The sequence below is a fragment of the Cavia porcellus genome, unplaced genomic scaffold (genome assembly GCF_034190915.1).
Source record: "Cavia porcellus strain 051 isolate PalLab524CR breed Dunkin Hartley unplaced genomic scaffold, mCavPor4.1 scaffold_3, whole genome shotgun sequence".
NCBI classification, from domain to species: Eukaryota; Metazoa; Chordata; class Mammalia; order Rodentia; family Caviidae; genus Cavia; species Cavia porcellus.
The window spans coordinates 39,773,970-39,918,148 of record NW_026947486.1 but is presented as its reverse complement, the minus strand read 5'-3'; the positions used below and the strand labels follow the sequence as shown (position 1 = coordinate 39,918,148).

At 35.8% G+C, this 144,179-nt stretch overlaps 1 protein-coding gene across 1 annotated transcript; it reads left to right on the top strand.

Moving 5' to 3' along the window:
• The first annotated feature begins 51,625 nt into the window (after positions 1–51,625).
• On the top strand, positions 51,626–116,057 carry Efcab13 (EF-hand calcium binding domain 13). Its single transcript, XM_013153672.1, is given in 9 exon segments — positions 51,626–51,782; positions 103,932–104,080; positions 111,142–111,328; positions 111,587–111,893; positions 115,072–115,229; positions 115,232–115,402; positions 115,405–115,492; positions 115,494–115,546; positions 115,549–116,057. Coding segments are annotated over 9 exon segments (1,779 nt in total).
• The last annotated feature ends 28,122 nt before the right edge of the window (positions 116,058–144,179 follow it).

Here is a 144,179-nt window from a genome sequence, read left to right as displayed (position 1 = left end):
AAATTAAAATACACTGAAAAAAGAAATTGAATAAGATCTCAGAAAGTGGAAAGAACTCCTTTGCTCATGATTAGGAAGGATAAATATTGTGAAAATGGCCATTCTTCCAAAACTCTTATACAGATTCAATGCAATCCCAATAAAAATACCATCATCATACCTCATAGATCTAGACAAATCATTTAGATTCATCTGGAGCAAGAAGAGACCTAGAATAGCAAAGATATTTCTAAGCAGCAAGGGCAAGGCAGGAGGCATCACAATGCCTGACTTCTTATACTACAAAGCAGCTGTAGTAAAATCAGCATGTTACAAATCAAAACAGAACTGAAGATCAATAGAATAGATTAGAACATTCAACCACAACTGCACACACACTCAACCACCTTTTCTTTGATAAAGGGGCCAAGCATGTTCACTGGAAGAAGGACAGTCTTTTTAATAAATGTTGTTGGAAAAACTGGCTTTGCATATGCAAAAAACTAAGACTACACCCATGCCTATCACCATGTACTAAATTAAAATCTAAATGGATCAAAGATCTGAATATTAAAACAGAAACACTAAATGTATTGGAAGATTAATTGGGTAAAAATACTTGAATACATAGGGGTAGATAGAGAATTCAGGAACAGGACTTACACCCCATGGGAAATACTTCCCAGAGTCAATCACTGGGATCACAACTTATTAAAAAGTTTCTGTATGTCAAAAGAAATCTCCAGCATAGTGAAAAGAAAACCCACAAACTGGGAAAAAATCTTAGTGAACTGTCCCTCAGTAAAGGACTTCTGTCTAAAACATACAAAGAATTTAAAAAATCAGATCCCCAAAATTCAAAGATCGAATCCAAAAATGGACATCTGAGATGAATACATAATTCTCAAATCAAGAAATACAAATGGCAAATAGATACATGAAAAAATGTTCACCATCATTAATCATTAGAGAAATGCAAATTAAAGCCACATTGAAATTCCATTTTACCCCTGAAAGAATGGCCAGGATCAAGAAAACCACCACCCACAAATGCTGGAGAGGCTGTGGGGAAAAACGAACTCTCCTGCACTGTTGGTAGGAGTGTAGACTGGTGCAACCATTGTGGAAGTCAGTCTGGAAATTTCTCAAAAACCTGGGATTGGAAGTCCCATTTGTTCCAACTGTTCCACTTGTAGGCATATTCCCAGAAGAACTGAAAGCATCGAACCACAGAGATATATGTACACCCATGTTTATAGAAGCACAATTTGTAATAGCCAGATCTTGGAAAGAACCTAAGTGTCCATCAGCTGAATAATGGATAAAAAAGTTGTGGTATTTTTGTACAATGGAGTACTACTCAGCTATAAAGAATGATAACATTGAGATATTTATAAATAAATGGGCACAGCTTGAGACCATACTCATAAGTGAAATAAATTAAACTCACATGTATAAATACTGAATAGTTTCCCTAGTGTAAGAAATGATAACAATACATAAAATATGTGGTAATCATGATTCCTCATTATATTGCTTTGAAAACTTATAATGTTTTCATTCATTAATTGTAATTGTTTTATTCTGGGCTGTTTGATTTTATTGTCTGTGATTGTATGAACAGCTATTTTGGAGAAAACAAGACATCATAGTAGCTAGTGCTGATTTAATTTCATCTTGTTTTGAAGTCCCATCAAGCTTTTGTTCTTCTGTGTCCATCGGTCTTAACATGTTGTATCTTATTGGATTTTATTATATGTGATAATATAAACAAAAACTGATATACAAGGAGATAATACAGAAATCATTGTTTTCTGTTAGTTGGTTCTAATTACCCTGTAATACTCTTGAATGGTTTTACATTGTCTTGATATGTTTGATGCTACAGTATAAGAAGTCATACTCAAATATTTCAAGGAAAGAGACACTATAGTCACTACTTTTATGTCGGGATATCTTGTGGTGAAACAGTATGTTGCTTAAATTGGTATGTTCCTGACCTGTGCTGTTTGGTTGTTATGTCCTCTTTTATCTCAATCTCCCTTTTTTATTATTTATTTTTTATTTTTATCTTTTTACTTAAATGAAAAAGTAAAATACAGTAGGATATATTATAGTAACCCACTTTGATTTCCTATTAACTTGATTTGAAACCCTGTATTGCTCTCACCATCTTTGTCATGGTTTATGTTTGTGTTCCCCAGGCCTCATGAGTTTGCATTGTTCATATGTGATGGTTCATTGTATAGTGCTTGGATTGATGGTGTCAGTGCTCCACCCACATAGGGGTGGAGCCAGGATGTGATGTAATGGCAGGAAGAAGGTGTGTTTTTCTCTTTGCTGGTTGGAGTTTGCTGTTGGCGGCCGCCATGAACTGCAGCCCAGCCATGCCTGCCTGTCTTGGAGCAGACTGAGTGTGGACTGAAACCTCCAAAAACTGTAAGAAATGAACCTTTCCTTTCCCAACTTTGGGCTTCAGGTATTTTGTCTCAGCGACAAGCATAAAGTAACTAAGACAATCTTGTTTTGACTGATTTTACTCTATTCTGTTTTGCTTGATAGTACCAAGTTTGAGAGTATAGGCAACAACTTTGAAGACAGTAAGATTCACTATGATGCCCATTTGGTTTGACTACTATCTTCTTTTGAAGTCTTGTAATGTCTCCAATGTTTTGGTTTAATTGGTTTTGTTCTCTACTGTTCGGTTCAATTTTATTATAACTGATGATATAGACAATTCTTTTTAAGATAGCAAGAGGCATTATGGTAACCATTGTTGATCACCTTGTATTCTGTTTTTACATCTTGTACTATGTACATCCTTTTGATTTGACTGACTCTGTTTTGTTATGTCACATTTGGTTTTATTCTCTTCAAAAAAAGTTATAGGAACTGTGGGAGTAATAAAATCCAACATGTGTAATTGTCATTGTAATAAAGAGAGGAAAAGAATGTGCTCTAAAGGATATAACTGCATGTATATTTAAGCATATAAGACAGAAAACCATATTACTGAGTTTTTGTTGGATCATTGAACAGAACTGTTTGCATTCTCACCATTTGAATGTCCACTTTATATGCTTTAATTTTGTAACTTCTAAGTTGACAATATGTAATCTATTAACTAGTGATTTCCTACTTTTTTTTGAAATTTTGTATTACTTGTATCCTTTTTCTTTTTATCCTTAAATAAAATTCTAAAAAATTAATGGAGAAACCAGATGCTTCCATAACAAAGAGGAACTGGGGGAGTTCATAACCACCAAACCAACCCTGCAAAAAATAATGAAGGGCGTTCTAGAGAGAGATATAAAAGACCATGGTTTCAGGAACAGTGGGAGAGGGTGCTCCCTGAACAGTAAAGACAGTGGAATGAAGGGGAAACATAGACAACCAATAGCAGAAAAATAGCATGGAAAAGATGAGGCAGAGAAAGTTAGCCATAATCACTAATATAGATGACCTCACATCAACAATTAAAAGAAAAACAGGTAGAGTGGATCAAGAGATAGGGTTCATCAATATACTTTATATAAAGAATACATTTATCATGAATAGAAGTTTATAGACTGAAAGTCTCAGATGAGAAAACAATGCTCTGTGTGACAGTGAGCCAGAAAAAAATGGAGGTAACCTGACCATCAGACGCAGATTGGTTAGAAAACCATGACACTTTTAAACAATGGAAAACTATTCTGCTATAAAGAAAAAAAACCATTGAGTCTACTGTAGGTAAATGAATAAAACTTGAGATCATGCTCAGGGATAAAAGTTTCAGAATCACTTATTTGAATAACAGATTGCCTCCCTAATAAAAAAATGAAAGGATCTAGTGGGATCCAAAATGTGCAGTACATCCTGTGAAAGTGAAAGGGGAGGAATTTTCTAAAAAAGAGAGGCAGTGGCCATTGTTAATCTATTATCATGACTTGAAACCCATATTGTTTTCATTGTTCTGTTTAATTTGGTTTTATTCTGTTTGGGTTTATGTACTTGTATTTGATTTAACAGCATGGACAGCTATTCCAAAGATATCAGGATATATTATGGTTACCATTTTTGATTTCCTGGTAGCTTGATTTGAAGCCCTGTAGTGTTTTCATTTTTTTGACTGATTTTATTCTATTCTGTTTTGTTTGATAGTATCAAGTCTGATGGTATAGGCAACTACTTTGAAAACAATAAAATACACTAAAATATACATTCTGGCTTGACTACTATCTTCTTTTGAAGTCCTATAATGTCTCCAATATTTTGTTTATATTGGTTTTGTTCTGCACTGTTTTGTTCAAATTTATTATTCCTGATTATGTGGAGAATTCTTTTGAAGACAACAAGAGGTATTATGGTAGCCATTATTGATCTCCTTATATTTTGTTTTTAAAGTCATGTACCATGTAACTACTTTTGCTTTGATTGAATCTCTTTTGTTTTGTCTCATTTGGTTTCATTCTCTTCAAAAAATATTTAAACTATTGACTTAGCCTAGTTTCCTGTCATCAGCCAAAAGGATAAAGAAAATTATTTATCCATAAAGAAGAATAAAACCCAGAATTTTGGTAGACATTAATGGAAGTAGAGGACATCATAGTAAGTGAAATAAGCTAGGCACAAAAAGACAAGTTGCACATATTTTCTTTTTTATTTGAATAAAAAGATGACCTGAAAGTAGATAAAAAAAATTACTAGGTATTGGGATAGGGGATAATGGAAGAAAATAATTGAGAGAAGATGTGGGAAGATGATAAATGAGTAGATGGACATGATCAATGTATGATGCATGCAAATAGTATATCATAACCCATAAATATGTGTATATATAAATTAAAAATAAAACTACCACATGGTTATGCAATTTTTCATAAACATGTAGGCAATGTGTGTATCTCCTTCTAAGGAAGGTCCTTTGTACATTCTCAATTGGGTTTTTTTTTTGTTCATTTGTTTTTATTTTTGGTTCCTTATATGCTTGTGTTATTAATCCTTTATCAAACATACAGTTCACACACATTTCCTACTATCCTGTAGATTTTCTTTCCTGAAGAGACTTCTCTTTCCTATTGTGCTTTTTGTGTCTTTGTCAGAAACTAGTTCACCTTAAATGTACTTGTTGGTGAGCTCTTGTCTGTACTTTTACTTCAGCACTATGCCACGTTGATTACTATAGCTTTTCAGTATGTTTTGAAACCAGAAAGTGTGATGTTCCAGTTTTATTGTTTTTTTTTCTCAAGAGTACTTTAGTTATGTATGATCCACTGGGGTTGCTACAAATTTAATGATTTTTTTCCTTAATTATGATCAACACTGGAGTTTTGACAGCGTTTCACTAAATGTATAGTTCGCTTTAGATACTATGGGCATTTCAGCAACATTAATTTTTCTAATTCATTACCATCGTTTATTTTTGCATTTACTTGTCTTCTCTTTCTTTTGTCAATGTTTTTAACTTTTCAAGACACAGATCTTTCTTCTCTGATGTGGTTTGAATGTCTCCAAATTTCAGATGTCTGTAACTTACTGTTTGAACAAGGATAGTTTTTATTTTATTGTCTGTGATACTACAAATGACTATTTTGAAGAGAATAAGAGTGTAATAGCTAGCGCTGATTTAATATCATCCTGTTTTGAAGCCCCATCAAGTTTTTGTTCATTTGTTTCCATTGGTTCTAGCATGTGGTACCTTATTATATCTTAATGTATGCGATAGTATAAGCAAGTTTTTTATAGACAAAGAGATAATATAGAAATTGATGTTTGGTTTCTGCTAGCTGGTTCTAAATTCCCTGGAACAATTTCGTTCTCTTGAACAGTCTCACACTGTCTTGATAAATTTGACGCTATAGTATACGAAGTTAGACTCAAATATTTCAAGGAAAGAGTCACTATGGTAACTACTATTAATGTCAAGCTATCTGGGGGTGAAACACAATGATGGTTAAATTTTTCGATTTTGACCGGTGTTGTTATATTGATACATTCTTTTTTTTTTTTTTAAATCTCAGTCTCCCCCCTTTTTTCTTTCCTTTTTTTAAAAAAATTAATTTATTTCTTAGTATCTTTTAACTAAGGGAAAATTAAATTAAAAATAGTGCGATAGATCATAGTAATTTTTTTTGTTTCCCTATTAACCTGATTTGAACCTCTGTAGTGTTCTCCATATCTTGTTCTGACTGATTTTATTATATTCTGTTTCGCTTAATAGTACCAAGTTTGAGGGTATAGGCAACCATTTGGAAGGCAACCAGATATTCTATGATGCCCGTTATTATTTGACTATTATCTTCTTTGGAATCCTGTAAGCTCTCCAATGTGGTTTTATTGGTCTTATGGACAGTTTTGTTCAATTCTTTTATACTAGCTGGTATAGGCTACTCTTTTTAGGATAACAAGAGCCATAATGGTAACCATTGTTTATCACCTAGTAATCCCCCCTTTTTTTCATTTTATGCTATGTCCACCCTCCTGATCTAACTGACTCTGTTTTGCTTTGTCACATTGGGTTTTTCTTTGGTCCATCTTGTTTTGTTTTTTGTTTTTTGGCCTTTTAAAAATCTTTTTTCTTTTCCTCTTCAAAGAAAAAGTTAAAAAAAAAACTGTGGAAGTAATGGAAACTAAAAGGTGTGATTGTTAGCATAAAAAAGAGAGAAAGGAAAGTGATCTCAAGGATATAATTGTAAGTTTATTTAAATGTGTAGGATAGAGAACCATATTGCTGAGTTTTTCTTGGATCATTGAACAGAACTGACTGCAATCTCACTGTATTAATCTCCACTTTGTATGCTTTAATTTTGTAATCTGGACAGCTGTTTGTAAGATGACAATGTGTGATCTATTAACTGGTGAACTCTTACTGTATATTTTTTCTCTTGAAATTCTGTAGTACTTCTAGCCTTTTACTGTCTTGCTTCATTTAGTTTTGCTTTTCTCTTTAAATAAAAAAAAATATTCTTCAAGTGTGAGATGCCTGGTTTCAAATTCCATGCTGTTAGCCACTGTACTATGTAAATGATAATAATAATGTAATTTTAAAATACTATTTCTACTATAGATGATTTCATAGCTGATTTTCTTATTTCTGAGACAAAGTAACTGACACAAATGAGGTAAATGATGAAAAATTTACTTCAGCTCACAGTTTGTAGAGGCCTTAGACCATAGTTCACTGAGTTCAAGGCAGGGTGGTATGGTAAAGGAACATGGCAGAGGATATAGAGCTCAGAGCAGGGTATTGTTAGCTTGGTGAGCCCTTAATCTCCTAAAATAAGTGTACCTTGAAGGTTTAAATAAAAGAGACAAATATAATAGTTTTAGGGAGTCCAGGAAGGTCAAAATTCTCTTGGAGCTAAATTAAAACTTCTTTGGACAACCAGTATTTATTGGATTTTTTAAAAATTCAGTGTTTAAGAGGGTAAGTGAAGGAAAAACCTGAGGTTAAAGTGGGAAGCTAAACAGCATCTTGAGAAGTTAGATGAAAGATTTTTCCAGTGGTAACTATTGCTAATTAAGAGAACTGTTTGATCTCTAAGGTTGGTAGCTGAAAATTTAGAACAAAGATTTTTAGAAGTAAATTTTGTGAACTAAGAGAATTGTTTGCTCTCTAGGATTGGTAGTTTATAGATCTGGAATAGGAAGTATCAGCATATGTGGCTCAGCTCCCTCAGCTGTGGTGCTATATTGTCTTCAGAGTACTGTAGTCAGCAACTTAGCCTTCACACAGGTTGGTAATTTAACCCCAAAACAGCACAAGCAGTGAAGCATCAAGCATCCCTTTCCTTTTCTATCCCATCCAGGCTGCAAGTCTTTTGAGTAGTGACACCCAGATTTACGGTAAATGAAACAATGGACTAATTTAGTTATGACACCCTTACTCTGTATTCACTCACCTTTAGTTTACTTTCACACAGCCTACATCAGGGCTTTTAATGATGCAAACAGGCCACTGGATGATGGCAGAGTGCTAAGTAGAAGAGAAAGAGCTTCTTTGAGTTGTCACCCAGGTGCCAGAATATAGCAATGTGAGGAAGAGACGAAGGAAGGAGGTTGGTCCCAAGGATCCAGGAATAATCTGAAGCATGAACTGAAACTCATGGAAAGAGTGAAGAGAGAGACATCAAGGAAGAAGGAGGTAGCCAGCAGCACCTACTGTCTGAGAAGGCATTGACTATGCAAGAGGAACCTTTGAACCTATGTGTGCACAGTGACTGTGGCAGTGATGGCTTGTGACCCCAAAAGCTTCTGTGGAGAGAGGTGGCAGTGGAGGGGAGCAGCAAATATGAAGCACTGCACTGGCTGGCAATGAGTGCTGAAGGGCCAGATCTCCTATGGGAGAGAACAGTGGGCCTGGAACCATCTTGGAGACAGGCCTGATGAGCTCTGATCTCAGAATTGCTGCTGGCTCTATCTAGCAGCTCCCAGATGATCTCAGACCCATGTAAATTGCTGGAATAGTGACAGTGGTAAGCCCATTGCGTCTGGAGAAATTGCAGGCTCACTGATATGATACACTATATTACCAAAAAACAATTGTTGACTTGCTGGGATACATGTGCACAGATCAGGACTCTGTCTTCACAGGTTGTTTACTAATGAAACTAGACAAAAGTCTGGAAGTGGACTTTTTTTGTCTCTCTTACTCATGGTGGTAGGTTTGTTTTTGTTTTCATATGTTTTGTATTTTTCTCTCTCATTATTTGATCTTATTTTTATATGAGTGTAAACATGGTTCCCACCCTATTTTCAGGTGTGATTCTGTTCTGTTTTTGCTTTTATCTCTTCAATCTCTCTTACTCTCCAGTCTTCTGCATCAGTTTCCCAAAGTTAGTGTGATCTCCATTTGTCACCCAACCTTACCTCTAATGTCTTCCTACTCTTCCACTTCTCTATTTTCTCCATAACCCATTTTAATTGTAATCCATGAGGGCAAAATTGACATTAAGGGCTTGTATACTGCATATAATTTTCTGGTTTGTTTCAGATTTTGCTACATAACTACCAATATGGTTCATATGGTTAAAAGTGGTAAATTAAGGGTTAGCTCAGTTTGTCATGTTCTAGGCACTGCTTGATGTTATTTGTGCAACTATAGCCAAAATTGGCACAATTGTTCTAAACATCTCTTTGTCTTGGTATTCTATGAGATTCACTAAAGCTCACAGAAAATATTATGCCACAGTGCCAAAAACCAGAGACTGGGCCAAAAAAGCAACAACTTTTCATCTCCAACAAACTGAAGAGGTAAGATCTTCCAAGATACTCAAAACCCAAAAACCAGCTACACATGAAAGTTACATCAGAGAAATAGTCACTGCCTAATGGACCTAAAACAATCTGCCATAGGGAATTTACAAATACCACAGAAATTAAACTACAGAAAGAAGAAAACAAAATGAGGAGACACTTAAACAAAATGCAACTCCAGATATGCAGTTCATCAAAGGCAAAACCAGGGGGAAATGAGGAGGGACAATTCAAACGTCTCTCCCTGGGCTGCTCTGAAGTGCTAACAACAATGCAATTCAATGAGGCTTTCAGAAAAATGAAATCAGAAACCAAAATATCTCAGGTAATTATAGAGATGGTGTCCAGAATAAAGACCATGCTTAGTGATGTTAGAGCAGCTATACACAAAAAATAGATGAGCTTAAGAAAAATATGCAAACAATGGAAGCTCAACATAGGAAAGAAATGGAATCTATTAGGCAGATTCAAGCAGGTATCTGGGAGAAAAAAATTCCCTTGAAATTATTTGAAGTAGATTAGCCAATATGAGGACAGATATCAAAGATATCAAAGACAGACTTGCAGTTAGTGACCAGGAAAAGAAAGATTTCTCAAAAATACCAAGGGACAATAAAAAATCAATCCAACAGCTGCTAGATGAGACAAAGAAGAATAATTTAACATTGGATGGATTCAATGAAAAAGCAGGATATACCACAAATAATATTAAAAATCTGTTCATAGATGTCATGGTAGAAAACTTCCCTGGTAGAGAAACAGAGTTTTCCATGAAGACAGGGCTCCAATTATCTGCCATCAAACAAAATCTGCAGTCAAGCATATTATAGTCAAGATTCCAGAATTTCAAGAAAAGAGTAGAACCTTAAAATCTGTTAGGGAAAAGAACCAAATCACTTATAAAGGAAAGCCCACCAGAATCACAACTGACTTCTCAAAACAAACTCTTAAGTGGAGGATACCACAGAGTGAAGTATCATCAGTTCTAAAGGAAAACAACCTTCAAGCCAGATTGATGCATCCTATAAATCTATCTTTCAAAACTGAAGGAAAAAATATTTTCATGATGAAGATTATCTGAGGACATTTCTAACCACCAAACCAACATTCCAAAATGATTTGAAAGATATTCTAGAAAGAGATAATAAGACTACAGCTCCAAGAACAACAACAGTTTGCTTTGTCCAGTAGACAAAGCAAACAAACAGAGAAGAGAAAAAAAGAAGGAAAGCAAACAACAGGAAAATATCATAACAAGGATAAATCAATACATATCAGTTATAACTATCATTTTTAACAGCTTCAATTAACAATCAAAAGACACAGGCAGAATCTATTAAGAAGCAAGATCCAACAATATGCTGCATATAAGAAACACATTTAATTAAAAAAGAAATTCACAAACTGAAATTCAAAGGATGAAGCACAATTCTTCCTGCAACAGGAAACTGGGAAAAAGCAGGAATAACTATTATATTTGCAGACAAACTGAACTTCAAGCTAAGACTGATTAAGAGGCATCAAGAAGACCATTACATCCTTGTAAAAGAAAAAATCCAAGAGGAAGACATAAAAATCATAAATATATATGAAACAAATATCAGTGTGCCCAAATATATAAAATAATTACTAACATAAATGAAAAAAAATAAAATAAGCCATAATACAATTGAGTTATGGGACCTCAATACCCCACTGCCACAAAGATAGATCCACTAGACAAAAAAATTAACAATGAAATATTGGAAATTGACAAAGCTTTTGAACAAATGGACTTAGTAGATGTATATAGAGTATTCCTCTGAACAATATCAGAATGCACATACTACTCATCTGCATACAGGATGTTCTTCAAACTAGAACACAGCTATTTTGACCACAGCTGGCATATAGAACATTCTTAAATAAATACAAAGGAATTAAAATTATTTAATGCACATTATCAGATCATAGTGCAATGAAATTGGAAATCCATACCAAAACAATCTACAAAAACTTCATAAAGACTCAGAAATTAAATACTACTCTCTTGAACAAACAGTGTGTCACAGATGGAATTGAATAAATTAGACAGCTCTTATCATTGAATGATAATGACAATTCAACAAACTGGAATTTATGGGACACAAGAAAGCAGTCTTAAGAGGGAAATTTATAACACTAAATACCAATATCAGGAAAACAGAACAAGTATATGTAAACAACATAATGGTGAACCTCAAAATTCTAGAAATAGAATAGCAGATTAAGCCAAAATCTCATATGAGGGGCTGGAGGTTTAGCTCAGCGGCATAAGCACCTGCCTTGCAAGCAGGCAGTAGTGAGTTCGATCCCTGGTACCGATAAAAGCGAAAAAGACAAAAACAAAAAACAAAAAACAAAAATCTCATATAAGAGAGGAAATTATAAAGATTAGAGCAGAAATCAATGCACTGGAGGCTAAAAAACAATACAAAATCAATGAATTGAAAGGTTGGTTCTTTGAAAGCTTAAATATCATCAATAAAACTTTATCCAACTTTATCAGAAAAGACTCAGATCCACACAGTTAGGAATCAAAAGGGTGAAATCACAATGGACCTTGCAGAAATACAGGTCATCTATGCTTATTTTGAAAACTTGTATTCTAATAAGATGGAAAATACAGATTCCTAGATACATATGAGTCACTAAAGCTGAATTAGGAAGGCATAGAAATCCTAAGTAAGATAATATCAATCATTGAAATCAATTAAAAACCTATCAACAAAGAAAAGCCCAGGTCCTGATGGATTCACTTCTGTAATGTACAAGAAATTTAAAGACTAACACTGCTATTTCTCAAACTCTTTAATGAAATTGACAGTGGAGCAATACTTCCAAATTTTTCCTGGAAGCAAGCATTATCCTGATACCAAAACTGGAGAAGGATTCAACTAAGAAAGAGAATTATAGGCCAATGTCCTTAGTGAACTGCAAAAGACAAGCCAGTCAGCTCTCCTTGAATGCAGAACAATCACTTTACACTAGTTAAACCATGCCCTGTCTCCATGTACTGATATGTACAAAGCTGGATAAGCTGTTTCCTTCTCTCTTCAGTTGGCTCTAAGCAATTGTAGCAAGGTTAACTGAAGTACTCATATGTAATCCATGAAGGCAGGCAACAGTTTCCTATTTCCTCGAATTATGTTCCTTGTAAACAGTTGAGTACAGCTGGATGGCAAAGCCACATAGCTCCAGAAATGTCAACTGGGTTTGAGCCTCAAGATAAGAGGCAATAACTTCCCAGGGCACAAAAGTTTACATATTAAAAGATGAAGCAACAGCCTTCTAAATCATTCAAATGCTACCACAATTGAGTTATGCAGATTGGTCTTTCTGCATAACTTTCTCCCTTCATATTGCAGAGTTGCTTTCTCACCACTTGGAGAGCTTAGCACATATTATTGATGTAATTCCTATCATTCTCTCCATCAGTCATCTTCCAGTCACTCCCTTCTTCACAAGATAACAAATCCTGGGTGATGCCTGGGTCAGGGCCATTGCTCCATGAATCCTCATCTGGACCAGACTCAGAACCCCTTGGCTGCTCATAATTATGAATATGTATTTTTTTGGTCTTTTTCATTTTTATCAGTACCAGGGATCAAACTCATGACTGCCTGCATAAGCAAGGCAGGCGCTTATGCCACTGAGCTAAATCCCCAGGCCCCAATTATGAATATGTATTACAGTCCTTATTCTCACTATGGGTTGCACTGAAAGTGGTAGATTGGAATTAAGTCACTGGGAATCCAATAAAATTTCAATGGGATTATAAATGTAAACTTCACAGACCACAAAATGATGAGAAAAGGGATTACAATATTATAAGATACCACGTTTGTGATTACATTATTTAACCTAGATGCAAAAATCTTATAAAATTCTGGCAAGCATAATGCAACAAATCATCAAGATCATGCACTGTGATCAAGAGAGATTCATCCCAGGGATTCAGGACTGGTTCTACATATGTAAATGAATAAAAGTAATACACCATATTAGCATAGCCAAGGACTAAAACCAAATGACTAGGCTGTGGATTTAGCTCAGTGGCACAACCACCTGCCTGGAAAGCACAAGGTTGTGAGTCCAATTATTCCCACCAAAAAAAAAAAAAATCAAATGACCATCTCAATAGATGCAGAAAAAGGTTTTGACAAAGTCCAGCACCAATTTGTGACAAAAATGTATAGAAAAATGGAAAAGATGGCCTTTATCTCAATCTGATAAAAGTCATCTATGACCAACCAATATGATACTAAATGGATAGAAACTGAAAACTATCTCTCTAAAGTGAGGAACAAGACAAGGATGTCTATTGTTTGCACTCTTATTCAACATGGTCCTGTAAATTTTAGTCAGAGCAATAAGATGAGAGAAAGAAAGAAAAAGAATAAAGATAGAGGAGAAAGAAACTAAACTATACTTATTTGCAAATGACATGATATTCTACATAGAAAATGCCAAAAACTCCAGTATAAAAACTGGTAGATTTAGTAAGCAAACACAGTAGTATAGCTGGATACAAAGTCAACATTCAAAAATCAAGCGTTTTCCTGTACATGTAACAACTCAATTAAACAGAAATCAAGGAAACAACACCTTTCAAAATAACATCCCCCAAAATGAAATACCTAAGAATCTATCTAATGAAGGATATAAAAGAACTCTACATTGAAAACTACATTACTCTGGAAAAAGACAATTGAAGAGGATATTAGAAAATGGAAAGACATTTTTTGCTGTTGTGTAGCAAGAACCAACACAGTGAAAATGGTCATACTTCTAAAACTTTTATAGAGATTATATGCAATTCCAATCAAAATTCCAATAGTATATCTCATCAAATTAGAGAAAGCAATCCTAAAATTTATCGGAACCAGAAGAGACTCAGAGTAGAAAAGTCAATCCTGTACAACAAAGGCAAGAGAGGGGTGTGACAATTCTTGTCTTGAAATTGTTCAATAAAGCTACTGTGATAAAAATTGCATGGTATTAGTAAAACAAAACAAAATAAAAAAATAAAAACTGAAGATCAATGGAATACATTAGAAGATGCAGAAATAAGTCCAGATACCTTAAAGCACATTACCTTTGAAAAAGGTGCTGAACCCATTCACTGAAAGCAAGATAATCTTTTTAATAAATGGCACTGGAAAAACTGACTTTAACTATGGGTTTTATTATATGTGATAGAATAACAAAAATTTTTATAGGCAAAGAGATAATATAGAAACCATTGTTTGTTTTCTGTTAGCTGGTTCTAAATACCCTGTAATACTTTTATTCTCTTGAATGGTTTCACACTGTCTTGATATGTTTGATACTATAGTATACGAAGTTATACTCAACTATTTCAAGGAAAGAGACACTATGATAACTACTGTTAAGTCAGGTTATCTTATGCTGAAACACTATGTTGCTTAAATTGTTCTGTTCTGACCTGTATTGTTATGTTGTTATGTCCTCTTTTATCTCAATCTCCCCCTTTTTAACAAATTTATTTATTTGTTTTTATTATGATTTTTTAATTAATGGAAAAAATAAAAAAATAGCAGGATATATTATAGCAACTTTTTGATTTCCTATTAACTGGATTTGAAACCCTGTATTGCTCTTACCATCTTGTTTTGACTGATTTTACTCTATTCTGTTTATTTTTTTGAAATTCTATATTACTTGTACCCTTTTACTGTTTTTTTCTTTAAATAAATTTTTAAAAAACTGACTTTACACATGCTGAAGATTAATGCTGAACCCAAATCTTTCACAATGCACTAAACTAAATTTAGATGTATAAAAGATCTCAATACTAAAACAGAAATATTAAATCCACTGGAAAGTAGGTAAAACTCTTGAAAACACTGATGTAGGCAAAGACTTTATGAACAAAACCCTGGTCACACAGAAACTACCACAAAAAAATCAACAGCTTGGATCTTGTGTTATTAAAAAGTTTTTGCATAGGAAGAGAAACCAGCAACAGAGTGAAGAAAACACATAATGTGGGAGAAAACATTTACCAGTTTTTCCTCAGAGAAAAAATTACCATTGAGAACATATTAAGAACTAAAAAAATCCTCCCAAATTTAAAGACCAATCCAAAAATAGACATCTTTGATGAATACATGCATCTAAGATGAAGAAATATAAATGCAAAATAAATATATGAAAAAATGTTGATCACTACTGGTCATTTGAGAGATGCAAATTAAAACAATGGGATTCCACCTCCACTTGGAAAGAATGGCTATAATCAAGAAATGAGCCAGTAACAAATGTTGGCAGACTTATGGGAAAAAGAACACTTCCCCACTGTTGGTGGCAGTGTGGACTGGTATAACCTCTCTGTAAATCAGTGTGGAGACTCCTTGCTGTAAATTTATAGTAGCTAATGTAGTTATTCTACTGATTTCTTTGAGATCAATGAAGAGAAAAATTTGTGCTAGTTTATTCAAACAAGTAAAGGCAGATAGCTTTTACTCTGAGTAATTAGTATGAAGATAACAACATGCAATGTATTAACCATTGTTAAAAACTAGTGCTTTGAAATTTTAAAATTTTTCTCTTTAAAATAAAGAAAAATGGGCCACTACAAAATGTGTGCCATAGATTTGTCACTACTTCAGATTCCACCACCTCCTAAAGCTGATATTATAGACAACTACATTATTTAGAAATATTATAGGCAGTCACACTGGGCTGGGCACTCAGGAGCTCAGTGCAGAAGACAACTGTGGCTTTAGCTGCATTATCAGTCCTTAGAATGAGAAAATGCTTACACCTACTGTTACAGATTAAAAACTGGTGGTCAACTTAACATTAGCTGAATTAAATAAGCATGGTGCTAACCATAGATGTTCCACCTGAGGAAAGTTGCCAGCACAGAGACATGGAAAAGGAGAATCTAAGCATTGTGGGTTTCTCTAAGTGTTGCTGTTTGAGCCATTGGTTCTCCTGGAGGAGCTCTTCATGACTACCTTCCCCAGTGTGAGTTCAACCACTGTCATCACAGGAGCTCACAACCTTGTTGGTGAGAATGGCCATGGTTCACTTTGGGGGAGCTCTGGTCCTTACATCGAGGATCATTTCCTGGCTCAAGAGAGGAAGATGTGTGCCATTTAATCTCCAGGAGAAATTTATCATGCTGCTTTCCTGGTATGTACTCAATTGTGCTTATTGTCAGAGAAGCTTGAGACCTCCTTGTCACTGAGGATGGCTGTGGTACATTTCAGAGCAGCCCTGGTTCTTATTTTGAGTGTGACTCTCAGTTCCAGCATAGAACCCTCAACATACAGCACAGCTTCTTCACTCCACTGGCACAGACTTTCTAGATTCCCCCACTGACCTTTGGGCCTTCCCAGCACAAATCCATAAAACAGACTGGCATGAGTCCTTCTCGTGGGCTCTAGAACTCCAATTCGACTTGTGGGAGTCATGGTCATGGGCTTTAGGTTTTCATCTGGAATCATGTGGGACATTGCTGTGGGATCCAGCCCCTTGGCTGAATATTCTGAGTCCTTAGTGTTGTGCATAGATTTCCCACATTTTCTTGTGTTAAACTCTGGGTGACCATCACGTATAATATTATGAATTATGTATCCTGATTCTAATTGCTCTCCTCACAACCCCTGACTATAACACCCACCTACTTCCCCTAAGGATGGATAGCAGTTATTGATATTCTAAATAAGCATCAACCACCTTGTGTGAGAGATAAAAACTTCCCTGGCCTCTCCCTTCCATGAAAGTCTTTGTACATTTCATATACATTTGCTATCAGGCTTTCTTTTCCATTTGATTTCCACTTAATAAATATTGCATGATTATATTTTTAAAATTTTAATTTTAAAGAGAATAAAACCAAATGAGAAAAAACAAAATGAGGTCATTCAAAGCAAAAGGATGAACATAGTACATGACTTAAAACCAAAATGCAAAATGATCTACATTGGTTACCATGATGTCTCTTATTATCTTCAATAGAATTGCACATATCATCAGGCACAGTAAAATTGAACAAAGCAGTACAGAAAAAAATCAATAAAAACAAAACATTGGAGACATTATAGGACTTTAAAAGAAAGTAATAGACAAAAATGGGTATCATAGTGAATCTTATTATCTTCAGAGTAGTTGTTTATACTCTCACACTTGACACTATCAAACATAAGAGATTCAAATAAAATCAATCAAGACAGTGATCAAACAAAATATATTCAAATAAAATCAGTCAAAATAAGAGAGTGAAAGCAATACAGGACTTCAGATTAAGTTAATAGGAAATTAAAAATGATTACAGTAATATATCCTGCTATTTTTGAAATAGCTGTACATGCCACCAAATCTAGTACAAGTAGACAAACTGGAACATAATATAACCAAACTAAACAGAGCAATGAAAACAATATGGGTTTCAAACCATGATAATAGATTAACAATGTTCTCTGCCTTCCCTTTTCAGACAATTCCTCCCCTTTCACTTTCACAGGGTACATTGTACATTTTGTAACCCACTAACTCCTTTAGTTTTTATATTAGGGAGGCAATCTGCTATTTACCTAAGTGGCTCTGAAATTTTACAACTGATATTGATCTCAAGTTGTATCCATTTACCTACAAGAGCCTCAAGGTTTTCATTCCTTATAGCTGAGTAGTTCTCCATTGTGTAAAAGTGTTATGTCTTTTCAACCAATCTGCAGCTGAAGGATGAGTTACCCCAATTTTTTCTGGTTCCCTGTCACATAGAGCATTATTTTCTCATCTTTGAATTTCAGTCCATAAACTCTCTTTCGGGTTAATTATATTTCTTATACAGAGCATCATGATGGACCCTATCTTCTGATTCACTTTGGCTATTTCCTTTTATTAGTGTATCAAAGCCATCCATGTTAGTGATTATGGCCAACTTTCTCTGCCTCATCTCAGCCATGCTGTTTTTCTTTCATTGTTTATCTACATTCCCCCTTCATTCCAATGTCTGTCCCATTCAGTGAGCCCCCTCTGTCACTGTTCCTGAAGGTATGGTCTTTTTTTTTTTCTCTCTCTCTCTAGAATGTCCCTCAGTACTTTTGTAGGGTTGAATTGGTGGTCATGAACTTCACCAGTTCCTCTTTGTTGTGGAAGAATTTTGTTTCTCCATTATGAGTGGTGGTTTTTCAAGGCACATCAATCTGGGATGGAGATTATTTACTTTCAGGATGTGGAATACTTCAGTCCAAGATCTTCCTGATTTGATGGTTTGTATTAAGAAGTTTGTCAGGATTCTGATGGGCTTTCCTTTATAGGTGATCTGTTTCTTTTCTCTGACAGCTTTTAATATTCTGTTCCTGTGTTGAATTTCTGGGATTTTGATTATTATGTGTCTGGATATAGATCCATTTTGATTATAGCTGGCTGCAGTTCTGCATGTCTCATATATCTGAATATCATTTCCTTTTCCTGTGCATGGGAACTTTTCTGTAATTATTTCTGTAAATAGCCTTTGTATTTCATTTGTGTTTACCCCTGATTCTTCACTCACATTTTTATTCTTAAGTTATACTTCCTCTTGTCATCTTGTAGCCTTTGTATTTTTACTTGTTATTTTACAGAGATCTTTCCTATCACAAGTTGCAAACCTGTCTTCAAGGTTTGATTATCTAGCTTTAGTTTCTTCCAAGCAGTTTTTGCCAACTTTCAATGGAGTGTTCAATTTCCTGGAAATCTCTTTGAATCTGTTTCATGTATTCTAGATTTTTTTATATTCTTCATCAAAGGTTTCCCTCCTTTTTCTATGTTCCTCTGTTCTTCCATCTGTGTCTCCTTGAGAGGTGTCTCCTTAGAATTTCTTTTATTATTTTTCTTACATCTTCCTTTACTTGTATTAGTATTTCTGTTTTAAGTTCTTTTATAATTTCATGAAGATATTTCTTTAGGTCAGATGCTGTTCCTTCAGAAACTGCATGTGTGCAGCCTCTGATCTCTTATCTGTTTAACTCTTCTGGCCCAGTACTGATTGGGTTGGGGACTGGAGAGTTCCTTTTGTTTCTTCCTCTTGTCATGTTTCTGCTTTCTTCCAGAGTCATGGATATTGGAGGTCCCTAGCACTTCCTTTATTGTTTACAATTACTCTGAAGTATGCTGGTTAGGATTGCTGCCCTCCTCAGTCTGCTGATGACCACTGGAGTACAAGCAGGGGTGGGGCAGGCTGGTCCCTCCCTTCTGAGTTGGTCAACCACTGAGAGTCTTCACCATGTTAGTGTGTGCCACACATTCATGGGTTGGTTAGAGATAGCTTCAGGGAAATGTTGGTTTTGGCTATTGGATCATGCACAGGAGTGGGACTCAGTCCAAGCAATTCTTAGCAATGTGCTCTATGCTAGGAGTGGCTGAATAAAGCTGGCAACAGTTCTGTTTCTGGGATTATCCTCCCTGACACCAAAATGTCACCTGGCCAATCACCCACTCCTGCAGAATGACAGAGTTCCCCACACTCACGGTGAGCCAGTGCAGTTCTCCATCCACTGCTTCCCTCTGAAACCACATCCTCCCATCAAGGCCCTCAGACTTGCCAACCCTCAACTTCACTGTGACCATGAATCTTCAGATTACAGTGATATTTCACAGTTGAATCAGCTCCAGTGAGAGCACATCTGGCTACAACCTTCTGTCCTTGTTTTTCTTTTTTTTTTTTTTCTTTCATTTTTTTTTTTTTACTTTGGTTTCTTCCTGGGGTGAGGGATCTATCTCCTTCCATCTGGTCTTCTCTAGGATGCGATATGCTAGCATTTGAACTGTTCCTCTCAGAGAGGATTTTTGCTTGCTGCTTATTGATCTGCTATCTTCCCTGCTGCCTGATTATATTTGTAATCTTATTGGTCAACTATAGTTTTTGTTCCACCTTATATTAATTTTGTGATTTTTCCATTAGATCAATTTTACCTAAGCAGCTCTACATGGATCTTTTTAGTTAACTATAGTTTTGTCCCACCTTATACACACTTCACCTCATGGTTTTACTCTGTAAAGCTCACTTGAGAAGAGAGTTCCCTGAGCTATTCACTCAGAATCCCCTTAGTTGGAAGCTTATTTTCTCTTAGTGCCTCTTAGTCAGAAGCTTTTTTTCTCTCTCAGTAAATACTTCCTATGCTTAATCTATATTGTTCCTAGAATTTATTACTTGATTTTAAAGACAAACTTGATATATCAGACATCTAGCAAATAGGGAGTTATATCTCCATTATGCCAGTTGGATTATTTTCAGGTCCTATATTATTCCTGTATCATACAACTTGTATCAATGAGGCTTTGGGAGGACATCTAGATATAAGTCAAAATGCTGGGGCAGAATTATAATGTAAGAACACACTTATAAAATATCAAACTTATAGGTATTTCATGATGCAAATAGAGAGCAATTTAAAGTCTCTGACCAAGTTTCTACTGAACTAAATTGACCATAACAGTGTCTAAACCCTAGCTGCATACCTCTGATAAGCACTGAGTCAGAGTGATTGTCTATAACTTAAGACACCCTAGACCAACCAAAGACACCTTTAACTACACTCACCCTGTAAGGGCCCCCTCCTCTTGTTCCCACAATATTTCTATACTATGGTTAAACTGTAAGGCCCCTCTCCTCTTGTTCCTAGAATATTTCTATGTTATGATAAACAATTCTTTTTTTCAAAATATCTGTTCAAATCTCTCCTGCCTATCAATATATGACTCAATGCATGTAACCAATTATGTAATGGTTTGTTACTTGCTTTGTACTTCCCAGTTCTAAATGCTATATAAACTAAACTCTTTGTAAACTCAGAGCTGTTGCCTTTGAGGAATGGTCCTGCAATAGTCCACTGGCATAAAAATTAAATGCTGCCTTTTTTCATCTCCTTGATATGAAGAGTCTTCTTATTGGTTTTAAATGAGAATTTTACCACATCAAAAACATATGAGAGGACCTAGGTGCCACCAGGATCATTGATCCTGCCTCCCTCCTCACTCCTTAGACCTAGGGACCAGGATCATTGGCTTTTCCTCTCTCCTTACTGCTCTGACAATAGGCCACTAAGATTGTCAGCCCTGCCTCGTTCCACACTCCTCTGGTTTAGGTGCCACTGTGATCATTGGTCCTGCCTCAATCCTTGCTTCTCTGACTTAAGGGTCATGTGGGATCATGGGCCCTATCTTGCTCCCTGTTCCTCCAACATAGAGGCTTCTGGGGTTATTGGCCTCACCGTCCTTTTTGCTCCTCAGACCTAGGGACTACCAGGATCATTGATTGCCTCCCTCCTCACCACACAGACATCAGGGGCCAGCAGAATTTCTTGTCTCCAAATTAGTTGCCTATACCCTCAGACTTGCTACTATCACACAGAATGGAACAGAGTCTAATCAGTCAAAACAAGATCGTGGGAGTATTACAGGACTTCAAAACAAGTTAATAGGAGATCGAAAAGAGTTACTATTATATATCCTAATTTTTTAAATTTTTCCCTTAATTAAAATAAACATAAGAAATAGCTGAGCAACTATTTCCAAGATGATAATATGTAATCTATTAACAGGTGATTTCTTACTGTTATGTTTTTTTTTTGTAGTTCTGTATTATGTGTAACCTTACACTGCTTTGTTTTGTTTTGTGTTTTTCTCTTTTTCCTCTTAAATAAAAAAAAATTCCTCAAAAAAAAAAAAAAAGAATTTCTTGTCTCACCTTCTCCTTGCCACACGACTTTGAATGTCAGTGGCATCATTGGTCACCCTCCCCCCACCCAAAAGAGCACAGCAACCCATGGACAACTAGCAACCACTTCCACCACCTGCAGAACCTTGGTGGGTTGGTGGAAGCTTCAGGGATCCCTCACCAACACAGAGGACATCAGCAGACCTGTGACAGTAGGTGAGATTGCCATTTAAGTAGTACACCAGTGAACTGTGCCCCAGCTATAAAACTGTGGCAAGTCTGGCAAGAATGTGATTGAGTCCTTCTTCCAGAATACCAAGTGGGTTGAGGAGGGTGACAACAAGGCCTCCCCCAACACAGAAGTAATCAAAAAGGCCTATGAGACATCCAGTGACATAATAGGGCCCCAGCTGAGGTGCACAATATCGACAAAAGATCTAGCATCCTGTAACAATCTAAATCCATAGTAACAATAGAAACTAAGGGTTGACTTACATCAATATTCCTAGGCAACCTAGGAATAATATAGGACTCATTCAACAGGCACCCTAGGAGTAACTCAAATGACTAATCCACCCCTTTATTGTGGGGCCCAGCAAATAGACAAGCATCAACCACACAGTAAGAACCTAAGACACATAGGACAGACAGTTGAGACTAGTGGTATTGAAAAGATTAAAATACTAGGTGAAAATGACAAAATGAAAAAGCAAAATCCAATCTCAAACATCCAGTCAACCAGAAAGAAGTACAGGAGATATAAAAATAGACATTAGCAGTCATACACATGAAATTTCTGAAAAGATATCAAGTGAAATAAAGAAAAAAATCCATGAGGCTACTCAGGGAATCAGATTAGAAATAATCTCTCACATAAAGAAAGAAATGACACTCTTAACAAAGGAGTTGCTCAGCATAGCTAGAGAAGGCATAGATTAAAACAAAAGTACAGGAGCATGGAACCATGATGGAAACTTATAATGAACAATATAGAAAAGAATTACAATGCATGAAACAAATTCAAAGAGATATCCAAGAAATAAAAAAAATTTTATTGAAAGCTGTACAAACCATTTGAATGAAGCTGAGGATAGAATTTCAGACCTTGACAACAGGATGGCACCTAGTGATTATGGAACCTATCTTTTTTTTTTTTTTTTTTTTGTCTTTTTCATTTTTATCGGTACCAGGGATCGAACTCATGACTGCCTGCTTGCAAGGCAGGCGCTCATGCTGCTGAGCTAAATCCCCAGCCCCCCACCTAGTGATTATGAAAGGAAATAACTTTTAAAACTAACAAGACAGCATGAAATGACAATTCAACTACTTCAAGAAGGTGCAAAGAGAAACAATGTAAGATTAATAGGCGTCAACGAAGATGCAGCAGTCAATGCCAATGATATTGGTAAACTATTCACAGAAGTAATAGAAAAATTCCCAAACAAGGGAAAAGGAACAGATATGCAGATAAATGAGGCATATAGGTCTCCAAATAGTCATAACCAAAATAAATCTATATTCAGACATATAATAATTAAGATCCCAGAACCCCACCTTTAAAACAGAATACTAAAAGCTATTAGAGAAAAGACACAACTCATATATGAAGGAAAGTCTATTAGGATCACAACAGACTTCTCAGTACAAACCTCCAAGCCAAAACAAGCTTGAAGTGAAGGATTTAAAATCCTCAAAGAAAACAACTTTCAATCCAGAATGATTTACTCTGCAAAACTCTCTTTAAAAATTAATGGAGAAATAAGACACATCCATGACAAAGAACAACTGAAGAAATTCATGTCCACCAAAGCAAACTTAGAAAGAGTACTGAAACACATACTAAATAGAGATAAAAATAACTAAAATTTCCAGAGCAATAAAAGGAATATACCACCAGACAGGGTAAATAGTTAAATAAGTGGGAAAAGAACCAACAACAGAAAAATAACATGACAAAGTTCAGCCAGTACATATCAGTTATATCCATCAAAGTAAATGGCCTTAATTCATCAATTAAAGCCATAGGTTGACACAATGGATCAAGAAACAGGAGCCACTGATATGCTGTATAAAGGAAACACATCTGAGTCAAAGGGAAACTCATAGACTAAATGTCAAACAATGAAAAACAATAGTCCATGCAACAGGAACCTAGATAAATGTAAGAGTAGCTATTATGTTTGCAGACAATTCAAATCAAAAATGATCAAAAGAGATAAACGAGATCTCTACATACATGTTAGTGGAAAAATTCAAGAGAAGGAGCTAGCAAACATAAATATATGTGCACCAAATATAGGAGCACCCAACTACATAAGACAAATACTAATAGACATGAAAAACCAAATATGCAATAATACAGTTTTGATAGGGGACCTTAATACTCTACTGTCACAAAGAGATAAATAAACTAGACAAAAAGTCAGCAAAGAAATAACAGAACAGAATCAAACTTGTGAACAAATAGACTTAGTAGATGTTTACTGAGTGTTCCATCCAATCACATCAGAATACACATTCTTCTTAGTTATGCATGAGACATTCTCTAAAATAAACCATATGTTAGACCATGTAACATTCTTAATCAAATGCAAAGAGATTAAAATTATCCCATGCATAGTATCTGAACACAGTGCACTCAAATTGCAAATTAATGGCAAAAGAAACTGTAAAGTCTACATAAACACATGGAAATTGAATAGCAACCTCTTGAACAATCAGTGGGTTATCAGTGAAATTAAAGAAGAAATTAAACAATGCGTACAATTCAATGAAAATGCAGATACAACATACTGCAATCTGTGGGATGCGATAAAAGTTGTCCTAAGAGGGAAATATATGGCAATGAATTGCCACATCAGGTAAACAGAATGAGCACGCATAAACAATCTAATGTTACCTCACACTACTAGAAAAAGAAGAACAAGTCAAACCCAAAGCTCAAAGAAGAGAGGATTTCATGAAGATCTGAGCAGAAATTAATGCAACTGAGACTAAGAAAATGTTACAAAAAATTAAAGAGCTAGTTCTTTGAGACAATAAACAAAATTGATAAACCTCTACTCAATCTTACCAAGAAAAAGAAAGAAAATTTCAAATTCAAGTCATAAAGAAAAGAGTGAAACTACTACAGATCCCATGGAAATTCAGAATATCTACTTTGTAATTCAAGAATACATACTTCAAAAACATTTACTCACAGAGGGAGAAAACACAGCAAATGGATGGGTTTCTAGAAACATATCAAATACCAAAACTCAATCAAGAAGATATGACAGTTTTGAATAACCCAGTATCAGCTACTGAAATTGAAAATGTGATAAAAAAAAACTTATCAACAAAGAAAGGCACAGGTCCTGATGGATTTACAGCTGAATTCTACAAGAAATTTATAGAATATTTAATGCCAGTATTTCTCAAGGTTTTCAATGAATTTGAAAGTGAAGGAATTCTTCCTAACTCATTCATGGAGGCAAGCATTACTCTGATACCAAAACCAGAGAAAGATCCAACTAAAAAGGAGAATTGCAGGCCAATCTCCCCAGTGAATATTGATGCAATATTCTCAATAAAATAGTGGCCAGTAGAATGCAGCAAATCATCAAGGATATTATACATCATGATCAAGTAGGATTTATCCCAGGAACACAGGGATTTAATATACACAAATCAATAAATGTAATACACCACATCAGCAAAGCTGCAGACAAAAATCCTATGACCATCTCAACAGATGCAGCAAAAGCTTTTGATAAAGTGTAACACTTGTTCATGATAAAAATCATACAGAAACTTGAAATAGATGGTATCTATCTCAATTTGATAAAAGCTATCTATAACAAACTAACAGCCAACGTCATACTAAATAGACAAAAACTGAACGTGTTCACTCTAAAATCAGGAACAAGGTAAGAATGTCCACTATCACCACTCCTATTCAATATAATTCTGGAAACATTAGCCAGAGTCATTAGACAAGAGAGAGAAATAAAAGGAATAAGGATGGGAAAGGAAGAAGTTAAATTATCATTACTTGCAGATGGCATGATGCTCTCTACATAGTCCAAAAACTCTATCAGAAAACTACTAAAGTTAATAAGTAAATTCAGCAGTGTAGCTGGATGTAAATTCAACTCACAAAAATCAATAGCATTCCTGTACACAAACAACAAACTCAGTGAGAGAGAAATTATCGAAATGACACCTTTCACAATAGCATCCAAAACAATGAAATAGTTAGGAATAAACCTAACAAAGCATGTAAAAGACTTATACACTGATAATTTTGCTCTCTAAAAAACTAGATTAAATAGGATTTCAGAAAATGGAAAGCTATCATTTGTTCTTGGATAGGAAGAGCCAACACTGTGAAAATGGCCATACTCCTAAAACTATTATACAGATTTAATTCAATTCTGATCAAAATGCCAACAACATCCCTTACAGACCTAGAAAAAAATTACTAAAATTCATTTGGGAACAGAAGAGACTTAGAATAGCAAAGACAATCTTGGGCAACAAAAGCAAAGCAGAGCAATCACAATCCCTTGCAAAGCTTCAGTGATTAAATCAGTATGATACCGGCAAAAGGCAGATCTCAGTATCAATAGAACAGATTAGAAGTTTCAGACACAACTATAAAGACTCTTAGCCACCTTATCTTTGACAAAGGGGCTAAACATGTTCACTAGAAGAAAGATAATCTCTTTAATAAGTGGCACTGGAAAAATTGGCTTTCCACATGCCAAAGACTTTAACTAGACCTATGTTTATCACTATGCACTAAAGTCAAAATAGATCAAAGCGAAACACTAAATATTAAAAATATTAAAAGAGAAACACTAAATCTACTGGATGACAATGGACATAGAAATCTTGAAGATATAGGGGTAGTCAAAGAGTTGATGACCAAAATGCAAGCTATGTGGAAAGTACATCAAAGAATTGACGATGAAGATCTATTTTTATTAAAAAGTTTTGTAATTCAAAAGTAATCACCAATAAACTGAAGAGAAAGCATGCAGAATGGGAAAGAATTTTAGCAGGCTTTCTCTCAAGCAAAAGACTTACCATGCAGGACATACAAAGAAGTGAAAAACATCAAGCCCTCCAAATTCAAAGACCCAATGCAAAATGGTCATATGAGTTAAACATGCCTTACTCAGAGAAAGAAATACAAATGCAAAGAAGCACATGAAAACATGCTCAACATCACTGGTCATTTGAGAAACACAAATTAAAACAGCATTGAGATTCCATTTCACTCCAGAAATAATAGCTACCATCAAGACATCAACTGATAACAAATGTTAGTGAGGCTGTGGGGAAAAAAGAAAACTTCTCCACTACTGGTGGGAGTGTAGACTAATGCAACCGCTGTAGAAATCAGGGTGGAGATTCATAAAAAACTAAAAATTGGAAGTACAATTTAATCCAGCTATTCCTCTTCTGTGTATTTTCCCAGTAAAATTGAAAATGTCATGCCACAGCAGTATATGTGCACTCACATGTATAGCATCACAATCCGTAATAGTTAAATCTTGGAAACAGCCAAAATGCCCATCAACCACAGAATGGATAAAAAGATGTGGTATTGTAAGAATACATAAAAGTATATGGTAAATATGATTCCCCATTATATTGCTTTGAAGCTTTATAATGTTTTCATTATTTGGAATGGTTCTATTCTGGGTTGTTTGATTTTGTTGTCCGTGATGGTATGAACAGTTATTTTGAAGAAAAAAGGCAATATAATAGTTAGTGTTGATATAATATCATCTTATTTTGAATTCCTATGTAGCTTTTGTTTTTCTGTCTCCACCAGTATATCATGTTGGATCTCACTGGATTTTATTATATGTGATAGTATAAACAAAATTTTTTATAGACAAGGAGATAATATAGAAACCATTGTTAGTTTTCTGTTAGTTGGTTCTAAATACCCTGTAATACTTTCATTCTCTTGAATGGTTTTACACTGTCATGTTATGTTTGATGCTATAATATACAAAGTTATACTCAAATATTTCAAGGAAAGAGACACTATGGTAGCTACTGTTATGTCTGGTTATCTTGTGGTGAAACACTATGTTGCTTAAATTATTCTATTCTAACCCATGTTGTTATGTTGTTATGTCCTCTTTTATCTTAATCTCCTTCTTTCTTTTAATTTTTTAATTAAAAATGTGGTATTTTTACATAATGCAATATTATTCAGCTATAAAACAGGATAATCTTGAGGCTTTTATAGGTATATGGAGGCAATTTGAGACTATATTCATAAGTGAAATAAATTAAACTGACATTTAGAAATATAATATTATCTCCATAGCATAAAAATAAAAATCTAAATGAGTAATAAGATTCTAAATATGCAATAGGTATTGTAATAATGAAAGGTAAAGAGAGTGCTCAAAGTGTAGAACAATCAGGATAGGGGAAAGAAAAGAGGAAGAAAGATAAAGATGATATGTATGTTGGTAGACACATATGAATGTATGTAAGTATATATGTGCTAGATAATAACTATACTATTGATTTGGCTCATTAAAAAACATTTACTGTTGTCACTCTTTGAGTGAAAAGAAAGCTCTGTGGTAGAAAATGAAGTATTTTTATTTTCCTCTTTAGGTTTCTATTTTGTGAGTTAAAAGGAAACAAGCATGATTTTAAAAAATTCTTTTACATAAAAATGGTGATGTTGAGCATTTCCATTTTAAAAACTTAAAAAGATGGTAATGAAAACACATATGGTTGATACATTGTGTCCCCTTGAGAAGTTTAGAATTTTAAGTAAGACACTCAGAAGGGAGCCAGAGTTCTTACTTTGTAAATATCCTGGTCCTGTGAAAGAGGAGGGCAAGGAAAGTTAGTGACTGCTACACTGGCCCTGGGGTAGGGTGGGGATGGCCTGATTAGAATACAAGGGAGGAAAGGAGGCTTGCCCTTCTCCTCTTTTGCTCTGGCTACTTCTGCTGGCTGCTTTCTTGAAATGTTGCCCCAGTACCACACCACCCTGCCTTAAAGCCAGCTGCTTATGGCCTAAAACCTCCACAAACAGTGAGCTAATGAACCTTTCCTTCCTTCATTTTGGGTGTAGGGTATTTTTTTCCAGCAATCAGAGAAAAGTAGCCAAGACAACATACGTTTGTATTTTCTTTTTTAAAAATTTTTTATTTTAAAGAGATTAAAAGAGAACATAACAGGGTGTGCAGAGGAGGGACTGGGCAGATCTGGGGCATCTGCATCAGCCTCCCCGTGTGTCTGGAGGACTGTGGATATCTCAGCAAGCAGGGGAGGATCGCAGGTTCCAGAGGCACCACGGCCTGTGGTGAGTTCTCAGTGCACTCTGCCCAAAGCCCAGACTGTTTGGGACCCTCCAGGCTTCCGGGTGCAGTGAAGTGGAGAAGTGGGTTTGAGGCCTCTACATCCACCTCCCCATCCCAGCTGCACTTGGAGAACTTTGGAGCTTCCAACAAGTAGGCGGGCGAACGCTATCCCCTGAGCCTAGCCTGTTTGGGACTCCTGCACCTCATCATCGGTGTGCAGAGGAGGGGCTGGGCGGATCTGGGGCACCTGGATCAGCCTCCCCGTGTGTCTGGAGGATTGTGGATATCTCAGCAAGCAGGGGAGGATCACAGATTCCAGAGGCACCATGGCCTGTGGTGAGTGCTCAGCGGACTCTGCCCAAAGCCCAGACTGTTTGGGACCCTCCAGGCTTCCGGGTGCAGTGAAGTGGAGAGGTGGGTTTGAGGCGAATACATCTGCCTCCGCATCCCAGCTGCGCTTGGAGAGCTGTGGAGCTTCCAAGGGGCAGGTGGGCACACAGTGTCCTTGAGGCCCAGCTTATCTGAAACTGCAGAGTTCAGAATACGCAGAGGAGGGCCATTGGTTCTGCAGGCCCAGTGGCTTGGGGTAACGGGGTGCCAGAGCCTCAGGAGCTGCAAACATAGAAGGGGATTTCCAACAGACCCTGAGGAAGCTTTCAAATAAAACTTGAAACACAGAAATATAGGAAAATGACTAAATGAAATACCAAATTACAACCTCAAACCTCCAGCCCATCTCAAGAAACCCTAGGAGCAATGTATATAGAAGAAAATATATGCCATTCACCTCAAATATCGGACACAATAGCTACTGAAATTAACAAGCAACTCCAGGAAGCTTTAAAGAAATTCAAACTCGAAACAATCTCCCAGATAAAAGAAGAAATGATAAAATAAATGAAAGAGATTCTGAATATATCTAAAGAAAACACAGATTAAAAAATGGAATAACTAAACAAAAAGATAGAATCCCTAGAAGAGCAATATAAGAAACAAACAGAGTACATAATGCAGATGCACAGAGATATACAGGAAATAAAAAACTCCACTGAATGTTGTAAAAACCACCTTAATGAAAGGGAAGATAGAATTTCAGACCTTGAAGACAGGACTGCAGCTAATGAACAGGAAAGGAAAGATCTTTTAAAACTAACAAGGAATCAGGAAACAACAATTCAACAACTGCAAGATGATGCAAAGAAGAATAACATAAGAATGATAGGGATTAATGAAAAAGAAAGAGACAACATAAAGGATGTCAAGAGGATATTTAGAGAAGTAATAGCTGAAAATTTCCCAAGCATGTGATCAGAAACTGACATCAGGATCAGTGAAGCATATAGAACTCCAAATAGTCATAACCAAAGTAAAACTACACCCAGATATATAATAATCACCATCCCAGAAATCCAACACAAGAATAGATTATTAAAAGCTGTCAGAGAGAAAAGACAGATCACTTATAAAGGAAAACCTATCAGAATCACAGCAGACTTCTTAGTACAAACAATAAAGTCAAGAAGAGCATGGAGTGAAGTATTCCAGATCTTAAAGCAAAATGATTTCCAACCTACACTGACACATCCTACAAAACTATCATTTAAAATTGATGGTGATATATTATATTTCCATGACAAAGAAGAGCTGAAGAACTTCATGAACACCAAACCAACCCTGCAAAACATATTGACAGTTTAGATACACAAAGGAAAAAACCACTAAGCAAAGCAGATAATTAAACAGAACAGAAAGATAAAGATGCAACAGCAGAGAGATAACATGTCAATAATAAACTAACATTTAACAGTAATAACCATTTATGTAAATGGTCTCAATGCACCAATCAAAAGAAATAGACTAGCAGAATGGATCAAGAAACAAAATCCAACCATATGCTGTTTACAGGAATCCCATCTAACCCAGAAGGATACTCACAGACTGAAAGTCAAAGGATGGAAAACAATACTTCATGCAGCAGGAATCCAAAAAAAGGCAGGAGTAGCCTTTCTGTTTGCAGACAACGTGAACTTTAAACCAACAATGACCATAAAGGACAAAGAAGGTCACTACATACTCGTAAGGGGAAAACTCCAAGAGGAAGAGATAACTATCTTAAATATACATGCACCAACTCCAGAGCACCCAGTTATATAAAACAACTATTACCAGAAATGAAAACTCAAATTATCAGTAACACAATTGTAACAGGAGACCTTAATACGCCATTGACACCAAGGGACAGATCAACCAGACAGAAAATGAGCAAAGAAATAACAGAACAGAATCACACCTGTGAACACATGGGTTTGATAGACATATACAGAATGTTCCACCCAACAACATTAGAATACACATTCTTCTCAGCAGTACATGGATCATTCTCTAAAATAGAACATATATTAGCTCACAGAACATATTTAAGCAAATGCAAAAGAGTTGAAATCATCCCTTGCATGTTATCGGATCATAGTGCTCTGAAATTAGAAGTTAATGACAAAAGATACTGCAAAAATCCCACAACACATGGAAACTGAATAACACACTCTTGAGTAATCAGCGGGTCACAGAAGAAATTAAAGAAGAAATTAAACAATACCTTAAAAAAATGAAAATGCAGGTACAACTTAACGGAATTTGTGGGATGCAATGAAAGCTGTCCTCAGAGGAAAATTTAGTGCACTGAGTTCCCACATCAGGAAAACAGAAAGAATACAAATAAATAACTTGATGTTACACCTCAAACAGCTAGAAAAAGAATTGCAAGTCAAGCCCAAAGCCAAAAGAAGAGAGGAAATTATAAAAATCAGAGCAGAAATCAATGCAATAGAGACTAAGAAAACAATCCAAAGAATCAAGGTATCAAAGAGTTGGTTCTTTGAAAGAATAAATAAAATCAATAAGCCCCTAGCCAACCTTATTTTAAAAAGGGAAGAAAAAGCTAAAATTCATGCAATAAGAAATGAAAAAGGTGAAAGCACTACATACCCAATAGAAACACAGAAGATTATCAACACCTATTTCAAAAACCTCTACTCTCAAAAGTTTGATAACACAGAAGAAATATACAGATTCCTAGAAACATATGAAGTACCAAAGCTAGATCAAGAGGATGTAAAACTGTTGAATAACCCAATCTCTGCAAATGAAATTGAAAATGTTATTAAGTCCTTACCTACAAAGAAGAGCCCAGGCCCAGATTTATTCACTGCAGAATTCTACAAGAAATACAAAGAAGACCTAATGCCAAGACTCCTCAAACTATTCAATGAAATTTAAAGGGAAGCAATCCTTCCTAAGTTATTCCTAGAAGCAAATAATAGTCTAGTACCAAAACCTGAGAAAGACCCAACTAAAAAAGAGAACTACAGACTAATCTCCCTAAAGAACACAAATGCAAAAATCCTCAATAAAATATTGGCAAATAGGATGCAGTAAATCATCAAGAAGATTATACACCATGACCAAGTGGGATTCATCCCAGGAATGCAAGGATGGTTCAACATATGTAAATCAATAAATATAATCCACCATATCAATAAAGCCAAATGTAAGAATCACAAGATCATTTCTATAGATGCAGAAAAAGCCTTCGATAAGGTCCAACATTTATTCATGACAAGAACTTTACAGAAAATTGAAATAGATGGTCTTTACCTCGATATAATAAAGGGCATTTATGACAAACCAACAGCCAGCATCATATTAAATGGCCAAAAATTGAAAGCCTTTACTTTAAAATCAGGCACAAGACAAGGATGTCCTTTATCACCACTCCCATTTAATATAGTACTGGAAGTACTAGCCAGAGCAATTAGGCGAGAAAGAGAAATAGAAGGCGTAAAGATAGAAAAGAAGAAGTTAAAATATCATGGTTTGCAGATGACATGATACTCTACATTGAAGACCCCCTAAATTCCATTCAAAGACTCTTAGATACAATAAATAAATTCAGTAATGTGGCTGGATAAAAAATCAATACTCAGAAATCAATAGCATTCCTATACAGGAACAAAAAAATCACAGAGAGGGAAATAAGAGAAACTACACTCTTCACATTAGCAAGCAAAAAAATGAAATATTTAGGAATAACTCTTACAAAAGAAGTGAAAGACTTATACAATGAAAATTATAATACACTGAAAAAAGAAATTGAAAATGATCTCAGAAATGGAAAGACATCTCTTGCTCATGGATAGGCAGAACAAACATTGTGAAAATGGCCATTCTCCCAAAACTGTTATACAGAATCAATGCAATCCCAATAAAAATACCATCAACATACCTTATAGATCTAGAGAAAGCACTCCTAAATTTCATCTGGAACCAGAAGGGAGCTAGAATAGCAAAGGCAATTCTAAGCAGCAAAGACAAAGCAGGAGGCATCACAATCCCTGACTTGAAGTTATACTACAAAGCAACAGTAGTAAAATCAACATGGTATTAGAATCAAAACAGAGCCGAAGATCAATGGAATAGATTAGAAGATACAACCACAACTACAAACACACTCAACCACCTTATCTTTGATAAAGGAGCCAAGCAGGTTCACTGGAAGAATGACAGTCTCTTTAATAAATGGTGCTGGAAAAACTGGCTCTCCATTTGCTGAAAACTAAAGCTAGACCCATGTCTATCACCATGTACTAAATTAAAATCTAAATGGGTCAAAGATCTGAATATTAAAACAGAAACACTAAATCTATTGGAAGACAAATTGGGTAGAAACCTTGAAGACATAGGAGTAGGTAGAGAATTCATGAGCAGGACTCAAACCGCATGCGAAATACTTCCCAGAATCAATAGCTGAGACCACTTCTTATTAAAAAAGTTTCTGCATGTCAAAAGAAAGCTCCCGCATAGTAAAAAGAAAACCCACAAACTGGGAAAAGATTTTAGTGAACTCTCTCTCAGACAAGGGACTCTTATCTAAAACATATAAAGAATTAAAAAAACTGAGGCCCCCAAAATTCAAAGATCCAATCCAAAAATGGGCATCTGAGAAGAATACACACTTCTCAGATGAAGAAATGCAAATGGCAAATAAATGCATGAAAAAATGCTCATCATAATTTGTCATTAGAGAAATGCAAATTAAAACCACACTGAGATACCATCTCACTCCTGAAAGAATGGCCAGGATCAAGAAAACCAACAACAAATGCTGGAGAGGCTGTGGGGAAAAAGGAACTCTCCTACACTATTTGTGGGAGTGTAGACTGGTGCAGCCTTTGTGGAGGTCAGTCTGGAGATTTCTCAAAAAGCTGGGATTGGAAGTCCCATTTATTCCAGCTATTCCACTTCTAGGCATATTCCCAGAAGAACTGAAAGCATCATACCACAGTGATAAATGTGCACCTATGTTTATAGCAGCACAATTTGTAATCGCCAGATCTTGGAAACAACCCAAGTGTCCATCAACTGAGGAATGGATAAAAAAGTTGTGGTATTTCTATACAATGGAGTATTATTCAGCTATAAAGAAGGATCACATTGACATATTTATCAGTAAGTGGGCGCAGCTTGAGACCATACTTATAAGTGAAATCAATCAATCTCGCATGTATGAATATTGAATAGTTTCCCTAATGTAAGTAATGATTCAAATATATAAAAATATGTGGTAATCATGATTCCCCATTATGTGGCCTTGAAGCCTTATAAAGTTTTCACTTATTAATTGGAAAGGCTTTATTCTAGGCTTCTTGATATGGAAATATTTGAAGCTATAGTATATGAAGTTTTATTAAAATATTTCAAGGAAAAAGACAGACACTATGGTAACTACTGTTAAGTAGGGTTATTTGGTGGTGAAGCACTAGGTTGCTGAAACAGTCATGCTTTGACCTGAATTGTTATATTGTTATGTCCTGTTTTATCTCAATCTCTCCCTTATTCATTAAAAAAAATTATTTAGTTACTTTTTATGTATTTTTAATTAAGGGGAAATTTAAAAATTAGCAGGATATATAATAGTAGCTTTCTTTGACTTCCTATTAACTTGTTTTAAATCCTGTAATACTCCCACTATCTTGTTTTGACTAATTAGACTCTGTTCCATTCTGTATGATAGTATCAGTCTTGAGGGTATAGGCAACTACTTTGAAGGCAATAAGATTCACTAAGATGCCCATTCTGGTTTGACTATTGTCTCCTTTGGAAGTCCTCTAATATTTACAATGCTTAAGTTTTATTGGTCTTGTTCTCTACTGTTTTGTCCAACTTTATAATATCTAATTAGATAGACAATTCTTTTTAAGGAAACAAGAGACGTTGTTGATAACCATTGTTGATAACCTTGTACTCTGTTTTACATCATGTGCTATGCCTATTCTTGGTTTTGACTGACAGCTTTGTTTTGCCATATTTGACTTTATTCTTTCCCCCCCAAAAAAGTAATAAGAACTAAGGAGTAATAAAACCCAAAATGTGTAAATTTTGTTGTAAAAAAGAGAGAGAAAAAATGAGCTCTAAAGGATACAACAGCGAGTGTGTTTAGGGGTGTTAAATAGCTGACCGTATTAATGTTTTTGGTTGGATCATTGAACACAACTGTTTGAATGAGTGAGACTGCAAACAGTTTGAATGTCCACTTTGTATGCTTTGATACTCTGATTTGAGCAACTATCTCTAAGATGATAATATGTAATCTATTAACTGGTGATTTCTTACTGTTTTTTTTATAGTTCTGTATTACTTGTACCCTTACACTGCTTCGTTTTGTTTTGTTTTTTCTCTTTTTCCTTTTAAATAAAATTTAAAAAAAGAGGACATAAAAAAGCATATCAGAGCAGAACAACACAGTATTTCACCACCAGAAACCCGATATAATGGTAGCTACCATAATGTCTCTTTCTTTGAAATAGCTGAGCATACCTTCATACACAATAGTATCAAACATAATATAAAACCATAAAAGAGAATGAAAGTATTACTGGGCATTCAGAACCAAATAACAGAAAATAAACAATGGTTACTATATTATCTCATTGTCCACAAAAAATTTGTTTATACTAGCACACATAATAAAATCCAATAAAATACAACATGACTGAACCAATGGAAACAGAAGAATAAAAGTATGGTAGGACTTCAATACAAGAAGATATTAAATCAGCACTGGCTATTATAATGTCTCACTTTCATCAAAATAGGTGTTCATACTATCACAGATAATAAAATCAAACAACCCAGCATAAAGCCATTGCAACTAATGAATGGAAACGTTATAAGGCTTCAAAGCAATGTAATGGGGAATCATGACTACCATAAACTTTTATGTACTCTTACCATTTTTTACACTAGGGAGATTTTACAGTATTTATACATGTTAGTATGATTTATTTTGCTTCTGAGTATGGTCTCAAGTTGCATCAATTTATTTATAAATATGTCAATATGATCATTCTTTATAACTGAGAAGTACTACATTGTATGAAAATATCACACCTTTTTTATCCATTCCTCACTTGTTGGACACTTAGGTTGTTTCCAAGATCTGGCTATTACTATTGTGCTGCTATAAACATGGGTGCACATATATCACTGTGGTATGATGTTTTCAGTTCCTCTGGGAATATGCCTAGAAGTGGAATAGCTGGAACATATGGGACTTCCAATCCTAAGGTTCTGAGACATCTTCAGACTGACTGCTACAATGTATGCACCAGTACACTCCCACCAATAGTGTAGGAGAGTTCCTTTTCCCCACAGCCTCTCCAGCATCTGTTGGTAGTTTTCTTGATCCTGGCCATTCTTTCTGGAGTGAGATGGAATCTGACTGTGGTTTTAATTTGCATTTCTCTAATGATGATGAACATTTTTTCATGTATTTATTTTCCATTTGTATTTCTTCATCTGAGAATTGTGTATTCATCTCAGATGCCCAATTTTGGATTGGGTCTTTGAATTTCAGGGATCTGATTTTTTAAATTCTTTATCTGTTTTACACAGAAGACCTTTGTGTGAGTGACCATTCACTAAGATTTTTTCCCAGTTTGTGATTTTCTTTTTACTATGCTGGAGATTTCTTTTGACATGCAGAAACTTTTTTAATAAGATGTGATCCCAGTTGTTGATTCTGGGAAGTATTTCCCATGTGTTTTGATTCCTGTCGATGGATTCTCTACCTACTCCTATGTCTACAAGAATTTTATGTAATTTGCCTTCCAACAGATTTAGTGTTTTAGTTTTAATACTCAGATCATAGATCCATTTAGATGTTAGTTTAGTAAATGGTGACAGGCACGGGTCTAGTTTTAGTTTTCAACATGTGGAGACTCAGTTTTTCTAGAACCATTTATTAAAGAGGCTGTCATTCTTCCAGTAAACAAGTTTGATACCTTTATCAAAGGTAAGGTGGTTGAGTGTGTTGGTTTGGTAGTTGTGGTTGTATCTTTTAATCTATTCCATTGATCTTCAGATATGTTTTTACTCCAGTACCATGATTTTCTTACTGTAGCTTTGTACTATAACTTCAAGTCAGGGATTGTGATGCCTCCTGCCTTGCATTTGCTGCTTAGAATTGCCTTTGCTATTCTAGGTCTCTTCTGGTTCCAGATAAGTTTTAGGAGTTATTTCTCTAGATCTATGAGGTATGTTGATGGTATTTTCATTGTGATTGCATTGATTCTGTGTAACAGTTTTGGGAGAATGGTGATTTTCACAATGTTTATTATTTCTATCCATGAACAAGAGATGTCTTTCCATTTTATGAGATCCTCTTCAATTTCTTTTATCAGGGTATTATACTTTTCCCTGTAAGATCTTTTACTTCTTTCATGATATGACTTCCTAAGCATTTCATTTTTTTGGATACTAGTGTGAAGGGTGTGGCTTCCTATATTTCTCTCTCAGTGCTTTTTTTGTTAGTGTTGTTAGTGTGTAGGAATGGTATTAATTTTTGAGTATTGATTTTGTATGCAGGTACATTGCTGAAATTATTACATCTAGGAGACTTTCAACGGAGTTTTGGTGGTCTTTTATGTAGAATATCATGTCATCTGCAAATAATGATAATTTAACTTCCTCATTTCCTATCTTTACCCCTTTTATTTCTCTCACTTGTCTAATTTCTCTAGCTAGTATTTCCAGTATTATGTTGAGCTGGAGCAGTGATAAGGGACATCCTTGTCTTGTGCCTGATTTTTAGGTACAGGCTTTCAGTTTTTGGCCATTTAATATGATCTTGGCTGTTGGTTTCTCATAGATGGCGTTTATCATATTGAGGTAAAGACCATCTGCTCCAATTTTCTGTAATGTTCTTATCATGAATGAATGTTGGACCTTATCAAAAGCTTTTTCTGCATATATAGAAATGATTATGTGATTCTTACTTTTGGCTTTATTGATATGGAGGATTACATTTATTGACTTACGTATGTTCAACCATCCCTGTATGCCTGGGATGAATCTCACTTGGCTGTACTGTATAATCATCTTGAAGATTTGCTGCATTCAGTTTGCCAATATTTTACTGAGGATATTTGTATCCATGTTTATTAGGGAGGTTGGCCTGTAGTTCTCCTTTTTATTTGGGTCTTTCTCAGGTTTTGGTACTAGAGTAATATTTTCTTCCAAGAATGACTTAGGAAGAATTGCTTCCCTTTTGATTTCACTGAAGAGTTTGAGGAGAGTTGCCATTAAGTCCTTGTATTTCTTGCAGAACTCCACAGTGATTCCATCTCAGCCTGGAGTCTTCTTTGCCGGTAAGAACTTAATTATATTTTCAATTTCATTAATAGAAATTGGGTTATTCAGCAGTTTTTCATCTTCCTGATCGAGCTTTGATCCTTCATATGTTTCTAGTAATCTGTCCATTTCTTCTGTGTTACTGACCCTATGTGAGTAGAGAGTTTTAAAATAGGTGTTGATGATCTTCTGCATTTCCACAGAGTCTGTAGTGATTTTGAGCTTTTTCTTTCCTTTTTATATAAGGATGGCTAAGGGCTTATCAATTTTATTTATTCTTTCAAAGAACCAACTCTGATTCATTCATTCTTTGGATTGTTTTCTTAGTCTCATTGCATTAATTTCTGCTCTGATTTTTATAATTTCCTCCCTTCTTTTGGCTTTGGGCTTGGCTTCTCTACTTTTTCTATCTAGAGGTGTCTTTGAGGTGTAGCATCAGGTTGTTTATTTGTATTCATTCTGTTTTCCTGATTTGGGATCTCAGTGCAATAAATTTTTCTCTGAGGATTGCTTTCATGGTATCCCACAGATTCCGGTAAGTTGTCTTTGTATTTTCATTTGCTTGTAGGTATTGTTTAATTCCCCTATGAAACAATGATTGTTCAAGTGTGTATTATTCAATGTCCATGTGTTTGTGGGGTTTTTGCAGCTTCTTTTATTGCTAATTTCTAGTTTCTTGGCATTATGATCCGATACCATGCATGGGATAATTTCAGTTCTTTTACATTTACTTAAGTGTGTTCTATGGGCTAGTATACTGTCTAATTTAGAGAATGTACCATGTATTGCTGAGAAGAATGTATATTCTGATGTTGTTGAATGGAACACTCTGTATATATGTCTTTCAACTGCATTTGTTCACAGGTATGATTCAGTTCTGTTAATTCTTTGCTGCTTTTCTCTCTGTTTGTTGTGAGTGGTGTGTTAAGGTCTCCTGTTATAATTGTGCTACTGCTAATTTGATTTTTCATTTCTATTAATACTTGCTTTGTATAACGGGGTGCTCTGGAATTTGGTGTATATATATTTAAGATAGTTATCTCTTCCTCTTGAAGTTCCCCCCTAACCAGTATGTAGTGACCTTCTTTATCTCTTCAGATTATTCTTGGTTTGAAGTTCACATTGTCTGCAACAGAATAGCTAATCCCACTGTTTTTCAGTTCCTGTTGCATGAGAAATTGTTTTCCATCCTTTGAATTTACTCTGTGAGTTTCCTTTTGGGTTAGATGGGTTCCTTGTAGGCAGCATATGTTTGGATGTTGTTTCTTGATCCATTCTGAAAGTCTGTTTCTTTTAATTAGTGAATTGAGACTATTTATATTAATGGTTATAACTGTTATATATTGTTTTATTGTTGACACGTTATCTTTCTGCTGTTGTATATTTTCTACTCTTTTTGTCTGCCTTGCTTAGTAGTTTTTTCCTATGTGTATCTAAACTGTCTTTCAGTATTCTTTGCAAGGTTGGCTTGGTGATCATAAAATTCATCAGCTGTTCTTTTTCATGGAAGCATCTTAATTCTCCATAGATTTTGAAGGACAGTTTTGCAGGTACATCAGTCTAGGTTGGAAATCATTTTCCTTTAGGATCTGAAATACTTCATTCCATGGTCTTCTTGACTTCATTGTTTGTGTTGAGAAGTCAGCTGTGATTTTGATAGGTTTTTCTTTATAAGTGATCTGTCTTTTTAAACAGCTTTTAATATTGTACTCTTACGTTGGTTTTCTGGGATGTTGATTTTTATATATCTGGCTGTAGTTTTATTTTGGTTATGGCTATTTGCATTTCTATATGCTTCACTTATTTGTATGTCAATTTCCATTCTCATGATTGGGAAATTTTCAGCTAATACTTCTCTAAGTAGCCTCTTGATACCATTTGTGTTGTCCCTTCTTTTTCATTTATCCTTATCCATCTTATGTTGTTTTTCTTTCCATCATCTTGCATTTGTTGAACAGTTATTTCCTGATTCCTGTTATTTTTCAAGGATCTTTCCTTTCTTGTTCACTAGCTGCAATCTTGTCTTTGAGGTCTAAAATTCTATCTTCATTTTCGTTGATCCAGTTTTGATAACTTTCAATGGAATTTTTTATTTCCTTTTTATCTCTTTGAATTTGTTTCATGTGTTGTGTTTGTTTCTTAAATTGTCCATCCAGGGATTCTATCTTTTAATTTTGTTCCTCTAATTTTTTTTAAAATTTTATGTAAGGAGAAAAAAAAAGCAGAGAAAGGGTACAAGTTATACAGATTTACAGAAAAAAAGAATAAACAGTAGGAAATCACTAGTTAATGGAATACATGTTGTCATCTTAGAAATAATTGATCAAGTCACAAAATTAAAGCTTGTAAAGTGGACATTCCAACAATGATACTGCAAACAGTTCTGTTCAATGATCCAATAAAACTCAGTGATATCATTTTCTATTTTATACACTTAAATATACATGCAGTTATATAGTTTAGAGCACTTTCTTTTCCTCTCTTTTGTACAATGACTATTACACATTTTGGGTTTCATTGCTCCCACGGTTCTTATTACTTTTTTGGAAGAGAGGAAAACCAAATGTGACATAACAGAATAGAGTTGGTCAAATCAAAGGGGTGGACATAATGGATGATGTAAAAACATAATACAAGGTGATCAACAATGGTTACCATAATGCCTCCCACTATCTCTAATAGAATTGCCTATATCGCTGTTGTGCTGCCGTGCCTGGCCATCGGTGTGCAGAGGAGGAGCTGGGCAGATCTGGGGTGCCCTCATTGGCCTCTCTGCGTGTCTAGAGGACTCTGGATATCTCCACCCAGACTGTTGGAGTCCCCCCAGGCTTCCAGGTGCAGTGAAGGGGAGAGGTGGGTTTGAGGCTTCCACATCAGCCTCCCCATTCCTGTTGCACTTGGAGAACTGCTGAGCTCCTGATGGGTGGGCGGGCCCACACTATCAGCCAAGCCCAGCCGGTTGTGCTGCCGCGCCTGGCCATCGGTGTACAGAGGAGGAGCTGGGCAGATCTGGGGTGCCCTCATCGGACTCTCTGCATGTCTGGAGGACTCTGGATATCTCCGCCCAGACTGTTGGAGTCCCCCCAGGCTTCCAAGTGCAGTGAAGGGGAGAGGTGAGTTTGAGGCTTCCACATCAGCATCCCCATTCCTGTTGCACTTGGAGAACTGCTGAGCTCCCAAAGGGTGGGCAGGCCCACACTATCAGCCGAGCCCAGCCTGTTTTGCGGCCACGCCTAGCCATCGCTGTACAGACGAGGAGCTAGGGGGATCTGGGGTGCCTGCATTGGCCTCTCTGTGTGTCTGGATATCTCTGCAAGCAGGGAGAGACCACAGGTTCCTGAGGCACCAAGGCCTGTGGTGAGTACCCTAACCCGGCTGCGATTGAAGAACTGTGGAGCTTCCAAGGGGCAGGTGGGCGCACAGTGTCCCTGAGGCCCAGTTTGTCTGGAACTGCGGAGTTCTGAGCAGGCAGAGGAGGGCCACTGCTTCTGTAGGCCCAATGGCTTGGGGTAGCGTGGTGCCAGAGTCTCACTAGCTCCAAACATAGAAGGGGATTTTCAACAGATCCTTTAAAGCTTTCAAATAACACTTGAAACACAGAAATATAGGAAAATGATAAAACGAAAGACCATTTACAACCTCAAAACTCCAGCCCATCTCAAGAAACCCTAGGAGCGATGTATATAGAAGAAAATATATACCATCGACCTCATATATCAGACACAATAGCTACTAAAATTGACAAGCAACTCCAGGAAGCTTTAAAGAAATTCAAACTCAAAATAATCTCCCAGATAAAAGAAGAAATGATAAAAGAAATGAAAGAGATTCTAAATATATCTAAAGAAAACACAGATAAAAAATTGGAGGAACTAAACAAAAAGATAGAATCCCTAGACGAGCAATATAAGAAACAAACAGAATACATAATGCAGATGCACAGAGATATACAGGAAATAAAAAACTCCACTGAAAGTTGTAAAAACCGCCTTAATGAAAGTAAAGATAGAATTTCAGACCTTGAAGACAGGATTGCAGCTAGTGAACAGGAAAGGAAAGATCTTTTGAAAATAACAAGGAATCAGGAAACAACAATTCAACAACTGCAAGACGATGCAAAGAAGAATAACATAAGAATGATAGGGATTAATGAAAGAGAGGGAGACAACATGAAGGATGTCAGGAGGATATTTAGAGAAGTAATAGCTGAAAATTTCCCAAGCATGAGATCAGAAACTGCCATCAGGATCAGTGAAGCATATAGAACTCCAAATAGTCATAACCGAAATAAAACTACACCCAGACATATAATAATCACCATCCCAGAAATCCAACACAAGAATAGATTATTAAAAGCTGTCAGAGAGAAAAGACAGATCACTTATAAAGGAAAACCTATCGGAATCACAGCAGACTTCTCAGCACAAACGATAAGGTCAAGAAGAGCATGGAGTGAAATATTCCAGATCCTAAAGCAAAATGATTTCCAACCAAGACTGACATATCCTGCAAAACTATCATTCGAAATAGATGGTGAAATACGATACTTCCATGACAAAGAAGAGCTGAAGAACTTCATGAACACCAAACCAACCCTGCAAAAAATATTGAAAGACAGTTTAGATACACAAAGGAAAAAACCACTAAGCAAAGCAAATAATTAAACAGAACAGAAAGATAAAGATGCAACAGCAGAGAGATAACATTCCTACAATTAACCAGCATTTAACAGTAATAACCATTAATGTAAATGGTCTCAATGCACCAATCAAAAGAAACAGACTAGCAGAATGGATCAAGAAACAAAGTCCAACCATATGCTGTTTACAGGAAAACCATCTAACCCAGAAGGATACTCACAGACTGAAAGTCAAAGGATGGAAAACAATTCTTCATGCAGCAGGAATCCAAAAAAAGGCAGGAGTAGCCTTTCTGTTTGCAGACAACGTGAACTTTAAACCAACAATGACCATAAAGGACAAAGAAGGTCACTACATACTCGTAAGGGGAAAACTCCAAGAGGAAGAGATAACTATCCTAAATATTTACGCACCAAACTCCAGAGCACCCAGTTATATAAAACAATTATTAACAGAAATGAAAACTCAAATTATCAGTAACACAATTGTAACAGGAGACCTTAATACGCCATTGACACCAAGGGACAGATCAACCAGACAGAAAATGAGCAAAGAAATAACAGAACTGAATCACACCTGTGAACAAATGGGTTTGATAGACATATACAGAATGTTCCACCCAACAACATCAGAATACACATTCTTCTCAGCAGTACATGGATCATTTTTTAAAATAGACCATATATTAGATCACAGAACATATTTAAGCAAATGTAAAAGAGTTGAAATCATCCCTTGCATGTTATCGGATCATAGCGCTCTGAAATTAGAAATTAATGATAAAAGATACTGCAAATATTCCGCAAACACATGGAAACTGAATAACACACTCTTAAGCAATCAGTAGGTCACAGAAGAAATTAAAGAAGAAATTAAACAATACCTAAAAGAAAATGAAAATGCAGATAAAACTTACCGGAATCTGTGGGATGCAATGAAAGCCGTCCTGAGAGGAAAATTTATTGCACTGAGTTCCCACATCAGGAAAACAGAATGAATACAAATAAATAAATTGACGCTACACCTCAAACAGCTAGCAAAAGAAGAGCAAGTCAAGCCCAAAGCCAAAAGAAGAGAGGAAATTATAAAAATCAGAGCAAAAATCAATGCAATAGAGACTAAGAAAACAATCCAAAGAATCAACGAATCAAAGAGTTGGTTCTTTGAAAGAATAAATAAAATCGATAAGCCCCTAGCCAACCTTATTTTAAAAAGGGAAGACAAAGCTCAAATTCATGCAATAAGAAATGAAAAAGGAGAAATCACTACAGACCCAATAGAAATACAGAAGATCATCAACACCTATTTCGAAAACCTCCACTCTCAAAAGTTTGATAACACAGATGAAATAGACAGATTCTTAGAAGCATATGAAGTACCAAAGCTAGATCAAGAGGATGTAAAACTGTTGAATAACCCAATCTCTTCTAATGAAATTGAAAATGTAATTAAGTCCTTACCCACCAAGAAGAGCCCAGGCCCAGATGGATTCACTGCAGAATTCTACAAGAAATACAAAGAAGACCTAATGCTGACACTCCTCAAACTATTCAATGAAATTGAAAGGGAAGCAATCCTTCCTAAGTCATTCCTGGAAGCAAATATTACTCTAGTACCAAAACCTGAGAAAGACCCAGCTATAAAAGAGAACTATAGACCGATCTCCCTAATGAACACAGATGCAGCAAATCATCAAGAAGATTATACACCATGACCAAGTGGGATTCATCCCAGGAATGCAAGGATGGTTCAACATACGCAAATCAATAAATGTAATCCACCATATCAATAAAGCTAAAAATAAAAATCACATGATCATTTCTATAGATGCAGAAAAAGCCTTCGATAAGGTCCAACACTTATTCATGATAACAACTTTACGGAAAATTGGAATAGATGGTCTTTACCTCAATATAATAAAGGCCATTTATGACAAACCAACAGCCAGCATCATACTAAATGGCCAAAAATTGAAAGCCTTTACTTTAAAATCGGGCACAAGACAAGGATGTCCTTTATCACCACTCCTATTTAATATAGTACTGGAAGTACTAGCCAGAGCAATTAGGCGAGAAAGAGAAATAGAAGGCGTAAAGATAGAAAAGAAGAAGTTAAAATATCATTGTTTGCAGATGACATGATACTCTATATTGAAGACCCCCTAAATTCCATTCAAAGACTCTTAGATACAATAAATAAATTCAGTAATGTGGCTGGATACAAAATCAATACTCAGCAATCAATAGCATTCCTATACACAAACAACAAATCACAGAGAGGGAAATAAGAGAAACCGGACTATTCACATTAGCAAGCAAAAAAATGAAATATTTAGGAATTACTCTTACAAAAGAAGTGAAAGACTTATACAGTGAAAATTATAATACACTGAAAAAGGAAATTGAAGATGATCTCAGAAAATGGAAAGACATCCCTTGCACATGGATAGGTAGAACAAACATTGTGAAAATGGCCACTCTCCCAAAACTGTTATACAGAATCAATGCAATCCCAATAGAAATACCATCAACATACCTTATAGATCTAGAGAAGTCACTCCTAAATTTCATCTGGAACCAGAAGAGACCTAGAATCGCAAAGGCAATTCTAAGCAGCAAAGACAAAGCAGGTGGCATCACAATCCCTGACTTGAAGTTATAATACAAACAACAGTAGTAAAATCAACATGGTATTGGAATCAAAACAGAACCGAAGGTCAATGGAATAGATTAGAACATACAACCACAACTACAAACACACTCAACCACCTTATCTTTGATAAAGGAGCCAAGCAGGTTCACTGGAAGAACGACAGTCTCTTTAATAAATGGTGCTGGAAAAACTGGCTCTCCATTTGCCGAAAATTAAAGCTAGACCCATGTCTATCACCATGTCCTAAATTAAAATCTAAATGGGTCAAAGATCTGAATATTAAAACAGAAACACTAAATCTATTGGAAGACAAATTAGGTAGAAACCTTAGAGATATAGGAGTAGGTAAAGAATTCATGAATAGGACTCAAACCGCACAGGAAATACTTCCCAGAATCAATAACTGGGACCATTTCTCATTAAAAAGTTTGTGCATGTCAAAAGAAATCTCCAGCATAGTGAAAAGAAAACCCACAAACTGGGAAAAGATTTTAGTGAACTCTCTCTCAGACAAGGGACTCTTGTCTAAAACATATAAAGAATTAAAAAAACTCAGACCTCCAAAATTCAAAGATCCAATCCAAAAGTGGGCATCTGAGATGAATATGCAATTCTCAGATGAAGAAATGCAAATGGCAAATAAATACATGAAAAAATGCTCATCATCATTGGTCATTAGAGAAATGCAAATTAAAACCACACTGAGATACCATCTCACATCTGAAAGAATGGCCAGGATCAAAAAAACCAACAACAACAAATGCTGGAGAGGCTATGGGGAAAAAGGAACTCTCCTGCACTGCTAGTGGGAGTGTATACTGGTGCAGCCTTTGTGGAGATCTGTCTGGAGATTTCTCAAAAGTTGGGATTGGAAATCCCATTTATTCCAGCTATTCCACTTCTAGGCATATTCCCTGAAGAACTGAAAGCATCATACCACAGTGATAAATGTGCACCTATGTTTATAGCAGCACAATTTGTAATCACCAGATCTTGGAAACAACCCAAGTGTCCATCAACTGAGGAATGGATAAAAAAGTTGTGGTATTTCTATACAATGGAGTATTATTCAGCTATAAAGAAGGATCACATTGAGATATTTATCAATAAATGGGCGCAGCTTGAGACCATACTCAGAAGTGAAATAAATCAATCTCACATGTGTGAATACCGAATAGTTTCCCTAATGTAAGTAATGATTCAAATATATAAAAATAAAAATACATAAATATATAAATATACAAATATATAAAAATATATGGTAATAATGATTCCCCATTATGTGGCCTTGAAGCCTTATAAAGTTTTCACTCATTAATTAGAATGGCTTTATTCTGGGCTTCTTGATATGGAAATATTTGAAGCTAGAGTATATGAAGTTTTATCCAAATATTTCAAGGAAAAAGACAGACACTATGGTAACTACTATTAAGTCGGGTTATATGGTGGTGAAGTACTAGGTTGCTGAAACAGTCATGCTTTAACCTCTATTGTTATATTGTTATGTCCTGTTTTATCTCAATCTCCCCCTTATTCTTTTAAAAAAAATTATTTAGTCATTTCTTATGTTTGTCTTACTTAAGGGAAAAAATTTAAAAAATTAGGAGATATAAATAGTAACTCTTTTTGATTTCCTATTAACTTGTTTTGAAGTCCTGTAATACTCCTACGATCTTGTTTTTACTGATTAGACTCTGTTCCATTCTGTATGATAGTATCAAGTTTGAGGATATAGGCAACTACTTTGAAGGCAATAAGATTCACTAAAATGCCCATTCTGGTTTGACTATTGTCTTCTTTGGAAGTCCTGTAATGTTTACAATGCCTAAGTTTTATTAGTCTTGTTCTCTACTGTTTTGTCCAACTTTATAATATCTAATGAGATAGACAATTCTTTTTAAGGAAACAAGAGACAACGTTGATAACCATTGTTGATAACCTTGTACTCTGTTCTACACCATGTGCTATGTCTACCCTTAGTTTTGACTGACAGGTTTGTATTGCCATATTTGACTGTATTCTCTCCCCCCAAAAAAGTAATAAGCACTAAGGAGTAATAAAATCCAAAATGTGTAAATTTTGTTGTAAAAAAGAGAGGGAAAAAAATAAAAACAGCTCTAATGGATATAACAGCAAGTGTGTTTAGGGGTGTTAAATACCTGACTATATCAATGTTTTTGGATCATTGAACACAGCTTTTTGCAGTCTCCCTGTTTGAATGTCCACCTTGTATTCTTTGATACTGTGATTTGAGCAACTATTTTCAAGATGATAATAGGTAGTCTATTAACAGATGATTTCTTACTGTTATTTTTTTTGTAGTTCTGTATTACGTGTACCCTTACACCACTTTGTTTTATTTTGTGTTTTTCTCTTTTTCCTCTTAAATAAAATAAAAAAAAAGAATTGCCTACATCATTAGTTATAATAAAGTTGAACAAAACAGTAAAGAACAAAACCGACAAAACCATAACACTGGAGACATTGTAGGTCTTCAAAACTAGATAAAACTCAACGAGAATGGGCATCATAATAAATCGCATTATCTTCACAGCTGTTGTCTAAACTTTCGAACCTGATACTATCCAGCAAAACAGAATAGGGGAACATCAGTCAAAAACAAGATGGTGAGAGTAATACAGGGCTTTAAATCGAGATAACGGAAAGTCAAAGTGGGTTACTATAATATATCCTGATATTTTTATTTATTTTCCCTTAATTAAAAGGTTAGAAATAAAAAAAGTAAATGATGGAGTGGAGATTGAGATAAAAGAGTGCATAACAGCAAAACAGCGCAGATCAAAACATAACCATTTTAGCAGAATAGTGTTTCACCACCAGATAATCCTGACATAAAAGTAGTTACCATATTGTCTCTTTCCTCGAAATCCTTGAGTACAACTTCGTATACTGTAGCATTAAATATATCAAAATAGTGTACAACCATTTAAGAGAATGACAGCATTACAGGGTATTTAGAATCGACTAACAGCAAATGAACAATGGTTTCTGTATAATCTCCTTGTCTTTAAAAGGTTTTTGCTTATACTATCGTACATAATAAAATCCAATAAGATACAACCTATTTAGACCATTGGAGACAGAAGAACAAAAGCTTGATGAGACTTCAAAACAAGATGATACTAAATCAGTATTACCTATTAAGATGTCATTTTCTCCAAAATAGCTGTTCCTATCATCCAATCTTCTCTGCCTCATTTCTGTTGAGCTCTTTTTCTGTCAGTAGCTGTCAGTTTGTCTTCTTCATTTTGTTCTCTGCTCCATTCGTTGTGGCCTCTCTGCCACTATTTCTGGATCCTTTGTATTTTTCTTTTGTTAGAGTATCCTGCAATACTCTCTGTAGAGTTGAATTGGTGGTTGCAAATTCCTCCAGTTCCTCTTTATCCTGGAAGCACCTTGTTTTTCCATCAATTTCAAGGAACAGTTGTGCAGGATATCTCAATCTTGGCTGGAGATTATTATCTTTCAAAGCTTGAATTATTTCCCCCCACGCTCTTCGTGATTTGATGGTTTGTGCAGAGAAATCTGCTGTAATTCTGATGGGTGTTCCTGTCCGGAGCCGCTTCCGTCCCGCGGAATGTGGCACACGAACACTTAGCCTCTGCAAGCACCTTTATTGACTGGGCAGCAACCTCAATACATGTCCGTCCTCGACGGCTTCTTCCGTGTTGTGCGTCGGGCACTTCCTATACTTGGGCTTATATAGCTAATGTTATCCAATCATGGGATTACACGTGGGGACAGGCGATTGGGCGGCAACAAGGAAGCAATCAATCATTACCATATATATGGTGGGGACAGTAAGCTGAGCAAGAACCAGGAAGCAGGATGTGTGCGCCATCTTGGGCACATGATGGGCGGGGGAGCAGCGAGGTGGTAGGCGGACACCATCTTGTGGCTATATTCTCATGGGTAATACGGCAGGCTCCCAACATGTTCCCTTGTAAGTGGTCTGTTTCTTGTCTCTGACAGCTTTTAATATTCTGTTCTTGTATTGAATTTCTAGAATTTTTATTATTATATGCCTGGGTGTTGCTCTGTTTGGGTTGTAAGTAGCTGGGGTCCTGTATGCCTCATACATCTGAGTATCTTTACCTTTTGCTAAATTAGGAACATTCTCCTGGTTTATTTCTGTGAGTAGCTTTTGTAGTTCATTTGTTTGTGTCCCTACTTCTTCTTTTATGTTCTTAATCCTTAAGTTATGGCTCCTCTTATCATCTTCTTGTCTTTGTATTATTGCTGTTTGTTTCTTTGTTATTTTTAAGAAGTTTTTCATTTCATTCTCCCATATTACAAATCTGCCCTCCAGTTCAGATAGTCTGTCCTTAGTTTCTTTCAAGCTGTTATGCCAGTTTTCGATAGACTTCTTAGTTTCTTGGTATTCCCTTTGAACCTGCTTCACGTATTCTATGCTTTCTCTGTTTTCTCCATTAAACAATTCTCCCCTCTTTTTCTGTTCTTCCATTCCACCATCTGTTTTTTCTTGGGTGGTGCTTAGCATTTCTCTAACTATTCTGCATACTTCTAGCTTCAGGTCATTGATAACTTCATTCCTGAACTGATCTATGAGGCTCTCTATATGGCCCTTTATGTCTGTTGGTGTGGTGTCCGCTATTACCTGTTTCTCAGAATTGGGGGCTGAGGAGCCTTTCTTTCTAACCCCATATTCTTTGTTCCTTATATATGCAAGCGTATATAGGAGACCCAGCTTCCTTCCCTGTCAGCCACAGTCTGATTGAATTGTGCCGGTTAGGTGTTCCCGCGCACCGCAGCACACCAGGGAGTTCCAGACCAGGCAACCTTTGCGGGGCTGCCCCTCAAGGCCACCGTCAGGCTCTGGGATCTGGGTTGGGCTAGGCTACTGGGTCTGCCAGCAGCATCACATAGGCTAGGCACCTCTCACCAATCCCGCCTGAGAGGGGCATTTGTGGCTGAAGTTGCCACTGCACCCTGCTCCCGCAAGTCTGTCCAGTCCCTGAATGTCCTCCATTGGAGTCAAACTGTGGTAGAGTGTCAGTTTCTCTCACTCACCTCACCACAAGTCAGTGCACGCCTCCCTGCCCATCCTGTTTTCGACTCCGTTTGCAGATTCCCGTTATCAGAGCTTCCACGCGTCTCTCTCCTTGCTGAGCCGGTGTAGAGGCAGTCGCCGTGCAGCGGGAAACCCAAATCGTGGCTTCCAGTGGCGCAGGCTCCAGCCTCCTCATTGAGGTTTTTCTGTTCCTGTTTTAGCACCAGGACTGCATTCCAAGTTGGTTTCTCTCAGCCCAGTTCATTCCTGAGTCAGCAGAGCATATCTCCACCGGCTTATGTCTCCTTACTCTGCACCCTTCCTGACTTCTGAGACAAGCCTTTCAGAGAGCCTCCATAGTAGCTGTTATCTCTCCGCCATGTTCTCCTGGAACCTGCCCAGCACCACGGCTGGTCCGCAGAAAGCTCCAGGTGCAGACACCGCCCGGCGCTCCTCCCGGTCCTCGGCTCGCCCAGGATCTGGCCCTGGAAGGCGCCCCCAGCCCCGGAATCTCTGCCCCAGCCAGTGCCAAGCCGGTAAAGCTCTTGAAGCTGTTCCTCTAATTTTTTAACTGTGTCTTCTTTAGATGTGTTCAGCATCTCTCTCATTAATATCATTTCTTCTCTTACCTGGGAGATTATTTCTAGTTTGAATTTATTTAAAACTTCCTGGAATTGCTTCTTTACTTCAGTTGCTATTATTTCAGTTATTTCAGGTGTATGGCATATATTTTCTTGTACTTGGCTCCTAGGCTTTCTTGGGATGGTCCGTGTATTTGAGATTACATTTTAGTCTTTCATTTTGTCATTTTCCTGTGTTTCCATGTTTCAAGTGTTAGTCCAAGGCTTCCCCAGGTGTGTTAGAAATTGTCTCCTATGCCCTCAGCTTTTGGCGATGAATGGAGGTTGCTGAGCATGGTCCAGTCAGGCCCACAGTACCTCCCATGCCACCTCCAGTGTTCCAGGAATCTAGATGGGCACATAATCACTGTGGATGATGATCCAATGCTCTCCCAAGGCAAGGACCAGTGCACTGGAACTCACTTCATGTTCCCTCAACTTCCCTGATTGAAGAAGGTCAGTGGGTGTGGTCTAGTTTGGCCAAAAAATCTCCCAAGCCTAGTCTATTGTGGCTGGAAGCTGTGTGGATCCTTGACCACTGGGAAAGATGATCTTAAATTCTCCTGGGGCCTGAGCTGGTATGCAGGAACTCAACTCCATTAGTCCAGTTCCCCAGAGTGAAAGGTCACTGAGCATGGCCCAGGCAGGCCCAAAACCTGCAGAGCCCAGTCTAGTGTGGCTGAAATCTGGGCATGTCCTTAACCACTGGGAGTGATAATCTTAAATTCCCCCTGGCCTGAGACCAGTTTGCCAGAACTGAACTCACTGCTGGCAGCTCAGTGGTATGAGTTACTTAAGTTGCACCTTGACTACCTCCATAGCCTTTTTGGAATGGGTAAGAAAGGCTTCAATTCAAATCATAAAGGTGTAAATTAGAGCAAACATCTGTTTAAATCATCTACATAGTGGCACATAAGTAAAGTCTAATTGCCGGTCCTCTACTGGCTAAGTCCGTATCTTCTGCACAGGTTGTAATAAAGGAGGTGGTTTGACCATACCCAGGTTTTTATACAGAAGGCACAAACTTTGCTGACTCATCATGTGGTTGCAGATAGTCCTAGTCCTGTGAAAACTCAAGTGAGAATTTTCAATGTGACTATTTTTTTCCATATGGAAGGAGCAATGAACTGTTTTAGTCCCTCCCACTGTGTCCTTTGGCGAAGGGCTAGCTTGTTTACTCAATACGAGTCCCTTTTTAATTCTCCCTTGTTCTTAGGCCCATTTATTTCCTGATGAGCTTAGACTGGTTTTAATGGTTCCTGGGGAACTGGGGATAAGACTAGAGTCTTAAGGAGCTGAAAGGATACCCTTTTTACTTCCCTATCAGTGTTTTGATTTTTCATGGAAATTTGAGACAGGTTTCTCTTGCACCTTTGCTGTACATGACTGTGAACTAACTTGGGAAGCTGCCTCTAGGAGTTATAGAATTTCCTGGATGTGCTTTATAGATGATTATCTATGAGTCTTCAAGGTTCTTCCTTTCCAAATTGCTACACTGGTGTATAGAACCAGAAAGGCATATGTGGAATCTGTATAGATGTGTTAACTTTTGCCTTTTCCTAATATTAATGCCTGAGGAAGTGTTATTAGCTATGCTATTTGAGCAGACATTTCTAGAGGAAGACGTTTAGCTCTAATGACCTATTGAGAGCTGAAACCTGCATAACCTGTTTTTCAATGTTCTTTTTGAAAAAAGTGATTTCCATCAGTGATCCACATGTTATCAGGGGTGAGGAGCCTTTTGTTTGGAAGGGAAGGCTATATGGAAGGGAAGATATACTGTCTGCTTGCATAGGTCTACAATATGACTTATTCACAAGACTGGCTAACTTCTGATACCTTTAGTCATCAAAAAATCAGAATTAATATTAGGGAAAGATTTTGTAATAGCCTCTGGTATCTAAGAGCATGACCTGATAATTAGTTAGCCCTATCACTGTCAACCACAATTTACCTTATATCTCCAGAATAACTCTGAACTAATGGGAAGTCAAGACTTCTAGTCTGTGTCCTAAATTAACATTGCAGCTACTTTTGTTTATACAGCTGTAGCTGATACTGCTTTCAGACAGGGTGGTCACCTTTTTTGAAAAGTGTGCCGCTGGGTGGGTATCCTGTCTTAATCTTTGTGTCAAGATATGTAAAGCAACTCTTCACTTTTCCGATACATAAAGAAGAAGGGTTTTCTTAAATCAGATATTCCCAGTGCTGGACCCTGAGTTAAGATATGCTTTATTTCTCTAAAGGTATTTTCACTCACTTTTTACCACTCTAGAGATACAGACTCAGGTCTGTTGACAGCTTCATGTAACGTCTTTGCCATTAGAAGTTCGGAAGCCAGAGCCTACAAAAGCCAGAAAAGAATAAAGCCATCATTTGGTGGCAAGTGGACCACATTCACAGAGAGTCTGCATCCATACTCTAGATTGATGGTATTCCCCATGTGTAAGAATATATCACAGGTAGCAAACTTTTTGGAGGGATATCTGAGCCTTTTCTTTGGAGACCTTATATCCTTCCTTAGCTAAAAATTTCAACATTAGTACCATGTTACGGTTAGATAACTCCTAAGTTGGACTGTCATGTATGCCATCTACATACTGTAAGATGGTTCCTTTGTTTAGCATTCGGTTTCTGAACTCTTTTACTAGTGTTTGAGCAAAAAGGTGAGGAATGTCTCTAAACCCCTATAGGAGAACTGTCCACGTATATTGTTGCATTTCCCTTGAAGTGGGATTTTAAGAGGCCAGCAGCCCTGGCATGTATGGCACAGGAGGGACCAGTAGCCCTGGTACCACAGGCAGTACTGGCAGCCCTGGTACCACAGATGAAACCAGCAACTCCAGCACCCCAGGTGGCACAAGCAGTCACAGAAGCAGGGAAAAGTCAGAAGCACCAATGAGAATAGGTCACACTGTTTCCTGAGGGACAATGCAGAGCCAGTGACTAGTGAGTGAAGTAAACTGGTGTTATGTATCAGCATGTAGACATATAGAAAAGAAGGATGAGGTAAGGGCCACTATGTTATTTCAAAGGGCTCAGGTTGAACTCCAGGAGCAGAACAGTCTTAAATTACTTCACTGCTCACATCAGAGAGTGGAATTGAAGCAGAAATCCTGACCTAACTTCAGTCCTTTTGTTCAATAAAGTTACAGTCTTTCTGTACTCTGCCACTGAACTCAGCTAACACATGATATGGCATCAAACTGAAACTTCTGTGAATGTGCTAAAAACAACTTTGCTACATAAAACTATGCTTAGCACAAGTTATCTTTTAGAAACTGGACTGTACAAGGTAAAGCTGCTGAACACAAGGACCTCTGGCAGTGTTGGAAAAAAGCATATGCATGGTGTTCTGAAGTCAAGGTAAGCACAGCTGAGGCAATCAAGGACATGGGCTACTGACACCTCCGATTCCAGAGTAATAAAGCTGCCAACCTTAGAGATAACACAGTTCTCTTAATTGACAAAATTTACTACTTGGAGAAATCTTTGAACTGGTCCCTGCTCAGTTCCCAGGCTTGCCTCAGTATCCCCTTTCTTTGTTTGAAAACCAAATAAATACAGGCCCACCAACAAAGTTCTTTGTCTCAACTCCCAGGGAATGTTATATTCCAATAGAGGGTTTTGACCTTCCTGGAACTATAAAATCATACCATTTGTCTCTTTTGCTTTAGCCATTCACCATTCACTTGTTTAGGAGATTTAAGCTAGGCCAAGACCCCAATAGATACACATCATACCATAACCTTCACCTAAACCAGTCTCATTCTTGTAACTTCTGTTTGCCCTCTTGTAAAAAAAGACAAGCTCTCTGTAATCACCAAATTCTGCACCTCAGAATTTGGAGATGACTCCTCTGCAGTTCAGTAGCATTAATAAGATTTCATTTTTTCTCCTGAGCTCCTGGCTACTATTGATTCAGTTTTTCCTGAAACATTTTCTTGTGTGTTAGGTTGGAAAGTGGAAAAGACAGCTACAGACATGTACAGCCCTTGCTGTGAGTCTTGGAGACAGGTATCCCCAACTCTGCACCCCAGCAGCACTCAAATAGGAGATGTGCCCCTCTGACTGACTTCTGAGGTTCCCTCCAGGGAACCTCCAGGGAAAGCCTCCAGGACACACACTGGGACACACTCCTCCATCACTGGCTCTAAGGAAGAAAGAAATGAAACCATCTGGACTTCCAAATCATGGTAAGGCCATTCTGGGTTTTTCTGTTTTCCTGGTAGTCAGCCCATCCCACATGAAGGTTGAAAGAGGAACTTGAGCATCTCCTAGTCAATTTCTATTTTCTGGGTGGAGGGTGAACTGTTTTAATCTCTGAATGAATGTGTGAGTCAATGTAGTACATCCCTGGCAAATCCAGCTGCTTCAGACAGTCATTTGTATAACTCCACAGTTGTATCTATCAGCTTGAGTGGGCTTGTCCTCTGGTTCCATGGCTCATGCCTATTGCTAAGACAGATTTTTGTGCTAAGAGGTAAGCAGCCATGAAAGCACCTGACTGGTCCTCTATTAAAGAAGGTAGGCCACCTTTGACTGTCTGTTGCATCACTGGACAAGTGAGCACCACATACATGTAAGGAGTCAGAATGGGATCTAATTACTCAAGTCTTACAATTCTGGAATGCATCCTACAGAATTTTTTAAAGTGCTTTTCCAGTGATTACAGAGTTAAAATGAAACAAAACCAATTCTGCACCTAAACAAACTCCCTTACAAAAACCCATCCTTCCTGAGGATTTCTCCATGGCAGATTTACCACCCCTTATAAGGCCACTGGAAGCACCTACAGTTCCACTGGCTAGCCCTCCTCCTCCTGCTCCTCACTCATCTACTCCCAGCCAATCAAACCAGTTCCAATTACTGGTTCTTCTGTAGGTCCTGACTCATTAGCTGCAAGCTATATACCAGTTCATCTGATACCATGCCAGCCTGTCTCTCCATCCCTAACTCCAGAAAGTGTAGTCAGTCATTTCCAGCTTTTGGCCACAGAAGCCCTCTCACTGGAGCTTTCTGCTTTATAACTGCCCTCTAACCCCCTCTTCCTGGTCAAATGGTGCCATCTAGCATCCTCTAGGGATGACTATTACCAACTCCTTCTGACTCTGTTTAACACTGGAAAACATCACAGCCTTTTGACTGAGGAAAAAACAAAACTAGATAAAGGGAGAGATTTTCCATGGACTGTCAGTCCTGATGAATGAGTTGCCGTGGACTTTCCCAAAGGTCACCCCACCTAGGATTACAACATCACAGGAAAAAAAAATAAGCAAAGCAATCCACAGATACCATCAAGCCCTTTTTGAAAGTATTAAAGAGAGGCACAAAAAGCCCATCAGTATGTCAAAATACCCAGAAGCTTGATGAAAGCCCATCAAGCTTTTATGAGACCCTCTATGAAGCCTACAGGGTTTTCACACCTTTTAACCTAGAAGTCTCAGAAAATCTACAGATGGTAAATACAACCTTCACTGCTCAAGTAACACCTGATATCTGCAAGCAAATCTGGTCTGGTACATAACCAAACCCCCTGGTCGAAGATCAGTGTGCAAGATTTAAGGGCTATGGACACTGAAAAAATAAATACCCACTCAGACTAAAAGATCAGGGTTCCCAAAAGCTTCAAGCTGAATTAGAAGACAATACTTACATCAGCCTAACAGTCTCAGATTAGGCCAGACTGGGGCCCCTTCTACAGCGGGGTCACTGGGAGCCCACAGTCCACATCCATACTGGGGCCAACTTATGACTTTCCTGGTAGACAGTGGAACAGAACATTCTGTAATTATACAACCCATTGCTCCTCTGTCATAGAAAAGATTACCATCACCAAGGAAACTGATACTCTTGCCTTTCATTCCTACCAGGCACAAGCTTGCAGCTTGGGAGGATGTCAAATTGAACATGAGTTCCTCTACTTGCCAGAGTGCCAATTTCTACAACTGGAGAAAAACAACCTAAGTTAGGGACCACCATCACCTTCTTTCTGGGATAGCTTCCTCTGTCCCTTCCAGTTCCACAACCACATATCCTGCTTGGCATCACGGTTCTCCGAGGGAAAAAAAACGGCCATTGATGGATTCAAAGACAGATGAAACTAACCCAGAAGTTCTCAATACTGTTTCCCTGAGTTTGGGTCATCAACCATCCACCTCTGGTTGTGAAACTCCATCCTGGGGCAAGCCCCACTGGCATCAAACAGAACCCCATGCCATCAAAGGCTTAACTAGGAATTGAACCACCCATCCAGAGACTTCAGAACTACAAAATACTCACAGACCATTTAATCACACTGAAATACACCCCTCCTACCTATAAAGATAGTCCCAATGGGGACTGTCACCCAGTTCAGAATCTCTGAGCTTTTGGTGCCACTGTGGATTTCCACAACCCTACAGTTCCCAACCTTTGTACTGTCCTCAAACTTCTTCCATTCATAGTCTGCTGGTACACCTGTCTGGACTTAATGGATGCCTTCTTCTGCTTCAGTTTGTTCCTGCCATCCAGTCCCACTTTGCTTTTAGAAGGGAAGACCCGAGTTCTATACTCAAAAGTCAGTCAACCTGGGATTGGTTTCCTTAGGGATTTAAAAACTTGCCTACCTTCTTTGTAAAAACTCTCATATCTGATCTCTCTAGTTTTCCCAGCTCAGAATATCACTGCAACCTCCTCCAATATGTCCATGATCTTCTTCTGGCTAGTGACACCCAAGCTGCCTGCTGAGAAAGCACAAAATCTCTGCTGCAACATCTGACATAATAACTGGCTACAAAGTACCTTGGAAAAGGCACAAATCTATAAACAAAAAGTCAGATATGTGAGATTTGACTTATACCAGGGACACTACACCCTTGAACTGGAAAGAAAGGAGATCATTTGCTCCACCCTGGTCTCAGTCATGAGAAAGAAGCACCATGAATTCTGCAGAGCTGTTGGCTCCTGCAAAATCTGCAACCCTGAGTTTACAGACAAATCTAGACAAATTATGCTTTGTCTGGAAAAGACTGACACTTTTGACTGAAACCTAGAACAATTAAAAGCATTCACTGACACTGAAAAGCCCCTCTCTAAAGTCCCAGCCTTAGGAATGTCAGATATAATGCACCCATTGAACTTGTTTGTTGATAAATGACACATGACTTCAAAGATATTATGGTGGATTGATAACTGATGGTCAAATTGCAGTACCAGCTGAACTAAATCAGCATGATGTTGAGTGTGGATGGCCCACCTGAGGACTGTCGACAAGATAATAAAGAGAAATGGAGAGGAAAAGGTAGTGTTGTTGGTTCTACTGTGTGGTGGTGCTGGTTCTGCTGTTGCTATTGGTTCTCCTGAAGGAGCTCATCTAGCTTCTTGCCTGGTATGAACTTGGCTATTCTCATCATCAGAGGAGCTCAGGAACTTGTTGTTGCTTAGACTGGCTGCAGCTCACCTTGGGGGAGCTCTGGTCATCACTTTGAGTACACATCCTGGTTCTGGAGGGGAAAATGGTGAGCTGTTTAGTCTCCTGGAGAAGTCCATTATGCTGGCTTCCTGATATGAACTTGACTGTTCTCATTGTCAAGGTATTTCAGGACCTCACTGTCACTGAGGTTGGCTGTGGTACTTTTCAGGGGAACTCTGGTCCTTACTTTGAGCATTGGTACATATAACGCAGACTTTGAAGACAATCTTAGCCATATTCTTCCATGAAACCAAAAACCCATGGACTGATCTTCCTGTGGTCTTTCTTAAAACTTCACATGATTCCACAATTCAATCCTAAACCTGTTAAAGTTGCAGAGATGCAGCCTTGAATATACCACACCCACATCAAGAGAGCCCATCCTGCTGTCACTGAGGATTGGGAGGTATCACCTGATCCAGACAATCCTTTGAAAATCACCATTCACTGGCAGAGAACTCCAAGCTCTGTTCCTATCACATCCAGAAGCTGCTAGACAAAAGCTTGAAGAGGCCAACCTTGGGATAGTTTACTGGCTGCCTGCTTCTTTCTACAACTCCTTAAAACTCTAATCTTGCTTTCTGCTATAAAACTTTGGACTGGCACATCCACCAACTGGGAAAATATTTTTTACAGCTATAATTACTGTCAGTCTTGGTATTGGTTACCCTCAGATGTTTCCAAGGGCAATAGGGAAACAACAAACCCTGAAGGAATGACTTGCCTTATTACCTTTTTCTCCAGTCCTGAACCTACAGCAGGTGTGTCATACACTAGCCCTGCTCTTTCCACCATCCCCATACCTCTGTCAATCTCCTTGCTCAGTCAGGCCACCCAGCCCAAATCAGTAGTTCAAAACATGCATCGGAAGAACTAGAAACATTGGTCCAATATAGGTGATATTCCAGAGTATACGTCCTCTAGAAACCTTACTGACTTAGTCCTAATTCTTCCCATGAACATCACTACTCCACATGGAGATGTCTGGTGATTATATATCAAATCTCTGTACCTGAACTTTCCTTCTGATTCTTTTTATGCATTTAGAAAGCACTACTCATTAAATAAGCTTCCAGGTTCTTTAACTCTATCATCTACATGGATACTATCAGAGTTCCACGATGTGACCTAATTTAAAGCTCAAAACCAAGTAATTACAGCATTTAAAAATTCACTGTTTTGATGGGTCACTACCAACAAAAATGTATATTGGTCACTACCAACAAAAATGTATATTGTATATGTTTACTATAATCAATAGATGTTTGTAAATTATAGACAGGATGCTATTAAGGGAATTATTGAATGACTTGGGCCCACCAGCCAGATGGTGAGGGAAAATAGCCTCACTCTGCATATGATTCTGGCAGAAGTTGGTGACATTGTTATGATAGGAACCTAATGCTGTACTTTTATCCCAACTGACACTGACCCTGATGACACAATTACCAAGGTCCTCCAAGGCCTAACAACATGTCAGAGGAACTATCCAAAAATGCTAGAGTTAATGACCACTGTATGAGTTTACTGAAACAAAGGTTTCAATAAATAGGGCTTAATATAAATAATAGGGCTTAATATCTTGATACTTCCCTGGTCATTACTATTAGAATTCTCATTTTTATTGGTTGTTGTGTAATCCCCAGAACATTTAGTTTAATTAATAGGTTACTTGAGACAGCTTTCCAGAAGGAAAGATTCCCAGGTTAGCCAGGTTTGGTGTACTTGAGCCTTGCCTACACTCAACAGTTCCTAATAGACTCAAATGGTGATGCCCCTCAAAGGGCCTCAGGAGCATCAAGAGTGGAGAATGAAACAGAAATCCTGACCTAACTACAACTATTTTGTTCAATAAAGTTGTAGTCATTCTGTTCTCTGCCACTAGACTCAGTTAAATCATATGATATGTCATCAAATTGAAACTTTTCTGAATGTGCTAAAACCAACTTTACTAATACAACTATGCTTACCACAACATACCAAATGTACCATAAGCTTCAACTAAAGATTATCTTGTCTTTGTAACTTTTGTTTACCATCCTATGAAAAAAACAAGCTCTCTGTAATCAGCACCTCAGAATTGGGAGATAACTCTTCTGGGTCTACTAGTATCAATAAAATTTTATTTCTTCTCCTGCACTCCTGGCTATTGTTGACTCAATTCTTTCCTCAACAGAATGAGGGAAGAATCATCCAGTAGATTGTTGGCTGGTGGAAAGCACACTCAGGAGAATGCTGTGGAGAGATAGGAGCTGGGACCAGCTATACTCCACTCCATTGGCCACCAAAAATCAGCCTTAGCCCTAAATACAAAGAACTGGATGTGTCACCTTAGTCTGCAACTAACATAGCAGTCTTTGCCCAATGGCATAGGCAGGCAAGAAGCCTTGGCTCGCAGCAGGACAAGTGCACTCCACCCACCCAATGACCAGCACCTAAGAGGAGTCAGTGGTGTAGGTTAGAGAAAACTGTGCAAGGTCGAGAAAGAGCCAATTGTACATATGTCTGGAAGCAATCCTAGATTTCCTTACCTGAGAGTACCACACCAACTGGGAAAGCACCTTAGAGACAATCACAGTAAGGAAAAGTGAATATCCAGAGCATGGTCAATTTACAACAGTCCTAGCCCACACATCCAGAGATAATGATCAGTCCTTATTCATCACAGGACTATACAACACATGTCCTTATTTGGACATTACCACAGAAATGTGGAAACTAGAGAAACTATTATTTTTCTTTTTCTTTGTTTGACTGATTTCCTTTCTCTGGTTAGAATTTTTTTTCACCATCTAGGTTTCTTACCTTCCTATTTACTTCCTTCTAAATTCATATTCTTTCTCTCTTCCCTCAATTCTGTCTCTTGATTTCATGATATTTTCATGTGAGCAGACATTATCTCTTCTCTTTCTGGTTCACTCCAATATTCCTTTGCTTTCTTTTTCATTCTTTCTCTCCTGTGTTCCCTAGTTTCCCTAAATTTGAATAATCATTTCTTGTCCATCAGCCTTTCTGCTACAAGGCCAGAGCACAGTGGGATTAAAGAAGTCAGAAGCAACACAGTGGAACTTTATGAAATGTTAGCAGACAAAGTGAAAAGACAAATTAATGATACCACGGAAAAAATAATCTCTTAGGTAATAAAAGAAGTGATGATCAAAATGAAATTCATGCCCAAAGAATCCAGAGTAGATTCAGATAAAGAAAATAGAGAAGCTAGATAAAATAATGGAAATCACAAATGCTCAACTGGGGAAAGAAATGGAATCCATGAGACAGATTAAAACAGAAATCCAAGAGACTAAAAATGCAATCAAAAGTATATGCAAAGTGTTGAATGAAGGCAAGGATAAAATATCAGATCTGGAAGACATCACTGAAGCTAGTGATTATGAACAAAATTGTATCTTTAAAATAGCAAGAAACACTGAAAAATCAATGTGAAAGCTGCAAGATGAAGCAAAAATGAACAACATAAAATTGATTTGAGTCAATGACAAGGCCAGAGATGGTGAAAATACTATAAAAATCCTCTTCAAAGAAGTAGTAGCAGAAAACTTCACAAACATGGATAAAGAATTTGACATACAAATAAGTGGAGCATGTAGAAAGCCAAAATAAATCTACATCCAGAACACAATAATTAAGATTCAAGAAATTAAACATAAGAAGAGAATACTAAAAGTAGTTAGAGAAAAGACACAAATAACAATAAAGGAAAATCAATTAGAATTACAGTGGGCTTCCCTACACAAATATTCAAGTCAAGGAGAGGTTGGAGTGAAGTGTTTCAAGTGCTAAAAGAAAATACCTCCAACCTGGATTAATGTCCCTACAAAATCATCTTTCAAAATCAATGGAGAAGCAAGGTGCTTCCATGACAAAGAATAACTGAATAAAATCATGACTGCAAAAACAGCTCTCCAAAATGCTCTGAACAATATTTTAGAGAAAGATAAGTAAGACCACAATTCTAACAACAACAGAAAGAAGCTGCCAAGTAGGGGAAGCAATGAAACTGAGAGGAAATATGGCATACCAGCAACAGGAAAATAATATGACAAGGATAAGCCAACACATATGAGATATAACCATCAGTGTAAATGGTCTCAATTTGTAAATTAAGTGAAACAGACTGGAAAAAATGATAAAGAAGCAAGATACAATAGTATGCTGCATATAATAAACAAATTTACTAAAACACAAATGCATGAACTGAAAATTAAAGAATGGATAACAGCACTCCATCTGAGAGGAACCAAAAAAATGTAGAGGTAGCTATTATATTTTCAGACAATGTGAAATTCAAGCCAAGACTCATCTAAAGGACAAAGAAGATCACTACATACCTGTTAAGGGAAAACTCCAAGAAGGAGAGATAACAATCATGCATACATATGCACCAAGTATTGGTGCGCAAAACTGTATAAAACAAGTATTGGCAGATATGAAAACTCAAACATGCACTAGCATAACTGTGATGGGGAGCCTTGATACTGAATTGTCACAATAGACAGATCAAGTAGAAAAAATCAAGAAATATCAGAACTATACCAAATCTGTGAACAAATGGACTTAGTAGTTGTCTACAGAGTGTTTCACCCCATGAAATCAGAATGCATATTCTTCTCAGTTGTACACAGGATGTTCTAGAAAAGAGATCACATTATAGTTAATAGAACATTATTTGAAAGATGAAAAGGATTTAAAATATCCCATACATATTATGAGGCCACTTTGTAATGAAATTGGAAATCAATAGCAAACAAAATGAAAAAATTACACAAATACGTGAAAATTAAATAATACCCACCTGAACAACCAACAGGTCAGAGAGGAAGTTAAAAAGAAATAAACTATTTACAATTAAATGATGCTGCCAATATAATATACTGGAACTTATAGGATGCAAGAAAGCATTCCTAAAAGAGAAATTGATAGCAGTGAATTGTCAGTTCAGAAAAACAGAATAAGCTAAAATATGCAACTTAATGTTGAATCTCAAACGTATTAAAAAAGAAGAAATCAAACCCAAAGCTTGTATAAGGGAGGAAATTATAAAGATACAAGGAATTAATGCAATTGAGACTAAGGAAACAGTAAAAAGGATTAATGAATCAAAGAGCTGGTTCTTTGAAAGTTTCAATAAAATTGTTAAAATCTTAGCCAAACTAATGCAAAAAAAGAAAAAAGACACAAATTTATGCAATTACAAATGAAAGTGTGAAATCAAAATGGACCCCATAAAAGTCCTCAAGATCAAAAATACTTTTCTTTAAAATCTGTACTTTAATAAGATAGAAATCACAAAAAATTGGACAGATTACTAGATACACATGAACTGCCAAAACTGAATCATGAAGACATAAAAATTCCAAATAACCAAGTATTCAGCAATGAAACTGAAAATGTAGTAGGAGTAATAATAATAATTCCAATACAGGAGATCTCAGGACCTTCTGGACTCAAGGAAGAATATTACAAGAAATTTAGCAAAGATCTAATGTCACTATGATGGAATTCTTTAATGAAATTGAAAGCAAAGTAATATGTTCAATATGATTCCTGTAAAAATGTATTACCTTCATACCAAAAGCACAGAAGGACCCAACCCCCCCAAAAGAACTACATACCAATCTCTCTAGTGAATATAGATGTAAAAATTCTTAATAAGACACTGGCAAACACAATGCAGCAAGTCATCAAGAAGATTGTACACCATGATCAAATAGGATTCATCCCAGGGAGGGAGAGAAGTTTCAATATATGAAAATCAATTGATGTTATACACCATATTAATAGAGCCAACGACACAAATCATATGATCATCTCAATAGATGCACAAAAAGCATTTGATAAAGTCCAACACTCATTTATGATGAATTCTACAGAAAATTTAAATAGAAATTCTTTATTGCAATCTGATAAAGGCCATCTTTAACAAATCAACAGTCAACATTATGCTAAGTAGCCAGAAACTAAGTCTTCTCTCTAAAATCAGGAACAAGACAAAGATGTCCATTATCACCACCCCTAGGTAATATAGTTCTGTAAATATTAACCATTGGAGTACACAAGAAAGAAAGAAAAAGAAAAAGGATAGAAAAGGAAGAAGTTAATGTATCATTACTTGTAGAACGCATAATATTCTATGTGGAAGACCCACAACAATCCACCAAAAGACTTACAGATTTTTTTAAATTTTATTTTTTTAAACTTTAAAGACAGTAAAAACTAAACAGGGCAAAACAGAACAAAGAAGATCAGAGCAAAATAATGTAAATTACACAGATTTTAAAGCAAGACTACAGGACATCATCACTGTCTATCATACTGTCTCTTTTTTTCTTCTAAATAGTTGTCCATATCTTCACACACAATGAATTCGTACAAAACAAAATAGTATTAAACAGCATGATGATGAAGGCATTTTAGGCTTTCAAAACCAGACAATAGGGAAATCAACAATGGTTGCCATAATGTCTCTCATTCTCTTCAAAACAACAGTCCATACATTCATGTACAAAACAGACTAAAATCACTCTGACCAAAGAATAATAGTATTGCTGGATTTCACAGCATGATGCTATGGAATCAGTACTAAATACCTTAGGGTTACTTTTTCTTCAAAGTAACTGTTCATTACATCATGCATTATGTAATCAATTCTCATAAAATATTTAAGAGAAGTTCTATGCATGTACAAGTCTCTACATGTATACTTATCCTTTCTGTATTACAATGAAAACAAAACAAAACAAAATAAAAGAATTTTCTAGAAAAACACAAAAGACAAGTAAATAACAATGGCAAAGAGCTCAAAACACTGACAATGTAGGCCTTCAAAACAAGGTCATAGGAGCATAATAAGGGTTGTCATTTGACATAATGATCTTCAAGAGTTCCTCAGATCACCATACAATAATATGCACAATTGTTTGGATCCTATGAATGTTAACTACTTTGTTTCAAGAACTTATAGAATTTGTAGCACAATCATCTTAGCTATCCTAAGTGCATTTATATAATTTTAGATATTTTTTCTTCTCCCTTCCTTTTTCATTTGCCCTGAGATATAATTTTTCCCTTTAAGCAGATTCTTATTCTTTCACTGTATTTATTGAGTTTTTTTTGTATCTTATGTACTCTTACTATTTCTTACACTAGGGAAACTATATGGTATTTACACATGTGAGTTTGATTTATTTCACTTATGAGTATGGTCTTAAGTTGCATCCATTTACTTATAAATATCTCAGCGTGACCATTATTTATGGCTGATAAGTACTCTTATTTTATAAAAAATACAAGATCTTTTTATTCATTCCTCAGTTGATGGGCACTTAGGTTGTTACCAGGATCTCTGGCAATACAAATTGAGTTGCTATAAACATGGGTGTACATATATCGTTGTGGTATGATGTTTTCAGTTCTTCTGAGAATATGCATAGAAGTGGAATAGCTGGGTGAAGTGAGACTTCCAATCCCAGCTTTTTGAGGAATCTCCACACTGACCTCCACAGTATGCACCACTCTGCACTACTCTGCATTTTTTTTCCTCAAAGCCTCTCCAGAATTTGTGGGTGGTAGTTTTCCTTATCCTTACCCTTACCCTTACCCTTATCCTTATCCTTATCCTTATCCTTATCCTTATCCTTATCCTTACCCTTATCCTTATCCTTATCCTTATCTGTATCTGTATCCGTATCCTTGTCCTTGTCCTTATCCTGGCCATTCTTTCTGGAGTGAGATGGAATCTCAGCATTATTTTAATTTGCATTTCTCTAATGACCAATGATGCTAAACATTTTTTCATGTATTTATTTGCTATTCGTATTTCTTCATCTGAGAATTGCATATACATCTCAGATGCCCATTTTTGGAATGAGTCTTTGAATTTTGAGGATCTGATTTTTAAAAAATTCTTTATATATTCTAGACAGAATTTCTTTGTCTGAGGGAGCTTTCCTAAGATTTTTTCCCAATTTGTGGGTTTTCTTTTTACTATACTGGAGATTTCTTTCAACATGCAAAAACTCTTTAATAAGGCATCATCCCAGTTATTGATTCATTAAGTATTTCACGTGCTGTTTGATTATTGTTCATGAATTCTCTACCTATGCCTATGACTTCAAGATTTTTACCTAATTTGTCTTACAACAGATTTAGTGTTTCTGTTTTAATATTTAAATCTTTGATCCATTTAGAGTTTGGTTTAGTACAGGGTGATAGGCATGGGTCTAGTTTTAGTTTTCAACATTTGGAGAGCCAATTTTTTTCAGCACCATTTATTAAAAAGACTATCTTTCTTTCAGTGGACATGTTTGGCCCCTTTATATTAAGTAGATGAGTGTGTTTGTAGTTGTAGTTGTATCTTCTGATCTGTTTCATTGATCTTTGGGTCTGTTTTTATTCCAGTACCATGCTGATTGTATTACTGTAGCTTTGTAGTATAACTCAAAGTCAAGAATTGTGATACAACCTGCCTTGCCTTTTTTGCTTAGAATTGCCTTTGGTATTCTAGGTTTCTTTTGGTTCCAGATGAATTTTAGGAGTGATTTCTCTAGATCTCTGAGGTATGCTAGTGATATTTTTTTTCTCTCTCAGTGATTTTGTTGTTAGTGTACGGGAATATTGATTTTGGGGTGTTTACTTTGTATCTAGCTACATCAGTGAATTTATTTGTTATATCTAAGAGTCATTGTAGTCTTGGGAGTCTTTTATGTGGAGTTTAATGTCATCTGTGATAATGATAATTTAGCTTCTTCTTTTCCTATCTTTGCTCCTTTTATTTTTCTCTTTTATCTAAATTCTCTGGCTAGTATTTTCAGTATTATATTGAATAGGAATGGTTATAATAGACATCTTTGTCTTGTTCCTGATGTTAGGGTAAATGCTTTCATTTTTTGGCCTTTTAATATGATGTTGGCTGTTGGCTTGTCATAGATGGCTTTTATCATATTGAGGTAAAGCCCATGTATTCAAATTATCTATATTCTTATCATTAATAAGAGTTGGACCTTTTCAACAGCTTTTTCTGCATCTATCAAAATGATCATGTGGCTCTTATTTTTGGCTCTATTGATATGGTGGATAACATTATTGATTTGCATATGTTGAAGCATCCCTGTATGCCTGGGATGACTCCCACTTGGTCATACTATATAATGTTCTTTATGATTTACTGTTTGCAAATATTTTATTGAGAACTTTTGCATCTATATTCATTAGGGAGATTGGCCTGTAGTTCTCTATTTTGATTGGACATTTCTCAGGTTTTGGTATTAGAGTAATATTTGCTTCCAGGAATGAGTTAGGGAGATTTGCTTCCCTCTCAATTTTATTGAAGAATTTGAGGAGTGTCAGGATTAAATCTTTTTTAATTTCTTGTAGAATTCTGCAGTGAATCCATCTGGACATGGGATTTTCTTTACTGGTAAGGATTTAATTACATTTTCAATTTCCTTAATTGACATTGGGTTATTCAGTAGCTTTACATTTTCTTGACCCAGATTTGGTAATTTATGTTTCTAGGTATCTGCCCAATTCTTCTGTGCTATCATGCCTATGAGAGTTTAGGTTTTTGAATTAGATATTATTGATCTTCTGTATTTCCACTGGGTCTGTAATGATTTCCCCCTTTTCATTCCTTATTGCATGACTTTGAGTTTTTTTCTTTGCTTTTTAAAATAAGTATGGCTAGGCGCTTACCAATTTTATTAATTCTTTCAAAGAACCAACTCTTTGAATCATTGCTTCTTTGTATTTCTTTCTTAGTCTCTATTGCTTTGATTTCTGCTCTGACCTTTATGATTTCCTCCCTTCTTTGGGAGGCTTTGGGCTTGACTTTCTCTTATTTTTCTAGATGTTTGATGTGTAGCATCAGGTTGTTTATGTGTGTTCAACCTGTTTTCCTGATGTTGGAATGCATCACAATAAATTTTCCTCTGAGGACTGTTTTCATTGTGTCCCACAAGACCCAGTAAATGTCTTTGTATTTTTATGTGCTGATAGATATTATTTAATTTCTTCTTCAATTTCCTCTGTGATCCACTGATTGCTCAGGAGTATATTATTCAATTTTCCTGTGTTTATGGTTTTTTTCAGTTTCTTTGGTCATTAATTTCTAATTTCATGGTGCTATGATCTGATAACCTGCATAGGATAACTTAAATTCTTTTACATTTACTTAAGCATGCTCTGTGGGCTAGTATACGGTCTATTTTAGGGAATGTCCCATGTGCTGCTGAGAAGAATGTATATTCTGATGTTGATGGAACACTTTGTATATATCCACCAAGTCCATTGGTTCACAGGTGTGATTCGGTTCTTTTATTTCTTTGCTGATTTTATGTCTAGTTTATCTGTCTCTTTGTGTTAGTGGTGTGTTGAGATCTGTTATAATTGTGTTACTGCTTATTTGATTTTTCCTTTATGTTAATCTTTGTTTTGTATAGCTGAATGCTCCTGAATTTTGTGCATATATATTTAAGTTTGTTATCTCTTCTCGTTGAACTTTTCCCCTAACTAGTATGTAGTGGCCTTCTTTGTCTTTTGGATCATTCTAGGTTGGAGGATAACATTGTCAGCAAACAGGAAAACTACCCTTGCTTTTTGGGGGGATCCTGTTTCATGAGGTAATGTTTTACATCTTTTGACTTTCATTCTGTGAGTTTCTTTTTGGGTTACATGGATTCTTGTTTATGGCATATGTCTGAGTGTTGTTTATTGATCCATTCTTTGAGTCTGATTCTTTTAATTGGTGAGTTGAGCTTTTTTCCATTAATGGTTATAACTGATATATATTGGTTCACTCTTGACATGTTATCTTTCTGCTATTGATTCCTTTACCTTTACACTCTGTTTAATTGTTTGCCTTGCTTAGTGTTTTTTTCCTATGTGTATCTAGAATGTTTTTCAGTGTTCTTTGCATGGTTGGTGTGGTGGTCATGAAGTTCTTCAGCTGTTCTTTGTCAAGGAAGTATCTTATTTCTGCAGCCATGTTGAAGGAAAGTTTTTCAGGGTACATCAGTCTGGGTTGGAAGGTGTTGTTCTTTAGGGTCTGAAATACTTTGCTCCATGCTCTTCTGTACTTCATTGTGTGTTTTAAGAAGCCTGCTGTAATTCTGATAGGCTTTCTTTATAGATGACCCACCTCTTCTCTCTAGCAGCTTTTAATATTCTGCAATTATGCTGCATTTCTGGGACATTTATTGTACGTCTAGGTGTGGTTTTATTTTGGTTATTGTTATTTGGAATTCTATCTGCTTCACTGATATGTATGTCAGTTTCCATTCTTATGTTTGGGAAGTTCTTAGCTATTACCTCTGTAAATAGATTGAAATCTTGATATCATTTGTGTTGTTCCCTTCTTTTTCATATATCCCTATCAATCTTATGTTATTTTTCTTAATTTTATTTAAGGAGAAAAAGAAAAAAAACAGAAAAAAGGTACAAGTTATACAGAATTTCAAAAAAAGTAAACAGTAGGAAATCACTAGTTAATAGATTACATATTGTCATCTTAGAAATAGTTGTTCAAGTTAAAAAATTAAAGCATATAAAGTGTACATTCAAACAATGAGACTGCAAACAGTTCTGTTCAATGATCCAACAAAACTCAGTAATATGGCTATCTATCTTATACACTTAAATATACATGCAGTTATGTTCTCTAGAGCACTTTCTTTTCTTCTCTTTTGTACAATGACAATTACACATTTTGGGTTTTATTACTCCCACAGTTCTTATTACTTTTTTTTTGAAGAGAGTAAAACCAAATGTGACATAGCAGAACACAGTCAGTCGAATCAAAAGGATGGAGATAATACATAAAGTAAAAACAAAATAGAAGGTGATCAACAATGGTTACCATAATGCCTCTTGCTATCTTAAAAATAATTGCCTATATCATCACTTATAATAAAATTGAACAAAACAGTAAAGAACAAAACCTGGGGATTTAGCTCAGCGGCATAAGTGCCTGCCTTGCAAGCAGGCAGTCATGAGTTTGATCCCTGGTACCGATAAAAAGGAAAAAGGCCAAAAAAAAAAAAACCAATAAAACCAAAACACTGGAGACATTAGAGGACTTCAAAAGAAGGTAATAGTCAGCCAGAATGGGTGCCCTAATGAATCTTATTGTCTTCACAGTTGTTGCCTATACTTTCGAACTTGGTACTATCAAGAAAAACAGAATAGAGGAAAATCAGTCAAAACAAGATGGCGAGAGCAATACAGGGTTTCAAATCAAGTTAATAGGAAATCAATGTGGGTTACTATAATATATCCTGCTATTTTTTATTTATTTTTCCCTTAATTAAAAGGAAAAAATGAAAAAGTTAATAAAAAAGGAGATTGAGATAAAAGGGGGCATAACAACAAAACAGCACAGGTCAAAACATAACCATTTCAGCAAAATAGTGTTTCACCACAAGACATCCCAACATAAAAGTAGTTACCATAGTGTCTCTTTCCTTGAAATCTTTGAGTATAACTTCGTATACTGTAGCATCAAACATATCAAGACAATGTAAAACCATGCAAGAGAATGACAGTATTACAGGGTATTTAGAATCAACTAACAGAAAATGAACAATAGTTTCTGTATAATCTCCTTGTCTATAAAAGTTTGTTTATAATATCACGTATAATAAATCCAGTAAGATACATGTTAAGACCAATGGAGACAGAAGAAAGAAAGCTTGATGGAACTTCAAACCAAGATGATATTAAATCAGCACTAGCTATTATGATGCTTGTTTTCTCCAAAATAGCTGTTCCTACCACCCAACCTTCTCTGCCTCCTTTCTGCTGAGCTCTTTTTCTGTCATTAGTTGTCAGTTTGTCTTCTTCATTTCGCTTTCCGCTCCATTCATTGTGGCCTCTCTGCCAGTGTTTCTGGAATCTTGGTTATTTTTCTTTTTTTAGAATGCCCTGCAGTATTCTCTGTAGAGTTGAATTGGTGGTTGCAAATTCCCCTAGTTCCTTTTTATCTTGGAAGCACCTTGCTTTTCCATCAATTTCTAGGGACAGTTGTGCAGGATATATCAATCTTGGCTGGAGGTTATTATCTTTCAAAGCTTGAATTATTTCTCCTCATGCCCTTCATGATTTGATGGTTTGTGCCGAGAAGTCTGCTGTAATTCTGATGGGTGTTCCCTTGTAAGTGATCTGTTTCTTGTCTCTGATGGCTTTTAATACTCTGTTCTTATATTGGATTTCTGGAAATTTGATTATTATATGCCTGGGTGTAGCTCTGCTTGGGTTGTAGGTGCCTGGGGTCCTGTATGCCTCATACATCTGAATATCTTTACCTTTTGCTAAATTAGGGAAATTCTCCTGGATTATTTCTGTGAATAGCTTTTGTAGTTCATTTTTTTGTGTCCCTACTTCTTCTTTTATGTTCTTAATTCTTAAGTTACAGATCCTCTTGTCATCTTCTAGCCTTTGTATTATTGCTGGTTTTTTCCTTGTTATTTTTCAGAAGTTTTTCATTTCATGCTCCCACATTACAAATCTGTCCTCCAGTTCAGATAATCTATCCTTAGTTTCTTTCAAGCTGTTATGCCAGCTTTCAATAGAGTTTTTGGTTTCCTGGTAATCTCTTTGAACCTGCTTCACATATTCTATGCTTTCTCTATTCTCTCCATCAAACAATTCTCCCCTTTTTTGTCTGTTATTCCATTCCACCATCTGTTTTTTCTTTGGTGGTGCTTAGCATTTATCTAACTATTCCTACTTATATCTTGCTTTATGTTGTTAAATACTTCACTTTTGAGGTCCCCGAGATATTACTTTATGTCTCTTGGTGCTGTGCCTGATATTGCATGTTTTCTGTCCTCATTCCCCTTTGCACTTACCTTTCCTGAATCAGCGTTCTCAGGATTGGAGCCTGAGGACCCTTTCTTGTTGCTCCCTCTTCCCATACTTTTTGTTCCTTCCATACAAGCATTTATAGGAAACCCAGTTTTTTTTTTTTCTTTTTTCTCTTACTGTTTGGGAATCTGCCAGCTAGGTGTTCCCATGAACTGCAGTGTACTAGGGAGACACAGACCTGGGTAGCCTCTGCTGGGCCTGCCCCTCCAGGTCAACCTTCTGAAGGCTTCTCTGCTAGGATGCACCACCAGGCACTGGGACCTGGTTTGGGCTAGCCTACTGGATCTTAGTCCATGGCATCACCCAGCCCGAGTGCTACCCACCAATCCCACTTGAGAGGGGAATATGTTACTAAAGTCACTGCAGCATCCTGTTTCAGCTAGTTTGCCCTGTCCCAGAATATCCTCTGTTGGAGCCTCCTAGTCTATGAAAGGGCCCCTGTTCCTCTCACTCACTGCAGGTCGATGCAAGGCTCCCCACCAGTCCCGCTGTCAACTACGTTCAGTTTGCTGATTCCCACTCTCAGATCTTTCGCATCTCTCTCTCCCTGCTGTGCCGATTCAGATGCAGCAGCAGTGGCTGTAAATTCAAATCAAGGCTTCCAGAGGTGCAGGTTCCAGCTTCCGTGCTGAGATTTTATCTGTTCCTGTTATAGTAGTGGGATTGCATTTCCAGTTGGTTTCTCTCAGCTTAGTTCGTTCTTGGTTCGGCAGTGTATATCTCCCTTGCTTAGGACTCCTCACACCGCATCTTTCCTGGATTCTAACTTGGCAATCTCAGAGAGCCTCCGTGGCTGCTGTTATCTGTCCGCCATGTTCTCCTGGAAGTCTTAGGTTGTTTTTCTTTGCATTATCTTGCAGCTGTTGAATTATTTCCTGATTCCTTTCCTTTCCTGTTCACTAGTTGCAATCTTGTCTTTGAGGTCTGAAATTCTGTCTTCACTTTCACTGAGGCAGTTTTGCCAACTTTTAATGGAATTTTTGATATCCTTTATATCTGTTTGAATCTGCTTCATACATTCTGTTGTTCATTCAGGGTTCCCATTTTTTTTAGCATTTTTCCTCTAATTTTTTAACTATGTTCTTTTGATGTGTTCAGCATTTTTTTCACATTTATTATTTCTTCTTTTACCTGGGAGATTATTTCTGTTCTGAGTTCTTTTATAGATTTCTGGAGTTGTTTGTTTACTTCAGTTGCTATCATTTCAGTAATTTCAGGCGTATGGCTTAAATTTTTTGTGTGCCAATGTCTCTTAAGTTTGCTTGGGTTGGCCTAGAAGTTTTAGATTGCATTTTGCTCTGTTATTTTTCATTTTTACATATTTTCAGGGTTTGAGCAGTGTTCCAAATCTTCCCCTTTGCACTGGAAGTCACCTGGCCCACTTTTGGCTCCTGGGGAAGACTGCAGGCAACTGCTAGCCACTTGAAGATCACTTGGCATGGCCCAGATAGGCTGTGGGGAACTCCTCTGTGTGCTCTGTTGATTTTGGACCATGGGTGAGGTCTTATTGGCTGGGAATGGTTCCAAATGTTCCACTGTGTGATAGGATACAATTCCTCCATGTTTGGCTCTCAGCACTATATTCTGGCCACTGCTAGCTGTTTGGAGGTCACTAGGTGTGGCCCAATTAGGCCTATGGGGACCTCCTGAGTGTCTTCTGGTGATTTGGGACACTGGATGTGGTCCCTTTGGCTGGACACGATGTTCCAAATGTTTCCCCATGTGTTGGGGGCTTGAGCATGCTTGGCTCCCTAGACTGAATTCAGAGCACTGATAGACTCTTGGAGGTCACTTGGCCTGGCCCATTTAAGCCCATGGTAACCTCCTTTGCATCTGCTGTTGATTTGGGACACTGGGAACGGTCTTACTGGCTGGGAGCAGTGCTCTTAATTTTCCCCACTTGCTGGGATTCAACTTGCACATATTTAGCTCCTGGGACTGAATTCAGGCTCCTGTTAGCCACTTGAAGGTCATTGGGTGTGGCCCAGTTAGGCTGGCATGGGCCTCCTGTGTGTCCTCTGGTGATTTGGGATGCTGGGTGTGGTCTTTTCAGCTGGGAGTGATATTGTGAAGCTTCCCCATGTGCTCAGATTGAACCCTCACACATTCAGCTCCCAGGACTAGACTTAAAGACTTAATAACTGAATTCAGTCACATAGCTGGATAGAAAGTCAACATTAAAAAATCAATAGCATTCTTATACACTAACAACAAACACATTGAGAGAGATATTAGGGAAACTGCACCTTTCACAATAGCATCAAAAGTGAAATATTTAGGAATCTGTCTCACAAAGGAAATAAAAGATCTATACATGGAAAATTATGGTACTCTGAAATAGAAAATTGAAGAGGGTATCAGAAAATAGAGTGATATCCCTTGCTCATGGGTAGAAAGAAGAAACAGTTAAAATGGACACACTCTCAAAATTATCACACAGATTTAATACAATCCCAGTCAAAATATTATTATTGCACTTCACAGAACTAGAGAAAATATTTTTAAAATTCATTTGTAACCAGAAGAAACCTATAATAACAAAATAATCCTAAGCAATCAAGACAAGGCAGAGAGCATCAAAACTCATGACTTAAAATCATATTTGAAAGTTACTGGGGTAAAACCAGTATGGTACAGGCAATAAACAGACCTGACGTTCGATGAAACATATTGGAGATACAGAATTGACTCTGAGACACATTCATCCAACTATCTTTTACAGAGTGATCAAGGATGTGCCTTGGAAAAAAGAGACCTTTTTAAAAATGGCGTTAGAAAAACCAGCTTTCTACCTGCCAAAGACTGAAACAAGTCAGATATCTATCACTATGCACTAAAGTCAAAATTGGTCAAATATATAAATATTAAAACAGTAACACTAAATTAGATGAAAGAGAGAATAGGCAGAACTCTTGAAGACACAGGTGTGAGCAAAGTCATTATGAACAAATTCACAATTGTACAGGACATTATACAAAGAATCAACAACTAGAATCTCATCCTATGGAAAAGTTTTTTGCCTAGAAAAAAATCACCAACAGAGTGCAAAGACAATTCACATAGTGAGCAGGAATTTTAGCCAATTATTCCTCAGACAAAGCACTTATATATAGAATACATAATGCATTGATAAGAAGCAGATTTCCAAAATTTCCAAATTTAAATATCAAATCTAAAAATGGGTATTTGACACGAATTATGTTTCTCAGATGAAGTAAAAGTGGCATGAAATATATTTAAAAATGTTGTACATCACAAATCAATTAACAGATGCAAATTAAAACAACTCTGATATTCCATTTGACTTCAGAAAGAATGGCTATCATCCAGAAATGACCAATAACAAATTCTGGAGGGGTTATGGAGGAAAAGGAAGACTTTTCCACTGCTGGTGGGACTATAGACTGGTGCACCTACTAGGGAAATCAGTATAGAGATTCCTCAAATTAGTATTTAATGTCCCATTTGACCCAGCTATTCTTCTGGGTGTCTTCCCAAGGGAGTTACAAACATCATACCACTATGATATATATACCCTCATGTTTATAGGAGCAGAGTTCATAATAGCTAACTCTTAGAAACTGATGAAATCCTCATCAATCAAGAAAAAAATTTAAAGAATATGGGGTTTTTGTATGATAGAGTACTATGCAAAAAGAGAAGTATAATATACAGATGCAACTATATATGATGAGTACAAACATTATGCATATCTAAGTTGCAGCAAAAAGCTAAGAAAAAATCAAAAATCTTTCAATCTGGGTAACTGGGGCTTCACAAGGTGAGTTCCAGCACACCAGCATGGGCCCAGAGAGTGTTTAAGCTCATTGCTACCAGCTTCCAGCCACACTAGACTGGGCTCTCAGGTTTACCTGGCCTAGCTGGGCCACATCCAGTGACCTTTTTTCAATTGGGAAACTGGGGATGCACTAAGTGAGTTCCAGCACAACAATGCTGGCTCAGGGAGAGTTGAAGATCATCTCTCCCAGCAGTTAAGTGCCAAGCTGGCTTCCAGCCACACTACACTAGGCTCCGGAGGCTTCCTGGGCTGACTAGACCACACCCAGAGACCCTCTTCAATCAGGGGAGCTGATGGCACTTGAGGTGAATTCCAATGCATTGGTGCTAGCCTGGGGAGAGGTTTGGACCATCACACACAGTGGTTAAGAGACCACCCAGATTACTGGAATACCAGAGGTGGAAGGGAGTTCCTGCCAGCCAGACTGGACCACACTCAGCAACCTTCATTCAGTCCCAGGAGCTGAGGGCATCGGAGGTGGTTTCCAAGACACCGAAGAAAAGCTTTGGAACATCACATCTATTTAGAAACAGAAATACAGGAAAATGACAAGAAAAAAGTCTAAAATGCAATCTCAAACCTTCAGCACACACCAAGAGAGCCTAGGAGCCATGAATATAGAAGAGAATATATGCCATAAACCTGAAATACCTGAAATAATTAGCAACTGAAATAAAGAAGCAACTCCAGGAAGCTTTAAAGGAATTCAAATTAGAAATAATCTCCCAGGTAAAAGAAGAAATGATAAAAGAAATGAAAGAAATACTGAACACATCTAAGGAAGACACAGTTACAAAATTAGAAGAACAATACAAAAAGATAGAATCCCTTGATGAACAATATAAGAAACAAACAGAATCCATGAAGCAGATTCGAAGAGATAAAAAGGAAATAAAAAATTCCATCAAAAGTTCTCAAAACTGCCCCAATGAAAGTGAAGATAGAATTTCAGAACTCAAAGAAAAGATAGCAGCTACTGAACAGGAAATGAAAGATCTTTTTAAAAAACAAAGAATCAGGAAATAACAACTCAACAGCTGCAAAATGATGGAAAGAAAAACAAAATAAGAGTGATAGGGATAAATGAAAAAGAAGGGGACAATACAAATGATGTTAAAAGGCTATTTACAGAAGTAATAGATGACAATTTCCCAAACATGAGAATGGAAACTGATATACGAATTAGTGAAGCATATATAACACCAAATAGCCATAAATAAAATAAAACTACATCCAGATGTATAGTAATCACCATCCCATCAATCCAACATAAGAGAATATTAAAAGCTGTTAGAAAAGACAGATCATCTATACAGGATCACAGCAGAGTTTTCAACACAAACAATGAAGTCAAGAAGAGTATGGAGTGAAGTATTTCAAATCCTAATGGAAAAGGACTTCCAATCCAGACTGATGTACCCTGCAAAACTGTCCATCAAAATGCATGGAGAAATAAGATACTTCCATGAAAAAGAACAGCTGAAAACGTCATGATCACAAAGCCAACACTGCAAAGAACACTGATAGACATTCTAGACACGCATAGGAAAAATCCACGAAGCAAGGCAGACAATAAACAGAATACAAAGGTAAAGATGCAAGAGCACAAAGAAAACATGTCAACATTCAACCAGTATATAACAGTTATAACCATTAATGTAAATGGTCTCTATTAACCATTCAAAGAAACAAACTTGCAGACTGGATCAAGAAACAACATCCAACCATATGCTTTCTGCAAGAAACCCATTTAACCCAAAAGGAAACTCATAGATTGAAAGTCAAAGGATGGAAAACAATATTTCATGCAATAGGAACTCCCCAAAAAAGAGCGGGCAGCTATTCTGTTTGCAATGTAAACTGCAAACCAAGCAGAAGAAATAAAGAAGCTCACTATACACTAGTTAAGGGAACATTTCAAGAGGAAGAGTTAACAGTCTTAAATATATGTGCAACAAATTCCAGAGCACCCAGCTATACAAAGCAAGTATTAACATAAATGAAAAATCAAATAACCAATAACTCATTTATAACAGGAGACCTTAACACACCATTGACACCAAGGGACAGAGCAACCAGACAGAAAACCAGAAAAGAACTAAAAGAATAGATTCAGACCTGTGAACAAATTCACTTGATAGATGTATACAGTGTTCTATACAACAATACCAGAATATAAATTCTTCTCAGCAGTACATGGAACATTCTGTAAAATATACCTTATACTAGCCCACAGAACATACTTAAGTAAATGCAAAAGAGTAGAAATTATCCCATGCATGTTATCAGATCATAGGGTCATAAAACTAGAAATTAATGGTAAAATAAACTGCAAAAAACACACAAACACATGGAAATTGAATAATACACTCCTGAGGAATCAGTGAATCACAGACAAAATTAAAGAAGAAATTAAACAGTACCTACAAGCAAACGAAAATACAAAGACACCTTACAGGAATATGTGGGATGCAATGAAAGCTGTCCTCAGAGGAAAATGTATTGCACAGAGTTCCAACACTACAAAAACAAATAAAGAACCTGTTACTACACCTCAACATCTAGAAAAAGAAGAGCAAGTCAAGCCCAAAGCCAAAGAAGGGAGGAAATTATAAAAATCAGAGCAGAAACTAATGCAATAGAGACTAAGAAAACAATGCAAGGAATCACTCAATCAAGGAGCTGGTTCTTCGAAAGAATAAATAAAATTGATAAGACTCTAGCCAACCTCATCATAAAAAGGAAAGAAAAAGCTCAAATTCATGCAATAATGAATGAAAAACACGAAATAACTAAAGACTCTGTGGAAATACAGAAGATCATCAGCACCTTTTTCAAAAACTCTACTCTCACAGGTTTGATAACTCAGAAGAAATGGACAAGTTCCTAGAAATATATGAAGTACCAAAGCTGGATCAAGATGATGTAAAACTGCTGAATAAACCAATTTCTATTAAATAAAGCTGAAAATGTAATTAAGTCCTTACCTACAAAGAAGAACCCAGGCCCAGATGGATTCACTGCAGAATTCTGTGAGAAATAAAAAGATTTAATGCCCACATCCCTCAAACACTTTAATGAAATCAAAAGGGAAACAATTCTTCCTAAGTCTTTCTAGGTAGTAAATATTACAATAGACCCAAGAGCTGAGAAAGACACAGCTAAAACAGAGAACTACAGGGTAATCTCCCTAATGAACACAGATGCAAAAATTCTCAGTAACATACTGAAAAACCGGATGCAGGAAATCGTCAAGAAGATTATACAGCAAGATGAAGTGGGATTCATCCCAGGCATGCAGGGATGCTTCAGCATACATACATAAATAAATGTAATCCGCGATATCAATAAAGCCAAAAGTAAGAATCAAATAATCATTTCTGTAGATGCGTAAAAAGCTTTTGATAAGGTCCAGCACTCATTCATGTTAAGAGCCTTGCAGAAAATTGGAATAGGTTGTCTTTACCTTAATATGATAAAGGCCATCTATGATGAACCAACAGCCAGCATCATATTAAATGGCCAAAAACTGAAAGCCTTTACCTTAAAATCAGGCACAAGGCAAGGATATCCTGTATCACTGCTCCTATTCATCATAGTACTGTAAATACTAGCCAGACCAATTAGATAAGAGAGAGAAATAAAAGGAGTAAAGATAGGAAAAGAGGAAGTTAAATTTTTTATTATTTGCAGATGACATGATTCTCTACATACAAGACCCCCACACCTCCATTGAAAGACTCCTAGATATAATAAATAAATTCAGCAATGTACCTGGATACAAAATCAATACTCAAAAATCAATAGCATTCCTATACACTACCAACAAAATCGCTGAGAGAGAAATAAGAGAAGCCACGTACCTTGACAGTAACATCCAAAAAAATGAAATTCAAAGGAATTAATTGCATGAAATAATGAAAAGATCTATTCAGGGAACATTGATATACCCTGAGAAAAGAAATCACAGAGGATCTCAGAAAACGGAAAGACATCTCTTATTCATGGATAGAAAGAATATTGTGAAAGTGGCCATTCTCCCAAAAATGTTATACAGATTCAGTGCAATCCCAATGAAAGTACCATCAGCACATGTCATAGATATAGAGAAATCACTCCTAAAATTAATCTGGAACCAGAAAATACCTAGAATATCAAGGACAATTCTAAGCAGCAAAGGCAGTGTAGGAGGCATCACAATCCCTGACTTGAAGTTATACTACAAATATACAGTAATAAAATCAGCATGGTACTGGAGTAAAAACCGATCTCAATATCAATAGAATAGATTAGAATATACAACCACAACTACCAACACACTCAACGACCTTATCTTTGATAAAGGGGCCAAATATGTTCATGGGAAAAACCACAGTCTCTTTAATAAATGGTGCTGGAAAAACTGGCTCTCCATATGCCAAAAGCTAAAACTAGACCCATGCCTATCATCATGTACTTAACTAAAATCTAAATGGATTAAAGATCTGAATATTAAACCAGAAACACTAAATCTGTTAAAAAAGCAAATTAGATAAAAATCTTGAAGACAGGTGGAGGTAGAGAATTCATGGACACAAATCGAACCACATGGGAAACACTTCCCAGAATCCATAACTGGGATCACATCTTATTAAACAGTTTCTGCATGTCAAAAGAAATCTCCAGCATAGTGAAAAGAAAATCCACAAACTGGGGAAAAATCTTAGTGAACTGTGACTCAGATAAAGGACTTTCCTCTAAAACATATAAAGAATTTTTTAAAAATCAGACATCTAAAACTTAAAGACCCAATTCAAAAATGGGAGTTGGAGATGAATACACAGTTTTTAGATGAAGAAATACAAATGACAAATAAATACATGTAAAAACCTTGATCATCACTAGTCATTAGAGAAATGCAAATAAAAACAAAACTGAGATTCATTCTTCCTCCAGGAAGAATGACCAGGATCAAGAAAACTACCAACAACACATGCTAGAGAAGCTGTGGGGCAAAAGAAACTCTCTTGTATTGGTGGGAGTGTAGACTGGTACCACCACTGTTGAGGTGAGACTGGAGATTCCTCAAAAAGCTGGGATTGGAACTCCATTTTCACCCAGATATTCCACTTCTAGACATATTCCCAGAAGAACTGAAAACATTGCACCACAGTGACATATGTGCACCCATGTTTATACCAGCACAATTTTTTTTATTTAAAGAGAAAAAATACAAAACAAAATAAAACATTGAAAGGGTACAAGGAATACAGAATTTCAAAAAAATAAACAGTAAGAAACCACTAGTTAATAAATTACATATTGTCATCTTAGAAATAGTTGATCAAGTTACAAAATTAAGCATACAAAGTGGACATTCAAACAGTGAAACTGCAAACAGTTGTGTTCAATGATCCAACAAATACTTAGTAATATTTTCATCTATCTTACACAATTAAGCACATTTGCAGTTGTGCCCTTTAGAGCACTTTCTTTTCCTCTCTTTTTTACAGTAACATTTAAACATTTTGGGTTTTATTACTCCCACAGTTCTTATTACTTGCTTTGGAATAGAATAAAACCAAATGTGACAAAACAAAGCAGAGTCAGTCAAAATGAAGGATGAACATAGTACATGTTGTAAAAACAAAATACCAAGTAATCAACAATGGTTACCATAATGCCTCTTGCTACCATAAAAAGAATTGCCTATATCATCAGCTATAATAAAATTGAACGTAACAGTACAGAACAAAACCAAAAAGACCTAAACATTGGAGACATTACTAAACTTCAAAAGAAGATAATAGTCAAAACAGAGTGGGCATCATAGTGAAACTTATTGCCTTCAAAGTAGTTGCCTATACCCTCAAAATTGATAATATCAAACAGAACAGAAAAGAGTAAAATCACTCAAAACAAGATGGTGTGAGCAATACAGGGCTTCAAATCAAATTAATAGGAAATCAAAAAAGTTACTATAATATATCCTGCTAATTTTTAAAAAAATTTTCCCTTAATCAAAAAATGATAATAATAAAATATTTTTAAAAAGAGGGGACTGAGATAAAAGAGGACATAAGAGCATAATAATACAGGTCAGCACAGAACAATTTAAGCAACATAGTGTTTCACCACAAGATAACCCAACTTAATAGTAGTTACCGTAGTGTCTCTTTCCTTGAAATATTTGAGTATAACTTTGTATACAATATCATCAAACATATCAAGACAGTGTGAAACCATTCAGGAAGATGAAAGTATTACAAGGTATTTAAAACCAGCTAACAGAAAATGAACAATAGTTTCTATATTACCTTTGCCTATAAAATTTTTGATACTATCATATATAATAAAATACAAAAAGATACCACATAATAAAAGCAATGGAGACAGAAGAACAACAATTTGATGGAAACTCAAAACAAGATGATACTAAATCAGCACTAGCTATTATGGTGTCTTGTATTCTTCAAAATAACTGTTCATATCATCACAGACAATAATATCTAACAGCCCAGAATAAAACCATTTCAATTAGTGAGTGAAAACTTTATAAGGCTTCAAAATCATATAAAGGGGGAATCATGATTACCACATACTTTTATGCATTTGTATCATTTCTTACAGTGGGGAGACTATTTGATATTCATACATGTGCATTTGATTTATTTCACAAATGAGTATGGTCTCAGGCTGCACCCATTTATTTATAAATAACTCAACATAATCCTACTTTATAGCTGTGTAGTACTCCATTGTATAAAAATTCCCCAACTTTTTTATCCATTCCTCAGTTGATGGACACTTAGGTTGTGTCCAAGATCTGACTATTACAAATTGTGCTGCTATAATAATGGTTGCACATATATCACTGTGGAATGGTGTTTTCAGTTCTTCTGGGAATATGCCTAGAAGTGAAATAGCTGGAACAAATAGAACTTCCAATCCCAGGTTTTCGAAAAATGTTCAGACTGACCTCCACAATGGTTGCACCAGTCTACACTCCTACCAATACTACAGGAGAGTTACTTTTTTCTCACAGCCTCTCCAGCATTTGTCATTGGTGGTTTTCTTGATCCAGGCCATTCTTTCAGGAATGAGATTGAATATTAGTGTTGTTTTAATTCACATTTCTCTAATGAGTAATGATGATGAACATTTTTTCATGTATTTATTTGCTATTTGTATTTCTTCATCTGAGAAGTGTGTATTCATCTCAGATGCCCATTTTTGGGTTGTATCTTTGAATTTGGGGGTCTGATTTTTTAAAATTTTTTATATGTTCTAGACAAAAGTCCTTTGTCTGAGGGACAGTTCACTAAGATGTTTTCCGAGTTTGTGGATTTTCTTTTCAGTGTGTTGGAGATTTCTTTTGACATGCAGAAACTTTTTAATAAGAAGTGATCCCAGTTCTTGATTCTGGGAAGTATTTCCCATGCAGTTTGAGTCCTGTTCATGAATTCTCTACTTACCCCTATGTCTTCAAGGTTTTTACCCAATTTGTCTTCCAATAGATTTAGTGTTTCTGTTTTAATATTAAGATCTTTGATCCATTTAGATTTTAATTTAGTACATGGTGATAGGCATGGGTCTAGTTTTAGTTTTCGGCATGTGGAGAGCCAGTTTTTCCAACACCATTTATTATATAGACTGTCCTTCTTCCGTGAACATATTTGGCCCCTTTATCAAAGATAAGGTGATTGAGTGTGTTTGTAGTTGGGGTTGTATCATCTAATCTATTCCATTGATCTCTGGCTCTGTTTTGATTCTGGTACCATGTTGATTTTACTACAGTTGCTTTGTAGTATAACTTCCAGTCAGGGATTGTGAGGCTTCTAGACTTGCCTTTGCTGCTTAGAAATGTCTTTGATATTCTAGGTCTCTTCTCCTACCATTTGAATTTTAGGAGTGATTTCTTGACACCTATGAGGTATGTTGATGGTATTTTTATTGGGATTGCATTGAATCTGCATAACAGTTTTGGGAGAATGGCCATTTTCACAATATTTATTCTTCCTATCCATGAGCAAGGGATGTCTTTCCATTTTCTGAGATCATCTTCAATTTCTTTTTTCAGTGTATTATAATTTTCCCTGTATAGGTCTTTTACTTCTTTTGTGAGAGGAATTCCTAAATATTTCTTTTTTTTTTTTTTTTTTGGTTGCTAGTGTGAAGGGTGTGGCTCCTCTTTTTTCTTTGTCAGTGAATTTGTTGTTTGTGTATAGGAATGCTATTGATTTTTGAGTATTGATTTTGTATCTGGCTATATTACTGAATTTATTTATTATATCTAAGAGTCTTTCAGTGGAGTTTTGGGGATCTGGGTAGTGTATCATGTCATCTGCAAACAATGATAATTTAACTTCTTCTTTTCCTATCTTTGCCTCTTTTATTTCTCTCTCTTGTCTAAATGGTCTGGCTAGTATTTCCAGTACTATATGAAATAGGAGCAGTGATAAGTGTCATCCTTGTCTTGTATCTAATTTTAATGTAAAGGCCTTCAGTTTTTGGACATTTAGCATGATACTGGCAGTTGGTTTGTCATAGATGGCCTTTATTATATTGAGGTAAAGACCATCTATTCCAATTTTTTGTAAAGTTCTTATCATGAATGAATGTTGAACATTATCAAAGACTTTTTCTGCATCTATAGGGATGATCACATGATTCTTACTTTGGGCTTTGTTGTTATCGTGGATTACATTTATTGATTTACGTATGCTGAACCATCCCTGCATGCCTGTGATGAATCCCACTTGGTCATGGTGTACAATCTTCTTGATGATTTACAGAATCCTGTGTGCCAATATTTTATTGGGGATTTTTGCATCTGTGTTCATTAGGGAAATTGGTATGTAATTTTCTTTTTTAGTTGGGTCTTTCTCAGGTTTTGGCACTAGAGTAATATTTGCTTTCAGAAATGACTTAGGAAAGATTGCTTCCATTTCAATTTCATTGAGGAGTTTGTGGAGTGTCGGCATTAAGTCTTTTTTGTATTTCTTGTAGAATTCTGCAGTGAATCCGTCTGGGCCTGGGCTCTTCTTTGTAGGTAAGGACTTAATTACATTTTCAATTTCATTAATACAGATTGGGTTATTCTGCAATTTTACATCTTCTTGACCTATCTTTGGTACTTCATGTTTCTAGGAATCTGTCTAATTCTTCTGTATTTTCAAACCTATGAGAGTAGAGGTTTTTGAAACAGATGTTGATGATCTTCTGTATTTCTATAGAATCTGTAGTGATTTCAACTTTTTCATTTCTTCTTGCATGAATTTGAGCTTTTCCTTCTCTTTTTTAATAAGGTTGGCTAGGGGCTCATGAATTTATTCTTTCAAAGAACCAACTCTTTGGTTCATTGATTCTTTGGATTGTTTTCTTAGTCTCTATTGCATTGATTTCTGCACTGATTTTTATAACTTCCTCTCTTTTTTGACTTTGGGGTTGACTTACTCTTCTTTTTCTAGCTGTTTGAGGTGTAGCATCAAGTTATGTATTTGTATTCGTTCTGTTTTGCTGATGTGGGAACTCAGTGCAACAAATTTTCCTCTGAGGACGGCTTTCATTGCATCCCACAGATTCTGGTAAGTTGTATTTGTTTGTTTGCTTGCTTGTAGGTATTGTTTAATTGCTTCTTTAATTTCCCCTGTGACCCATTCATTGCTCAAGAGTGTGTTATTCAATTTCCATGTGTTGTAGGGATTTTTACTGATTCTTTAATCATTAATTTCTAATTTCATAGTGCTATTGTCTGATAATATTCAAGGGATAATTTCAACTCTTTTGCTTTTATTTAAATATATTCTGTAAGCTAATATATGGTCTATTTTAGAGAATGCCCCATGTTCTGCTGAGAAGAATGTGTATTCTGACGTTGTTGAATGGAATACTCTGAATATGTCTCTCAAGTCCATTTGTTCACAGTTGTGAATCAGTTTTGTTATTCTTTGCTGATTTTCTGTCTGGTTGATCTGTCCCTTGGTGTCAATGGTGTGTTAGGGTCTCCTGTTATAATTGTGTTACTGTGAATTTGGTTTTTCATTTCTGTTAATACTTGTTTTATATAACTGGGTGCTCTGGAATTTGGTGCATATATATTTAATATAGTTATCTCTTCCTCTTGAAGTTTTCCCCTAACCAGTATTTAGTGACCTTCTTTATCTCTTCTGATTATTATTGGTTTAAATTTCACATTGTCTGCAAACAGAGTAGCTACTCCTGCTTTTTTTTTTTGTTCCTGTTGCATGAAGAGTGTTGTTTTTCATACTTTGACTTTCAGTTTGTGAGTATCCTTTTGGTTTAGATGGGTTTCTTGTAGACATCGTATGGTTAGATTTTGTTTCTTGATCCATTCTGCCAGTCTGTTTTTTTAAATTTGTGCATTGAGACCCTTTACATTAATGGTTATAAGTGGTATATGTTGCTTTATTATTGACATGCTATCTTTCTGCTGTTGCAGCTTCATCTTTCTGTTTAATTGTCTGATTTGTTTAGGGGTTTTTTCCTAAGTGTATGTAAACTGTCTTTCAATATTCTTTGCAGGGTTGGCTTGGTGATCATGAAGTTCTTCAGCTGTTCTTTGTCATGGAAGTATCTTATTTCTCCATTGATTTTGAAGAACAGTTTTGCAGGGTGCATCAGTCTATGTTGGAAATCATTTCACTTTAGGATCTGGAATACTTCACTGCATGCTCTTCTTTATTGTTTGTGCTGAGAAGTGTGCAGTGATTCTGATAGGTTTTCCTTTATAAGTGATTTGTGTTTTCTCTCTGCCAGCTTTTCATATTCTATTTTTATGTTGGATTTCTGGGATGGTGAGTATTATATATCTGCATGTAGTTTTATTTTGATTATAACTATTTGGAGTTCTACATGCTTTACTGATCCTGATGTCAGTTTCCAATCTCATGTTTGGGAAATTTTCAACTGTTACTTCTGTAACTATCCTCTTGACATCCTTTATTTTGTCCCCTTCTTTTTCGCTAATCCCTATCAATCTTATTTTGTTTTTCTTTGTGTCATCTTCCAGTTGTTGAATTGTTATTTTCTGATTCCACGTTATTTTTAAAAGATCTTTCCTGTTCACTAGCTGCAATGTTTTCTTAAAGGTCTGAAATTCTATCTTCACTTTCATTGACTTGATTTTTACAGCTTTCAATGGAATTTTTGATTTCCTGTATATCTCTGTGCATCTGCTTTATGATTCTGTTTGTTTCTTATATTGCTCATCCAAAGATTCTATCTTTTTGTTTAGTGCCTCCAATTTTTTACTGTGTCTTCTTTAGATGTGTTCAGCATCTCCTTCATTTCTTTTATCATTTCTTCTTTTACCTGGGAGAATGTTTCTAGTTTGAATTCCTTTAAAGCTGCCCCAAGTTGCTTCTTTATTTATGTTGCTATTATGTCCGATATTTCAGGTGTATGCCATATATTTTCTTCTATGTACATCGCTCCTAAGGTTTCTTTGAATGGGCTTGAGGTTTGAGATTGTAATTTGGTCTTTCATTTTATTATTTTCCTATATTTCTGTGTTTCAAGTGTATCAAATGTTATTCCCAGGCTTTCTCAGGGTCTGTTGGAAATCCTTTTCGATTGCACTCAGCTCCTGGAACTCTGGCCACCCAGCTCCCTGGATTGAGAGAAGGTCTCTGGGGGTGGAGCATGCCAGCCCAAACCCAGCCCAGGCAACTGATCCCGCCTTCTCACTCAGAACTCCAGAGACCTCTAAGCACAGCCAGGAGCAGGGAAGCTTCCCTAGGCCCACCCAGGACCTGCCATGCTGGGCTAGTCCAGTGCAGCAGTAAGTCACAAACTTCCCTCTCCGAGCTGAGTGGGGTGGAGGGGGAGTCCCAAATTAGCTGGACTCAGGGGAAAGTGCACAGGGCACTTATGCCAGGCCCCCCAGCCTTTGGAATCAATGGCGTCCACTGGCTTGCCTGCTCAGAACTCCAGAGTCTGCCAAGCACTGCTGTGTGTGGAAAGGTTGCTGTAGGCCCACACAGGATGTGCTACTCTGGTCTGGCACACCCGGAAACCACAAGGATCCCTCTCTGAGCTGAGCGGGCGGGGGGGGGGGTGTCCCAAATTAGCTGGACTCAGGAGAAAGTGCATGGGGCACTTATGCCAGGCTGCCCAGGCTCTGGAACCGATGGCACCCGCCCACTTGCCTGCTCAGAACTCCAGAGTCGCCAAGCACTTCCAAATGTGGAGAGGTTGAGCAGCACAGTTTGTAATAGCCAGATCTTTGAAACAACTTAAGTGTCCATCAACTGAGGAATGGATAAAAAAGATGTGGTATTTTTGCACAATGGAGTACTACTCAGCTATAAAGAATGAACACATTGAGATATTTATAAATAATTGGACACAATTGAGACCATACTCACACACAAAATAAATCATACTCACGTGTAAAAATACCATATAGTCTCCCTAGTGTAAGAAATTGTAAGAGTACATAAGATTTTATTGTAATCATGATTCCCCATTACACTGCCTTGAAGCCTTATAATATTTTCATTCATTAGTTGTAATGGTTTTATTCTGGTTTGTTTGATTTTATTATGTGATATTGTGTGATAGTATAAACAGCTATTTTGAAGAAAAGAAGACATTATGCAGCCATTTCTAATTTAATATCATCTTGCTTTGAAGTTATACCATGCTTTTGTTCTTCTGTTTCCATTGGTTCTATCATGTTGTATCTTATTAGATTTTAATATGTGTGGTAGTATAAATAATTTTTATGAAAAATGAAATAATATAGTAGCCATTATTTGTTTTCAGTTATTTGGTTCTGAAGGCCTGTAATACTTTCATTCTGTTGAATGGTTTTACACTATTTTGTTATGTTTGACAGTATTGTATGTGAAGGTATGCTCAACTATTTCCAAGACAGAGACATTATGGTAGCTACTGTTAATACTGGGTTGTCTTGTTGTGAAGTACTGTGTTGCTTACATTGTTCTATTATGATCTGCCTTGTTTTGTCCCCTTTGTCTTAATCTCTTCAAAATTTAAAAATTTTTTTAAAAGCAAAAAAAAAAAGATAAAAATTGGGAATTTTCCTATTTAATAGCAAACAGAAATTGGGAGTCTGAATGTAAGGAGATTGAAAAATGCATCTTTTAAATCAAATTAAAGACATTTCGAACTTGGGAAAGAATTGCACAATGTGTGGATCTTTCACCAAACAGTGGATTGAAATGATAGCCTCATTAATGAGGTGATGTACTACTCTGTATCCTCCTGAGGGTTTTCCCACAGAAAGAATGCAAGTGTTGAAAAGGAACTGACAAGTCTTCAAAACACCATATTTGAGAAACTTGTCCATGAGCAGCTAGTTCATATCTACCGGAGATTTTTTATTTGATTAGATGCTGCTTTGTGTCAGGAAATCAGCTGTAGAGCTTTTTGTCTTACAATTAACATAGTTGAATTTGTCTTACCAGGTTTTCCATTATACTATGAAGCAGCAGAATCTGCTTGCTGGCTAATTGTTTTGGGAGTGATCCCTACTAGAAAAGCCTGTTTTAGGCTTAGCTAGAATTTGAGAATTACCCAGAATTTTGTTAGTACATTTCTTCCTAGCAAGTGTGTGGGACACTGTGGAATAGAAACTTTTTTTAAAGCTTTGGCCTTGAAAATAACACAACAAAAGAGGAATAAAGAATTTATGAATGGAAATATACTTACCCCCAACTACAGAAACAGACTTAGAGATGTTTTCCAGAGAAGGAAATGAAACAGAATGAGTTTCCTCTGTGTTGATAGGCAATTGAATTGGCTTGCCCATGATGCTTAAGACTGTCCTCTTCAGAGGAGTTGGTTATGTCCATGGATGTGAACATTGCAGTTTTCTTTGGGTCTTTTCTGTCCTCAGAGCAATAAATAATGGTTCTGGTTGGTCTAGCTCCTCTCTGAGGGCAGGAACAGTTAGAGCCCCAGTGCCACAGGTCAGGTGCATTAGCTGTTTCATGTATGGGGCAAGGTGCACATAGGAGCTTGGTTCAATCTTGTGCCCAATGTCCAATCCTTCTGAACTTCAATCAAACTCCCCAGTTGTCTCTGAGTTCTTCTGTAGGTTACCTGAGTGGATTTATAGCATTACCAATTGCAAAAACTATACTCTTAAACTTTTACTTTTGTCTCTCTTCTGGGTCCCAATTGTTGAACCTATTTACTAGAAAACACTGTATTTAGAAATTGCACCGTAGGCATCTGTGGAACCACCTGAAGTTTTTTTGTGTGTCATGCCACATATCTGGGAATGATTGACAGATGAAATAATCTCCATTAGTATTATTCTTTCTGTGGAAATTGGATATATCTTAAGTTACACTGGGTACACAGCTTTAAGTCCCATGGGTCAAAGCATGCAGGGAAAAATTTAGCTGTCTTCTGTAACTAAAGAAACAAAAGTTAAACTTGTTGTGGTGCTTCTTATTACTCTCACAACTTATCTTGTCCATAAAAGAAATCTCATTTTCTCTTTAAAGCACATGTCTAATAGTGTAAAGGCTGGCTGAGAAACATGATGAGATGACTGAGGACTTGGTCCCTATGGGGCATTAGGTTCTAATGGAATTACTGAGTCAACTGGGAGGGATGGACCCCATTATTTAGCCTGAAGGGTATATGAGATAAGTTGAGGAGACCTCTTAGTCATCAAACAGGTCATAGAGACCCACATGTCTCTGAGACATGGATATGATCAGGATGTGACCATTTGAACATCCTACTCCTCCTTGAGGATATATTTTTATATATATATTTATATATATTTATATTTATATATATTTATATATATTTATATATATAGATAGATATATTTATATATATATAAAATTTTATTTAAAAGGAAAAAGAGAAAAACACAAAACAAAACAAAGCGGTGTAAGGGTACAAGTAATACAGAACTACAGGGGGCTGGGGATTTAGCTCAGCGGCATAAGCGCCTGCCTTGAAGGCAGGCAGTCGTGAGTTCGATGCCCGGTACCGATAAAAAGGAAAAAGACAAAAAAAAAAAAAAAAAAAAAGAACTACAAAAAAAAAAAACAGTAAGAAATCACCAGTTAATAGATTACATATTATCATCTTAGAAATAGTTGCTCAAATCACAGTATCAAAGAATACAAAGTGGACATTCAAACAATGAGACTGCAAACAGTTGTGTTCAATGATCCAACCAAAAACATTAATATGGTCAGCTATTTAACACCCCTAAACACACTTGCTGTTCTATCCTTTAGAGCTCTTTTTTTCCTTCTCTTTTTTACAACAAAATTTACACATTTTGGGTTTTATTACTCCTTAGTTCTTATTACTTTTTTGGGGGGGAGAGAATACAGTCAAATATGGCAAAACAAAGCTGTCAGTCAAAACCAAGGATAGACATAGCACATGATGTAAAACAGAGTACAAGGTTATCAACAATGGTTATCAACGATGTCTCTTGTTTTCTTAAAAAGAATAGACACAATAACTTTCATTAAGTTTTAGATACTGTTCATTTGTTCTACTCAGGCCATCAGGCATACACTTTTAAATTACCTGCACTTAAACAAGGAAGAAATTGAGCCTGGAAGCAATTACCCCAGGTGAGTTTTAAAACATAGAGGAAGCTGACTAGGCTAAAGTTGCATGGGGATCAGATGTTTGTGGGTGGTTTTGGCCCACTCATGTCTAGCATGCCACCTAAGGGGCCCCAGGTATTGTGCATTCCCTTGCCTAGTCTGTGCCACTCTTTGGGGCTTTATGCCTGTGTCACCCACTGCTCCCCCCCCCAAACAATCAGAAGGGGTGCTGCCCATCATCTGAGAACAGACCTTTGGTGCCAAAAGGAAACAGGACCTTCTGGTCAGTGCCCTGGCCCAGCAAAACCTCAGGCATTTTTTAGAGTGAACAAATTTTTCTCTTCCTTGTGAGAAGATCCATTGTGCCAATACAAATTATTTAAAAAGAAAAGCGCTTCCTTCATCTTATATTTCAAAAACTCAAATATTCTTCAAAAATCAGAAGTTTAGATTATAAGGCCAGTTATTTAAAAGGGGAAAATGGAGATGCTGGCAGTTGACATAGCCCATGTGTAGCCACATGCATAAGACAGGATGGTGGTTGGTCACATGGAAAGGCAACATGGCAGTCTCTCAGATTATAACACAAACTGAGAAAGAAAAACTGTTTATAAACATGGGTAAGCCAGAGACGAGGCTAATTCCAAAAAGGGTGCCAAACAAACACACAGACAACAAGACATATCATAAGAATAAAAAAAGAAAACAAAGAAAAAAGAAAAAAAAGAAGTCTATGATGGCTGGAAGAAATTTTAAAAAAGCTATACATTCCTTTACCTCATCTCTCACATCCAGAAAAGAAGCAAATAGTTCTCTACATACCATGAAAAGTGTCCCCTGTACTCCCAGCCTAGAGCAGGATGTGAGGAAAAGGAGAAAAAAACTTCATGCAGAAAAACAAAAGTGTGCCCATCGGGCCTTACCAGATTTTCTCCCGTCTGACTATGCCAAATAATGCTGTCAGGATTTGGAGTGCTAGAGTCTCTTTATGGAGTTGGTTTCCAGATTCTTATCTCTAACAATGAGCTGAAAAAGACAAACAATAACAGTGACAACATTTATCTGAAAAAATAAAAGTGAAGGCTAAGAGAGAAATTGACTCTGCAGGGGAAATGGGCAGAATAAAAGGAAAAATTAAAAAACAAAATAAAACAAAAGTGCACCCCATGAATCACAGGACAAGCTACCATGAAGAAAGACATGGTAACAAACTATTAATAGCATCTGTATCCTATTATTCCATCTACACCTTGTGAGCCATGAGAACTTCTAAATGAGGTCCTTAAAGAAGGTGCTGTGTAAATTGTACAAGTCCACATTGTCACTCTTCCCATCCAGTGTAAGCTATGCCCTTTCTATCTCATTACCAAAGGTTACTCTGTGAACTTAAAATGATCAATTGAAACTCAAGCTCATTAACCCTGTCCTTAAACATATGAGCTTTAAAAAATGCTGAATTTAGAGAAAAAAACTGGTTACTTTGCATTTTAGTTCCCTCAGAAATCAGGAACTTCATAGAGGATACATTTCCATTTAGCAGAAAGTGAGATGCATTCTAAACTGCCTGACACTGTTCATTTTTGTCCAAAGTCCTAGTTTATTGTCTATTTTTATTTTAAATTTTTATCAATATAGCTGATCATCCAACTATCTCAGGTCCTTCCAAGAGCTAGCTGCCTTACTCATAAGCTAATTGAAAGAATATGACAGCCTCTGTCCTAAGCTGACCAGAGGCCACTCAAAACCTCTTCCTCTCTCTATGCTTTTACCTCTATTAAAGATGTATAATTATGGATTAATAAGGCCTGATAAGAACTACTACCCATGATTATTCTTCCCTGTTCTTGACAAGGAACCATACTCACTGTACTTCTGCAGCACAACATGCTCCACCAGCCAGTATACTTCAGGGTCTGTTAGTTGCCCAGGAAACAGTTATAGTTATACTTCATTTTACTTCTGCTTCCTTGAAACAGCTGATCACTATTATACATAGCTAGTCATTATGATGCTAGTCAATCCCCTACTGAAAAGTCATTCTGCTCTGTACTTCCTGCTTGCTTATCCCATATAAGCCCTAGACTACCAAAGATCAGAGCCTGATATTTTGGGAATGATTCCACTCAGTGACTGCTGATGTAAAATAAATCTGCCTCCTAATCTTGGGTATTGTTTTGGTGTTCCTGCTTGCCATAGCGTCTGGTGCCTCAGCCAAAAGACCAACTATGCTGATCTCTTTGGTCATGTCATGAGCCTTATGGACAGAGCAAGGATCTCTTAAGGTCCTGATGGGAAGGCATACTCTCAAGATTCCTTGAGTCCCCTTTAAAGTTTTGAGGAAGAATCTTGGTTTTGCACTGAATGGCTCACATTGTACCCAAAAGGGAGGAGCATGCAGCCTGCCTGCTTGCCTCCCTGGTGGTAAGACTCCTAGGGGCCTCAGTTAGTCTGTCTGTCAGTCCTGCTCAACTTGAGCAGAAGAGCCTGATCAACTTTTGTTAGTCAAGACTATCCTCCAGAGAAGGAGTTTGGAGTGTTTTAAATTCTGAATGTCTACTGAGTGAGCACGTGTTTGTAGCTGAAAGCAACAGACTTTTCTGTCTGTTCTCCACAGTGAGGAGGTGGATTTTTCTCCAAACTACAGAGCTCAATTGGGTCTTAATCTGTGGTTTCATGGATGTATCTAATAAGGAAAAAATGGAGAACCTACCAATACTTCTCCAAATTCCAGGTGGTCCCAACATTGCTGAGAGGTATGTGGCCAGGCAGGCATCTGAATGGTCTCTATGATGGGCACTTACACTTTGTCTATTGCATCATCATTCAAAGGTACACAGCACACATATAGGGATCCAGAAATGGGAATTAATTAGTGTAGTGTTAAAACAAAACCAAACTGAAATTCTCTGCATCTGAAGAAAAAAGAGATCTATTCTTCCTGAGAATGCCACCTTGGCAGATAAATCACCCTTGTCAGCTGTCACAGAGCTGCCAATTCTTATAGCTTCACTTCCTGCCTCTGACTCATCTACCACTAGGGAACTGAACTGGTTCCAGCTAGCCAGCACCTGCACTCAGCCACAGAGGCCCTCCCTCCAGAGCCTTCTGCTTTCTGTCCTGGTCAGATGGCATCATTTAATACCCACCCAAGATGACTGTCAGAAATTCCTTCTGACTCTGTTCAATACAGAAACATTACATTTTGACTGAGGAAAAGTTGGACTGTCAGACATGATGCATGGGTTGCCATGGCCTTTCACAAAGGTTGCCCCACTAGAATCACATAATCCAACAAAGAGAATCAAAGCTACCTAGTCAAATGACCTTCAAAGACATCAAAGGGGTAAAAAGCTCATCAATCACTGTTACTAGAAATCTGATAAAAGGCATTCCTTTGACCTTGAAGCCCCTGAAAATTTTTATCCTTCATTGTACAAAAGCACCTGATGTCCATAAGAAAATGCAGTTTGATAGATGACCATACATTCTAAAGACCAATATATGATTATAAGGGATATAGAAATGAAAAATAAGCTCCTCTTCAAATTAAAAGATAAGAACTCTCAAAAGCTTCCACATCCATAATGGTGGACAATCTGCGACTTTACTGTAGCTGATGGAACAAAACATTTTGCCTTCAAATGTACCATTACCAGGGAAACTGGAACTCTTGCCTCTTGCTCCTCTGCCAGGCAAGAACTTTCAGCTTGGGAGGCACCAAGCCAGAATGCCACATACCACTTCTTGGAAGTGACCTCTTCTAGCCCTGCTTCAGCCCGAGATAGATAATCACAATCCCAAAATTCTGAAAACTCTTTTTTCAGAAGTATGATCTACTGACTCACCTTTAGGCCTGGACATCAACTATTTCAACTTACCTTGTATTGTTGCCTTCATAGTAGCTACTCAAATTACAAGCTATACATATGATATCTTCTGCAAACAATATTAAGACAAATCTTTCTTTTCAATGAACTAAGAGAAACTAGCTATATAAATATTTTGTGGATATATATTGTTTTTTTTCCCTTTCTTCCTTTCCCATTTCTCCCACCATAGTTTGTCTTTTCTTTTGAACAATTTCTTCTCAATTCACAATATCTACTGTAAAGTTTGAATCTTATAACCTTGTTCAGTTTCTCATACCATTGAGGTAATATAATTTTTACACATGAGTGTGATTTATTTTACTCATGAGTATGATCTCAAGTTGCATTCATTTACTTATAAAAGTCTCTAGTTTCCCTTCTTTATGACTGAGTAGTACTCCATTGTATATTTTTTTGGGCCACATTTTTTTATTCATTCCTTGGTTTATGGGCATTTGAGTTGTTTCCAAGACTTAGTTATAAAGTTTTAGGAGTGTTTTTTCTAGATGTGTGAGGTATGGTAATGGTATTTTGATTAGGATTGCCTTGAATCTGTACAACAGCTTGGGGACTATAGCCATTTTCACTATATTGTTTCTTCCTATCCAAGATCAAGGGATATGTTTCCAATTTCTGATAGCTCCTTCAATCTCCTTCTTTAGGCTATTGTCATTTAAAATGTATAGATCTTTTGCATCATTTATTAGATTGAATCTTAAGTATTTCATTTTATTAGATGCCTTTGTGAAGGGTGTGGTGTCCCTCATTTCTCTTTCTGTGAGTTTATTGCTTGTATACAGGAAAGCTATTCTTTAGTGTTGACTTTGTATACTGCTACACTAGTGAATTTTGATATTAAATCTTTAAGTTTTTGGTGGAGTTTTTGAGGTCTTTTATATAGGGATCATGCCATCTGAAAATAATAATTTAAATTCTTTCTTTCCTACCTTTATCCCTTTTATCTTTTCTTTTGTCTGATTTCTCTGGCTAATATTTTGAAAAACATATTTAATGTTGATGAATGATATCCTTTTCTTGATCCTGATTTTAGACTGAAAGTTTTCATTTTTTCATCATGTAATATGATGTTAGCTGTTAGTATGTCATAGATGGCTTTTATCAGATTGAGGTAAAGGCCATCTGTTCCATTTTTCTGTAGGTTTTTAAAATTCATGAATGAGTGTTGTACTTTGACAAATGCTTTTTCTGCATCTATTAAGATTATCATGTGACATTTTTATTTGGTTCTGTTAATAATGGTGTATTTCATTCATTGATTTACATATGTGAACCATCCTTGAATCCCTGGAATGAATCCTTCTTGATCATGAGGTATAATCTTCTTGATGATTTATTGCATTGTGTTTGCCAGTGTCTTACTAAGGATTTTGCATCTGTGTTCATTATGGAGATTGACCTGTTGTTCACTTTTTTGGTTGGGTCCTTCTCTGGATTTGGTTTGAGGTTAATGGTTGCTTCCAGGATTGACTTTGGGCATATTGCTTCCCTTTCAATTTCATTGAAGAGTTGCATCATGTGGCATTAGATCTTCTGTAAATTTCTTACAGTATTCAGTGAATCCATCAGGACCTTGACTCTCTTAGTTGGAATGATTTTAACCGTATTGTATTTTTATATCATTGGTTAATATCAGGTTATGTAAAATTTTTGTATCTTCTAGATTTGGTTTTGGCTTCTGATTGCATCTAGGAATCTGTCCATTTCTTCTATGTTTTCCATCTTATTATGTTTTCTCATAGTAATAATGATGAAATTCTGGATTTCTGTGGGATCCATTGTGATTTCTCCTTTTCTATTTATAATTGTCTCCATTGCATTATTTTCTGCTCTTATCTTTATAATTTCCTCCCTCATAAGAGTTTGGGTTTGATTTGTTGTTTTTCTAGAAGTTTGAATTTCAACACTAGTTTATTTATGCACATTCTGTTTTCCTGATGTGTGAGTTCATCGCCATAAATTTAGATTCTGGGACTGCTTTCATCATGCCCCATAAGTTTCACTATGTTCCACTGGCACTGTCATTTAATTATATATGCTGCTGGATTTAATTTTTTTTTAATTTTATTTAAGGATAAAAAGAAAAAAAAACAGAAAAAGGGTACAAGCTATACAGAATTTCAGAAAAAATAAACAGTAGGAAATGACTAGTTAATAGATTACATACCGTCATCTTAGAAATAGTTGTTCAAGTTACAAAATTAAAGCACATAAAGTGGACATTCAAACAGTGAGACTGCAAACAGTTCTGTTCAATGATACAAGAAAAACTCTGTAATATAGTTATCTATCTTGTACGCTTAAATATACATGCAGTTATATCCTTTAGAGCACTTTCTTTTCCTCTCTTTTGTACAATGACAATTACACATTTTGGATTTTATTACTCCCACAGTTCTTATTACTTTTTTTGAAGAGAGTAAAACCAAATGTGACATAACAAAACAAAATCAGTCAAATCAAAAGGATGGACATAATACATAATTTAAAAACAAAATACAAGGTGATCAACAATGGTTAGCATAATGCCTCTTGCTATCTTAAGAATTGCCTATATCATCACTTATAATAAAATCGAACAAAGCAGTAAAGAACAAAACCAATAAAACCAAAACATTGGAGACATTACAGGACTTCAAAAGAAGATAATAGTCAATCAGAATGGGTGTCATAATAAATCTTATTGTCTTCACAGTTGTTGCCTGTACTCTCGAACTTGGTACTGTCAAGCAAAAGAGAATAGAGGAAAATCAGTCAAAACAAGATGATGAGAGCAATACAGGGTTTCAAATCAAGTTAATGGGAAATCAAAGTGGGTTACTATAATATATCCTTCTAATTTTATTTATTTTTCCCTTAATTGAAAAGATAAAAATAAAAAAGTAAATAAGAAAAGGAGATTGAGATAAAAGAGGGCATAACAACAAAACAGCACAGGTCAAAACATAACCATTTCAGCAAAATGGTGTTTCAACACAAGATATCCCGACATAAAAGTAGTTACCATAGTGTCTCTTTCCTTGAAATCTTTGAGTATAACTTCGTATACTGTAGCATCAAACATATCAAGACAATGTAAAACCATGCAAGAGAATGACAGTATTACAGGGTATTTAGAATCATCTAACAGAAAATGAACAATAGTTTCTGTATAATCTCCTTGTCTACAAAAGTTTTGTTTATAATATCACATATAATAAAATGCAATAAGATACAACATGCTAAGACTGATGGAGACAGAAGAACAAAAGCTTGATGGGACTTCAAAACAAGATGATATTAAATTAGCACTAGCTATTATGATGCTTGTTTTCTCCAAAATAGCTGTTCCTACCACCCAAACTTCTCTGCCTTATTTCTGTTGAGCTTTTTTTCTGTCATTAGTTGTCAGTTTGTCTTCTTCATTTTGTTTTCTGCTCCATTAATTGTGGCCTCTCTGCCAGTGTTTCTGGAATCTTGGTATTTTTCTTTTTTTAGAATGCCCTGCAGTATTCTCTGTAGAGTTGAATTGGTGGTTGCAAATTTCCCCAGTTCCTCTTTATCCTGGAAGCACCTTGTTTTTCCATCAATTTCTAGGGACAGTTGTGCAGGATATATCAATCTTGGCTGGAGGTTATTATCTTTCAAAGCTTGAATTATTTCCCCCACACTCTTGGTGATTTGATGGTTTGTGCCGAGAAGTCTGCTGTAATTCTAATGGGTGTACCCTTGTAAGTGATCTGTTTCTTGTCCCTGATGGCTTTTAATAGTCTTTTCTTATACTGGATTTCTGGAAATTTGATTATTATTATATGCCTGGGTGTAGCTCTGCTTGGGTTGTAGGTGCCTGGGGTCCTGTATGCCTCATACATCTGAATATCTTTACCTTTTGATAAATTAGGGAAATTCTCCTGGATTATTTCTGTGAATAGCCTTTGTAGTTCATTTTTTTGTGTCCCTACTTCTTCTTTTACTTCCTAATTCTTATGTTATAGATCCTCTTGTCATCTTCTAGCCTTTGTATTATTGCTGGTTTTTTCCTTGTTATTTTTCAGAAGTTTTTCATTTCATGCTCCCACATTACAAATCTGTCCTCCAGTTCAGATAATCTATCCTTAGTTTCTTTCAAGCTGCTATGCCAGCTTTCAATAGAGTTTTTAGTTTTCTGGTTATCTCTTTGAACCTGCTTCACGTATTCTATGTTTTTCCTATTTTCTCTATCAAACAATTTTCCCCTTTTTTTCTGTTATTCCATTCCACCATCTGTTTTTTCTTGGGCAGTCCTTAGCATTTCTCTAACTATTGGATTTCATTTTTAATTTCTTTGTGACCCATCGATTTTTTCAGAAAAGTGTTTGCTGTGACCCATGTAGCTCCTGAGGTTCTTGGGGTTAAAGACTGTGAGGAGGATGAGAAAATGGAAAAAGACAAAAATAACTGGGGTCAGGCAGAGTCTTTATCCTTCTGATGGGAGTAAAGGTACTGGCCCCTCATTGCAAGGGTGTTTATTTAAATGCTTTAGCAATTTAATGTCATATGACACCCTGTTTTCCTAGCAACATTCAGATTGTCTTGGGACTAGGTATTCTTTGGGCTGAAGCAGCTTCTTCTTGTGGCTTGTCCCATACATACACTCTGTTCTTGGGATGGTTATGCTCCAGCCTTGCACATGTGGTCACTTTTCAGCCTCAATAGCTCCCAACAAGTGTTGTGTAATTTCCATGTGTTGATACTGTTTTTGTAATTTCCTTTGTCATTGATTTCCAGTTTCATTGTACTACAGTCAGGTAGTATGCATGAAATGATTTCATCTTACCTACATTTATTTAAATGTGTCTTGTCAGCTAATATATGCTCGTTTTAGAGAACATCTCATGTGCCATTGAAAAGAACATGTATTCTGATGTTTTAGAGTGCAGCACTCTGTAGACATTTATCAATTCCGTTTGTTCACAGGCTTGATTTAATTATAACATTTCTTTTTAAATTTTTTTTCTAGTGTATCTATCTACTTGTGAGAGTGGCCTATTAAGGTCCCCCATTACAGTTATGCTAGTGCTTCTTTGGTTTTTCATGCTTGTTAATATTTTTTACATAGTTGAGTGAACTGTTTTTGGTGAATAAATATTTATGATTGTTATCTCTTCTTGGAGTTTTCCCTTAACAAGTATAGAGTGACCTTCTTTGTCCCTTTTGATCACTTTTGGCTGAAAGTTATATGTGATTATTAGAGTTTATGTCTATACCTAGAACTTACCTTTGCAATATATTAAGACTGGGAATTATCTATTTTATTTAGGGCTCATTCCTTTGGTACTAAACTATGGTGATGGTTATGACCCCTTAAAATTTCAGTGCAGTTTTACACGTGGGAAAAATTGATTATAGCCTACATAACATCCTGTTTAAAGTAGTCCAGCGGGCAGTAAAAGTAGACTCAAGTACAACCTGGCTACTGACAAACTGTGGTAACCATTAGCCTGATATCTATAATTGTAAGAAGAAAGTCTACAAAAATATCACATAATCTCACTTATACCAGGAACTTGTATGTAATGATTTTCCACTTAGTAGAGTAATTGTACTGAGTTATAGAGTGGAGACATTCAGGAGCATAGGAAGTAGGATGGACAGATAAGAGACGTTTAATATAGTAGGAGCAACACTGGAAGGATGATCATCCAGGTTTTGGGTAAATGTAGGACACAGGAGGAAGGATTGGGAGAGAGAGTCCAGGAGTTTTGAAGGACCAGAATGAGGAGTGACATCATTTGTTCTCATGAATGTATCACGAAGTCAAGGAAGATAGTTGATGTAATACTGGAAGAAAATGAGTAGAATAAACAAAAATAAAGTTTGGAGATCGCCAGTTGGCTCATATTGCTAATATTGAATGGGATATTTCCATGCCTCTAGTTTCATCTGTCCATTATGTGCACCTTAATCGTGGTCCTACTGTGTCACTGGCTTTCCTTCAGATTTCCAGGCTCTAAGTCCACCAGTGCAGGGAGGCAGGGCAGATCTCAGACTTCTTTCACTGGCAGTTCCATCTCAGATCAGTGTCTTCAATGACATCCTGATGTCAGGACAGAACCTTGCTTAAGTTTGTAGTGGTTTCAGTCTATAATAAGCTGGTTCCAAGGCAGGGTGGCATAGCAGAAGGTCAATTGTGCTGTGTAACATATCAAAAGCAAGAATAACAAAAGGGGGATTTTTTCTTTATTCTTATTTTTCTTTGCCTATTCTCATTTTTTGTGTTATTGTTACCTATTAGCTTTCTTTTATACTTTAGTTGAATTTTGCTCATTTTTCTCTCCACCTTTTTCTGATCTTTCTTCTCTTTTTCAAATTCTACTTCGTCATTTTCATTTCTCATCCCCTACACTTCATTAATTGACTAAAACCATTGTTGAATTTTTTTCTATTGCTAATTGTACTATAGTTACTTGGTAGATATTTACTACATGTGAATGTTTTGTTTACATTTGTGTCTGTATTATTATTGCGGGTCTCTTCTCTATTGTTAAAGTTGGTATACTTGTAGCTCATATTGTTTCTTATGGTATGCAAATATCCAGATTGTATTTGACTTTGTTATTATTGCTGATATTTTTGCATTGTTAATAGTGGTATAGCTCTTGCTTTTAATTTTTTTATTATTTTCCAATACAGTATCTGATTTGTCTTTGTGTTATCAACTATAATATAATTCATTCCTCCCATCTGATTGATGTTGGAGGCCAAGACCCCAGAGCAAGTTTAGACACTAATTAGATACTCAAATACTACACTGAGTAGATTGAAGAGAGTGTAAACATCAAAACATAACCAAATCTAAGGATACATTAAAAGGATACAATATCAAACTAAATACATCTCCAAAGTGGTATCATAGTTTTTCTACCCTAATTGATCTTCAACCTACAACACAAAACAACTAAAATACTAGAAAGTAAGGCTACAAGATAATTCTGATTACCACTACCTCTCCCAAAATTCATCTTAAAGACAATGAAGTGAAGCAAAGAACTAAAAAAAAATCATCAAATGTTTAAAGAGATCAAATAAACATCAGTAAAATCAGTCAATTTTAACACATTTAAAAGGATTGAATTAAACACATAAAAGATTTTGCTAATAAAATGTTCAGTGAGCACAGAGAAGAAAATGCAACAAGCAGATTGAGTTTAACAACACAATAGAATACATGATATCCATTTTGTTAAAGACTTAGAAATCAGGTGGGAGCCTATGAAGGTGGCTGAGCCAGGGCTTTACATTGGTAAAGCTCAGAGTTTCCAGGGCTCAGTGGGCAAATGGGCCCTATTTCTGTGAGAGATGGGGTGAGGGGCAGCCTGAGGGGCACAGGAGGAAATCATTTTCAACTATTGTTCATTTCATTTGTTCACCAAAGCCTCTGAGCCCTGAAGAGTAGAAATTCTCTCTAAAAGAGAAAGATGCAAACTAACACACATTTATTCCTCCAGGTGGAAGAAAATTTTAACTTTTCAGGTGAGAAATTTAATGCTTTTGCAACTTCCTTGCCATCAAGAAACACTACAAACAAGAAATACAAAAAATTTTGTAAAATAATGGAGAAGAAAAATTGATTTGAAATTAAGGATTTGATCCCAGAATATCAGAAAAAGTATGGAGTCTCAGTATTCATATGTAGAGAAGAAAAATCCTCTGAATTTTCAAGAGGAAAAAAAGTCAGGAGAAAAATTGATTGCAATTTCATCTGCACATCAAAGAACTGAGATAAAGATTTAGAAAATTTTTATTTACCTCTGCCTGGAGTTGAGAGAGTGCCTTTACTCTTGAAGGACATGATCCTTCACACTTTGAGGCTGCAAAAGGAGATGGTTAGTAAAGAAAAGATTTTGTGAGTTTGAGACCCTCGCTCAGACCTGGAGAGAGAACTTTGTGGCTTCCCAGTGCACTGGACCAGTGTGGTAGGTCCTGGGCATGCCTGCAGCAGCCTCTCTACTCCTGGAAGTACTTGGTGCACTCTGGAATTCCTAGGAGGCAAGCAAACACTATGGGTTCCAGAGGCTGGGTGGCCTGGTGTGGGTGCCCTGAATACTTTCCCCTGAGTCCAAATAGTTTGGGACCCTCGCTAAGCCCTGGCGAGGGAACTTTGTGGCTTTCCAGTGCATTGGACCAGCACAGCGGGTCCTGGGCTGGCCTAGGGCGGCCTCCCCACTCCCATCTGTGCTTGGGGGACTCTGGAGTTCTGGGTGAACGGGTGCCATTAATTTCGAGGGCTGGGCATGGGTCGGCCTGGCCCACCCCAGTGATCCTCTCTCAATCCAGGGAGCTGGGTGGCCAGAATCCCAGGAGCTGAGGACATAGAAGAGGATCACCAACAGACCCTGCAAAAGCTTGGAATAACACTTGAAACACAGAAATATAGGAAAATGACAAAACGAAAGACAATTTACAATCTCAAACCTCCAGCCCATCCAAAGAAACCTTAGGAGCCATATACGTAGTAGAAAATATATGCCATACACCTGAAATATCGGACATAATAGCAACTGAAATAAAGAAGCAACTCCAGGAAGATTTAAAGAAATTGAAACTAGAAATAATCTCCCAGGTAAAAGAAGAAATGATAAGAGAAATGAAGGAGATGCTGAACATATCTAAAGAAGACACAGTTACAAAATCGGATGAACTAAACCAAAACACAGAATCCCTGGATGAGCAATATAAGAAGCAAATAGAATACATGAAGCAGATGCAAAGAGATATGCAGGACATCAAAAATTCCATTGAAAGCTATAAAAACCACCTCAATTAAAGTGAAGAGAGAATTTCAGACCTCAAAGAAAAGATTGCAGCTAGTCAACAAGAAAGGAAAGATCTTTTTAAAATAACAAAAAATCAAGAAATAACAATTCAACAACTGCAAGATGATGCAAAGAAAAACAAAATAAGATTGATATGTATAATAAAAAGGAAAGGAACAGCATACAGGATGTCAAGAGGATATTTACAGAAGTAATAGATATAAATTTTACAAACATGAGATTGGAAAGCAACAGAAAGATCAGTGAAGCATATAGAACTTGAAATAGTCATAAGCAAAATAAAACTACACCCAGATATATAATAATCACCTTCTGAGAAATCCAACGTAAGAATAGAGTATTGAAAGCTGGCAGAGAGAAAAAATAGATCACTTATAAAGGAAAACCTATCAGAATCACTGCAGACTTCTCAGCAAAAACAGTAAAGTCAAGATGAGCATGCAGTGAAGTATTCCAGATCCCAAAGGAAAATGATTTCCAACATAGACTGATGTACCCAGCAAAAATGTCTTTCAAAATCGATGGAGAAATAAGATACTTCCATGACAGAGAACAGCTGAAGAATTTCATGATCACCAAGCCAACCCTGCAAAGAATATTTAAAGACAGTTTACATACACTTAGGGAAAAAACCATAAGCAAATCAGACAATTAAACAGAAGAGAAAGATGAAGCTGTAGCATCAGAAAGATAAAGATACCATGTCAACAATAAACCAACAAATAACAGTCATACCCATTAGTGTAAATGGTCTCAATGTACCAATTAAAAGAAACAGACTGGCAGAATGGATCAAGAAACAAAATCAAAACATATGTTGTCTACAAGAAACAAATCTAAACCAAAAGGATACTAACAGACTTAAAGTCAAAGGATGAAAACAATACTTCATGCAACAGGAACCAAAAAAGTGGGAGTAGCAGTTCTGTTTGCAGACAATGTGAACATCAAACCAATAATGTTCAGAAAAGATGAAGAAGGTCACTCCATACTGGTTAGAGGAAAACTTCAAGAGGAAGAAATAATAATCTAGAACATATATGCAACAAACTCCAGAGCACCCAGTTATATAAAAGAAGGATTAACAGAAAAGAAAAATCAATCTACCAGTAACACAATTATAACTGGAGACCTTAACACACCATTGACATCAAGGGACAGATCAACCAGACAGAAAATCAGCAAAGAAATAACAGAAATGAATCACATCTGCAAACAAAGCTACTAGATAGACACATACAGAGTGTTCTAGTCAACAACGTCAGAATACACATTCTTCTCAGCAATACATGGGTCATTATCTAAAATAGACCACATATTAGCTCACAAAACCTATTTAAATAAATACGTTGAGTTGAAGATTTGAATATCCCTTGCATGTTATCGGAACATAGTGCTATGAAATTAGAAATTAATGAGAAAAGATATGGCAAAAATCACACAAACACATGGAAACTGAATAACACACTCTTGATCAATCATTGGATCACAGGGGAAATTAAAGAAGAAATTAAACAATACCTACAAGCAAACAAACATACAAATAAAACTTACTGGAATCTGTGGGACACAATGAAAGCCATTCTCAGAGAAAAATTTGTTGCACTGAGTTCCCACATCAGCAAAACAGAATGAATACAAATAAATAACCTGATGGTACACCTCAAACATCTAGAAAAAGAAGAGAAAGTCAAGCCCAAAGCCAAAAGAAGAGAGGAAATTATAAAAATCAGAGCAGAAATTAATGCAATAGAGACAAGGAAACAATCCCAAGAATCAAAGAGTTGGTTCTTTGAAAGAATAAATAAAATTGATAATCCCCTAGGCAAGCTTATTTAAAAAGGGAAGGAAAAGCTCAAACTCATGCAAGAAGAAATGAAAAAGGCAAAATCACTACAGATTCTATAGAAATACAGAGGATCATCAACACCTATTTCAAAAACCTCTACTCTCATAGGTTTGATAACACAGAAGAAATAGACAGATTCCTAGAAATATGTGAAGTACCAAAATTAGGTCAAGAAGATATAAAACTGCTGAACAACCCAATTTCTATTTATGAAATTGGAAATGTAATTAAGCCTTTACCTACAAAAAAGAGCCCAGGCCCAGACGAATTTTTTGCAGAATTCTGCAATAAAATTACAAAGAAGATTTAATGCTGACACACCTCAAACTCTTCAAAGAAATTGAAAGGGAAGCAATCCTTCCTAAGTCATTCCTATAAGCAAATATTACTCTAGTTCCAAAACCGGAAAAAGACCCAACTAAAAAAGAGAATGACAGACCAACCTCCCTAATGAATACAGATGTAAAAATCCTCAATAAATTACTGGCAAATAGAATGCAGCAAATCATCAAGAAGATTATATACCATGACCAAGTGGGATTTCATCCAGGCATGCAGGGATGATCCAACATATGTAAATCAATAAATGTAGTCCACTGTATCAATAAAGCCAAAAGTAAGAATCACATGATCATTTCTATAGATGCAGAAAAACCCTTTGATAATGTCCAACATTCTTTTATGATAAGAACTTTACAGAAATTTGGAATAGATGGTCTTTACCTCAATATAATAAAGGCCGTCTAAGACAAACCAACGGATAGTATCATACTAAATGGCCAAAAACTGAAGGCCTTTACTTTAAAATCAGGTACAACATAAGGATGTCCCTTATCGCTGCTCTGATTTTGTATAGTACTGGAAATACTAGCCAGACCAATTAGACAAAAGAGAGAAATAAAAGGACTAAAGACAGGAAAAGAAGAAATTAAATCATCATTGTTTGCAGAAGACATTGTACTCTATACAAAAGATCCCCAAAACTCCAATGAAAGACTCTTAGATATAATAAATAAATTCAGTAATGTAGCTGGATACAAAATCAATACTCAAAAATTAATGCCATTACTATACCCAAACCACAAAATCACTGACAGAGAAATAAGAGGAGCAATACTCTTCACACTAGCAACCAAAAAATGAAATATTTTGGAATTACTCTCACGGAAGTAGTGAATGACCTATACAGGGAAAAGTATAATACACTGAAAAAAGAAATTGAAGACAATCTCAGAAAATGGAAACACGTCCCTTGCTCATGGATAGGAAGAATAAATATTGTGAAAATGGCCGTTCTCCCAAACTGTTATACAGATTCCGTGCAATCCCAAAGAAAATACCATCAACAAACCTTATAGATCTCAAGAAATCAATCCTAAAATTCATCTGGAGCAAGAAAAGACCTAGAATACCAAAGACAGTTCTAAGCAGAAAAGGCAAGGCAGGAGGCATCAAAATCCCTGACTGCAAGTTATACTACAAAGCAACTGTAGCAAAATCAACATGGTACTGGAATCAAAACAGAGCCGAAGATCAGTGGAATAGATTAGTAGATACAACCACAACTACAAACACACTCAACCACCTTATCTTTGATAAAGGGGCTAAACATGTTTACTGGAAGAACAACAGTCTCTTTAATAAAACATGTTGGAAAAACTGGCTCTTCATATGCTGAAAGCGAAAACTAAACCCATTGCCTATCACTATGTACTAAGCTAAAATCTAAATAGATCAAAGATCTGAATATTAAAACAGAAATACTAAATGTATTGGAAGACAAATTGGGTAAAAACCTTGAAGATGTAGAATAGGAAGAGAATTTATGAACTGAATTCAAACCACACGGGAAATACTTCCCAGAATCAATAACTGGGATCACATCTTATTAAGAAGTTTCTGCGTATCAAAACCAATCCCCAGCATAGTAAAAAGAAAACCAACAAACTGGGAAAAAACCTTAGTGAACTGTCCCTCAGACAAAGGACTTCTGTCTAAAACATATAAAGGATTAAAAAATCAGACCCCCAAAATTCAAAGATCCAACCCAAAAATAGGCATCTGAGATGAATACACAATTCTAAGATGAAGAAATACAAATGGCAAATACATATATGAAAAATGTTCATCATCATTAGTCATTAGAGAAATGCGAATTAAAACAACACTGAGATTCCATCTCATTCCTGAAAGAATTGCCAGGATCAAGAAACCCACCAACAACAAATGCTGGAGAGGCTGTGGGGAAAAAGGAACTCTCCTGCACTATTGGTGGGAGTGTAGACTGGTGCAACCACTGTGGAGATCAGTCTAGAGATTTCTCAAAAAGTGGGATTGGAAGTCTCATTTGTTCCAGCTATTCGACTTCTAGGCATCTTCCCAGAAGAACTTAAGACACCATTCCACACTGATATACGTGCACCCATTATTATACCAGCACAATTTGTAATAGCCAGATCTTGGAAACAACCATTAAGTGTCCTTCTACTGTGGAATGGATAAAATTGTTATGGTATTATAATACAATGGAGTACTATTCAGCTATAAAGAAGGATCACACTGAGATATTTATAAATAAATGGACACAGCTTGAGTCCATACTCATAAGTGAAATAAATCAAACTCACATGTATGAATACGAAATTTTCCCTAGTGTAAGAAATGATTTAAATACATAAAAGTATGTAATAATTATGATTCCTCATTATATGACTTTGAAGCTTTCTAAAGTTTTTACTCATTAATTGGAATGGTTTTATTCTGGGCTGTTTGATATTATTGTCTGTGATGATATGAACAGTTATTTTGAAGAAAACATCATAATAGAGTGTGCTGATTTAATATCATTTTGTTTTGAAGTCCCATCAAACTATTGTTCTTTTTTCTTCATTGCTTTTATCTTGTTGTATGCTATTGGATTTTATTAAATGTGATAGTATGAACAAAAAATTTATAGCCAAAGAGATAATATAGAAACCATTGTTCATTTTCTGTTAGCCTGTTCTAAAAACCTAATAATACTTTCATCCTCTTGAATGGTTTCACACTGTCTTGATATGTTTGATGCTATAGCATATGAAGTTATACTTGGGTATTTCATGGAGACACTATGGTAACTACTGTTAGGTCGGGTTGTCTTGTGGTGAAACACTATGTTGCTGAAATTGTTCTGCTTTTACCTGTATTGTTATGTTGTTTTGCCCTGTTTTATCTCAATCTCCTCCTTTTTTAAATTTATTCTTTTATTATTTTTTAATTAAGGGAAAAATTTTAAAAAATTAACAGCATATATTATAGTAACTTTTTTGATTTCCTATTAACTCTAATTGAAGCCCTGTATTGCTCTCACCATCTTGTTTTGACTGATTTTACTCTATTCTGTTTTGTTTGATATTGTCAATTTTGAGGGTATAGGCAACTACATTGAAGGCAAAAAGATCTACTATGATGCCCATTCTGGTTTGACTATTATCTTCTTTTGAATTCCTGTAATGTCTCCAATTTGGGGGTTTTATTGGTTTTGTTCTGTACAGTTTTGTTCAATTTTATTATTCTTGATGATATTGGTGATTCTTTTTAAGGTATGAAGAGGCATTATGGTAACCATTGTTGATTCCCTTGTATTCTGTTTTTACATCATGTACTATGTCCATCCTTTGTTTTGACTGACTGCTTTGTTTTGTCACATTTGGTTTTATTGTCTTCCAAAACAAGTGATGGGAACTGTGGGAGTAATAAAACCCAAAATGTGTAACTGTTGTTGTAAAAAAGAGAGGAAAAGGAATTGCTCTGAGGGACACATCTGCAAGTGTGTTTGGGTGTGTATTATGGATGACCATTTTACTAAGTTTGTGTTGGATCACTGAAAACAACTGTTTGCAGTCTCACTGAATGTCCAGTTTGTATGCTTAATTTTGTAGCTTGATCAAGTATTTCTAGGATGGCAATATGTGATCTATTGACTGGTGATTTCTTAATGTTTACTTTTTTTGGGGGGGAGTTCTGTTTTACTTGTACCCTTTTACTGTTTTGTTTAATTTTCTTTAAATAAAAAAAGAAAGAAAACATTTTGTACAATATGCCAAACCAGTAGAACATTCACAAGACTTCATTACCTCTTTATAAATCTTTTTCAGTATTTCAGAAAAATGAAATGCTTTCTAACCTCTACCTCACACTATATGAAGAAGTACCCCAAGGATATTTATGTTCACAAGAATTAAAATTAATTATGCAAGATACAGGTTTGAATACAATTGTTTCAAACAGAAAGTTACAAATTGTATCAGAGTACTCTTTACAACATATGAAGAAATAGTTTACTTTCTAGCCTCAAGGAATCATCAGTATATTAAAATTGATTTAAAAATTCCCCAATATAATAGACAAATTATGGAAGAAAATGATTCTGCAATTAAACAATCAAAAAAATTTGGAGCAAATAAGAAAATTTCCATGTGAGTGATACTCAAAGAATGGCATGAATTAAAAAACATCCAAAGAAAGTGAGAACTCAAAGTCTAAACTGTAAAACTTGAAGAATGTTACAAGCCCTGATAAGCCTCTGAATAAAAATGGTATTTCTGATATTTCAAAACTTCAGAACCCTATTGTGAGAAGACATTCCACTCTCTTAAAACATGTTTCAACTAAGGTAAATACTACAGTGAATACCCTGAAAAATGCCTGTGAATGTATCAGTCAGCTCCAAGAAAATTATATTGCTCCAGATGAACTCCAGTACATTTTACCTTAATTAGGTATTACTTTATTAGATAAAGACTTACATAAGATTATGACAGACTGAGAGTAGGGAGAGAACATGGCAGATAGATAGCAGCAGCTATGCAGGCTCTCTGCAAGACCCAGCTTAGAATCCAGGAATGGTGCAGAGTGAGGAATCCTAACCAAGAGGAGATATACCCTGCTGACCCAAGAACGAACTGGGCTGAGAAATACCAACTGGGAATGCAATCCTGGTGCTGTAACAGGAACAGATAAAGCCTGAGTGTGGAAGCTGGAGCTCGCACCATTGGAAGCCGTGATTTGGGTTTCCTGCTGCCACTGCTGCATCTGAATTGGCTCAACAGGGAAAGAGACACGCGAAAGCTCTGAGAACAGGAATCAGTGAATGGAGTTAAGAGCTGGGCAGGTGGGGAGCCGTGCATCGACCTCCGGTGAGTGAGGGAAACTGGGACTCTCCCACAGTCTAGGAGGCGCCAACAGAGGGCTTTCTGGGACCGGGCAGACTTGCTGGAACAGGGCGCTGTAGTGACTTCAGTCACATATCCCCCTCTCAAGCGGGATTGCTGAGCAGTGCCTAACCTACATGACACTGCTGGCTGAGACCCAGTAGGCTAGGACAACCCAGGTCCCAGCGCCTGAAGGGGCACCCTAGTGGTGAAGCCTAAGGTAGGTTGACCTGAAGGGGTGGGCCCCGCATAGACTGACCAGTCTGTAACTCCCAGGTGTGCTGCAGTGGGCAGGAACACCTAGCCAGCACAATTCAATCAGACTGTGGCCAACAGGGAAGGAAGCTGGGCCTCTTATATATGCTTGCATATATAAGGAACAAATAATATGGGAAGAGGGAGCAACAAGAAAGGCTCCTCGGCCCCCAATCATGAGAAACAGGCAATAGCAGACACACCACCAATCGACATAAAAGCCTATCTCCAGAGCCTCATAGACGAGTCCAGGAATGAAGTTATTAATGACCTGAAGCAAGACATAAGCAGAATAGTCAGAGAAATGTTAAGCACCACTCAAGAAAAAGCAGATGGTGGAATGGAAGAACAGAAAAAGAGGGGAGAATTATTTGATGGAGAAAATAGAGAACACGTAGAATACGTGAAGCAGGTTCAAAGAGATTACCAGAAAACTAAAGACTCTATCAAAAACTGACATAACAACTTGAAAGAAACTAAGGACATATTATCTGAACTGGAGGGCAGATTTGTAATATGGGAGCATGAAATGAAAAACTTCTTAAAAATAACAAAAAAAAAAAAAAAAAACCAAACAGCAACAATACAAAAACTAGAAGATGATAAGAGCATCTATAACTTAAAAATTAAGAACATAAGAGAAGAAGTGGTGACACAAACAAATGGACTACAAAAGCTATTCACAGAAATAATCCAAGAGAATTTCCCTAATTTAGCAAACGGTAAAGATACTCAGATATATGAGGCATACAGGACTCCAGCCACCTACAACCCAAAAAGAGCTACACCCAGGCATATAATAATCAAAATTCCAGAAATCCAATATAAGAACAGAATATTAAAAGCTGTCAGAGATAAGAAACAGATCACTTACAAGGGGACACCCATTAGAATTACAGCAGACTTCTCGGCACAAACCATCAAATCACCAAGAGTGTGGGGGGAAATAATTCAAGCTTTGAAAGATAACAACCTCCAGCCAAGATTGAGATATCCTGCACAACTATCCCTGGAAATTGATGGAAAAACAAGGTACTTCCAGGATAAAGAGGAACTAGGGGAATATGCAACCACCAATTCAACTCTACAGAGAATACGGCAGGATATTCTAAAAAAGAAAAATACGAAGAATCCAGAAATAGTGGCAGAGAGGCCACAATTAATGGAGCAGAAAACAAAATGAAGAAAACAAACTGACAACTAATGACAGAAAAAGAGCTCAAGAGAAATGAGGCAGAGAAGATTGGATGATAGGAACAGCTATTTTGGAGAAAACAACATCATAAATAGGTAGTGCTGATTTGGTATCATCTTTATTTTGAAGTCCAATCAAGCTTTTGTTCTTCTGTCTCCATAGGCCTTAACATGTTGTATCTTTTTGGATTTTATTATATGTGATAGTATAAACAAAAATTTTTATAGACAAGGAGATTATACAGAAACCATAGTTCATTATATGTTAGTTGATTCTAAATACTCTGTAATACTGTCATTCTCTTGAATGGTTATACATTGTTTTGATATATTTGATGCTACAGTATACGAAGTTATACTCAAAGATCTCAAGGAAAGAGACAATATGGTAATTACTTTTATGTCGGGATTGTCTTGTGGTGAAACACTATTTTGCTGAAATGGTTATGTTTTGATCTGCACTGTTCAGTTGTTATGCCCTCTTTTATCTCAATCTCCATTTTATTATTTACTTTTTTACTTTTATCCTTTTAATTAAAGGAAAAATAAATTTTAAAAAAGCAGAATATATTATAGTAACCCACTTTGATATCCTATTAACTTGATTTGAAGCCCTGTATTGCTCTCACCATCTTGTTTTGACTGATGTTCCTCTATTCTACTTTCCTTGATAGTACCAGGTTCAAAAGTTTAGGCAACAGCTATGAAGATAGTGGGATTCATTATGACGCCCATACTGGTTGACTATTATCTACTTTTGAAGACCTGTAATGTCTCCAATGTTTTTGTTTTGTTGGTTTTGTTCTTTACTGTTTTGTTCAATTTTATTATAACTGATGATATAAGCAATTCTTAAGATAGCAAGAGGCATTATGGTAACCATTGTTGATCACCTTGTATTATGTTTTTACATTATCTATTATGTCCACCCTTTTGATTTAACTGACTCTGTTCTGTTATGTGACATTTGGTTTTACTCTCTTGCAAAAAAAAACCAATAAGAACTGTGGGAGTAATAAAACCCAAAATGTGTAATAGTCATTGTACAAAAGAGAGGAAAAGAAAGTGCTCTAAATGGTATAACTGCATGTATATCTAAGTGTATAAGATAGACAATGATATTACTGAGTTTTGTTGGATCATTGAACAGAACTGTTTGCATTGTCACTGTTTGAAGGTCCACTTTATATGCTTTAATCTTGTAACTTGAACAAATATTTCTAAGATGACAATATGTAATCCATTAACTAGTGATTTCCTACAGTTTATTTCTTTTTTCTGAAATTCTGTATAACTTGTACCCTTTTTCTGCTTTTTTTCCCTTTTTCTCCTTAAATTAAAAAAAGATTATGACAGACTACTAGAAATTAAAATGGAATGGTGAATTTAAGTGACTTTATGATTGTTCTCTGCAAACTGCAAAGTTTTTCAGAGTACACAATGTAGACAAATATCAAAGCCATGATAAAATTCAAGATGAAAATTTTGAGATTTGAGGATCTAAATAATGTATTCAAAATTTTGGAATTTATCTTTCTAAACTAGAACTTGAAATGATCATAGAGTTGACTGAAGCTGATGAAACACAAAAAGTAAATTTTAAAGAAATTGTTAGTACCATGATGAGCAACACAGAATGCTTCTCTGAAAAATTACTCTTGTCTGATGCTATTGAAACCTCTCTAATATCATTAGGGGGCAGAGAAGTGTTTCTGATCTGTGAAACACTCTGTCTGATCTGAATAATTTAAAAAAGGTAAGTTCCTTACTGCATTGAAATTAGAACAGTTGTTGAAAGTGACAAAGTACAGTTTGAAGAATTTTAAAAGTTATTAAGAATGTGTGTGATAACTTCAGACCAGGAGAATTACCTGAGATTGTCTTGGCCCTTCATTCACTTGAAGACAACATGATAGCTGGGAAGAATTTGGAAGATTTTCCAAAGAATGTTGGGATTAATCACCAAAAGAAGTCATAAAATATTATTCAATCAAATTTTATTTCTGAATATGAAATAGTGAATGTTAAAAGCTGTATGAAGGCTTTGAGGAACACCCAGAAGTTTCCCAATTTTATTGCACTGAATGAGGCTATCAACACCAATAAGTTGGATTATATGAAAGAATGTTATCAGTTTGATAAAGAAATACATTCAGATGTACTTGAAAATACTGACAGACATTTTATTATTGATACTCTTAAAATAATAAAGGAAGACTACTTTGTTGAAGGAAAAAGAGGTGGTCAGATCCTGAAAGAAAAGCAAAGGCTGATAGCCCATATGCAGAGGACAACACTGAAAAGGAGATTTCAACTAAAGAGATCTTCATAATAAAAACAAAGATTTGCACCACAATCTGCATGCCTTAACACAAAAATGGAAACATGAGAAAACATTTCAACAAAATGACTCTAAATTTTCCAACTCTTCCAAATCTGACTTGTGGGATTCTCAGTGGGAGAAAACCAAAAGCCATATACTTGAATTACTTAAATTATATCAAGAGTAATACTGTAAAAACAGTTCAATAAGGCATTTGGAAATTTCACAAAAGATATAAGTAAAAGAATATTAGGTCAAATAAACCAAAATTCCAGTAAGCCTAGAAGACAATAATAAGAAGCTAGCAGAGCCAAACAAAATGATACAAAACATGAATAACCAGTATTTAAAGAATTAGAATCCATAAATATGCTCCAAGAAAAAATTCAAGAGATTAAAAATTCCATTGAAAGTATGGGCAGCAGAACTGACCATATGAGAACAGAGTCTCAGTGACAAGATTGTTTTCAGTGACCATTAATGAAAGATATTTTAAAAACAAGAGAACATGAAAATAGATATACCACATCCTAGAAGTCTAATGTAAGATTAGCTGGGATTGGTGAAAAATCAGAAGACAACAAAAATGGCATAAAAACCTGTTTATAGAACCAATAACAGAAAACTTTCCAAATAAGAGAAAATGATATAATTTACAGATAAATGAGGGATATAGAATCCCAAATAGCAATAATTAGAAAAGTACAACACAACATGTCATGATTAAAAGTCTAATACAAGATCAGAATTTTAAAGGCTATTACTGAAAAGCAGTAAATTACTTATAAAGGTACACCCATTAAATTACAGACTTCTCAATACAAACCTGCAAAGCCAAAAGAACATGGAATGAAGTGCTTCAAGCTCTAAGAGAAAATGATTACTAGCCCAGGATGATATATCTTGCCAAACTATCTTTCAAAATTCATGGATAATATAATATTTTCAACATAAAGTGTACCTTAAAAATTCTTGACCAACAAACCAGCTCTCAAAAAAATTCTCAAGGATATTCTAGAAAGAGCTATGCTTCTTGGTATCTTCCAAAAGAATTAAAAGCATCGTACTGTGTGTGGTAATATACACACAGTCATGTTTATAGCAACACAGTTTGTAAGAGCTAAATCTTGGAAACAACCCAAATGCACATCAACAAATTAAAGGATGAAAAAGATGTGGATTTTTTTGAGACAGGGTCTTGCTTTGTTGTTCATGCTGGCCTTGAACTCACTATATAACCCAGACTGACCTCAAACTCATGGCAGTACTCCTACCTCAGCCTCTGGAGTGCTGGGATTACAAGCACGTACCACCACACTCAGCTAAAATGTAGCATTTTTATATAATGGAGGACTACTCAGCCAGAAAGGAGGATAAACTTAAGAGTATTATAGCTAAATATATGGATCTTAATACAATATTCTTAAGTGAAATACATCAGAGACACATGTATAAATATCAAATTGTCTCTTTGATGTGAGAAATTGAAAGTGTAAATAAGAATCAAAATGTATAATAGATATGGTGAAATGGAGAAATAGTATTTAAAGGGAAACAGGAACAAGGAAAGAAGGAGGGGAAAGGAAGGGAGGGACAAGAAAAAATGAGAAAAGAAGAATAAAATGGAAACAAAGCTTTGTAAATAAGGAGAGGATGATAAGGTGTAGAGAGAAAAGAGGAATGGGGAAAAAGAATCAAGACAAGTCATACACAAAGATACATAAATATAATACTAATCTCTGTTCATCGAAAAGAATAGTTTTTGTTTTCTTTGTCTGATTGGTCATTTTTATACCAAAATCTTGTAATCCAAACTACTTTCAAGATAACAATATGCAATATATTAACTAGTGTCATTTTCCTATTTTTTTGAATTTTGTATCATTTTATCCTTTTTGTTTTGTTTTTAAAATAAAAATTTCACACAGAAAAGATACATCATATACATGTACAAATTCCCTATGATGAATATGGTCTTATGCATATCTAAATTGTACTGATAAGCTTAATAAAAAGAATTAGAAATCATAAAATGAAATCAAGTAGAGATACAAAATATAAAAAAATCAGTAGAAAGTAAGGGTAGCTGATCTCACCATGGTGCGGACAAAGTGTCTAAACTTTAAAAGAAATTGGGTTAAATAAACAGAAGTTCCATGATATCATAAAAATGATGAGATACCATGCACGCTGGATCCAACAAATGCTACATGACTAAAAAGGCCTCAGAATTTTGTGAAAAATTTTTTAAAAGCTCGAAGATTATAAGTATCTTATTTGTTGAAATCATAGCAGAAAAAAATCCAAATTTAGGCAAAATAAGTTAATATTCATGTACAGATGCACATAAGAACCCCAAATAACCATGCTAAAAAGGAACCTCTCCCTAGCACATTATATTCAAAATTTCACAAATTAAATAAAAAGATAGAATGCTAAAATTTTTTTAAAGAAAAGACCAAAAATTTACAAATGCAATCCTACCAGTATGAATTGCTTTCTCAGCATAAATCGTAAAGTCCAAGAGAGCTTGAAACAAAGATTATATATATATATATATATATATATATATATATATTCTATTTTTTATTTTTTTAGTGATAGATTTTTACGAAAGCACTAAAAAACTGGTATATACAGCAAACATAAATATCAATTTAAAACAATATTCAGTGAAATAAAATTTTAAGAACTCAAATCACATTTTAAGAATTAAAAATGTAGCATCTTAAATAAGTTTATTAGAACTTTGAAGCAAACTACTGTTCATATTATTCATTTGTGTATCAATTATCTTCTAGATGATTAAAATAAAACCTGAAAAACCAACTTAGCAGTTAACTTCTAGAAAAATTAGGCTAAATTCCAAAAATTAATTTGTTTATATTACTGCTTTGGGTCCCATTTGAAGTTTCTATTTATAATTACAGAAAAGTCACTTAAATTTGGCTGAGTATATGCCAAAATATGTTTTCTGTTTACTACTTTCTATTATTTACATTATACCATACTTTGGTTTGGCTTCCAGACCATTTTATGGGTCTATTTTTAAAGACAGTCATTAAAACAACATTAAAAGCATGGTAGTTAACAGGTTAAAAAATAGATTTCTAGTTTATATAACTAGTACAATTTCTGCACTTTACATCTGACAAATAGCATGAATATAAGTTTATACTGTAATAATTTCACTTTCACTGAAAATTTAATTGAAGGTGAGGTTACAGCCCAGCAGAGGAACACTTCTATAGGGGCACACATACCAAATATTCTGTTTACATGCTTCTGGCAGACTGTGATGTTGCATTAAATTCAAAATTAAAGCCAGATGTGGAAGCACACTCCTGTAACCCCAGAACTCAGGAGGCTGAGGCAGGAGGATCATTGCAAGTTTGAGACCAGCCTGAGATACAATGTGAGCCCAAGGCCAACCTGAGATTCATAGAGAGACTATCTCAAAAATATTTTTTAAAAAGTTAAGTTATATTCATCCAATTTCTCATGAGATCATCTGAGCACTCCACACATGCTCCATTACCAGCATCACACTCTAAGTTTTCATTAACAATGCAAGTCAACCATGGCTTTAAGTCAATTACCCCAAAAAGCTATATGGTTTCCAAATCACTTCCTTGACATTAACTGAAAGATGAAAACATAGGTAACAGGACTTCAAGCTAAGGACTGATTAAAGTTTGCAAAGTTTTAATAAAGTAGCTAATTTTCTAATAATCATATAAGAAATAAAGCCTCATTTCTTCAAAACTTAAATGAGAACTTTTGATCATAAACTGAAGCATCAGTTAAAATGCTACTCATTTTTTTAAAACTTAGAAATCCATACTAATCATGCTATTATTGGTTAGTCAATTTGTTTAATAATATAGATTAAACATATAGGCAAATTGTGTGAGTAATCTCCCTTGCATTTTCCTTTCTCTTCTATATCCTACAAAGTTATCTTTCAAAATTGATCAACAAACAAAGACTTTCATGGCATATAAATACATGAACACAAACCAGCATAGCAGAAATATATAAGGTAATCCTAAGCAGAGAAAAAGCAGCCACCAGCACCAAAGATCCCTAGTGACGGTATACATCTACTTGGGAGAGTAGTTTTAAGAAGAGGAAAAAATAAGACTACTAGCAAAATAAACTAATAAGAGGATTCAGTAAATATATCTTACAATGAAATCTGCCAATGCCAATGCTTTTTACTTCCAAATTAAAGGACACAGATTAGCATTTTGGATAAAAATAATTATAACCATGTACTGCATGCAGAAGACACAATTCATAGAATGAAAGTAAACAGAAAAAATATGGTACTTAATGCATTCAGAGCCATAAAGCAAGCAGGAGTAACTACATTATTTTCAGGCACAGCAGATAATGCAAAGAGACAAAGTGATCACTACAAACTGGTAAAAGGAACAATTCAATAGGAAATGATAACAATATATCTGTGTCTATATATCAAATGTTGTTGTACTCAACATTATAAAACTAAAAGTACTGAACAGAACAAAAGACAGAGTACAATCAGAGTGAGAGACTTAAATGCCTCATTTTCTCAAATACATAGGACAACTGGACAAAAAAATTTCAGTAAATAAATATCAAACCAGACAGCTGAAAATTTTCACTTAACTTATATCTATAGAATGTTTCACTCAACAACAGTGGGATGCTCATCTTTCTTAGAAACATACAGCATTTCTTAAGTCATAAAGCTTGCACGAATAAATAAAACGAATTGCAAAAATCCCTTATGTACTATTGGGCTATAGTGAATAAAACTAGAAATAAACAGAAGACAACAAAACTATACAAACACATGGCTCACACAATATATCAGAGAAACAATTTAAAAGTTAGTTGAACCAAATGACAATGGAAGCACAACATATTAAAACCTATAGGACACGATGAAATTACCCCAAATAAGGAATATTGTGCTATGAACACACGTATTAAAAGCATAGATCAAATACAGATACTCAACATCTTAAAAAGATAGTACTAGTAAAGGACAAATAAAATTGATAAGATATTAACCAAACTTACCAAAAGAAGGAAAGAAAAACACCCCTATTGATGCAATTAAAAATAAAAGAGATAAAATCACAATACACACCATAGGAATGCACAGGATTATAAGGAACAAATTTGAAAAATTATATAGCAAGTCATTGGAGATTCTAGAAGAAATAAATTCCAAGCATTACAAATTTCTAAAATTGCTCCAAGAAGATATAAAAACCTATAATAGACCAACACAAGAAATGAAATATAGTCATAATAAAAACTCTACCAACTATGAAAAACCAAGGAAAGCTCTAACAACTGTAAAAAATCCAGAACATGATGGAGTCACTGCAGAATTGTACCATAAATCTAACAGAGAAAATTAAACATCAAGCTGTGTAACTCAAAGTGAAAGAGCAGTTCAAATTTGTTCATGGAATCTAGTACTAACCTGATACTAAAACTGGACAAGGCCTTGGAAAGAAAAAGAAAAAGAGAAAAAGAAAATAGAAAAAGAAACAAGTAAAGGAAAAGAAAGGAATCTACAGGCCATCTCTTTAATGAATAGATATAAGGATCCTCAGTAACACACTGATATAAAAAATGCAGCCAGTCATTAAAAAGCTCATACATTGTGGCCAAATTGACTGCATCCCAGCAATGTGAGAATGGTTCAGCATATATAAATTAAAATCATAAGACATTACATAAAGAGAAACAAGGATTAATAAAACAAGATCATCTACAGAGATGCAGAAAAAGTCTTTGAAAACATCCAACATCCAATAACAATGGGAACCTTGATGAATATAGGTACAGAAGAACTTATTTGAAACTGAACAAAGAAAACATACCAACAAATACACTGTCAACATCATACTAAATGAGGAAAAGTGAAAGCATTTTTCTCTAAAAGCAAGAGCAAGACAAGAGTGTCCACTATCATCACTTCTCTTCAACATAGTACTTGAAACTTTATATGGAGCAGTCAGAGAAGAAAAAGAAATAAAAAGAATTCAAGTAGGATAGGAAGAAGTCTAGTTACTCCTATTTGCAGATGACATGATCATTTACACAGAAGACTCCAAAAATAACCCACCAACTGACATTTAAAACTAATGATTAAATTCAACAATGTAGCAGCGTATCACATGAATACATGAAAATCAATTGCATTTCTGTAGCACAACAATGAACTCACTGAGAAAAACATTAAGAAGACAATCTCAGCCACAATAGCATAAAAATATTTAAATATCTCAGAATGACCCTAAGCAAGGAAGTAAAAACCTTTATAATGAAAACTATTGCACTCTGAAGAAGATGTCAAAGCAGATTTCAGAAAATAGAAAGACATCCCCAGTTTCTGAGTAGGCAGAATATTGTCAATACCGTCAATAAGTTACCAACATAAGTTTCCAAAAGTGATAAATAGTGTTTAGGCAACCCTAATCAAAATACAAACAGTATTCCTCAAAGGAACTAGGACAATATCATAAAATTTAAACAGAACCATAAGAGATCCAAAATAACAAAAGAAATCCTGGGCAACAATAGAAAAGCAGAATACATCATATTCTTAGATTTCAAGTTATATTAATAAGTTACAATGATTAAAAACATCACAGTATTGAAAGCTGACATATGGAACAATGGAACAGAACTGAAAATTCAGAAAGAATTCCAGGTACATGCATCAATGTGATACTTACAAAATTGTCCAAACCGCACACTGGAGAAAAGAGCGTTGTTGGCAAATGATGCTAGGAAAATTTGTCATTCACATGCTGAAGAATGCGTCTACATGCATATCTCTCATCCTTTACAAAAATGAGATAAAAACATATGAAAAACTTTGATATAAAAATAAACATTGGTGGTACTAGAAGATAAAACTGGTAAAAATTTTGAAGACATAGAAAATTTCATAACATAACACCTGTTACACAAGAAATTAAGCCAACAATTAACAAATCGGATTATATCAAATTAGAAAGCTGCAAAACAAAGCAAACAACAAGTATAAGGAACAGACAAGTTAAAGAATAGAATAAATTTCTAAAAGCTTCTTTTCAGATAGAATATTAACATCTATAATATATAAAGAAATTAAAAGATCAGATATCAATATAAATCCCAGTAAAATGAAAAATTGAAAAACATAGAAATATTTTTTATAAATAAATACATAAAAATGTTCAACATCTTTGGCCATTAAAGAAACAAAAATCAAAACAACACTGAGACTCCATGTTACTCCAGAAAGAATGGCTATCATCAAGAAAACACACACATATGAATGAGCCGGTGAAGTTTTAAGGAAATTGAAAATTATGATATTCTGAAAAAAGACATCAAAAAGGATATCAAAAAATGGAAAGATATCCCTTGCTCATGGATAAAAAGAATGAACATAGTGAAAATGGCCATACTCCTAAAATTGTTATACAGATTTAATGCAATCCTTATCAACATGGTACTGGCAAAAACAAAGCAAAGCAAAGCAAAACAAAATGATGAGGATCAATGGAAAAGAACAGAAGATGCAGGTGCAACTTCAAACACACTGTCACCTTATCTTTGACAAAGGAGTCAAACATGCTAACTGAAAGATAGTCTCATTAATAAATGGTGCTCAAAATGGGGCTTTCCACATGCTGAAGACTAAAATAGTTCCATGACTACCACCATACACTAAATTAAAGTCAAAGTGGATAAAAGATCTAAACATTAAAACAAAAACACTGAATTTGCTGGAAAAGAAAGCATGTACAAATGTTGAAGATATAGCTGTAGGCAGAGATAGGGTCTCACTATGCAGTTCAGGCTGTACTTAAACTCACTTTGTAGCTCAGGGTCACCTCAAATTCATATTGATCCTCCTGCCTCACCTTCTCAAGTGCTGAGATTACAGGCATATGCCACCATGCTCCATATGGTTTTTCCACTTTTATGACCTTTTTTATCTAACATGCTGTGTTCAAAGTTCACACATCTACAGAACGCATGAAATTTCCATCTTTTTTAAGGTTGAGTAATACTCCAATATAATACATGTCAGTTTTTGTTCATCTATTTACTATGGATTGCATAACTATCTCCCAAAGGGTTATGTGCTGAAGGCTTCATCCTTAGCCTGGGAATTATTGAGATATGATATTACCTTTAAGAACCAGGGCTTAAGGGGCTGGGGATTTAGCTCAGCGGCATAAGCGCCTGCCTTGGAAGCAGGCAGTTGTGAGTTTGATCCCCGGTACAGAAAAAAAAAAAAAAAAGAATCAGGGCTTAATTGGAAGTTTTCCAATCATATAAATACATCCCTTCAGGGACTACTGGAACCCTGAACCTTCGTGCTTTCCAGTCAACATAAGATGATCAGTGTCCTCAGTCACATGCTCTTACACTGCAGTATTGGCTACCTTCAGGTTCAAAAGCAAAATAATAGGTCAACAAATTTTGGACTGAAATCAAAAACAGAACCAAAACAAACCTTTCCTCTTCTTAAATTGATTTATCTCAGGTATTTGTAACAATAACACAAAGAAAACTAACACATTGTTAATCCATCAATGGGTACTTGCATTGTTTCCAACTTTTGGCTTTCTGTGAACAATGCTGCAGTGAATATGGATACAATATATCTGTCTGAATTCTCATTTTTAATTATTTTTTGTACGCACCTGGATGTGAGTTTGATGGATTTTGTCATATAATAATTGCATTTTTACTTTTTGAGGAATTGGTTAGCCATTTTATAATACTGACTGCAACCTGGTTCACTCCCACAAGCAACGGATATCCAATGTACCCACCTCCTTGCCAATATTGCTTCCCCACTCTCTTTGTGTTTCATAATAGCTATTCTAATGGTGCAAACAAGAATTTCATCACGGTTTTGTTTTTCTCTAATCATTACTGATATTAAACAACTTTTTACATACTTATTCACTATATGTGTACTTTTGAAAAAATATTCAAGTAATTTTATAGTTTTTATATATTTTTTCCTGATAGGAGTTCTGTATAAGTTGTGCATAGTAACTCTCATCAGATGCATGTTTTGCAAATATTTCATCACATTACATCAGTTGTCTTTTCATTATGTTGATGATGTTTCTGATGTACAAAATTTTTAATTCTGATGAGGTCTGGTCCACCCATTTTTGCTTTTGTTGCCTGTGGTTTTGTACCCAATAAAATACTGCCAAGTCTAATGAATCTGCTTCCTCATATCTTCTTCTAGAAGTTTTATAGGTTGAATACCTTATTTTTATTTATTTTGAATTAATTTCATGCATGATATAAGGTAAGGGCAATCTCATTTTTTGTGTGTAGAAATCAAGGTTTGCCAGCAATTTATCTTTTTCAATTAAATGGTCTTGACATTCACTAAAGAAAAAATGATTATACAGGCAATTTATTTCTGTGTTCTCTGTTCTAAGCCATTGGGTTATATATCTTTTTTTGTTCTAGTACTACAGGATTTTTATTACTATAGCATTTGTTATGTTTTGGAATTAGAAACTGCACCAGTTTCAATTTTATTTTTTATCAAATTGTAGTGCCTATTTGAGGTCATTTAATTTGTGAATTTCAGGATTGATTTTTGTATTTTTATAAAACTAATAGTGTTGGGATTTTGATAGAGAACATATTACAATTGTGGATTGGTTTTCATAGTATTAACACGTTACAAATATCAATTCTTTCAGTTTAAGGGCATGTGATTTCTGGCTATTCATTTCATTCTTTAATTTCTTTCAAAATTATTTTGTTAAGTGACCTTCTTTCAATCTGGGGAGCTAAGGCCACATGAGGTGAGTTCCAACACACCAGCGCGGGCCAGGGAGAGTTAAGTTCATCACTCCCAGTGGTTAGGTGCCTGCCCCGATTCCTGAAACACTGGGCTAGGCTCTGGACATTTCTTAGGCCTGACTGGACCATGTGTAGTGAGCTTCCTTCAATCTGAGGAGCTGAGGCTTCATGAGGTGAGTTCCAAAACAGTGGTGCTAGCTCAGGGAGAGCTTTGGACCATCACTCCCAGTAACTAGGAACCTGCCTAGCTTCCTGGAACACAGAAGGTGGCATGGGAGATGCTGTGGGCCTGATTGGGCCATGCTCAGCAATCTCAGTTTGGTCCCAGGAGCCAAGGGCACAGGAAGTGATTTCCAATACAGCCAGGGGAAGCTTGGAACATCACTCAAAACACAGAAATATAGGAAATGACAAGAAAAAAAGAGCAAAATGCAATCTCAAGCCTCCAGCCCGTGCTAAGAAAGCCTAGGAGTCATGTACATAGAAGAAAATATGTTATACAACAAAAATACCCAAAACGATATCAACTGAAATAAAGAAGCAACTCTGGGAAGCTATAAGGAAACACAAATCAGAAATAATCTCCCAGGTAAAAGAAGAAATAATAAACATAGTGAAAGAAATGTTGAATACATCTAAAGAAGACACATTTAAAAAATAGAGGAATATTTCAGAAAGATGGAATAACTGAATCAACAATAAGAAACAAACCAAATGCACGAGGCAGATTCAGAGATACACAGGAAATCAAAAATTCCATCAAAAGGGCAAAACCACTTCAATGAAAGCAAAGATAGAATTTGAGACCTCAAAGACAAGATTTCAGCTAGTGAACAGTAAAGGCAAGGTCTTTTAAAAATAACAAGGAATCAGGAAATAACAATTCAATAATTGCAAGATGATGCAAAGAAAAAGAACATAAGATTGATAGGGATAAATGAAAATGAAGGTGACAAAACAGATGATATCAAGAGGAAATTTACAGAAGTAGTAGCTGAAAATTTCCCAAACATGAGAATGGAAACTGATGTATTGATTAGTGAAGCATGTAGAACTCCAAAAAGCTTTAACCAAAATAAAACTACATCCAAACATATCATAATCACTATCCCAGCAATTCAACATAAGAATAGAATATTAAAAGCTATAAGAAAAAAAGATCACCTAAACAGGAAAGCCTATCAGAATCACAGCAGAATTCTCAACACAAAAAATGAAGTAAAGAACAGCATGAAGTGAAGTATTTCATATACTAAAGGAAAAGGAATTTCAACCCAGACTGATATACCCTGCAAAACTGTCTCTCAACATGGGTGGAGAAATAAGATACTTCCATGACAAAGAACAGCTGAAGAACTTCATGATCACAAAGCCAACCTTGCAAAGAACACTGATGGACACTCTAGATACACATAGGAAAAAAACATTAAGCAAGTTAGACAATTAAACAGAACGGAAAGGCAAAGAAATACACAACAGCAGAAAGATAACATGTCAACAATAAACACATGTATAACAGTTATAACAATTAGTTATAACAATTAATGTGTGTGGCCTCAATTCAACAATTAAAAGAAACAGACTGGCAGAATGGATCAAGAAACAGCATCCAAATATATGCTGTCAACAAGAAACCGATCTAACCCAAAAGAAAACTCATACACTGAAAGTCAAAGGATGGAAATCCATGCTTCATGTAACATGAACCTACCCAAAAAAGCGAGGGTAGCAATTCTATTTGCAGACAATGTGAACTGCAAACCAAGAATGATCAAAAGAGATAAAGAAGTTCACTAAATACTCTTTAGGGGAACACTTCAAGACAGAGATATAACAGTCTTAAACATATATGCACCAAATTCCAGGGTATGCAGCTATACAAAACAACTATTAACAGAAATGAAAAATCAAATAAACAATAACACAATTATAACAGTAGACATTAACACACAATTGTCACCAAGGGACAGATCAACCAGACAGAAAATCAACAAAGAAATAACAGAACAGAATCATACCTGTGAACAAATGGACTTGATAGATGTACACAGAGTATCCAGCAACATCAGAATATACATTCTTCTCAGCATTATATGGGACATACTCTAAAATAGACCATATACTAGTCCAAAAACTATACTTAAGTAAATGCAAAAGAATTGAAATTATCCCATCGCACTATGATATTATCAGATGATAGTGCCATGAAACTAGAAATTAATGACAAAAACCAACTTCAAAAACTCCACAAACAATGGAAGTTGAACAATAAACTCTTGAGCAATCAGTAGGCCACAGGGAAAATTAAAGAAGAAATAAAACAATACCTGAAAGCAAATGAAAATACAAATAAAGCTTACCAGAATGTGTGGGATGAAATGAATGCAGTCCTCAGAGGAAAATTTATTGCAATGAGTTCACGCAATAAGAAAACAGAACAAACAAATAAACAATCTGATGCTACACCTCAAACATCTAGAAAAAGAAGAGTAAGTCAAGCCCAAAGGCAAAAGATGGGAGGAAATTATAAAAATCAGATCAGAAATTAATGCAAATATTCCCAGAACAGAAAACATCACACTACAGTGATATATGTGCACCCATGTTTATAGCAGTACAATTTGTAATAGCCAGATATTCAAAACAACATAAGTGTCCATCAACTGAGGAATGGATAAAAAAAGCTGTGGAATTTTATATAACGGAGTCCTATTCAGCTATGAAGAATGACCACATTGAGTTATTTATAAATAAATGGACACAACTCGAGACCATACTCATAAGTGAAATAAATCAAACTCACATGTATTAATATCATATAGTTTCCCTAGTGTCAGAAATGGTAAGAGTACATAAGAGTTTGTAGTAATCATGATACCCCATTACATTGCTCTGAAGCCTTGTAATGTCTGCATTCATTAGTTGGAATGGTTTTATCCTACTTTGTTTGATTTCATTGTCTGTGATAGTATAAACAGCTATTTTAAAGAAAACAAGACATTAGAATAGCCAGTGCTGATGGAGTATCATCTCACTCTGAAGTCCTACTATGTTTTTGTTTTTCTGTTGCCTTTGGTTTTATCCTGTTATATCCTATTGGATATTATTATGTGTGATAGTATAAACAAATTTTCTATGGAAAATGAGAAAATATATTAGCCATTGTTCATTCTCTGCTACTTGGTTCTGAAAGCCCTATAATGCTTTCATTCTCTTGAATGGTTTTATACTGTTTTATTATGTTTGATACTATCATATATGAAGCTATGCTTAACTATTTCAAAGAAAGAGATATTACGATAGTTACTGTTAATTATATGTTGTCTTGTGGTAAAATGCTATTTACTTGCATTGTTCTGATCTGATGTGCTTTGTTCTGTCCTCTTTTGTCTTAATCACTTTAAAATAAAAAATGAAAATTAATGCAATAAGGACTAAGTAACAATACAAAGAATCAATGAATCAAAGAGTTGGTTCTTTGAAAGAATAAATAAAATTGATAAGAACCTAGCAACCGTTATCAAAAAAGAAAAGAAAATTGATGAGCCCCTAGCATCTCTTATAAAAAAAGAAAAGAAAAACTCAAATTCATGCAATAAGGAATAAAAATGGTGAAATCACTAGAGTGTGGAAATACGGAAGATCATCAACACCTATATTGAAAATCTCTACTCTCAAAGATTCAATAACACAGAAGAAATGGACAGATTCCTAGAAATGTATGAGCTCCCGCAGCTGAGTCAAGAAGATGTAAAACTGCTGAATAAGCCAATTTCTATTAAAAAATGAAAATGTAATTAAGTCCTTACCTACAAAGAAGACCCCAGGCCCAGATGGATTCACTGCAGAATTCTGCAGGAAACACAAAGACTTAAGGCTGACACTCCTCAAACTCTTCAGTGAAATCAAAAGGGAAGCAGTTCTTCCTAAGTCATTCTTGGAAGCAAATATTACTCAAGTACCAAAACCTGAGGAAGGCCCAGATGAAAAAGAGAACTACAGGGAAATCTCGCTAATGAACATAGATGCAAAACTTCTCAATAAAATATTGGCAAACAGGATGCAGCAAATCATCAAGAAGATTATACACCACAACCAAGTGGGATACATTCCAGGCAAGCAGAGATGATGTAACATACATAAATCAATAAATGTAATCCACCATATCAGTAGAACCAAATGTAACAATCACATGATAATTCCTATAGATGCATAAAAAGCTTTCAATAAGGTCCAACACTCATTCCTGATAAGAACCTGACGAGAATTAGAATAGATGGTCTGTACCTCAATGTTATAAAGGTCATCACTGAAAAACCAATAGCCAGCATTATATTAAATGGCCAAAAACTGAAAGGCTTTACCTTAAAATCAGAGAAAAGACAAGATGTCATTTATCACCACTCCTATTCAACATAGTACTGCAAATACTAGCCAGAGCAATTAAACGAGAGAGAAATAAAAGGAACAAAAATAGGAAAAGAGTAAGTTAAATTATCATTAATTGCAAGTGACATGATACTCTACATAGAAGACCCAAAAAACTCCACTGAAAGATGCCTATGTATATAAATATGTTCAGCAATATAGCTGGATACAAAGTCAATACTCAAAAATCAATAGCATTTCTATACACTAACACCAAAATCACTGACAGAGCAATAAGAGAAGGCACACAATTCATAATAGTATCCAAAAAATGAAATACTTAGGAATAAATCTAACAAAACAAGTAAAAATATCTATTCAGGGAATACTATGCTATCCTGTAAAAGGAAATTGAAAAAGACCTCCAAAAATGGAAAGACATCCCTTGCTCATGGATAGGAAGAATAAATATTATGAAAATGGTCATTATCGCAAAATCGTTATACAAATTCAATGCAATCCCAATGAAAATACCATCAGCACACCTCATAGATCTAGAGAAATCCCTCCTAAAATTCATGTGGAACCAGAAGAGACCTAGAGTTGCAAAGGCAGTTCGAAACCTCAAAGGCAAGGCAGGAGGCATCACAATCCCTGACTTGAAGTTATACTACAAAGCTACTGTAACACAATCAATATGATACTGGAATAAAAATAGACCTGGAGATCAGTGGAATAGATAGAAGATACAACCACAACTACAAACAAATTCAACCACCTTATTCTTGGTAAATGGGCCAAACATGTTCACTGGGAGAAAGATAGTCTCTTTAATAAATCGTCCTGGAAAAATTAGCTCTCCATATGCTGAAAACTAAAACTAAACCCATGTGTATCACAGTGTACTAAATTAAAGTCAAAATGTATCAAAAATCTAAGTATTAAAACAGAAACACTAAATCTGTTGGAAGACAAATTAGGTAAAAATCTTGAAGACATAGGAGTAGGTAGAGAATTCATGAGCAAGAATCAAACCGCATGAGAAATACCTACCTGAATCAATAACTGAGATCACATCTTATTAAAGAGTTTCTGCATGTCAAAAGAAACCTCCAGAATAGTGAAAAGAAAACCCACAAACTGGGAAAAAATCTTAGTGAACTGTCCCTCAGACAAAGGACTTCTGTCTAGATCATATAAATAATTAAAATAAATCAGACTCCCAAATTTCAAAGACCCAATCCAAAAATGGACATCCAAGATGAATACACAGTTCTCAGATGAAGAAATACAAATGGCAAATAAATACATGAAAAAATGTTCATCATTAGTCATTAGAGAAATGCAAATTAAAACAACACTGACATTCCTTCTCACTCCAGAAAGAATGGCCATGATAAAGAATACTACCAACAACACATGCTGGAGAGGCTGTGAGGAAAAAGAAACTCACCTGCACTGTTGTTGGGAGTGTAGACTGGTGCAACCACTATGGAGATCAGTCTCAGATTCTTCAGAAAGCTTGGATTGGAAGTCCCATTTCATCCAGCTATTCCACTTTTGGGCATATTCCCAGAAGAAATGAAAACAGCATAACAAAATGATATGTGTGCACCTATGTTTATAGCAGCACAATTTGTAATAGCCAGATCTTGGAATCAATCTAAGTGCCCATCACTGAGGAATGGATTAAGAAGTTGTGGTATTTTTATACAATGTAGTACTTCTCAGCTCCAAAGAAAGATCACACTGAGATATTTATAAATAAATGGATGCAACTTGAGACCATACTCATAAGCAAAATAAATCAAACTCATATGTATAAATACTTTATAGTCTCCCTAGTGTAAGAAATAATAAGAGTACATAAGATTTTATGGTAATTGTGAGTCTCCTTTACAATACTTTGAAGCCTTATATTGTTTCATTCGTTGGTTCGAATGGTTTTATTCTGTTTTCTTTGTTTGCATTATGTGTGATATGCACAGTTATTTTGAAGAAAACAAGACATTATGGCAGCCATTGCTGAGTTAATATCATCTTGCTTTGAAGTCCTACCATACTTTCATTCTTCTGTTTCCATTGGTTCTATCATGTTGTGTCTTAATTGGATTTTAATATTGTGATAATATAAACAAATTTTATGGAAAATGAGGTATTATAGTAGCCATTGTTCATTTTCTGTTATTTGGTTCTGAATGCCCTGTAATACTGTCATTCTCTTTAATGGTTTTATATTATTTTGTTATGTTTGATATTATTGTATGTGAAGCTATGCTCAACTATTTCCAAGAAAGTGACATTATAGTAACTATTGTTAATATCCAATTATCTTGTTGTGAAGTGCTATGTTACTTACATTGTTCTTTTCTGATCTGTTTTGTTCTGTCCTCTTTTGTTTTATTCTCTTTAAAACAAAATTTTCAAAACAAAAAACATGCTTTCAGCATGTAGGTCTTTTGTTTCATTGTTTGAATTCATTCCTTAGCATTTTATTTTTTCAATGCTCTTTTTAATGTAACTATTAATTTTTCTTTTATGTATTCATTCTTTCTGCCTAGAAATGCAATTGATAATTCTTGTATTTATTTTGTATCCTACAACTTGAATGAATTCATTTTAGCCTTATAATTATAACAGGGTTTCTGATAGAATCCTTAGAGGACTTTTCAAGGTTTTACATTTTATTCTTTTTATGTATGAATTACTATTTTATTATAATAAAAATTACATGTTTGATAAGACTTAGGGGCACTTCAAATTCACCCCTGCTTTCCCACAGCCATAATGGCAAGAGAAGCCTTTTTTCCTGCAGGCAGCCAGTGTGAACACAGAAACACAGTCAGGGCTACCTCTGCTTGCTGGCTGCAGCCATCAGAAGGCTCTTGCTTCCTGTGGGCAGCCAGTGTGGGCAGGAAGACACAGACAGTCACACTCTATGCATGCACAGGCAGCCAATGGAGATTCTTGTTTTCTTTGGGTAGCCAATACTCACTGGGAGAATCAGAGAAACTCAGTCCTGTGTACCTGCCACCATCCTGGGAGTCTCAGTGGAGATACGCAGGTTCAGAGAACAAACAGCCTCATCACCATGCAACTCTGGCTGTTGGAAAACCTCAGTGCATCTCTACAGGTCTGGTGAAGCCCACCCTATGCCTTTCTACCTCCCTGGAAACCGAGATTCAGAGAAATCCAGGTGACTGTCTCATTATCCTACATCATGAAGGGGCAGTCAATGTAGGAAGTGTCTGATATGCCTCAACTGGCTTATTAGGAAGAACCCAGTAGAATGTCAAGATGAAGGAGAAAAAGACAATTTCAGATCTCTAGCTTGCACAGAACAAGCATTGGAGACATAATTGTGGAAGAATATGGAAGTCGCACACCTGAAATCTCCAAAAGGATAACAACTGGAGTAAAGAAACAACTTCATAAGACTATAAAAGTAATCATATCAGAAATAATGTCTCAGAGAAAAAAAGAAATCACAAACATAGTGAAATAATTGCTAAGCATATTTTAAAAAAGCATGGGAAAATGACACAAACATTGAATGAGCAATATAGGAAAGATTTACAATGCATGAAACACATTCAAAGAGATATCCAGTAAATTAAAAAGTCAATTGAAAGCTGGGAAAATAGTTTGAAAGACACTGAAGATAGCCTTACAGACCTTAAAGACAGGATCACAGCTAGTGATTGTGCAAGGAAAGATCTCTTAAAAATAACAAGGAACCAGGACATCATAATTCAATGGCCACAAGATAACACAAAAATAATTTAAGAAAATTACAATGAAATAAAAATACTATTAACAGAGGTAATACCAGAAAACTTCCCAAACATAGGAGAAGGATCCAGCATACAGCTAAGCAAGGCATACACAGTTCCAACTGGAAATAACCAAAATATATCTACACTCAGATATATAATAATCAAGATCCCAGAAATTCAGCACAAGAACAGAATATTAATAGTTGTCAAAGTAAAGTAACACATAACCTATGAAGGAAAACCAGTCAGAATAATGGCAGTCTTATCAACACAAACCATGAAGTCAAAAGAGTTTTGGACTTAAATGTTTCAAAACTTGAAAGAAAACAACTTCCAACCCAGATTGATATACCCTGAAAATTATCTTTCAAAACTGATGGAAAAAATGAGATACTTCCATGATAAAGAACATCTGAAGGAATTTAGGAGCACAAAATCAACCCCTTCTGAAAGTGCAGAAGGACATTCTAGAGAGAGATAAAGATGACCATGGTTCCAGGAACAGCAGCAAAGGAAGACTGCCAAACGGGAAAGCAGATGAATAAAGAGAAAAAATGGAGGCCCAACAACAGGAGGATAGCATGGCAGAGATGCACTAATGCATGCCTGTTGTAGCCATTATTGCAGATGGCCTCAATTCAGCAACAAAAGAAACATAGGGAAAGTGGACCAAGAAACAAGATCCATGAATACACTGTATACAAGAAACATTTCATTGGAAATGAAGTTTACAGACTGAAAATCAAAGGAGAGAAAACAATTGTTCCATGCAAAAGGAGACCAGAATAAAGCAAGGGTAACTTGTCTTTTAACCACAGAATGGATAAGAAAGATATGTTATTTTCATACAATGGAAAGCTACTGAGCTATAAAGTAAGATAATCTCAAGGCTCTTGTAGGTAAATGGATGCAATCAGAGATCATGTTCATGTGTGAAATGGTTTGGACTCATACATGTGAGCACCGAGTAATCTCAGTAGCATAAAAAACAGAAAGAGTTAGTGGGATCCACAAAGCACAATAGATAAGAAAGAGGTAGGGGAGAAAAGGCCTAAAAAGTGAAAGTGGTAATCACTGTTAATTTCCTATTATCTTGCTTTGAATTTTTGTATTGTTTTCATAATTTTGTTAAGTTTAATCTTATTCTGTCTTGTTTTGTTAGATTTTATTGTGATGGTATGGGCAGCTATCTTGAAGCTAACATGACATATTATGGTATTCGTTGCTGATTTCTTATTATCTTGTTTTGAAGTCTTATAATACTTTCATTATTTGTTTTGATTAATTTTATTCTGTTTAGTTTATTTGATTTTATTATGCATGGTGGTATGGACTGCTGTTTTGAAGAAAACAATAGATATTATGGTAGCCATTGTTAATTTTCTGTTACCTAGTTTTGAAGCCTGGAAATGCTTTCATGCTTTTGTTTTGATTAATCTTGTTCTGTTTTGTTTGATGTTATTGTGTATGATAGTATGGACAGCTATTTTGAAGAAAATGAGAGACATTATGGTAGCCATTGCTGATTTCCTGTTGTCTTGTTTTGATGTCTGGTATCACTTGCATTTTTCTGTTCTGTTTTGTTTTGTTTTATTTTCTTAAAATAAATACTACATAGTTGTACATACATATGTCTTCGTATTATGTTATTATACATTAACCAGTATTAGTATATTTTGAGATTAATATCCAGAGCTAGATTTCTATTTAGAAATTTAAAACTTTTAAAATTACCATTACATTTTGTTACTTTTAAACTATTATCTTCTTTTGTTTTAATGTACATTAGTAATGAAGAATTCTGGGTACTTGGTGCATGTGAATAGCATATTGGGATTATTTTTAATTTTTATATCCATCTCCTTTTTATCTCCTTCCTTTCATTGCCTTCTCTTTTTCCAGGAGTCTACCTCTGAGTTTGCAATTATTGTATCTCTATTTTATTTTTATAATTTATTTATATTTTAGGGTTTTTTTCTTAGCTTTTTAAAATTTTATTTGTACACATTAGCAATTTATGCAGTTTCCAATCATTTAGGCATGTGGTTTCATGTACATAATACAGCTTTACTCTTGTTCTTAATTCCTTTCCTCTTTCCTCCTTCCTGCTTCTTCATTCTCCTATTCCCTTTTTCTTAATTGTTGATGTTATTTGTCCTAAATCACACTATGGCATATAGTGTTTACATTATTAGGTTCTTGTATATGGCACATCTTTATTACTCCCATTTCCCCTTTCCCTTCCCCTCACCCCTCACCCTTGCTCTTTTGAACTATTTCCCTATTGCAAGAGATCTACCCACTTGCCCCATTCTATCCATTCTTAATTATTTTATTTGAATTTTTCTCACTCAAATGAGATACCACATTTAAGCTTGTGTCTGGTACATTTCACTAAATATTTTATTTTCCAGTGCATCTATTTTCCTACAAATGTCCCAAATATGCCATTCTTTGTAACCAAGTAGTATTCCATTATATAGAGAGAACACATATTCTTTATCCATTTTCCTATCGATGGATATATATATATATATATATATATATATATATATATATGATACCTCTATAATTTAACTATTATGAGTTGGTATGCATATTACTGTTGTATGACTTAAGTACTTTGTGGAAGACAACTAGCAAAGAGATAGCTGGGTCATATAGCATTTCTAATTTCAGTTTTTGATAAATCTGTATACTGATTTCCATAATGGTTGCACTAGTTTGCTTTTCCAACAACAGTGCAGGAGGGTTCTTTTTTCACTACAGCCATGCCAATATTTGTTATTATTTGATTTCTTAATTATTGCTATGTTCTCCAAAGTAGGTTGGAATGTTAGTACTGTTTTAAATTGCACTTTTTAATGGCTAAAGTTATTGAATATGTTTTCATATGTTTGTTGATCATTTGTATTTATTCATCTAAGAAGTGTCCATTTCTTTTGCTGATTTCTTGACTGGATCTTTAATTTTAGATGATTTAATGTTTTGTGTTCTTTGTACATTCTAGATGCTAGTCCTCTGTCTGGCAAGTAGCTGGCAAATTTTTTTCCCAGTCTGTTCATTGTCTCTTCCCTCTACTGATTGATTCTTTTGTAAAACAGAAGCTTTTCTGTCTGATTATATGATCCCATTTGTTGACTGTTTTTTAAGATGTAGCTCAGGCTGGCCCTGAACTCACTATGTAACACAGGCTGGCCTCGAACTCCTGGTGACCCTTTTACCTAATATTCTCAAGTGCTCAGATTACAAGCATGTGTCATCAGGCCTGGCTCACATTTGTTGATTCTTGATGCTATTTCATGTATAATTGAGGGTCTATTCATAAAATGACTTATGACCTCAAGAGTTTTACCTATTTTATTTTCTAGTCAATGTAATGTTTTTGTTGTAATGTTTAGAAACTTGGCCAATTGCTATCATAATTTAGTATATGGTGAGAGATAAAGGTCCTGTTTCATTTTTCTACAAACAGGTAACCAGCTTTTCCAACAGCAGTTATAAACTATGTTTCCTCCAAAATATGCTTTTGGTCCCTTTTTCAAATATCAAATAGTTACTGGGTGTTATGAGGCATGCTTGTATCCCACCATGTGGGAAGCTGAGGAAGGAGGATTGCCTTGAATTACAGGCCAGCCTGGGCTACAATGTGAATTCAAAATCACCCTGAACTCCATATCAAGATCATCTCTCAAAATAAAAAAGTTTAAAAATACCTGAATTAGTCTGAGGAGGTCTCTGTACTCTAGATTCTTTCTATTGGTCCACATATCTGTTTTTTGTTTCAGTACTGTGTCATTTTTATCATTGTTGATTTGTAGTATAGTTTGAAGTCAAATATTTCTACACTGCTTGCTTTAGTCTTATTGCCTAAAACTGATTTTGCTATTCTGTCATTTCTGGTTCTTATATGAATGTTAGGATTGTTTTCTCTAGATCTGTGAAGTATCTGTAAAATATCTCTAAATCTGAAAATACTGTTTGTATTTTCATTGAGACTGCATTGAATCTGTGAAACCATTTTGGAAGTATGATCATTTTGACTGTATTGTTTCCATATATACAGCAACAGGGGACATCTTTTATTTTCTGGTGGGTTCTCGTCAATCTTTTTCTTCAGAGTACTGTAGTTTCCTTTGGAGAGGTCTTTCACTTCCTTAAGTTAATGCATAGGTATTTCATTTTTCTTAAAGTTATTGTGAAGGGTAGTATGTTAATTATTTCTTCATATCTTATTCATTGTTGGTGTACACCAAGCTAATGATTTTTGTGTACTGATCTTGTATTATACTGAATAATTTCACTACCTGAAATTATTTTTAATTCTAAGAGTTTTGCTTCTCCAGAACTGGGAAATTCAGCTGGAGGCTGGGGTGAATCCGCTCCCAATCTTGAGCACAGAAGACTGTGTTAAGATCATCACTCCCAGAGATCAAGAACCCGCACGGAGCCCACCCACACTGGCTGCATGTACCCTGCAGATTTCAGGCCTTCCCAAGACACACCCAGTGACCTTCTCTGGAAACAACAAACTCAGCTAGTGGCTGGGGTGAGTCAACATGCAACCCCAAGCCCCAGGAGACTTATTAAGATTATCACTCCCGGAGCTCAAGGACACACCCAGGTCCCAGCCATATTAGACTAGCCTTCAGAGGTTTTGCAGGCTGAGTAGATTATGCCCAGTGAAGTTCTTCAATTATGAGAGTTGAGACCAGGTGAAGTGAGTTCCAGGGCATTGATCTTTGCCTAGGGAGAGCTTTAACCCATCATCATCAGTGGTTAAGTGCCTGACAAGCTACCTGGAACACTGAAGGTGGCACAGGAGGGCCTGAGGGCCTCACTGGACCACATGCAGCAACCTCCATTCAGTCCCAAGAGCCCAGGGCATAGGACACAATTTCCAATACATCCAGGGGAAGCCTCAAAAAATCACTTGAAACACAGAAATATAGGAAAATGACAAAATGAAAGACTAAAATACAATCTCAAAATGCCATCCCAAGAAGGCCTAGGAGTCATTGACATAGAAGAAAATATATGTCATACAACCTGAAATACCTGTAATAATAGCAACTGATAAAAAGAAGCAACTCCAGAAAGCTTTAAAGGAATTCAAACTAGAAGTAATCTGCCATGTAAATGATAAAAGTAATGAAAGACATGCTGAACACATCTAAAGAAGACATAGTTAAAAATTAGAGGAACAAAACAAAAAGACAGAATCTCTGGATGAACAATTTACAAAACAAACAGAATACATGAAGCAGATTCAAAGAGTTATACAAGAAATAAAAAATTCCATCAAAAATTATCAAAACTGACTCAAAGAAAGTGAAGATAGAATTTCAGACCTCGACGACAAGATTGCAGCTAGTGAACAGGAAAGGAAAAATCTTTTAAAAATAATAAGTAAACAGGACACAACAATTCAAGAGCTGCAAGATGATGCAAAAAAAAAAAACCACATAAGATTAATAGGGATAAAAGAAAAAGAAGGGAACAACACAAATGATATCAAAAGGCTATTCACAGAAGCCATAGCTGAAAATTTCCAAAACAAGAGAATGGAAACTGACATTAGGATTAGTGAAGCATATGGAAGTCCAAATAGCCATAACCAAAATAAACTACACGTGGGCATATGATCATCATCGTCCCAGAAATCCAACATAAGAATAAAGTACTAAAAGCTATCAGAGAGAAAAGACAGATCACCTATAAAGGAAAGCCTATCAGAATCACAGCATAATTCTCAACACAAAAAATGAAGTCAAGAAGAGCATAGAGTGAAGTATTATAAATCCTAAAGGAAAATGATTTTCAACCTAGACTGATTTACCCTGCAAAACTGTTCTTCAAAATGAATGGAGAAATAAGATACTCCCATGACAAAGAACAACTGAAGAATTTCATGAACACCAGTCAAGCCCTGCAAAGAATACTGAAAGACAGTCTAGATACACATAGGATTAAACCACTAAGCAAGGTAGACAGCTAAAAAAAAAGGAAAGATAAAGATGGAACAGCAGGAAGATAACATGTCAAAAATAAACCAATATTTAACAGTTATAACCATTAATGTAAATGGTCTCAATTCATGAACTTAAATGAAGCAGACTGGCAGAATGGATCAAGGAGCAATATCCAACCATGTGCTATCTGCAAGAAACCCATATAACCCAAAAGGAAACTGATGGACTGAAAGTCAAAGGATGGAAAACAATACTTCATCAACAAGAACTGAAAAAAAAGCAGGGGTGGTTATTCTGTTTTCAGACAGTGTGAACTTCAAACCAAGAATGATCCTAAGAGGTAAAGAAGGTCACTACATACTGGTTAGAGGAAAACTTCAAGAGGAAGAGATAATGATCTTAAATATATATCCACCAAATTCCTGAGCACCCCGCTATACAAATAAAGTATTAATAGAAATGAAAAATCAAACTAGTAATAATGCAGTTATAATAGGAGACCTTAACACACCACTGACACCAGGGACAGTTCAACCAAACAGAAAATCTTCAAACAATTAACAGAAATGAATCACACCTATGAACAAATGAACTTGGTAGACATATACAGAGAGTTCTATCCAACAACATCAGAATATACATTCTTCTCTGCAGCACATGGGGTATTCTCTAAACCAGACCATATACTGGATACAGAACATATTTAAATAAATGTAAAAGAATTGAAATTATCCCATGCATGTTATCAGATTATAGTGCCATGAAATTAGAAATTAATGAAAAAAAACACTGCAAAAACCCCACAAACACATGGGAATTGAACAATACACTCTTGAGCAATCCATGGGTTACAGAGGAAATTAAAGAAGAAATTAGACAATACCTACAAGCAAACAAAAACGCAAATACAACTTACCAGAAATTATGGGATGCAATGAAAGCATTCCTTAGAGGAAAATTTATTGCACTGATATCCCACATCAGGAAAACAGAATGAATATAAATAAACAAACTGTTGTTACACCTCAAAACTCTAGAAAAAGAAGAGCAAGTCAAGCCCAAAGCCAAAAGAAGGGAGGAAATTATAATAATCAGAGCAGAAATTAATGCAATAGAGACTAACAAGAATCACTGAAGCAAGGACTTGGTTCTTTGAAAGAATAAAATAAATTGATTAGCCACTATCCAACCTTGTTATCAAATGGAAAGAAACAGCTCAAATTCGTGCAAAAAAGAATGAAAAGTTGAGATCACTACAGATTCTGTGAAAATACAGAGGTTTCAAAAACCTCTACTCTCATAGGTTTGATAACACAGAAGAAATGGACAGATTCCTAGAAACATATGAAGTACCAAAGCTGGGTAAAGAAGATGTAAAACTATTGAATAACCCAATTTCTATTAATGAAATTGAAAATGTAATTAAGTCCCTACCTACTAAGAAGAGCCCAGGCCCAGGCAGAGTCACTGTGGAATTCTGCGAGAAATGCAAAGAAGACTTAATGCTGACACTCCTCAAACTCTTCAATGAAATCAAAAGGGAAGCAATTCTTTCTAAGTCACTCCGGGAAGCAAATATTACTCTAGTACCAAAACCTAAGAAAGACTGAACTAGGAAAGAGAATCACAGGCCAATCATACTAATAAACATAGATGCAAAAATCCTCAATAAAATATTGACAAACAAGATGCAGCAAATCATCAAGAAGATTATACACCGTGACCAAGTGGGATTCATCCCAGGCATACAGGGATGGTTCAACATATGTAAGTCAATAAATGTAATCCACCATATCAATAAAGCCAAAAGTAAGAATCACATGTTCATCTCTATAGATGCAGAAAAAGCTTTTGATAATGTCCAACACTCATTCATGATAAAAACCTTACAGAAAATTGGAATAGAAGGTTTTTACCTCAATATAATAAAGGCCATCTATGACAAACCTACACCTAACATCATATAAAATGGCCCAAAACTGAAGGCTTTTAGCTTAAAATCACGCACAAGACAAGAATGTCCCTTATCACTGCTTCTATTTAATATAGTACTGGAAATACTAGCCAGAGCAATAAGACAAGAGAGAGAAATAAATGCAGTAAAGATAGGAAAAGAAGATGTTAAATTATTATTTGCAGATGACATGATACTCTATATTGAAGACTCCCCAAAACTCCATTGAAAGACTCCTAGATATAATAAATAAATCCAGCAATGTAGCTGGATACAAAATCAATACTCAAAAATCAATGGCATTTCTATACAATAACAACAAAATCACTGAGAGAGAAATGAAAGAAGCCACATACTTCACACTAAAAGCCAAAAAAATGAAATACTTAGGAATTAATCTCACAAAAGAAATAAAAGATCTATACAGGGAAAATTAAAATACTCTGAAAAAAAATCAAAGAGGATCTCAGAAAATGGAAAGACATCCTTTGCTCATGGATAGGAAGAATAAATATTGTGAAAATGGCCATTCTCCCAAAACTCTTATACAGATTCAATGCAATACCAAAGAAAGTACCACCAGTATACCTCATAGATCTACAAAATCAGTCTTAAAGTTCATCTGGACCTGGAAACAAAGAATAGCAAAGGCAACTCTAAGCAACAAAGGCAAGGCAGAAGGCATCACAGTCCCTGACTTGAAGTTACACTACAAAGCAAGTGTAATAAAATCAACATGGTACTGGAATAAAAACAGTGCCGAAGATCAAATGAATAGATTAGAAGATACAACCACAACTACAAACACACTCAACCACCTTATCTTTGATAAAGGAGCCAAACATGAGTTCACTGGAAGAACGACAGTCTCTTTAATAAATGATGTTGGAAAAACTGACTCTCCACATGCCGAAAACTAAAACTAGACCCATTACTATCACCATATACTAAACCAAAATCTAAATGGATCAAAGATCTGAATATTAAAACAGAAACACTAAACATGTTGGATGACAAATTAGGTAAAAATCTTGAAAACATAGGGGTAGGTAGGGAATTCATGAACAGGAATCAAACTGCATGGAAAATACTTCCCAGAATCAATAGCTGGGATCACATTTTATTAAAATTTTCTTCATGTCAAATGAAATCTCCAGCATAGTGAAATGATAACCCACAAACTGGGAAAAAAATCTTAGTGAACTGTCTGCCAGACAAAGGACTTCTGTTTAAAATGTATAAAGAATTAAAAAAATAAGACTCCAAATTTGAAAGACCCAATCTAAAAATGGACATCTGAGATGAATACACACTTCTCAGATGAAGAAATAAAAATGACAAATAAATACATAAAAAGTTCATCATCATTACTCATTAGAGAAATGCAAATTAAAACCAGGCTGAGATTTCATCTCACTCCTGAAAGAATGGCCAAGATCAAGAAAACCACCAAAAACAAATACTGGAGAGGCTGTGGGGAAAAAGGAACTATCCTGCACTGTCAGTGGGAGTGTAGACTGCTGCAACCATTGTGGAGGTCAGTCTGGACATTTGTCAAAAACCTGGGATTGGAAGTCCTATTTGTTCCAGCTATTCCACTTCTAGGCATACTCCCAGAAGAACTGAAAACCTCATAGCACAGTGATATATGTGCACCCATGTTTATAGCAGCACAATTTGTAGTAGCCAGATCTTGGAAACAACCTAAGTGTTAATCAGCTGAGGAATGGATAAAAAAAGCTGTGGAATTTTATATAACGGAGTCCTATTCAGCTATGAAGAATGATCACATTGAGTTATTTATAAATAAATGGACACAACTCGAGACCATACTCATAAGTGAAATAAATCAAACTCACATGTATTAATACCATATAGTTTCCCTAGTGTCAGAAATGGTAAGAGTACATAAGAATTTATAGTAATCATGATTCCCCATTACATTGCTCTGAAGCCTTATAATGTCTGTATTCATTAGTTGGAATGGTTCTATCCTAGTTTGTTTGATTTTATTATCTGTGATAGTATAAACAGCTATTTTAAAGAAAACAAGACATTAGAATAGCCAGTGCTGATTTAATATCATCTTACTCTGAAGTCCTACTATGCCTTTCTTTTTCTGTTGCCTTTGATTCTATCCTGTTATATGTTATTGGGTATTATTATATGTGATAGTATAAACAAATTTTCTATGGAAAATGAGATAATATAGTAG